Source organism: Acinonyx jubatus, chromosome C1 (assembly GCF_027475565.1).
Source record: "Acinonyx jubatus isolate Ajub_Pintada_27869175 chromosome C1, VMU_Ajub_asm_v1.0, whole genome shotgun sequence".
Taxonomy (NCBI): domain Eukaryota; kingdom Metazoa; phylum Chordata; class Mammalia; order Carnivora; family Felidae; genus Acinonyx; species Acinonyx jubatus.
The window spans coordinates 27,010,679-27,136,466 of record NC_069381.1 but is presented as its reverse complement, the minus strand read 5'-3'; the positions used below and the strand labels follow the sequence as shown (position 1 = coordinate 27,136,466).

The window sequence follows — 125,788 nt, the reverse complement described above, 5'->3', positions numbered from 1 at the left end:
GAGGGAGCCTTGCTAGTGGACACTGTCAGAAGGCAGGGCTCCAGCCCACAGCACTGCTTGTGACACTCCAACCCTTGTCTGGGCCGCTGCTCTCTTTTGATGTTTTGACTCCCTGGCCTCTCCTCACAGAACACTCCACAAGTCTGGAGCTTAGAAGTTGGGGAGGAGCTTCTTGGCAATTGATCAAGGGCTTTCATTCTTCTTTAGCTGGGGAACCCCTTATTCAAACAAAGATCTCAAGTGGGAGCTGAAGTGGAGCCACTTGGCTGAGGAGAGGAACCTGCATTGGACACTACTGAACCAGATAGCTTGCCAAGAGACACCACCTGGCATCCAAATGGAATTTCTGCCCACCTGCTCCTCCTCCATTGGCAGCCTTTTGCATTTTTTTTATTGGGATAAAATTCACATACTATACAATTTGCCATTTTAAAGTGTAAAATTCAGTGGTTTTTAGTGTATTCACAAGGTTGTGCAATCATCACCGCTATTTAATTCCAGCACATTTTCATCATCCAAAAAGAAACCCTATACCCGTTAGGAATCACTCCCCCTTCCTTCCTCTTCCCAGTCCCTGGCAACCACTAATTTACTTTCTGTCTATGGATTTTCCTGTTCTGGACATTGCATATAAATGGAATCATACAATATGTGCTCTTTTGAATCTAGTCTCTTTCACTTACCATAGTGTTTTCAAGGTTTATCCATGTATCAATACTTCATTGCTTTTAAGGCAAATCTGTATTTCAAAGAACCTTTCTCTGCAGTAGATTTTGCACAGTTACACTTGAAAATTGTTAACTTTTTTGGCAGCTCAATAGGAAAGTTCAACTTTTTTTTTTTCACGTAAACTGCTCGCTTATTAGCATTGGTACTGCAACATAACAGTTTCCAGAAGATATGCTGAGCTGCACAGAGGTGGCAGAATGAGGCAAGGCTCAGGTGCATGAATGCTGGGCTCCCATTTCTTCCACCTGTTCTTGTAGTTGTCCCACTTGGTTGAGAAGCCCTGGGTCGGGCTGACCTTCATGTCAGGCATCCGAGAACTCAACATTTTAAACATGGTTGCACTGGAAAATTTGACAAGACTTTTACTTAGCACTTAAAAATATGTATAAATGTACATAAGACAAACCTAATAAGCATGACCTGGGGAAATGGTCAGAAGTTGTGTTGTGTTTTTGGCTTTGAGAGTAACAAGTGACTAGAATCTGCCATGGCAACAGGCTTTAAAAAGACCCTTAAAAAGACACTGTCTCAACTATGGTGTTAGCACCAGCTAGCTCTCGGTATATTTGCTAGCTTGTAGTTTTCTAGGACTGAGTAAACTTCTTTAAAAAGTGGGGGTCTGGTTTGTAACTTTCCTTGTACTTAATTTGGTCATAGTCTTTTCCACAAACCACCATCTACTTTGTGAACACTCATCTTCTATTTCGTAAATTATGAACTGGTATAAATTTGTAGAGTTCATGTATATTGATTGTGGCAAAGTTGGAAATATTTCTGAATTTTGGATTGGAAATTTTTCTTCTCTTTATAATAAATTGTTTCTTATCTTGGCATTAAAAATACTTCATTGCTTTTAATGCTGAATAATATTCCATTGTATGTATGCACCATATTTTGTTGATTTATTCATCAGTTGATGGACATTTGGATTGTTTTCATTTTTTGGGTATAATAATGCTGCTATGAACACCCGTTACAAGTTTTTATATGGATACGTATAAGTTTTATGTAGATATTTAAATTTCAAGTCTTCTGGGTATGTACCTGGGAGTAGAATTGCTGGGTTATATGATAACTGTATGTTTGACTTTTTGAGGAAATGTTTTCCACAGTGGCTACACTATTTTATATTCCCATCAGAAATAAGTGAGGGCTCTAATTCTCCACATTCTTGCCAATATTTGTTATTTTCACATTTAAAAAATTATACCTATCTTTGTGGGTAGGAAGTAGTATCTCATTGTGTATTTGGTTTGTGTTTCCCTAAGGAGTAATGGCATTGAGTATCTGTTTATGTGCTTATGGGCCATTTGTATAACTTCTTTGGAGAAATGTTGATTCAAATCTTCTTTTTTTAACTGAGTTATTTATCTTTCTTCTTATTGAGTTGTAAGAGTCCTTTATACATTTTAAGTCTTAAAAAATTTTTTTTTAATGTTTATTCATCTCTGAGAGACAGAGACAGAGCGTGAGAAGGGAGGGGCAGAGAAATAGAGAGATAGAGAATCCGAAGCAGGCTTCAGGCTCTGAGCTGTCAGCACAAAGCCGGACATGGGGCTCAAACCCACAAACCGAACTGTGAGATCATGACCTGAGCCAAAGTCAGATGCTTAACCGACTGAGCCATGCAGGCACCCCTAGATCTTTTTTTAAAGTCTGTTTATTTTGAGAGAGAGAAAGGGTGCATGTGCACAAGTGCAGGGGAAGGACAAGGAGAAAGTGAGAGAGAGAATCCCAAGCAGGCTCTGTGCTGTCAGCACAGAGCTCAATGCAGGGCTCAAACTCACAAACCTTGAGATCATGACCTGAGCCAAAATTAAGAGTCAGATACTTAATTGACTGAGCCACCTAGGCACCCCTATACATTTTAGATCTAAATCCCTTATCAAATATATGATTTCCAAAACTTTTCTCCCATATTGTGGGATGTCATTGCATTCTCTTTTATGGTGCTCACAGAAGTTTTTAATTTAGACAAAGTCCAATTTTTCTTTGTGCTTTTTTGTTATCATATCTAAGAAACCTAATCTAAAGTCATGAAGATTTATTCCTGTGTTGTCTTTTAAGTGTTTTAGAGTTTTAGCTCTTACATTTAGGACTTTGATCTCTTTGGAGTTTACTTTTGTATATGGTGGGAGGTAGGGTTGAAATTCTTTCTTTTGCATATGGACACCCCGTTGGTCAAGTACTATTTGTTTAAGACTGTTCTTTCCCTCATGGTCTAGCACACTAGTCAAAATCAATCAAATGCAAATGTAGGGGTTTATTTTGGGGCTTTCAATTCTATTTTGTCAATCTTTGTGTTTTGTTATGCTAGTATCACACTGTCTTGATTACTGTAGCTTTGTAGTTTGGAAATCAGGAAGTGTCAGTCCTCCAACTTTGTTCTTTTTCAAGATTGTTTTGGCTCTTCTGGGTCTCATGCATTTCCAGATGAAATTTAGGATCAGCTTGTCCACATCTGCAAAAAAAAAAAAAAAAAAAAAGCAGTTGGAATTTTGATAGGGATTGCATTCAATATGTAGATTAATTTGGGGATTATTGCCATTTTAATAATATTAAATCATCTAATCCATTAACAAAGGATATATTTTCATTTATTTAGGTCTTCCTTAATTTCTTTCAACAATATTTTGTAGTTTTCAGAGTGAAAATTTTATACTTGTTTGGTTGATTTTACTCCTATTTTATTCTAGTGTAAGTGGAATTGTCTTCTTAATTTCATTCTTGGATTACTCATTGCTAATGTGTAGAAATACAATTGAGGGGCAGGGACCTGGCTGGCTCAGTCAGAAGAGCTTGTGACTCTTGATCGTGGGGTCATGAGTTTGAGCCCTATGTCAGGTGTAGTGACTACTTAAAATAAATAAAATTTTACAAAAGAAATACAATTTATTTTTATATTAATCTTGTGTCTACAACCTTACAGAGTTTGTTTATTGCCTCTAGCAGTTAATTTGTGTTGGGGGGGAATTTTTTAGCACCTTCTATATATAAGATCATGTTATCTGCAAATAGAGATAGTTTTACTTTCTCTTTTCCAATATGGATGCTTTTTCTTTTATCTTCTTGCTTAATTGCCCTAAACCTCTAGTACAATGTTGAATAGAAGTGGCTTTTTTTTTTTTTCAACAACCTGATGGTTACCAGAAGGGAGGTGGGTGGGGAGATGGGGGAAATAGGTGATGGGGATGAAGGAGTGCACTTGTTTTGATGAGCTTTGGGTATTGTATAGAAATGTTGAATCACTATATTGTACACCTGAAACTAACATTACACTGTATACTAACTGGAATTTGAATAAAAACTTTTTTAAAAAGTTGCCCTCTTTTCTATTTTGCAGGCAGCTTTCTACATATTCATGGTCTAGGGCCAGGAATAGAGAGACTTGGCAACTATATTTGATCTTGCCATCTCTGTCAATGAGCTGGCATAGCTACCAAGGAGAGCAGAACATGAGGCTTTGACAAACAAATCAGTTAATATGTTTGCTTTTACTTTCAGCCTTTATTTCCCCTACACTTTTGAACTGGGACATTTGACTTTGTTTCACTCTCTTCTTTAAGATGAAATAAAGGGAATGAATTAGGGAATTCAGATTTGAATTTCAGTTCTATATTGTAATTCTCAAATTTCAAGTCTATAGGCCACCTGACATTGAGTAAGTCACCTTATCTCCCTGAGCCTCAGCTTTCTCATCTGTGAAATGGAGATGACACTAACTGTTTCATAGGGTTATTTAGAGGATCAAAGAAGATAATGAATGGAAAGCACCTCACACAGTGCCTGGCACTTAGGGCTCAAAAAATGCCCAATCCTTTTGACTTTCTCCCCAGCCCTGAACAAGCCTTCTTTAACCTACAAGTTGGGAAAAATTATTAATTTATTATTTTTTAATGTTTATTTTTGAGAGAGAGAGAGAGAGAGACGGACAGAGCATGAGCAGGGGAGGGGCAGAGAGAGAGGGAGACACAGAATCTGAAGCAGGCTCCAAGCTGTCAACACAGCCGGATGTGGGGCTCGATCTCCCAAAATGGGGAACTGTGACCTGAGCTGGAGTTGGATGCTCTACCAACTGAGCCACCCAGGCACCCTAAAAATTATTAATTTAAAAAAGACTTTTCTAATGCCTAGACTTATCCAAAGGGAGGGGTTTTCAGGAAGTAGTGAGCTCCAGACTCTGAGAGTATTGAAGCAAGTTTGAAATGATGAAAAGGTAAGGTCAGATGACTTTTATGGTTCTTTAGAGTCTATTAAGTTAATATGAAAATATTCATTGACTTATATGTTACTGAGGTTTTTTTTTTTTTAAGTTTATTTATTTTGAGAGAGAGAGAGAGAAAGCACGAGTTGGGGGAGGGGCAGAGAGAGAGAGGGAGAGAGAGAATCTGAAGAAGAATCTGTCAGTGCAGAGCCCAATGTGGGGCTCAAACTTACGAACTATGAGATAATGACCTGAGCTGAAGTTGGACACTTAAGTGACTGAGCCACCCAAGTGCCCTGACTTACATGTTACTGAGTTTTTTAGCAAATATTTATTGAGTATTTGCCATATGCCAAACCCTAGGTGGGCTAGATAATGAAGACACAAGGATGAGCCAGAATAGCGGGCTTCCCTAGACTATTCATGCAGCTCATTGTCTAGAAGTGAGACTAACAATGAAAAGAAAATAAACCAAAAGAATAAGATAATTACAAATAATGACAAGAGTTGAATAAATAAAGAAAATGAGATAAAGTACCTAGGGGAGACCATTTTAGAGAAAGGAGGGATAGCCTCTCTGACACAGTGACATTTCAGCTGAGAACTTGTGGTGGTTTTAAAATATGGCCACAAATGCTTTGACCTTTCACCTATTAAGAGTTGGGGTCTGTGTCCCTTCCCTTTGAATATGAGCATGCTTGTGACCACTTTGACCAACAGAGAACTGCAGAATTTTTTAAATTTTTTTTTAACATTTATTTATTTTTGAGACAGAGAGAGACAGAGCATGAATGGGGGAGGGTCAGAGAGAGGGAGACACAGAATCTGAAACAGGCTCCAGGCTCTGAGCTGTCAGCACAGAGCCCGACGCGGGGCTCGAACTCACGGACTGCGAGATCATGACCTGAGCCGAAGTCGGCCGCTTAACCGACTGAGCCAGCCAGGCGCCCCAAGAACTGCAGAAATGATGCCATGTAGCTTCCATGGCCAGGTCATAAGCGGTCATGCAGTTTGTACCTCGCTTGTTGGAGCCCTGTCTCATAGCCCAGAGCTGCTATACAGGAAGTCTGACTACCCTGAGGCCATCACGTCGGAGAGGCCATGTGTAGGTGTTCCAGTTGACTGTCCCAGCTAACACCAGCTTTCTAGGTATTCCTGCTGAAGTGCCAGACATAAGTAAAAAACCCTTCAGATGATTCCAGCTACCTGCCATTTGAGTCACTCCTATCTATTTGAGTCTTGCTACATGAGGCTCCAGAATACAGAAAAACATTTCCACTATTATTTCTTTTTTTTTTAAGTAAATTTTATGTCCAATGTGGGGTTTGAACTCACAACCCTGAGATCAAGAGTTGCATGCTATATTGACTGAGCCAGCCAGGTGCCCTCCACTGTTATTTTTCTGAATTCTTGACCCATAGAATTCATGAGCATAATAGAATGGTTGCCTTTTTTAAAAAAATTGAGATAGAATTGGCATAGAACATTATATTAGTTTTAGGTGTACAACATGTTTTCAATATTTGTATATATTGCAAAATAATCACCACAATAAGTCTAGTTAACATCTGTGACCACACATTGTTACAATTTTTTTCTTGTGATGAGAACTTTTAAGATCTACTCCCTTAGCAACTTTCAAATATATAGTATAATGTTATTTGTTATTTATTTATTTATTTGAGAGAGAGCGTGTGCACATAAGCAGAGAGAAGGGTCAAGAAAGAGAGAGAATCTTAAGCAGATTCCACACTCCGCATGGAGCCTAATGTGGGACTCGATCCCATGATCCTGGGATCATGACCTGAGCCAAAATCAAGAGTCATACCTTCAACCAACTGAGCCACCCAGGTGCCTCTAAATATACAGTATAATATTATTAACTGTAATCACCATGCTGCACATTATATCCTCAGGACTTATTTATTTTATAAATGGGATTTGGGACCTTTTGACCCCCTTCACCCATTTCACACTCCTCCCTAACTCCTGCCTCTGGCAAGCACCAATCTATCTATTCTCTGTATCTAGAGTTTCTTGTTTTTGTTTGTCTGACTGTTTTAGATGCCACATATAAGTGAAATCATACAGTATTTGTCCTTCTGACTTATTTCACTTAGCATAATGCCCTCAAGGTCCATCCATGTTATTGCAAACAGCAAGATTTTTTATAGGCTGAATAATATTCCACTGTATATATACACAACACATTTTCTTTATTCATTCATCCATCGATGGACACTTAGATTGCTTCCATTTCTTGACGATTATAAATAATGCTGCAATGAATGTGAAGGTGTGTGTGCATATATCTTTTTGAGTTAGTGTTTTCATTTCCTTCAGATAAATACCCAAAAGTGGGTTTGCTGGATTGTATATTTCTACTTTTAATTTTTTGAGTAACCTCATTACTGGTTTCCCTAATGGCTGCACCAATTTGCATTCCCATAACAGTGCACAAAGTTTTACTTTTCTCCACATCCTCACCAACACTTGTTATGAAATGGTTGTTTCATTATGCCATTAACTTTTGGGGTGATTTGATACCCAGCCATAGATAACTATGACAGCAACAGATAAGTCTCTTTTCCTTTCCTTTCCCAACTCTAAATCTCATTCCTACAAGTAAAAATGAGTGAAGACATGACCTAAGGGTTGTAAAGAGAAGGAGGAAAAGGAAGACAGTAAAGATCAGAGGAAAATGTAAAATGTGGAGGAAGAAGTTGAGGAGGAACATGAGGAGGAAGAGGAAGAGCATGAAGAGGAAAAGAATAGGAGGAAGAAAAGCCCCTACAATATCAAAGCAATGTGTGGGGTGGGGGTGGTGGTAGAGAGAAGACAATTAGATTCTCTTCTTGAAGCTGTAGCTAGTGGGAAATATTGAAGGAAGGAACCCTGCCTCATTTATTTCTGCATCCTTAATATTTAGCACATGGCATAAGACCTTTGTACTTGTAGGCTGGGACAATTAACTGGAGCATCTACACACAGCCTCTCCAGCATGGTGGCCTCAGGATAATCAGATTTCTGACATAGCTGCTCAGAGCTCCCACACAGTGTTCCAGTGAGCAAAGTGGAAGCTGCGTGGCCTTTTATGAGTCGGCCTCAGAAGTCATATAGTTCCACCATATTCTATTGGCCAAAGTGGTCACAAGCCCACTCATATTCAAGAAGAGGGGATGTAGACCCTACCTCTCAGTGAAAACGATGTCAAAGAATTTATTGTTATACTTTAAAATCATCATAGTAGCCATGGTTAAGTAGCTTGGAGGGAGAGGAAGAAAACTGAATGCTAGGAGATTAGAGATGTTTTAGTGCCTAGCTTCTCTTCTAGTTAGCCTGTCTGGGAAAGGAAGATATTCTACTAAAATGAGAGGGGAAGGAGTACCTGGCTGGATCAGTCATAGAGCATGTGACTCTTGATCTTGGGGCTGTGAGTTCGAGTCCTATGTTGGGCTTAGAGCTTAAAAAAAAAAAAAGTCCTATTTTGGATCTGTTTAATTTGAAATTCCAATTAGCTACCTGAAAGGGGCTGTCAAAGAGGCAATAGTATATTGAAATCTGGAGTTTAGAGGCCTGGTCTGGGCTGAAGATATAAAGTTGGAAGCCAATTTAAAGAGGATTACTCACTGGACATTTGTTAAAGATGGAAGGTAGATTTTATTCAAGACTATTGCAACAAGGGAGAGAGTCTGAACTCAACTTTGAATACAGCAAAGACAGCCCGGGATTTACAGCCAATGAAAGTATGGGGGTAAATTTTACTAAGAGGAGGCATCAAGGGTAGGGGGATTCTTGATAAACTGGCTTAACAGGATTCTTGCTAAAGACAAGCCTAGGACTTAGACAAAAGTGTGATATGAGAACTTGATCAGGTATCAGGGGTAGGAGGATTCTCACTAAACTGATTTAGCAGTATTCTTGCTAAAACTAGGCAGGCTGAGAATAGGGCCCAAGGATGAGGCCTAGTCAAAAGAGGATTCAGAGGAGACTGTCTAAATCTTGATCAAGGATAGAGTCTTTGTCAGCCATCAGGTGTTGAAAACCAAACTACTTGGAGGGGCAGCTGGCTCAGTGGATGGAGCATTCGACTCTTGACTTGGGGGTTATAAGCTCAAGCCCCACGATGGGCATAGAACTTACTTAAAAAATGAAAGGAAAGGAAAGAAAATAAGAGAAAGAAGAGAAGAGAAGAGGAAAATAAAAACAAAAGAAAAGAAAAGGAAAGAAAAGAAAAGGAAAGAAAAAAGAAAAAAGAAAAGAAAAGAAAACCACTGGAACTGGATGAGATCACTAAAGGAGTGAGAAGACAAGAAGGCAGAGAATGGAGTTCTGAGTCACTCCAAGATTTAGAGGTTGGCTTAACAAGAAGCAGCAAAGGAGACTGAGAAGCATCAGCCAATGAGGTAGAAGCAAATGAGGAGAGTGGTATATTATCAAGCTAAGAAAAGGTGTTTCAAGAAGGAAGTGGTTAACCATGTTGAAAACTTCATAGAGGTCAATTAAGATGAGAACAAAAGAGAAGTGAATTTGGCAAACTAGAGGTCAATGATAGCTTTGACAAGAGCAATTTCAGCGGAGTGCAGAGGCTAAAAAGTTGGTTGGATCATTATCAAAGGTTAAGAAGCAGAGAAAGCAACTATAGACAACCTTTCCATAAGTTTTGTTATGAGTAGGAGTAAGTGGAATGTTAGCTAAAGTGAGATATGCTGTCAAGGGCGTGTTTTGCTTGTATTTATGTGTATTTTAAGATGAGAGGTCCTAAGGCATATGAATTTGGTGATGGAAATGATCCAGTAGAGAAGGAGAAATTGATGATACAGCAGAGAGAAGGAATTTGATCCTTGGGAAAGCAGAAGGATGTAGGATAAGAGTGTAGGCCCAGGTGAAAAAGCAAAGAATATGGATTGTAATACAGATCAGAACAGTTGGTAGAGGGGTGCCTGGGTGGCTCAGTTGGTTAAGCCTCCGACTCTTGATTTCGGCTCAGTTCATGATCTGGCAATTTGTGAGTTCGAGCCCTGTATTGGGCTCCACACTGAGAGTGCAAAGCCTGCTTGGGATTCTCTCTCTTCCCCTTCCCCGCTCACACACATGCACACACTCTCTCTCCAAATAAATAAATAAACTTTTTAAAAAGTTAAAAAAAAAAGAAAGAAACGTTGGTAGATTAGGTGGGAGGAGGATGAATCTCAATGAATTACAAATTAAAGTCATATGAAAGTGAAGGGGGATCAGGTATGTTGAAGGTTTGAAGGGAGAAGAAAAGGTCATATTGGACAGTGGGAAAGCAAAACTATCAGCGGAATATTGCAGAATTGCTGGACTGTACTGAGTCTCATTTAAGGTTTGTAGTCAGAAATGTCATTTGAAAAACAAACTCCAGTTTCTGCAGCCATGTCCTGCTGCTCGGGAGCAGACATGGACTACTCAGTTAGTTGGGTTTAGGAGGATTTGGAGTTCTGTCAGTGAGTGTAATGAAGAGAAAGTGACAAGAGAATTATGAGTATTTACAATATTGTGATTGCAATGATGTACCATAGAATCTAGAGTGGAAAAGAACATGAGGAGAATGGGATAATTACTGAAAAGTGATGATGTTGATGGATCAGGGGACTCCATGAGGTTCTGATTCAACACTAGGAGATGTATATTGATTTCATTCTCTACATAGTGGAATAAAGGAGAAAAGTCATACAATTATCACAAGAGATGCTGAAAAAGCATTCAGTAAAATCCCACGCTCCTGTTAACACACACACACACACACACACACATACACACACACAGGCAAGTGGGGGAGGGGCAGAGAGAGAGGGAGACACAGAATCTGAAGCAGGCTCCACTCTCTGAGCTGTCAACACAGAGCCCGATGTGGACCTCAAACCCACCAACCACAAGATCATGACCTGAGCCGAAGTCGGACAATTAACTGACTGAGCCACATAGGCGCCCCAAGAAGGAGATTTTCTAAATGAGTTAGTAAATATAACTAAATGAGTTTACATATGAAGCACTTTCAACAGTAACTATCACAAATATATGGTAACTTGTGCTATTGTTATTATCTTTCCACAATGTGATAAAAAGTACCTACCAGAAACCAAAGGCAAACATTATACTTATAGTGGAGGTTTCCCATAAGATGACCTCTATAAAGGCAATCATCCAGAGTTAAATAGGTATGTAAATATTATATACAGACGTATTCTATTAAATCAAATGCTTTATATTAAATGCAAGTGCCTCCTACTAAGTTGAACATGTTACTGTAATATGCACAAACTGTGTTAATCATTTAAGGAAGGGGTTTAAAGAGTAACTAAGAAAGTATTTGGGCAGGTCCTTAGTCTCCATGAAACTCACCTCAAGTCAACTGTTAACATCTTATTCCTCTGGTTAGGACGTTTCTATGGGACCAAGAGGGGTCAGCTGCAGAATATCTCTTCTATGATGTCTTGCTATCTGTTGAAGAAAGCAACTCTAAGTCAACAATTTGTTTAGATAATACATTCATGCTTCTGATAATTGAGTCTACCTATGAAATTACCTATCACAATAAAAATGGCAAACCCCACTAAATTAAAGAACAAGAAAAGCATGCCAATGATCATCTCTACTAGTCAATATCATATTGGAGTACTTAACTATTGCTGAGAGACAAGAAAAGATGAGGTATAAAAATTGGAAAAAAGACACAATACAAGCATTTTTTAATTAAGAAAATTTTAATATTTATTTTTGAGTGACAGAGAGAGACAGAGTACGAGAGGTGGAGGGGCAGAGAGAGAGGGAGACACAGAATCCAAAGCAGGCTCTAGGCTCCGAGCTGTCAGCACAGAGCCAGATGCAGGGCCCAAACCTATGAACCATGAGATCATGCTCTGAGCCAGTGTTGGAGGCTTAACTGACTGAGCCACCCAGGTGCCCCAATACAAGCATTATTTCAAGATGAGCAATAGTGCCTACAAAATCTAAGTGAACCACCTGAAAAATAATTAGAATTAATAAAAGAGTTAATAATATGGTTATATATAAAATTATCATATAGAAATCAGTAGCTTTTCTATAGACTAACAATAATTTATTAGAATATGTCACAGAAAAGAAGAAATTCACAATTGTTGCAAAATCTATAAAGAATCAAGAAATAAACTTAGCAAGAAATGTGAAAGTCCTATATGAATAAAATTATGAAGTTTTACTATAAGATATAAAAGAATATCCAAATAAATAAAGACATATGGAAGACCACTTATTTTAAAGATGCCATTACTGGGTGCCTGGGTGGCTCAGTCAGTTAAGTGTCTGACTTTGGCTAAGGTCATGATCTCACAGTTCTTGGGTTTGAGCCCCACATCAGGCTCTCTGCTGTTAGCACAGAACCTGCTTCGGATCCTCTGTCCCCCTCTCTTTCTGCCCCTCCCCTGCTCATGGTCTCCGTCTCTCAAAATAAATAAATAAACTTAAAAAATTAAAATGCCATTGCTACTCAAATTAATCTGTTTTTTAAAATGAAATTTGGACTCTTATGTGGATCCTGAGAAACTTAACAGAAACCCATGGGGGAGGGGAAGGAAAAAAGAAAAAAAAAAAAAAGAGGTTAGAGTGGGAGAGAGAGTCAAAGCATAAGAGACTCTTAAAAACTGAGAACAAACTGAGGGTTGATGGGGGGGTGGGAGGGAGGGTAGGGTAGGTGATGGGCATTGAAGAGGGCATCTTTTGGGATGATGCCTTTTGGGATCCACTTTAATGGATAAAGTGTCCAAGACCAGATTCTTTCCTCCATCCATCTATTTATTGGAATTTTGTAAGTTAAAAAAAATGTTTGGGGCGCCTGGGTGGCTCAGTCGGTTACGCGTCCGACTTCGGCTCAGGTCACGATCTCACGGTCCGTGAGTTCGAGCCCCGCGTCGGGCTCTGTGCTGACAGCTCGGAGCCTGGAGCCTGCTTCCGATTCTGTGTCTCCCTCTCTCTCTGCCCCTCCCCCGTTCATGCTCTGTCTCTCTGTGTCTCAAAAATAAATAAATGTTAAAAAAAATTTAAAAAAATGTTTATTGGGGCCTCTGGGTGGCTCAGTTGGTTAATTGTCCGATTTTGGCTCAGGTCATGATCTCGAAGTTCATGAGTTTGAGCCCCGCTTTGGGCTCTGTGCTGACAGCTCAGAGCCTGGACCCTGCTTTGGATTCTGTGTCTCCCCCTCTCTCTGCCCCTCCCATGCTCATGCTCTGTCTCTCTCTGTCTCTCAATAATAAATAAATGTTAAAAAATTTTTAAGTGTTTATTTATTCTGAGATACAGAGGCAGAGAGAGAGGGAGAGAGAGAATCCCAAGCAGGCTCTGCACTGTCAGCTTGGGAGCCCAACTTGGGGCTTGATCCCACGAACCCATGAGATCATGACCTGAGCCAACACCAAGAGTTGGTTGCCTAACCGACTAAGCCACTCAGGCACCCCTATCTATTGGAATTTAGCATATGAAAAAGGTGGCATTTCAAATTAGAGGGGAAAACAATGGCTGTAACAAATATTGGGACAACTGGCTATCCATTCAGGAAAAATAATATGCTCCAAGTGTTCTTCACACCACACACAAAGATAAATTCCTGTTTGATTAAAACAGATAAACCTCAAACACAAAGTAATAGTGCAAGCTATAGAGTATTTCTAAATTTGGGGGGTGGGTGGGTAGGAAAGGCATTCTTAAACATTTTGTTTACATGAAAAATGAAAACTTCTCACACAAAAAAACACCATATAATTAACTATAAAGGTCTTCTACAAATTCATAAGACTGACAATACAGTAGAAAAATTAGCAACTCACAGAAGAAATACAAATGCTAACAAATATGAAAACATGTGCAATTATTAGCAATGAGAAAAGCAAAGTACAGGGGTGCCTGGGTCACTTAGTCAGTTAAGAATCTGACTCTTGATCTCAGCTCAGGTCTTGACCTCAGGGTTGTGAATTCAAGCCCTCCTGGGTATGGAGCCTACTTAAGAGAGAGAGAGAGAGAGAAAAAAGCAAAGTACAAAAATGAGATATTTTAGACATCCCTAACTTGAAAAATATTTTAAAAATAGATTACATCTAGTTGGTAAGAGTGAGGGAAATTAATATTCTCAAACAGTGTTGGTGGGATTGTAAATTGGGACAGCTTTTTTGGGAGGTAGTTACTCAGTGTTTATCAAAACTTAATCGTGCCTTCCCTTAAATTCTTAATTCCATTCTTGTTCTCTGTTTTGAGAAACTTGAGCTTCTGTACACACATAATGTACAAAGATGTTTATTCATTATAGCATTGATTGCAAAAGGAAAAAATAGAAACAACCTTAACATTTATCAAAGGGAATTGTTAGAAAGTGGGTTACATTTATATAATAGAATAATAAGTAACAATTAAAATGTATGAGATACATCTACATGTATTGGCATTAAAGGATCTCTAAAGTTTATTCTTTTTTAAAAAAATATTTATTTAGTTAGAGAGAGAGAACCCTTGTAAGAGCGAGGGGGGGGCAGAGAGAGAGAGAGGGAGAGAGAATCCCAAGTAGGTTCCGAGCCTCCAGCGCAGAGCCAGACCCAGGGGCTCGATCCCATGAACCCAGAGATCATGACCTGAGCCAAGATCAACAGTCAGATGCTTAAAAAAAGAGAGAGAAAAAAAAAAAAAAAGAATCAGGTGCTCAACTGACTCAGCCACCCAGTCACTCTTATCTAAAATATATTATTAAGGTGAAAAAAAATCCAGTTGCAGAATTAGATGCACAATATGATCTTGTTAGTATAAAATGTAATATGTATGCACAAAAACAGACACATAGACCAATGGAATAGAATAGAAACCCCAGAACTAGACCCACAAACGTATGGCCAACTAATCTTTGACAAAGCAGGAAAGAACATCCAATGGAAAAAAGACAGTCTCTTTAACAAATGGTGCTGGGAGAACTGGACAGCAACATGCAGAAGGTTGAAACTATACCACTTTCTCACACCATTCACAAAAATAAACTCAAAATGGATAAAGGACCTGAATGTGAGACAGGAAACCATCAAAACCCTAGAGGAGAAAGCAGGAAAAGACCTCTCTGACCTCAGCCGTAGCAATCTCTTACTCGACACATCCCCAAAGGCAAGGGAATTAAAAGCAAAAATGAACTACTGGGACCTTATGAAGATAAAAAGCTTCTGCACAGCAAAGGAAACAACCAACAAAACTAAAAGGCAACCAACGGAATGGGAAAAGATATTTGCAAATGACATATCGGACAAAGGGCTAGTATCCAAAATCTATAAAGAGCTCACCAAACTCCACACCCAAAAAACAAATAACCCAGTGAAGAAATGGGTAGAAAACATGAATAGACACTTCTCTAAAGAAGACATCCAGATGGCCAACAGGCACATGAAAAGATGCTCAATGTCACTCCTTATCAGGGAAATACAAATCAAAACCACACTCAGATATCACCTCACGCCAGTCAGAGTGGCTAAAATGAACAAATCAGGAGACTATAGATGCTGGAGAGGATGTGGAGAAACGGGAACCCTCTTGCACTGTTGGTGGGAATGCAAATTGGTGCAGCCACTCTGGAAAACAGTGTGGAGGTTCCTCAGAAAATTAAAAATAGACCTACCCTATGACCCAGCAATAGCACTGCTAGGAATTTACCCAAGGGATACAGGAGTACTGATGCATAGGGGCACTTGTACCCCAATGTTTATAGCAGCACTCTCAACAATAGCCAAATTATGGAAAGAGCCTAAATGTCCATCAACTGATGAATGGATAAAGAAATTGTGGTTTATATACACAATGGAGTACTACATGGCAATGAGAAAGAACAAAATATGGCCCTTTGTAGCAACGTGGATGGAACTGGAGAGTGTTATGCTAAGTGAAATAAGCCATACAGAGAAAGACAGATACCATATGTTTTCACTCTTATGTGGATCCTGAGAAACTTAACAGAAACCCATGGAGGAGGGGAAGGAAAAAAAAAAAAAGAAGTTAGAGTGGGAGAGAGCCAAAGCATAAGAGACTCTTAAAAACTGAGAACAAACTGAGGTTGATGGGGGGTGGGAGGGAGGGGAGGGTGGGTGATGGGTATTGAGGAGGGCACCTTTTGGGATGAGCACTGGGTGTTGTATGGAAACCAATCTGACAATAAATTTCATATATTGAAAAAAAATTAAAAAAAATAAAATGTAATATGTACTTGTATTTGCACAACTATAAATGCACAGAAAAATGTCAGTGTAGTCGTGCATTGAAGAAAAAGTTTTCAGACATTAGACTGAGTGGATGTCCAGGGTTGCCTCTGCGAGAGAGCCAGCAGCAGCACCAGCCTGCATATAGCCTTTATTTCATATTTTATTATATAGAAGTATCAGAGAATATCAAAGCAAGGAAAGAGAACACAAAGGATTTTAGACATTAGCCAGACATACATCTGGTGGCTACATGAAGGCATGAAGGGAATGCGTGTGGTTTCGAGGAATGCCAGGGAGTTATAGCAGATGTTGTAGCTAAACTGTCCTTTGGGGGATCGTGGGGCTCTGTAGCTCATAATGCTATTTCATTCGACAGCCTTGAGACCAGAACATTGCTTATGTTTCAGCTATTACTGCATTTACCTTCCAGGACTTACAATACACTCTCTAGAAATAACTCTACAGGTCAGGAATTAAATGTACACATAAAGTGTTAATAGTGATTACCTCTAATGAGAGAATTAGGAGGTAGCTAAAGAGGACTATACATTTTATTCTATATATACTCCTATTTTCATAGAATGTTTAAAATAAAGGCAGTGTATTCATATAGTATTTGCATAAAACTAAAATAAAGAGTAATAAAATGAAAGATAATTATAGAAAGTTTGGAACATAAAGAGAAACATCCTTTTTTTTTAAAGTTTATTTATTTATTTTGAGAGAGAGAGAGAGCAGGGGAAGGGCAGAGAGAGAGGGAGTGAGAGAATCCGAAGCAGGCTCTGCACCAGCAGTACTGAGCCTGATGAGGAGCTCGAACTCACAAACTGTAAGATCATGACCTGAGCTGAAACCAAGAGTTACGCTTAGCTGATTGAGCCACCCAGGCACCCTGAGAAATATCCTTTATAATCTCTCATCTAAAATCAGAATGGAAATTTTATTCAAGTAGTGTATGCCTGTTGTTTAAATGTTCCATACCTCTACATCTCAAGAGTCTTGTTCCCCAAAGGCAACCATTTTCAACTCTTTTGGGTGTTTCTTTGGATATTTACTACCATATTTTGAAGTAATGTGCTTAGAATAATGTTTGATCAGTAAAGCTATCTAATGACTATTGTGGAAGATGTGAATTTAATGCTGTTATCTATATCGCCTTCCCTCCTTCTATTTTCCCAATAGTTATATTACATTTTTTGTTAAATTTTTGCCTTGTTTTTTCACTACAGAATAAAGCATCCAAGATTCCCCCCTCTCTGTCTCTCTCTCTTACCTATCTACTGAAAATTAGTTCATGAAAAAAGACGATGTTTCAAACTAGAGGGACTGGAGGTTGAGAGAAATAATGGAGAGGTTGGTAAACTTTCAGCCATAAGATGAATAAGGTCTAATAAACGTGATGATTATCATTAATAACACTGTGTTACATAATTAAAATTTGCTAGGTGTCCCTAGCAAATTTGGCTCAGTTGGCTCAGTTGGTTAAGTGTGCGACTTCAGCTCAGGTCATGATCTAGCGGTTCTTGAGTTTGAGCCCTGCGCTGCATTCTGTGCTGACAGCTCGGAGCCTGGAGCCTGCTTGGAATTCTGTGTCTCTCTTTCTCTCTGTGCCCCTCCCCCTCCAGGCTCCGAGCTGTCAGCACAGAGCCCAACGCTGGGGCTCAAACCCATGAACCGTGAGATCATGACCTGAGCTGCAGTCGGATGCTTAACCAACTGAGCTGCCCAGGTGTCCCTATTAATATTTATTAATAAATTGGCATTTATTAAGATGAGGAAGACTTTGGCAGGTGCAGATTCTTGAAGGGAACACCAGTAGTACATTTTGAACACATTAGTTTTGAGAAGCCTATTAGGTCACCAAGTGGAGAGGTTGAGTAGACATAGAGATACACAGTCTGTACTCAGGTAAGAGATTGGTCTAGAGATATACATTTGGGAATCAACAGAAAATAGACATTATTTAAAGCCATGAGGCTGGATAATATCACTAAAGGAGTGTGTGTAGATGGAGAAGAAAAGAGATTCTGAGACTGGTGGGACCCCAGCACTGTCACATTTAAAGGTCAAGGAAATGAGGAAGACTCAGCAGAGGAGATTGAGAAGAAATGGCCAACAAGGTATGAGGAAAAGAAGGGTGTGTGAAATCCAAGAAACGAAGGAAGGCAAGTATTAGTCCTTTATTTTTGTTTGTTTTAGTCTCCTTCATTTATTTTGGAGGCTTTCATCAAATGTCTGCTGATCCTTTTTGTCCATTCACATTGAAGAGTCAGGTATTAAAAGGTTGATTTGAATTCTGTATCCACGTGGGGAATTTGTCATTTGGTGGCTTTCCTGACAGAAGCTACAACTTAGGTCTCTGAGGCTGTTCAGTCTCTCTAGAGAAAATTTCCCTATTTTCAAACCTAGGGACGGATAAACCTAACCACCAAATAAGGAGACTGGGAGATGGGGAGAGAGTAGACAGAGAAGCATGTTTTCTCTTTTTCAGTATATACTACAATGAGTTTCCTTTCTTCTAGTAAGGCTCCTCTCTGGTTCAATTGCTTTGCAGACTAACCCTCTAGACTCCTGCCAGGGAGGGGCTGTCATTTCACAGGGACAAGATTGCAGATGGACCTGAAGGGCTGATGGGTCATGGAGACTTTTGTCCAGTTCTCTTGTCTTCAATCCATTCTTCTCCCTGGGTCTTCCTTCCTGGGTTTCTGGGTCCTCTAGTACTGAGCTTAGCTGGCGTTCTGTGGCAGGAAATGCCTTGCTTCTCATTAGCACCACCTCTGCAGACACTTGGTATGCAGCTTTCTCAGCCCTGCTAATTTTTCCACTTGGCTTTCCATCTTCTTATCCTCTGATGCCTCCTCTCCCACTCTCTTTATCCTTGTGGGTTTATTCTGGTCTTATTCACTTGCTGTCATTTTTGTGGGGCTCCAAGAAGGAGAAGAGATAAACATATGTGTTCAAACTACCAGTTCTCAACAACAGTATTTTGAGATCACCAAATGCATAGCAATTTTCTAAGTTCTGGGACCAGAATTTTAGGAGAGATGTGAGTTATTCCCTGGAGAAGCCACACTCTTTCGAGTTCTTGGTGCCTCTGGTCTTCCAGAGTATCTCTTGTTTTCTTTTTTTCCAGAGGCTAGAACAGGGCCAGAAGTATTTTGGCCTGGCCCATCCATCTATTTTCCAACTACCTGACTGTGGTGACATTTCCTACTTGCCAAGGGGCCAACTCAGGTCAACTCCTCCAGGTTGTCAAGCCTTCTACGTTCATAATATCCACACATGAGGAATATACATACAACTACATTAAATCCTAAAAGTGATGATGGTCATAAAAAGGATTCTCCAAGCTATATAGGGGAAATATTTGGAAACTTTGAGCAGAGAGTATGTATATGGTGTGGGTAGTGGTGATCTGGGCCACAGATTTAACTTATAGTGTTGCCCACATAATATGGTCTTAGGTTGAGACTAGTCTTTCTATATCCATTACATCATTCCATTTTATTGTTTAATGGTGGTGAAAAGAATTAGCATTTATTTAGTGCCTAATGCATGTCAGTCTGAACATATACCATTTCATTTAATCATGATTTCATTTGGGGAAAACTGAATTTGAGAAAAGGGGAGTAACTTTCCTGCAGTTACACAGCTAATAAGTGATAGAGCCAGCATTGGAACGAGGATCTCTCTGATGTCCATACCCAGGCTTGTTCCCTCTGACTCCTGCCTCACCTCGGCTATAATAATAACCCCATATTCCTGTCTCCAGTATTTCTCTTCTCAGTCCATTCTCTAGACTGTAGAAAGCTGAACTTCCTGAAACACATTTTACCTTGACTTAACATTGGTTGACTTCTCTTTGGTAATGCGGGTCCAAATTGTTTGGTATTTAATGGTGGCAAGAATCAATTTGTTATGTAATCTTGGGCAAATCATCTTCCATTCCATACTGACCCAAGCCAATTTACTCACTTATTAATTATATCATATTAATAAACTACTAATTATTGAGTGGGTTTTTTTTTCCTTTGGTTGTTATTGTTGCAAGGGTGAGGGACAGATATCAGTAGCCTTCACAGTAAGAGATGGGCCACATGTGCCTTCCTCAAATCGTACCATCAAGTGGTATGTTATAATGAAAGCAAGTCTCAGACTAAAATCTGCTACTTTCTCAAATATTTATTAACAAGCAAGCAAAACCAGTCATACAACTTGTTAGCTCGCTGAAGTCATAGCTCCTGATCTTTTTAGACACTTTGCCAAGCACTTCGCATGAAAGGTTTACTTTAAGTAAATAAGACAATATTCTAGGAGCAAAATTTATCTAAACCTGCTAGTCAGAATCAGGTAACAGAATCCCCCACTAAATGGGAAGAAAAGGATAGAATAAGTCCTAGGCCATAACATCACTCTAAAAGAACCTAGTTGTTGGGGACACTAGATTCTTACATTTTGGTTAGGCCAGGGTGGGATTGCTTGTACAATATAATGCTTCGACCCAAATCACATATCTTGATGCCACTCATTTCACTGATGAAAAACTGTATCTAACATCTAACCATATTTAACAGCTTTCTAGTGCTGATTGGAGATAAAGATAGTTGACTTCTTATAACTGCTATTGGAATGTAGACTATTGATTAGAATTTCACAGATACTAACCACTCCTAAAGTGTATTTCTTATTAGGATACTTCATTATTAATAGCTTCCAAGGTTTACCTTAAAACTATTAATATACATGCATATCAAACTTTCTAGCCTGAATTATTTTAACACCTATTAACATATCATATTTTATATTAAATACTATATTATAGTCAATTACAGACATAACACCTGCTCTAGGGTTCAGTTTATTGACATGAGGAGATAGGATGAAATGACTTCTAAAGTTTCTTCTATGATTCTATAAATAGAATTTAATGCAGTTGGAAGGATCTGGGTTAGGATCAAGAAAAGACTTATTGATAGTCGGTAGAGGGTCATCAGCATGAAACTTCTTTTCTAGAACACTGTCATGTTTTTTTCAAAGGATTTATTTTTCTAAAATTGCAACTCTTCTCCTTAGCTCTCATCCAAACCTGTCGTCTTTAACCCCCCCTCTCCGTAATAAGCTTTTTAAAATTGAGGTATAATTGGGGTGCCTGGGTGGCTCAGTCAGTTAAGCATCCAACTCTTGATTTCGGCTCAGGTCACAATCTCACGGTTCATGGGATCGAGCCCCATGTTAGCCTCTGCACTGACAGCACAAAGCCTGCTTGGGATTCTCCCTCTCCCTCTCTTTCTGCCTCTCCCCCACTCATGCTCTTTCTCTCCCTCTCAAAATAAATAAACATTAAGAAAATTGTGGTATAATTGACACATAACATATTAGTTTCAGGTATACAGTGTTATGATTCAATATTTGTATTGAATTGTTATTGTATTCAATATTTGTTGTTGACCTTTGATCAATAGGAGTTTGAACTGTGTGGGTCCACCTATATGCTCATTTTTTACAGTAGGGTATTCTAAATGTATTTTCTCTTATGATTTTCTTAATAACATTTTCTTTTCTCTAGCTTTATTGTAAGGATACTGCACATAATACATATAACATACAAAATATGTGTTGGTGGGCTGTTTATGTTATTGGTGAGGCTTCTCTGGTCAGCAGTGGGCTATTAGTAGTCAAGTTTTGGGGGAGTCAAAAGTCATATGTGGATTTTCAACTGCATGTGAGGGTAAGCACCCCTAACCCTCCACATTGTTCAGAGGGCAGCTGTATATTTTGAATTGATCACCATGGTCTGTCATCATGCATAGTTACAATTTTTTTTCTTGAGGTGAGAACTTTTAAGATCTACTCTCTTGGGCCACCTGGGTGGCTCAGTTGGTTGAGAGTCAGACTTTGGCTCAGGTCATGATCTTGTGAGTTCAAGCCCCACATTGGCTCTCTGCTGTCAGCCTGTCTGCACAGAGCCCACTTCAGATCCTCTGTCCCCCTCTCTCTGCCCCTCCTCCACCTCCCTGCTTGCAATCTCCAGCCCCCCTCCCCCCAAAAAAAGATCTACCCTCTTAGCAACTTTCGTATATGCAATACAGTATTGTCAACTATACTCACTGTGGTGCACATTACATTCCCAAGACTTATTTATTTTATAACTGGAAGTTTGTACCTTTTGATTCCCTTCACCCATTTCATACACCCTCCACTCTTCCTCCCCCATGTTGGGCAAATACCCATCTGTTCCCTCTATCTATGAGATCTATGAATTTGTTTTTTTAGATTCCACATAAAAGTGAGATCATATGTTATTTATTTTTCTCTGTCTGACTTTTTTCACTTAGCATTATGCCCTGAAGGTCCACCCATGTTGTTGCAAATGGCAACATTTTATTCTTTTTTATGGCCGAATAATATCCCATTGTGTGTGTATGTATGTATATTCCATTTTTTAAATCTATTCATTCATCAACGGAGACTTAGGTTGCTTCCTTATCTTGGCTATTCTAAATAATTCTGGGGGTGCATATATCTTTTCAAGTTAGTGTTTTCATCTTCTTCAGCTGAATACTCAGAAGTGGAGTTGCTGGATCATATGGTAGTTCTGTTTTTAATTTTTTGAGGAAGTGGCTGCACCAACAGTGCACAAAGTTTCCCTTTTTTCCCACATCTTCGCAAACACTTGTTTCTTGCTTTCGTGATAAAAGAAATCTTTTTGTGTTTTTGATAATAATCATTTTAACAGAGGTGACATGATATTTCATTGTGGTTTGATTTGCATTTCCCTGATAGTTAGTGATATTGAGTATCTTTTCATGTACCTGTTGGTCATTGTATGCCTTCTTTGGAAGAATTTCAATTCAGAGTCTCTGCTTACTTTTTTTTTTAATTCCAATTTCAATTTATTTTTAAAGTAATCTCTATACCCAAGGTGGGGCTGGAACTCACAACCTGGAGGTCAAGAGTCTCATGTTCTATCAACTGAGCCAGCCAGGCACACTTCTCTGCTCATTTTTTTAATGTCTTTTTTTTGGGGGGGGGGGGAGAGGGTGACTTTTTTTATTATTATATTATTTTTTTAACTTTACATCCCAGTTAGTTAGCATATAATGCAATAATGATTTCAGTAGTAGAATCCAGTGATTCATCCCCTACATATAACACCCAGTGCTCATCCCAACAAATGTCTTCCTTAATGCCCCTTACCCATTTAGTCCATCTCTCCACCCACAATCCCTCCAACAACGCTCTGTTTGTTCTCCATATGTTTTGTCCCCCTCCCTGGTTTTACATTATTTTTGCTTCCCTTCCCCTACGTTCATCTGTTTTGTAACTTAAATTCCACATATGAGTGAAGTAATGTAATATTTATCTTTCTCTGACTGACTTATTTCATTCAGCATAATACACTCTGGTTCCATCCATGTTGTTGCAAATGGCAAGATTTCATTCTTTTTGATTGCCCAGTAATACTCCATTGTATAAATATACCACATCTTCTTTATCCATTCATCCGTTGGTGGACATTTGGGCTCTTTCCATGCTTTGGCTATTGTTGATAGCACTGCTATAAACATTGGGGTGCATGTGTCCCTTCAAAATAGCACACCTGTATCCTTTGGATAAATACCTAGTAGTGTGATTGCTGGGTCATAGGGTAGTTCTATTTTTAATGTTTTGAGGAACCTCCAGACTGTTTTCCAGAGTGGCTGCACCAGTTTACATTTCCACCTCTCTGCTCAATTTTAAATCAGTTTATTTTGTTTTGTTTTTATATTGAATTGTATCAGTTATTTATTATATATTTTGGATATTAACCCCTTGTAGATATATGATTTGCAAATATTTTATACCATTTAGTAATTTGCCTTTTCGTTTTGTTGATGGCTTCCTTGGCTGTGCAGAAGCTTTTTAGTTTGATATCATCCCACTTCTTTGTTTTTTCTTTTGTTGCCTTTGGTTTTGGTGTCAAATCCCAAAAATCATCACCAAAAAACAATGTCAAAGAGCTTACTGACTATAATTTCTTCTAGGAGCTTTATGGTTTCTTATATTCCACTCTTTGATCCATTTTGAGTTAATTTTTGTGTGTGGTATAAGATAGTGGTTCAGTTTCATTCTTCTCATGTGGCTGTCCAGTTTTCCTAACAGTATTTATTTATTAAAAAAATGTTTTTTAATCCTAATACTATTTATTAAAGAGATTGTCCTTTCCTGTTGTTATATTCTTGGCTCCTTTCTTGTAAGTTAATTTGCCATATATTCACAGGTTTCTTTCTTTTTTCTATTTTAACGTTTTTTGTTGTTTTTTTTTTAATGTAAGCTCTATGCCCAACATGGGGGTTGAACTTACCATCCCAAGATCAAGAGTCACATGCTCTACTGACTGAGCCAGCCAGGTGCCCCATCTGTAGGTTTATTTCTGAGCTCTCTATCCTGTTACATTCATCTATGTGTCTGTTTTTATGCCAATACTATACTGTTTTGATTATGATAGCTTTATAATATAGTTTGAAGCCAGGGAGAGTGATGCTTCCAGCTTTGTTCTTTCTCAAGATTGCTTTAGCTATTCAGGGTCTACTCTCTAACCCTTTATCATCCATTATTTCTCTTCCAAAACATTTATCACTGACGTTATATACTTATTTATTTGTTTATTATCTATCTTCTACTACAAGAATATCATCCCTGTAACAGCAGAAACTTTGTTTAAAATTGTATTTTCTATGCCTGGCCCATGGAGGTCAGGAGGTAAGAGCTTGTTTCAATTATTCCAAACTCTACTAAAAGGTAGTCCCACGTTTATTTGCCCACGATTCTGTAATTTGGCGAGGCTTAGTTAATCAGTTCTTTTCTTGGTGTCATCTTTGGTTGCTCACATGGTTGCGTTCATCTAGAGGCTCAATACGGCTGGATGATCCAAGATGGTCAAGTCTAGCAGTTAACTATTGGCCAAAGTGCCTTGATTCTCCTCTCTTTGGCCCATACAACAAGATACCTTGGGTTTCTTAAATGGTAGCCACAGTATTCTAACATAATAATAGTAAAAGCTGCAAAGCTCCTTCAAGATTAGTCTCAGAAGCTATATATACAATGTTACTTTCACTATATTTTTGTTCATTACTGCAGGTAACAAGGACAGCCTTGTTACAAGGACAGATTTAAGAGACCTGAGAATTAGATGGCAGAGGATACAAAGAGCTGTGATTATTCTAGCCATCCATCACAATGCTCAATAAAGCTTTGTGGAGTAAATGAACAACTGTCTAAAGTTCCATGCTGCATATTCAAGGTCTGCTGTGATCCTGCTTCCCAGAGCACAGATTTCATATCTTTCCCATAGCACTTATCACAATCTGCTCTGTAATTTATTTGTGTGTGTGGTTTATCCTTGCGTACATATTCCGTGTATCTAGCAGGCATTCAGGCTCCAAAAAGACACTGTAGATCCTTCTCGAGTTGAATTTAATTCAGCAATCTCGACATTCTATTTCCTACCTTCCATTCCATCATTATGAAGTCACGGGTTAAACAATTCTCTGAAAATCTTACCATCATTCCTGTCTTAGTGCTGTTACCCGTTCCATCTTCCCTACCTAAAATATTCTCCTTTGGGGTACCTGGCTGGCTTAGTCGGTGGAGCATGGGACTCTTGATCTCAGGGTTATTAAGCTCCAGCCCCACGTCTGCAGAGATTATTTAAAAAAAAAAAATCATGGGGTGCCTGGGTGGCTCAGTCGGTTAAGTGTCCGACTTTGGCTCAGGTCATGATCTTGAGGTCTGTGGGTTCAAGCCCCACATTGGGCTCTGTGCTGAGAGCTCAGAGCCTGGAGCCTGCTTCAGATTCTGTGTCTCCTTCTCTCTCTGACCCTCCCACGCACATTCTCTGTCTCTGTCTCTCTCTCTCAAAAATAAATAAACATCAAAAAATTTTTTAAATAAAACCTTAAAAAACCGCAAACTCTCCATCTTCCTCTATGCTTATTTCAGTGTTTCTCACTGGCATTTAGCAATGTTGGCCCTACCCTCTAGATTCTAGTAAACGTGGGGTCACTATGACAACTGTGATAAATCCCCTGGTTGAATATCACTAATAAAACCATCCTTTGGGCTTATAGTAGGAACAATGTTATTTTGTCTCTCCAGTACCACCTCCTGTCTTAGAAAGTGTTCCTTCTCCAACTATATTGTGCTTGAAGGATTTGCTATATTCCTATAAGATTCTGCCCTTCTAGGTGCAGTCGAACCACCTGACATGTCTGAAGTGGGCATTAGCCTGCCCACAGGTAAGTACTGAAATTTAATAGAAAATAGGAGTGGAGCAGATCCCTTTTATCCTTCTGTGATGGAATCCCGTCCCTAGACATACACATAGGGGTCTAGTCTTCCTAAACTGGTTGAGGAATATGTGATTGAGGTATAATTGACCAAGTGCTGAGGATGCTGATGTCCAAATAAACACTCTTGGCATCACCGAGCCATTAAGTCTATAGGGCTTTAGGGGAGGGTTGGGTCATGAAAATACTTGGGTTTCTGCGAAAAATGAAGCCAAAGCCTGAGGAAAAAAGACTGAATAAAGCAGGGCAGAGGAATTTTTCTTACACATTTTTCCCCCCTGGGTAGGTAGCCAGAAAGGAAAAGAAAATTAAGGAAAAGATATATGAATGGAACACAAAAAGCTGCTGAGTTGAGGTTCTGGATACTGCACGGATAGCAGTTTGGAAATGGAATAGAGAGATGGGCCTGTGCCTGGGGAGCACCTCTTCAGTCACCAAGAAAGCTAAGAGAGAGAGCTCCAGTTTGGATAATGTGTTAACAGGGATCACCTAGGAAGGGGAAACCTTTTATTCTACATTTTAATCAAGCTTTTGTGCCAAGCTAAACTGAGCCTGTATTTGGAATTAATTGCCTATATTCTCAATTTTGATGAGTTGCACCATAATTGGTCCCTCACCAATCCAGAAACCTGAGAGTCATCAGAGTTCCATGACTCTACTGTCTCTCGCCCCTCAAGATAAATTATTCAACAAGCTCTCCTCTGTTTTGCCTCCTTTCTTCCCCCATCCGTCTCCTCCTCTCCATTGTTACTACCATTGACCTAGTTCAGATCCCTATAATCTTCCACCTAGACAACTGGTCTTCCTGCCTCCAGTCTAATCCCCTTCCAATCCAGCCTTCATACCCTGCCAGAATAATCTTTCTCAAACATATATCTAGCCATGTTTCTCTCCTTCTTAACACTCCCCACCCCCACCCCCACCCCCAGCCTGCCTAGTTCATATTGTCTAAAAACTAAAGTCTAAGCATAGCACTCTAGACTTTTTGTTCCCCGTTTAACTTTCAGCCTTCATTTGGGCCATTCCCCCCCTCCCCCCAACACATACCCTGAGCTCCAGTCATACTGACCTACTTTCAATTCCCCAAACACAACATGCTTTATCAAGCCCCTACACATACCTGAAATGCCTTCTCCTCTCTGTACTAGCCTAGAGAACTCCAGTCCATCTTTGAAACTCAGTTCAGGAGTCCTTTCCCCCTGGCTTACCCCAGGCAAAGTCAGTTGCCTTTCTCAGGGCCCCACAGCTACTTACACACACTTCTACTATTACACACGCGTATTTATTTGCCTCTCTCCAACCAGCAATGGGAGTTCTCTGAGAACAAGACTGAATTTTATTTATCTTTGTATTCTCCATGTTTAGAATAGGCTCAAAATAGATGCTTAAGGTCTGTTGAAAGAGTGGATGAATATTTGATAGGTACTTGAGCTTGCCAAAAGTTGCAGTAAAGGACCTTCTACATACAAAAATAGTTGATGGTGTGAATGCTGTCATGCCTTGGGAAAAGGCCCTGATATTTTTTAGGCCACAGTATTTTAATCATTCATTCAACAATTACTTAGTAAGCACCCATTATGTGTCAGGTCCTGTGTCATATTTATTTATTTATTTATTTATTTATTTATTTAACATTTATTATTATTTTTAAATGTTTATTTATTTTTGAGACAGAGAGAGACAGAGCATGAACGGGGGAGGGTCAGAGATAGAGGGACACACAGAATCTGAAGCAGGCTCCAGGCTCTGAGCTGTCAGCACAGAGCCTGACGCGGGGCTAGAACCCACAAACTGTGACATCATGACCTGAGCCAAAGTCGGACACTTAACCAACTGAGCCACCCAGGTGCCCCAACATTTATTTATTTTTGAGAGACAGAGAGATGCAGAGCATGGGCAGGGGTGGAGGAGAGAGAGAGGGAGATACAGAATCTGAAGCAGACTCAGGAGCTCTGAGCTGTTTGTTAGCACAGAGCTCAACGTGGGGCTCGAACTCACAAGCTGCGAGACCATGATCTGAGCTGAAGTCGGATGCTCAACCAACTGAGCCACCCAGGCTCCAAGTCCTGTGCCCCAAGTCCTGTGCCAGTTTTAAAGGTCAGGGGTACTTACATTAAGCCAGAAAAATAGCCCTTGGCCTTTTAGCAGGGCACCCTCCAGGGGAAGATTTAAACTGGAATTGCGGTATGAAATTATTTTTGAAAGAAGATTCTTTAAAAAGAATGATGAAATTATCTCACCACACAAGGAAAAATTTAAACAACTCTTTGAATAATTTTAAAATGAAAAAAAAATTTTTTTTTAGAATAGAGTGGCTACAGGCAATAGATAGCATGACATGACTGAGGCCTGCCACATGGTGGCAGTGTTTCTCCAGGGATAAAGATTTAGCTGCCTAGGACTTTAGAAAAAGCAAGCCATTTCTCACACTTAACTCCAGAAGAATAGTAGTACTAAAATTTAACATGGGAGGCTTTCTCAGTGTTCAGAAAGAGTGAAAGAAAACATAATTTAATCAACTGTTCCCTCTAAACTTTCATAAGCCTTTGGAAACTGCTTTCGTTTGTCTGCCAGTGAGCAATTATAAATACAACCTTCAAATAGGCTGACCACGTTAAATCCTGTGACTTATTTTTTCATGGATATGTAATGTCAGGATTCCTTTTTTATTTTTTCATTTTATTGTTTTTTTAAGTCTATCCATTTATTTTGGGAGAGAGAGAAGAGAGTGCACATGCATGAGCAGGGGAGGGGCAGAGAGAGACTCTCAAGCAGGCTTCACAGCATCAGCACAGAGCCTGATGCGGGGCTCAGTCCCATGAAGCAGGAGATAATGACCCGAGCTGAGATCAAGAGTCAGACACTCAACTGACTGAGGCACCCAGGCGCCCCAGAATTCCTTTTATTTTTATAATGTTTATTTATTTATTTTTGAGAAAGAGAGCACAAGTGGGGGAGGGGCAAAGAGGCAGAAGGAGACACAGAATCTGAAGCAGGCTCCAGGCTCTGAGTTGTCAGTGCAGAGCCCAACACTTAACCAACTGAGCCACCCAGGTGCCCCCAGAATTCCTTTTTTTATATTGATTTTATGTAACATAAGGATAGATACTAGTAGTGTCTACTTTCTATGACCAGATTAGGTGTGGTCAGTACTGCAAAGTATTTCCTGTAGAAATACTTCCTGGTGATCTGTCATTTAAATCCATTTGAAATTCAGTCTGATCTGATTGGATTGGATTCAGTGTTTTCTACTTAAATATAATGAAAGCAAGGCTCTGAGAGGCTAAATGACTTACCTAGGTTTATAAAGCCATTTATTGGACAGGTTTAGGCTAATCTCTGCAAAGTGAACACCCCAGAGCTTCCTCTTGCTGCCATCTATCAACTTCATAAACAGAGCTTGTTGGATGATTAACCCTGAGAGTCAAAGGAGAGAGAAGAGTCAAAGTGACTCCCAGGTTTCTAAATTGGTGAATGATGGATTATGGTGCCAACCACCAAAATTGAAACTGTAGATTGTTAATTCCAAATACAGACTCACTTTAGATTAGCACAGTTAATTAATAGAATAAAAGGTTTCCCTTTCCTAGCTCACTCATTCCACTCATTGTCGAAATCAGAACTCTCTTTTTATGTTTTTCTGGTGGCTGAATAGGTGTTTTTCAAAGAGAACAAAATGCTAATTAGTTCTGAAAATGCTAATATCAGGACTATTATCTCAATTACTCACTTCCAAAGAGAGTTCAAGAATAATATACTTGTTGGGGCGCCTGGGTGGCTCAGTCGATTAAGCATCTGGCTGATTTTGGCTCAGGTCATGATTTCACAGTTAGAGAGATCAAGCCCAGCATCAGGCTCTGTACTGAGTGGAGCCTGCTTGAGATTCTCTCTCTCCCTCTCACTCTGTCCCTCCCCCACTCTCTCTCTCTCTCTCAAAATAAATAAATACACATTAAAAAAGAATAATATTATAATTATCAAGTGATCAAGTTAGTTCAACAAATATTGACTGATTTCCTTACAATGAGCCAGATATGTTCTTTTTTTAAAATTTTTTTTAACATTTATTCATTTTTGAGAGACAGAGAGGCAGATCATGAGCAGGGGAGGAGAGAGAGAGAGAGAGAGAGAGAGAGAGAGAGAGAGAGAGAGATGGATGCAGAATCTGAAGGAGGCTCCAGGCTCTGAGCTGTTTGGTAGCACAGAGCCCAACATGGGGCTCGAACTCACGAACTGCGAGACCATGACCTGAGCCGAAGTCAGGCGCTCAACTGACTGAGCCACCCAGGAGCCCCAGCCAGATATGTTCTAAGCCCTTGCTTCTCAAAAAAGCATGGTCACCATACCAGCAGCACTAGCATCATCTGCGAACTTGTTGGAAATGCAAATTCTTTGGCCTCACATCAGACATAATGAATCAGTAACTCTGAGAGTAGGGTTTAACAATCTTTTTTACTAGCCCTTCAGATCATTCTGATGCATGCTCAAGTTTGAGAACGACTATTCTAGATAGTGAGGATATGGTGTTAAAGGAAACAAAGTGCTTGTCCTCTTGGAGCAACAATATACAAATAGCTAAAAATAAAATTTCAGGGATGCCTGGATGGCTCAGTGAGTTAAGCATTGGACTCTTGATTTCAGTTCAGAAAATGATCTCAAGGTTCTTGGATTCAAGCCCCGTGGTATTCTGTGCTGACAGCCCACATCCTGCTTGGGATTCTCTCTCTCTGCCCCTCCTATCCACCCCTCTCAAAATAAATAAATAAACATTTAAATAAAATAAAATTGCAGCAGAGGTGTTATTGGGGAAACCAGAACATGGGATAGAGGGAGAATGTAGAGGGGACTCAGTCAAGGTCTCTCTGAAGAGTTTGAGCTCTGGAGTCAGACTGAGCAGGATATGAATATTGGCTCCACCAGTTACTAGCCTTTTTAAAAGTTAGTTTCCTGCTAAAATGGAGATAGTAGTATTACTTACCTTATAAATTTACTCTGGGGGCGCCTGGGTGGCTCAGTTGGTTGAGCATCCGACTTCAGCTCAGGTCATGATCTCATGGTCTGTGAGTTCGAGCCCCACGTCGGGCTCTGTGCTGACAGCTCAGAGCCTGGAGCCTGCTTTGGATTCTGTGTCTCCCTCTCTCTCTGCCCCTCCCCCGTTCATGCTCTGTCTCTCTCTGTCAAAAATAAATAAACATTAAAAATTTCTTTTTAATTTACTCTGAAGATTAAATAAGATGTTTGCAAAATTCTTGCAACTGTTTTTGTCACAGGGTAAGTAAGCCCCTGATAAATATTAGCCCTCCAAATATGAAGGAGGAGTGCTATGACGGATATTTGTAAATCATCAATGTAGCAATTAATAGTAAAGTGGATGAAAACATGGCTAGACAGATGCGAGAGAAGAGGGTGGATAATGGGATCTTGTTGGTGTGGCAAAAGTGGGTTGGGAAGTGGTGAGGAGGTAAAGAAAGATGAAGAAAGAGAACTTTTATCTGAACCCAGCTAAAGCTGGAAACTTGGAAGAGGAGGCCAGTGGATAAGGTAATTATCCTGGTTTGCCTGGAACTGAGATTCTTGGGAGATGGGATTTTCAATGCCAAAACTGGGAAAGTCCTGGGAAAATCGGGATGAGTTGGTTACCCTACAAGTGGATAGGATCACGAGAATGAAGTGGGGATGGTAACTACCATGCCTTTCTTTCTTGGTGCCCTCTGATCTTCTCCCTATAGTAATCTTGTAAAATACTTTCCAGGGGCTTGATTCAACCAGGAGCCAGAGGGCAAGGGAGCTTGGGTAATGCAGTGGAGAAAAGTCATCCTTTGCTGGACAGAGCAGGATAAGGAAAGACAGAGAATGGACCTGGAGGGGCAAAAAGATAGTAACTAGCAAAATGACAAGGGATTAGAATTGTTTGGGATTAGTCTGACTCCAGACCTTTTATTCTTTTTCCTGTCTTGTCCAAAAAGTCTAGAAATGGTATGGGTGCATGTTTTCTGCATCCTCAAATTAAATTTAAGTAAAATTATAAAGGTTATCCAAGGATATTCTTTGGTATCCGAGCAGCCCACAAAACTTGTCTGTTTGTTCAGTGGCATGAATGCTATGTACAAGAAGGAGGAAGTAGGATCTAGCTGCTCCAGGGATGGAGGTCCTGGAGAAAATCCCCACAGGTGCCTTCGGTTGCCCTGGGATCTTCTCCCAGCTCACTTCCATCCAGCCCAGAAGGCTTACTCCTCACACTGCGCTGTGGCAAGGGTCAAAGCTCAAAGGCCACCACTCTCCTGGTACCGCCTTGCGAAGCCAGAGGGCCCCGACCGCCTGGCAACCAGGAGAATCTCAGGCTCACTTAGGTTCAACAGACGAGAGGAACCGAGACCCGCCAACCCTACCCAGATTACAGTCTCCGGGCTCGTCAAAGGTGCTTCGTGATTGGTAGGACGACATAGGGGCGTGGCCTCATGTAGAAACCCTCCTCCGGATTGGTGCAACTCGTTAGGGCGGGGCCTCCACTCTGGCTGGGCGCGAAACCTCGAACTGTGTTGCCGGGCTGGAGACCGCGGGAGCGGCTGCTCTCCTGCTAAGGGACCAGGAGACCTGCTCCGTCACAAGCGAAGCGCTAGGAAGCCGGAGTCATGACGGGCGAAGTACTTTCTGAGGTGGGTTCGTGCACTTGCCGCCATCCGCGGCTGCGGAGGCCTGGCTCCGAGGGGCGGGTTGGGGTAGGGGTCGAGTCGGGCGGAGCGGGTCGCGGCGGCACCGTGGCGGCGCGGCGCGCGGCCGGGCCTGGCGGGATGGCCCCTGGGGCTCGCGACTCTTGCGGTCCGGTCCCGCGGTGGGCTTCCCGCGCCTCGGTGAGCTAGGCGGCGTCGCTTCTGGTCCCTTCCGCGCGCGCAGCTGGCCGCCCAGCAGTTCCTCAGCCGGCCACGCCCGCCCACCTCCCCTTTGGCGCGTTTCCTGCCGCCGGAGTTCTTCCTTGTCCAGCCCCCCAAAAGAGGAAGGCCTGGGCAGACCCGGGCCGCTGGGATGCGGGGCGGGATTCTCCAGAAATGGACGGCGGCAGTCTTTGGGAGTTCGGAATTGGATCTACAAAGGGCCTGTGAGGTCATCCAACGCGACCCCGAAAGAAGTAGGAGTGTCGGGCCCTCTCGGCTTGTGGCTTGATTGCTGGCAGGATTGGGCATAGAAGCATCTGTTTCCAGAACCCGGTTCTTTTCTGGGGCCGGGACTAGTGTGGGACACTAGCCTTGGGAGCAAAATTTAAGAGGGCTCCCCAAACTCAGTAATTAAGATAATGTTTTAATGCAATTTTTAAAAATAAAAGTTAAAGCAAAAATTCCATTATATGGTTTGGAACAAAATATAAAACTTTTAAATAAAGACAAGATCTGACCCTGCGCTTGCACTACTCCACTTCAGGTGCCTATAATCCTGGCCCTGGTTCCAATAAAACTTTATTTACAAAAGTAGTAGGCTGACCTCATGAGCCATGATTTGCCAGTTTGATTTTTTGTTTGTTTGTTTGTTTTTAATGTTGTACTATTATCTCAATTACAGGGGTTTTTGAGACTTGACTCTGTTCTTGCCCTGTTCCTGGCCCTGACTGTGGCAGATACTGCTATAAATTGCATAGAAGAAAGTGATTAAAGCATGTACTGAGTTATGTGGTTATCTAAACTCAGTTTCCACATCCACAAAGAATCTTACTGCTTCAGGTGTTGGGAGAATCATCAGCACATATGTGATGATCCTCAGTGATTCCTTAATACCTGTTATCTTTGGTTATTATTTTAATAATTATACCAAACATTTAAAACAATTTAATAGTTGTTAGAGAAGCCATTAGGGTGAGTAATGCTCGACTACATTACAGATGTTAATATCTGCCCCCCTATTAAGTCAAGTCAGAGCCCTAAGAACACCAGGGATGTAGGAGACCTGGCCTCTAGGGTCAGCCTGGTTACTTGACTGGTCATGTCACCTAACACACCCATCCTACTTATACTTTTTACTTGTGATTTTTTTTTTTTTAAATGTTGTATTTATTTTTGAGAGCCGGGGTGGGGGGCAGGGGCAGAGAGAGACAGAGATACAGACTCCAAAGCAGGCTCCACACTATTAGCACAGAGCTCTGTGCAGGTCTGGAACCCAGGAACTGGGAAATCATGACCTGAGCCAAAGTCAGAAGCTTAACCCACTGAGCCACCTAGGCACCTCTACTTGTGACCTTTAAAATGGTTTCATTTGAGGGGCACCTGGGTGGCTTAGTTGAGCATCTGACGTAGGCTCAGGTCATGATCTCACTGTTTGTGGGTCTGAGCCCCACGTCAGGCTCTGTGCTGACAGCTCACAGCCTGGAGCCTGCTTTGGATTCTGTGTCTCCCTCTCTCTCTGCCCCTCCCCCACTAGCACTCTGCCTCTCTCTCTTAAAAATAAATAAAAACATTAGAGAAAGACAAATATATGACTTTGGTAATATGTGGAATTTAAGATACAAACCAGATGAACATAAGGGAAGGGAAGCAAAAATAATATAAAAACAGGGACGGGGACAAAACATAAGAGACAAACGTAGAGATCAAACTGAGGCTTGTTGGAGGAGTTATGGGTTGGGGGATGGACTGGGCAAGGAGCATTAAGGAAGACACTTGTTGGGATGAGCACTGGGTGTTATATGTAGGGGATGAATCACTGGATTCTACTCCTGAAATCATTACTGCACTATATGCTAACTAACTTGGATGTAAATTTTAAAAAATAAATAAATAAAATAAACATTAAAAAACATTTTAATGGTTTTATTTGGAAATTTTCAAACATACACAAATGTAGAAAGGCTGTATAATGAACCTATCACCTAACTTAAATAGTTATCAAATCATGCCAATCATGTTTCATTTATAGCTCATCCACTTTCACCCTCACTGGATTATTTGGAAGCAAATTTCAGATATCATTGCATCCAAAAATATTTCTTTATACATCTCTAAAAGATAAGGGCTTTCCGAAACAGGTAACACAAATATTACCACACCTAAAAATCTTAGAATTATTGCTTAATACTAAATAGATAGTGTTCAGATTTCATTGACTCAGATGTATACTTTCTGTTTATTTATTTTGTTTTAGAAAGAGAGAGAGAGAAAGAAGTCATGAGCTGGGGAAAGGGGCAGAGAGAAAGAGAGAAAGAGATAGAATCTCAAGTAGGCTCCACACAGCGTGGAGCCCAACACAGGGCTCAATCCCATAACCCTGGGATCACTGCCTGAGTTGAAATCAAGAATCGGATGCTTAACCAACTGAGCCACCCAGGTGCTCTGTTTATTTGAATCAAGATCCAAAGTCTGCATATTGCATGGGGTGCCTGGCTGGCTTAGTAGAGTATGGGACTCTTGATCTCTGGGTTGTGAGTTCCAGCCCCACGTTGGATGTGGAGATTACTTAAACAAAATTAAAAACAAAAACAAAATGTGCATATTGCAGTTGTTGATATGTGTGTGTATGTGTGTATATATCTTAACTCTATATAGGTCCCCCTTCCTCTCTCCTTTTTTCTTGAAATTCATTCCAAAAGTAACACACGGTTTGTCCTATAGATTTTTTTTTCACATCAGGATTGCAATTCTGTGATGTTATTTAACATGTCATTTGGATACATTGAGAAGCAGTTCAAACAGAAAATGTGTAATAAATGCTTGATTCTTTTTATGTACCATTACTCAAAATGAATCATTGCTTCTATAGTATCCTTCAAAGGTGAACAGTGAATTTTTGTGTTTTTCTTTGTCCAGTAATTCTTAATGTCATCCCTTCATTTCAGCCTGCTGATCCTATGATGATTTGTGTATCATTATGTACTTAGAGCTTTCTGTCACCACCTGGTTAATGCAAAGTGTGTTCTCATTTTCTAGGTTCATCTAGAAATCAATGATCCAAAACTTATCTCACAGGAAGAACCCGATAGTCCTTCAGACAGTGGACAAGGCAGCTGTGGAACAATTGTGCCCTTGAGTGATGGAGGTTTGTAATAGTAATTTTATTTTTAGAAATAGAATGTGGAGGCCTGGGTTATAAGTGGATTGGATTAATTTCATTATTCTCTTGATTCTTTAAATTATTAATGCCTAACCTTATTGTTTGTCTTATTTATTATAAAAGCAAAATTATAGTGCATATACTTTTTTGAAATTAACCATTTCTATTTTCTATTATTAAATGTGTAAAATGTCTAGAAGCTACCACATTGCATGGTTGAAGGCATTCATCCTTTAATAAATGATTTTTAACACCTACCAAAAGAATTAGAACAACTTTACACTTTGTAAATATATATAATTACATTTCTCAGTAAGAGACATTTCCAGGGAAAATGGTTCTTAAAACCTATTTTTAGATTTGCTTTGCTACAATCAGTTCTTAGTGGTAGTTACATAATTTCACAAGGTGACACAGCAGTTGGGTAATTGGATGTTTTTTAGGAGTAGTGGGACCAGGAGGAGGACAAAATAATAGTAGATCTCTGAAAAAAATTATGTTTTCTCCAGATTCAGATGAAGAGATATTTGTGAGTAAGAAATTGAAAAGCAGGAAGCTGCTACAAGACAGTGATTCTGAAAGAGAGGACACAAATTCTTTTCCAGAGAAAACTTACGACAGCGTTGAGGAGGAAAATAAAGAGAACTTATATGCCAGAAAAAATGGAAAAGTCAGAAGGATTTACAAAACTCTGGCAGACAGTGCTGGAAGTGACATTGAGGAGTCTTTGTATCAGGAAAATCTTGAAACCCAGGTGACGCCTTGCTTAGAGCTGAGTCTCCAATCTGAAAACTCTGTGGACTTTACAGTTGACAGAAAGATTTCCAAAAACCCCAAACATGATAAAGAAAGAATGGAAGGAAAAGCAAAAGTAAAATCAAAGAGAAGACTTGAGAAAGAGGAAAAAAAGATGGAAAAAATCAGGCGGCTAAAAAAGAAGGAAACAAAAAATGAGGTATATTTAAATGAATGAATTTGTTCTTTTTCTGTTTTTTATTTTATTTTGAGAGAGAGAGAGACAGAGTGCGAATCAGGAAGAGGCAGACAGGGAGATACAGAATCTGAAGCAGGCTCCAGGCTCTGAGCTGTCAACACAGAGCCTGACGCGTGGCTCAAACTCACAGACAATGAGATCGTGACCTGAGCCAAAGTCGGATGCTTAACTGACTGAGCCATCCAGGTGCCCCTAAATTTGTTCTTTCTAAGGCAGATTAACATCTTAGGAAAAAATGCTTTTAGTTCTTGAGGTTTCTGCACTTAGAATATAGCTTCAAGTTGATTGGTTTGTATTGCGAGTAATGAGGTATGTAATTTAAAACTTGTTGGTCTCATTCTCCGTAAATGGATTTCTGATTTTCTCTGCAAGCTTGTTATCTGATGAAAATGAACTTTCAGAGGAGTATTTTTTTAGGCATCCATAAGTCAGAAGTCTTGTTTGCTAACTAGAAAAAAACATCTTTTTATAAACTAGCTGTTTGATAAGTATTTGAGTTTTTAAAAAAAATATTTACTTTTTACTAAGTTGGTTTTGGACAGTGGCATAAAATCACAGCATGGACTTCAAAAGATGGCTGTGGGTAGGAACCAGGGAGAATGTTCTAAAATGCCAAATATTTGTCTACCGATACATTATGGGCTTTTTATGGCCTGGTCCAAATTACCTTATGATGTGAAGTATTGGAGTTTGGGTGATTGGATTTTGCTTTGTCTTTATGCATTGTCCAGGAAGATGATGTGAAACAGCCATTTAATGATAGTGGCTGTCTTCTTGTGGATAAAGACCTTTTTGAAACTGGATTGGAGGAAGAAAATAACTCTGCATTAGAAGACGAAGAGTCATTAGAATCGATAAGGGCAGCTGTGAAAAACAAAGTAAAAAAGCACAAGGCAAGTAAAAGATTGCAAAAGAGCTAACCCACTGCTCCTAACCTTTGCTTTATTTTCTTTCTTTCTTTTTTTAAATGTTTTTTAATGTTTATTTTTGAGATACAGACAGAGCACAAGTAGGGGAGGGGCAGAGAAAGAGGGAGACAGAATCTGAAGCAGACTCCAGGCTCTAGCTGTCCACACAAGGGCCTGACTCAGGGCTTGAATTCACGGACCGCGAGTTCATTGACCTGAGTTGAAGTTGGACACCCAGCTGACTGACTCACCCAGAAGCCCCTTCTTTATTTTCTGATTTACTATTGAAACCATTTTTTTTTTTAATGTTTATTTATTTTTGAGACAGAGAGAGACAGAGCATGAATGGGGAAGGGTCAGAGAGAGGGAGACACAGAATCTGAAGCAGGCTCCAGGCTCCGAGCTCTCAGCACAGAGCCCCATGCGGGGCTTGAACTCACGGACTGTGAGATCATGACCTGAGCCGAAGTCGGATGCTTACCCGACTGAGCCACCCAGGCGCCCCTGGAACCATTTTTTTTTTTTTTAAGAGAGAGCACGTGAGCAAGGGAGAGGAGAGAGGGGCAGGAGAGAGAGAGAGGGAGAGAGAATCGTAACCAGGTGCTGAGCCCAACACAAGCCTCGATCCAACAACCTTGGAATCTGTGCCGAAATCAAGAGCTAGACACTCAACCGACTGAGCCACCCAGGCACCCTTAAACTTTTTTTTTTTTTTAATGTTTATTTATTTTTGAGAGAGAGAGAGAGAGACAGAGTACAAATGGGGGAGGGGCAGAGAGAGGAGACACAGAATCTGAAGCAGGCTCCTGACTTTGTGCTGTCAGCACAGAGCCTGATGGTGGGGCTCGAACTCATGAACCATGAGATCATGCCCCGAAGTTGTGATTTTTAAGTCCAGAAAAACATGTGGCAATTGATTTCAGTTTTTTGGCTGTTAATTTTAGAATCAGGCAATGCAAGTGATAGACATGCTAACTTGTATGGAAACTAGTATTTTAATTGCCTTCCTCGGAATGTTAGGGGGAAAAAGTAAGATACTTTATATTGTGTAAGAAGCAGGTAAGTAATGGGACAGAGGTATACATTTTATAATCCTGTGGCCTCTAAGAAATGAACCTAAAGTGTTTCTGGAGGGGTATCAAAGAAAAGCAGCAGTCAAAACCTCATTGTCCTGAGTGTTTGGAAGCACAGTTGTTCTTGCTAAGATTACCTTTAGCTCCCTGGGAGTCATTGTCCCTCCTTAGGGAAAGATGAAATAAAGAAGTATGAGAAATTAGGGCCCAACCTTCACTTGAGATAGCAAATTTTTTTCTAGGCATTATAGGATGCTGTATGTTTAAAACTTTCTATTTGATAATTACTGACTTTTTATTAACATAGCATGATGTGATGTTGGGGTACAAAAGCAGTCTTTTGAGTAAGCAACGTCTCTTATTTCGGTTTAATTTTTGTCCATATTTTTCAACTTGTAATCTTCTCTTTTAGGAAAAAGAGCTGTCTTTGGAGAGTGGGGTCTATTCATTTGAAGAAGAAACTGAGTTATCGAAAGGCACCATACGGAAGGTGGGATAGAGCTCTGTATGTTGTCATGTCGGTTTCTTTCCCCAGGAGATTGTGGATTTCTGAGGGATAAATGTTTTATCAAGTCTATCATATTTTCCTGGTACCCATGGTATTGCTTTGTGTACAGTAGGGACACAGATATGGATTGTATTGAATTCAATGTGATATGCAAATAAATGGTCTCCCTGTGTTTATTTTTTAATTTACTTATTTAAATTCAAGTTAGTTAGGGGCGCCTGGGTGGCTCAGTCGGTTAAGCGTCCGACTTCAGCTCAGGTCATGATCTCACAGTCCGTGAGTTCGAGCCCCGCATCGGGCTCTGTGCTGACCGCTCAGAGCCTGGAGCCTGTTTCAGATTCTGTGTCTCCCTCTCTCTCTGCCCCTCCCCTGTTCATGCTCTGTCTCTCTCTGTCTCAAAAATAAACATTAAAAAAAAAAAAATTAAAAGAAAATAAATTCAAGTTAGTTGACATACAGTGTAGTATTGGTTTTAGGAGTAGAACCCTGTGATTCATCATTCATATTATAACACCCAGTTCTCATCCCAACAAGTACCCTCCTTAATACTCATCACCTATTTAGCCCATCCCCCACCCACCTCTTCTCTAGCAACCTTCAGTTTGTTCTCTGTATTTAAGAGTCTCTTATGGTTTGCTCCCTCTCTGTTTTTATCTTATTTTTCCTTCCCTTCCCCTATGTTCATCTGTTGTGTTTCTTAAATTCCACATATGAGTGAAATCATATATTTGTCTTTCTCTGCCTGACTTATTTTGCTTAGCATAATACAGTCTAGTTCCATCCATGTTGTTGCAAATGGCAAGATTTCATTCTTTTTGATTGCCAAGTAATATTCCATTGCGCGTGTACATTGTGTATACATGTAAATACACACACACATATATATACACACCACATCTTTATCCATTCATCAGTCAGTGGACATTTGGGCTCTTTTCATAATTTGGCTATTGTTGATAGCGCTGCTATAAACATTGGGGTATGTGTGCCCCTTTGAATCAGCATTTTTGTTATATCCTTTGGATAAATATTTAGTAGTTTATATTGTACTGAATTCATTAGTGCTTACTTTTCCCTCTCTATCCTCTTTTCTTGGAGAGGGCAAACTCTTGAAGCATGAATGTCTTTCTGGATAATAGCATTAACATAGTCTCTTTGTTTTCTTTAAGGAACGGAAGGCAGCCAAATTAAGTAAGGAAGCGTTAAAAAAACTGCACAGTGAAACTCAGCGCCTTATTCGAGGTAATATAAACCAATACAGTAACTTTGTGGCAAATCACAATATTTCTTTGTAAGCTCCACTTGGATATTGGGGAATTTTGTTTTTTTTAATATTCTTAATATAAATTATAATACCAAGTTTAAAATTGATCTTGGTGAATGGCCACTGTTCTAAAGCCTCTGGAACATAAATATAAACTGAGAAAATTTCCAGAACTGTATTAGTGCTAAGGAGGGAGTGTTTTTTTAATGTTTTTCTGTGCACCAGCTGTATCAGGATTTGGGAGCTTTTCAAATGTGTAAGGTGTTAGGTCCCACAGAAATTCTGATTCAGTAGGCTTGAAGTGGGGTCCAAGAATCTGTATTTTTTATTTATTTTTTAAATGTTTGATTATTTTTGAGAGAGAGAGAGACAGCATGATCAGGGGAGGGGCAAAGAGAGGGAGAGACAGATGATCAGAAGCGGGCTCAGCACTGATAGCAGAGAGCCTGACGGGGGCTTAAACCCACAAACCACGAGGTCATGACCTGAGTCCAAGTCGGTCACCCAACCAACAGAACTACCCAGGTGCCCCAAGGATCTGTATTTTTTAAAAACTTCCTGGATCAGTTTAATTTCACAACTAGGTTTAAAAGCCACTGGTCTCCAGGCTTTTGTAGTTAGATCCTGTCTTTATTAAAGCCAGGATTGTTTTCTATTTCTGATGATGGCTTTCACTGTGCTGTTTAGTTGACTGAACATGAAGTGACATTTCAGAATATACAGTATGTGTATTTGCTTGTTTTGTTCCATTTTGTAGAATCTGCACTTAATCTTCCATATCATATGCCAGAGAATAAAACCATTCATGATTTCTTCAAACGTAAACCTCGACCCACTTGCCAGGGAAATGCCATGGCGCTACTGAAGTAAGAATTCTCTTTCCTTGAGATTATAATTTTCGTAAATATTCAGTTTTGTAGCAAACATCTGATGTAAAAAAGTTCAGATTCCTCAGTCTCTTAAAACTGTTATAATGGATTCATTATGTGCTGAGATGAGAGTTTCACACTTAGGATAATTTTCAACTTGAGCTTATTTTCCCCTCTCTAGGTCATCTAAGTATCAGTCAAACCATCACAAAGAAACCATAGACACTGTAAATACAAGTGAGATGAATAATGGCCACCATAACAAAGATTCTGAGCAGACAGTGTGTGTGGGACATGAACTGGAAATTAACGCACTCCCTGCAGTTTCAAAGGAACCCCAGATCACTACTGGATCAGGGGAATCTTGTAGTAAGGATATAATGGGAAGTGAAGAGCTAGAAATTCAGGAGAAACAGAAGCAGGGTGATGGCAGACCTCCACCTGAGGACAGCTCAGTGGCACATCAGGAATCCAGCTTCCTCGGGAATGAGGACAATGAGGTGTGTCAGGCTGGAGGGCTTATGGCACCTGAACCTCGTGCCCTGGAGGGAGAAGAAGGCCTGAAAAGAACAGAAGAAGCAGATGAGAAGGTGGAAGAGCCCAGGCAGCAAACTAAATCAGTAGCTGTGCCACTTGAAAAAGCAAGGAGGTTCACTCTGGATAGACTTAAGCAACTGGGAGTAGATGTTTCCATTAAACCTCGGCTGGGTGCTGATGAAGACTCCTTTGTGATACTTGAAGAACCTGAAACCAACAGAGGTAATCCTTTGAGTTGTGGGGAGCCTCCAGAGTGATTTGTTCTGGCAGCTTTTTGTTATTTGCTACTATTTGGGGATACGGAACATAGGAGAAACCAATAACTGCACACATGAGCTTACTCTATAGATACCCAGATGTGGGTACAATTCTATTTAGATAAATTTGGCAGAGCATCAGGATTTCCTCAACCTTGTTTAAAATAGAAGCCTATTGGGGCACCTGGGTGGCTCAGTCGGTTAAGCGTCCGACTTCAGCTCAGGTCATGATCTCACAGTCCGTGAGTTCAAGCCCCGCGTCGGTTTCTGTGCTGACAGCTCAGAGCCTGGAGCCTGTTTCAGATTCTGTGTCTCCCTCTCTCTCTGCCCCTTCCCCACTCACACTCTGTCTCTCTCTGTCTCAGAAATAAATAAAAAAAACATTAAAAAAAAAAATAAAATAGAAGCCTATTGATAGGTTAACATACAAAAGAAGTACATTGCTGTCGCGTTATTGTATGACATTCAAAAAAGCATTGTTCATGTTTTTACTGTTAAAGGAAAACATTTTGGTTCAGTAAATTGTCTGCAAAACTGAATTTCTTTTTTCCCGAAGTCATTTAAGAAATACTAAACTATCCATGACATGCAAGGTGCTGTAGGGCATACCAAGAGAAATGTGATATTTATCGTACAGTTAAGGTACTTACACTCTTGTAGGGGAGATAATAAGTATGCAAATAACAGTAATACAAGAGAGAAAGTGGAAAGTGACTTCTATAATGAGCATGTATCACTGATAATTAGAAAAATTAAATGAAGAAAAGGGAAAAATAGTCTCTGCTGAAAGAAACATTTAGAATAAAGTGCTATGGCAGTTTAGAGGAAGGATAAGTTTCTCCCAATAGGTGGTTAAAAGAAGGCTTAAAGTGTAGGTGGATGTAATTACTTGTTCACTGCCTTTCCCTTTATACTTTGAATAGGGATCTTCTGGCTTGTTCCCTACTCTATCACTGGCGCTTCCGCAGAGGATGACACATTGTAGGCATTTATACTGGATGAGTGATGAATGAATGAATGATCCTTCAAGACAGAGCTCAAGTATTACCATATTAGGTAGACTTCCTGACTAGTAGATAGAATTGGATATTCTCTCGTCTGCATTGAGGCAGTTTGGCATGATAATTAAGAGCTTAGGCTCTGTAGCAAGAGCAAGGTTTGAATCTGGGTTGTGCTATTTACTGTTTAACTTTGAATATGCTATTTGACCTCTCTGAGCCACCTTTTTAAAAATTTTTTCTTTAAAGGATATCTGGTTCATAGGGCTATAGTGAACATTTGTTGAAATCATGCATAGAAATGGATAACATAAAGAAGCATTCAAATGCTTGCTCCTAGTTCTGTTATTAGTGAAATTATTTGTATTAAAACTATAAGAGCTTATGGTTGGTGGGTGCTCTGTTATCCACAGTATCTGTTGTGTAAAATATGCTCAGTGAGTCTTTGTTGATTGAATGGGTGGGCTTTGTGGAAGTGGAGAGAAGGACATTCTTGGAAGGGACAGAAAGAGTTCTGCATGGTATTATTGGAAGGATGTTATAAATACATTTGACCAGAATAGGAGATGGGTTGGAAGGGTTGTTAACAGAACTAGCATAGATCCATTAGCAAAGAAATAGGAGATTTTTAAGTTTATTTATTTATTTATTTTGAGAGAGAAAGAGAGAGAGAGAAAGCACACAGCGGGGGCAAAGAGAGGGGGACAGAGGATCTGAAATGGGCTGAGAGAGAGAATCCCAAGCAGGCTCCATGCTGTCAGCGCAGAGCCCAGCACAGAGCTCGATCTCATAAACCATAAAATCATGACCTGAGCTGAAATCAAGAGGCGGTCACTTAACTGACTGACCCACCCAGGTGCCCTGAGATTTTTTTTTTTTTTTAATATTTATTTTTTGGGAGACTGCAAGCAGAGGAGGAGCACAGAGAGGGGGACAGAGGATCTGAAGTGGGCTTGTGCTGACAGGCTGACAGCAGCTAGCCTGACGGCGGGGCTCAAACTCATGAACCGTAAGATCATGACCTGAGCTGAAGTCAGATGCTCAACCGACTGAACCACCCAGGTGCCCCCCAAGATTTTTTTTTGTCTGAAACTCAATGTTCTTTAAATAGTCCTGAACTGAGACAGGAAAGAGAAGAAACCTTTTTTTGAGTACCTACTGTATTAGACACTGATAGACTCTTTATTATTGTTCTTAATTCCCATGGCTGCAGGTATTACTTTGCAATGAAGAGATGGAGGCTTGGAGAGGCCGGGTAATTGTTCCAATATTACACTTGGCTTATATAGGGAACTAGCACAGTGCCTGGCACATAGTAGGCATTTGTTTTTTTTGTTTTTTTTTTTTAACATTTATTTATTTTTGAGGCAGAGAGAGACAGAGCATGAACGGGGGAGGGGCAGAGAGAGAGGGAGACACAGAATCGGAAGCAGGCTCCAGGCTCTGAGCCATCAGACCAGAGTCTGACGCAGGGCTCGAACTCACGGACTGCGAGATCGTGACCTGAGCTGAAGTTGGACATTTAACTGACTGAGCCACCCAGGCGCCCCAGTAGGCATTTGTTTTTAACTCAGAATATGTTTTCCTTCAGAAATAGTATTTGACATGAAAGTTGGGTTTCCAGACCAGTCAGTTCCATAATATGTATGAAGTTAGGATCAACTTTTATTTATTTGTGTAATAAACTTTCATTTAGCATGGTGTTAGATGCTGTGTATACAAGACATAGTCCCTGCTGTCAAGGAAATTAGAGTCTAATAGGAGTGAAAGATAGGCAAACAGGCCATTACATGACTGTGTATACCCTGAGCCTAGAGAAAGGGTACCTCACTTGGAGTACCTCGTGGGGAGTCAAGGAGGCTTCTGAAAGGACCCGATACCTGAGCTGACTCTTGAAAGCTGAATAGGAGATACCAAGGTAGAGAAATGAGAGAAGGCTTTCTTGGTGGAGACAACAGACCCACAAAAGACCCGACAGAGGCAAGAGAAAACACAAGGTATCCTGATGAGGTAGGGTGAAGATTGCAAGGACTTTGGGAATGGGTAACTAGTGAGGCCAGATCATGCAAGGCTTTTAGGCCATGCTAAGAGCTTGGACTTTTGCCTTTTGTTAGTAGAGGACCACTGAAAATTTTTAGCAAAAGAAATGACCCAATCGAATATTCATTTTTGGGACAATCTAGCGGCTAGTATGGTGGACACATTGGAAGGGGTTAAGAGTAAAAGCAGTAGAAAGACCTTAATTTCCTTAATATCACATGGAGTAAGGTTTCCATGAGAAAAATGCATATAGATCCAAACTCTGGGGTACCAGAAATATATTACTTCTGTTTCCTGCAATAGTGTAGGGAAAGTCTCTGTCCTCAATTCCTCTACTTTCTGGACAAAGAACAATGGGAATGAGAACAGTTTTAGATTCAGGCTGCTGATGGACACTGAGCTGGAGCAGAGACTTTTCACTTAGAGAGGACATGAAAGGAGCTAGGCAAAGACTGTTGGACGGAGAGGAGCCTGAACAGAGATCCTAGGGTGAGGAGGGAGATGGTTGAGCAATATAGTAAAAGGCAAGAAGTAGCAATATAGTAAAAGGCAAAAGTAGGTGCTGTGGTGCATTGGGGATGAAGAGCTTTTAGGGGCCTGGCTTTCTCCATAAGAATGAAGGCAACCCCTCTGCCTCACTATCATTTTAGGTCCCAAGTAAATCTTCTTCCACATCCATTTCTTTTATTCTTTTGGTGCCAATAATGATTTGCCTATTTCTGTTCCCTTTCCACTGCCACTACCCATTGCTTCCAGCCTTACTGAACTGCTATAAAAGAGGATACAGACCTACATCTTCTCTCCTTGCACTTTTGTTTGTGATATAAACGTACTATCCTTTGGTGTTGGATTTTTTTGCTACTAATAAAGTTAGAGAGGGGTGCCTGGGTGGCTCAGTCAGTTAAGCATCCAACTTTGGCTCAGGTCATGATCTTGTGGTTCTTGAGTTTGAGCCCCGTGTCTGGCTCTGTGCTGACAGCTCAGAGCCTGGAGCCTGCTTCAGATTCTGTGTCTCCCTCTCTCTCTGCCCCTCCCCTGCTCATGCTCTGTCTCTCTATCTCAAAAATAAAATACACATTAAAAAAAATTAAAAAAAAAAAACGTTAGGGACTCAGAATGGAAAGGCTTCCTTCCAGTCCTATCCCCTTCTAGGGCAAGAAAAACCACAACTAGTTTTGCTAACCACAAAACTACTACAATATGATTTGAGGGCATTTTTTAAGAAAAAAGAACCAAACTTGGAGTGTCCTGGACATTTTATGGAAGAGAAGGCATCCCTCAACCCCGAAGGAATCTTTTCTCTTTATTACTGTCTCTCTCTTAAAACAGAGCTCACTGTGGTGTGATGCAAACAGAGGCATTATGGTGCCCAGTAGCAGCTAGCTGAGGGAGAAAGAAGGACATTTTGAACTATATAGCATTGGAGAAGAGGGGATAGAGCCCCTGTTGCCGTTTGACCACTGAACTTACCGCTCCTGGTATATGTATATTCCCCTTTGTATGCAAGTTGGGTGTGTGGTTCAGAGGCCACCTGTAAGTGGAATTTCCTTTCTGGTTATACTAGTATAACAGTTTCACCAACATGAGTTACATCACTGACTGGATTGATTGCCATTTTTTTTCCCCTTTTTAAATTGACCTTGCTCATATTTAGTAAGATTACTATTAAATAGTGAAATGTTCAAAATAGGAAAATTTTTAAAAAGAGGCTGAAACCTATGAAAAATTAAGCCATTGAATGATTGGTAATTATGGTGTTTGTTCCACCAGCATAATACTTTTTTTTTTTTTTTTAAGAATTGCACACATTTAGAAACTTCAGTTGTAAATGTCTACCCTAAAATGATTTTTGAAGTATATTGAGGCAGAATAATTGCAACATTTCATTAGTTTGGGTTAAGCTACGTGAATTTGATATAGGTGTTAGTAGCAAAGGGGTTTTTGGTGTTTTGGGGCATTTTTCTTCCCCCTCCAACTTTGTTGAGCTTAAAAACTTAGCCTAAAAACTGATTCTTAACTGGAATCTTTTTTTTTTTTTTAATTTTAAATTTATTTATTTAAATTCAAGTTAGTTAACGTATAGTGTAGTAGTGGTTTCAGGAGTGGAACCCAGTGATTCATCACTTACATATGACACCCAGTGCTCATCCCAATAAGTGCCCTCCTTAATGCCCATCACCTATTTAGCCCATCCCCCCCCTTACCTCCTCTCTAGCAACCTTCAGTTTGTTCTCTGTATTTAAGAGTCTCTTATGGTTTGCCTCCCTGTTTTTATCTTATTTTTCCTTCCCTTCCCCTATGTTCGTCTGTTGTGTTTCTTAAATTCCACATATGAGTGAAATCATGATATTTGTCTTTTTCTGCCTGACTTGTATTGCTTAGCATAATACATTCTAGTTCCATCCATGTTGTTGCAAATGGCAAGATTTCATTCTTTTTGATTGCCAAGTAATATTCCACTCTGTGTGTATATGTATGTATACATTGTGTGTGTGCGTACATTGTGTATACATGAAAATACACCCATATACACACCATATCTTTATCCATTCATCAGTCGATGGACATTGGGGCATTTTCCATAATTTGGCTATTGTTGATAACACTGCTATGAACATTGGGGTGCGTGTGCCCCTTCGAATCAGCAGTTTTGTATCCTTTGGATAAATAACTAGTAGTGCAATTGCTGGGTCGTAGAGTAGTTCTATTCTTAACTGGAATCTTAAAGAGTTCAAGCATGGCACACTGACATACTGGTTGGTGTTTGGATCTAGAACTGGAAGCCTTGAAACAGCGTTTCTGGAAGCATGCTAATCCAGCATTGAAACCCAGGGCTGGTCAGAAGATGAATGTGAACATCATAGTGAAAGGCGTGGGCACTGATGGAAAGGAAGAGCTAAAGGCAGATGTGGTACCTGTGACTTTGGCAGCTGAGAAGCTGGATGGAGCAAGCCACACAAAACCAGGTATTTGAGTTCATGTTTTCGTTTGCGTGCTTTATGCTTTGTACACTGGCAGGTCTTTATGGCTACCGAAGACCCTATAGTGAAAAGTTCTAGAATCTTTTTCCTTGGACAATTTGAAGATTGGATAGCAGTACCTCTGGCATGATTCACATGTAGCATTGCTTAGATGTGGGAGGTGATAAGATGACTATTTCCAATAGTTTTTGTCTTACTAAAAAACAGTAAATATCTGTTGTAGAAAATATATAGAATAAAAAATGAAACTTCTATAATCCTCTATCAGAGACACCTTCTATAATTATATTGTGTATCCTTTTAATCTCTTTGCATAGGTGATATGTTTTTAAAAACAAACGGGCACCTGGGTGGCTCAGTCGGTTAAGCTTCTGACTTCGGCTCAGGTCATGATCTTGTGCTTTGTGAGTTTAAACCCCACATTGGGCTCTGTGCTAACAGCTCAGAGCCTGGAGCCCGCTTCAGATTCTGTCTCTCTCTCTCTCTCTCTCTCTCTCTCTGCCCTCCCTGACTTGTGCTCTGTCTCTCTCTCTCTCTCTCTCTCAAAAATAAACCTTAGGGGCGCCTGGGTGTCTCAGTCGGTTGGGCGGCCGACTTCGGCTCAGGTCATGATCTTGCGGTCCATGAGTTCTAGCCCCGCGTCGGGCTCTGTGCTGACAGCTCAGAGCCTGGAGCCTGCTTCATATTCTGTGTCTGCCTCTCTCTGACCCTCCCCTGTTCATGCTCTGTCTCTCCCTGTCTCAAAAATAAATAAATATTAAAAAAATTTAAAAAAAAATAAACCTTAAAAACATTTTTTTTTTAAATTTGTTTAACCTTTATTTATTTTTGAGACAGAGGGAGACAGAGCATGAACGGGGGAGGGTCAGAGAGAGGGAGACACAGAATCTGAAACAGGCTCCAGGCTCTGAGCTGTCAGCACAGAGCCCGACGCGGGGCTCGAACTCACAGACTGCGACATCACGACCTGAGCCGAAGTCGGACGCTTAACCGACTGAGCCACCCAGGCGCCCCAAAAACATTTTTTTTAAACAAACAATAATGCAATCATATTGTACATTCTGCTTTGTAATCTGCTCTTTTGTTTTAACAATGTTGTTGTTCCCAGATGTCTGTTGTACTTTGAAAGTACAAGTGACAGGGGCACCTGGGTGGCTCAGTCGGTTAAGCATCTGAATTTGACTCAGGTCATCATCTCATGGTTCTTGAGTGTGAGCCCCACATCGGGCTCTCTGCTGTCAGGGCAGAGTGCACTTCAGATCTTCTGTCTCCCTCTCTCTCTGCCCCTCTCCCCCTCATGCTGTCCCTCTCTCTCTCAAAACTAAACATTAAAAAAAAAAGTATAAATAATATATCACATAGAAAATGGAGACACTGAGGAAAAAGTATGAAATGAAAAATTAGTCTTCCTAAAGGCAACTGTTAATTTCTTGTGTGTCCTTGGAAGAAAATTCATATGCGTACACCATTATGGGTGTGGGCATGAGAGAGAGAGAGACAGACAGATAGACATTGGATACTTACTTTCTGCTAGGCATTGCTCTAGGTGCTTTACCGTGAATAACATTAGTATTCTTATTTTATATAGGAGAAAACTGATATACAAAGAATTTAGACAACTTACTCAGGTTTGCACAGCTCATAAGTAATAGAACCAGTAGCCTAATCCAGACCTCCTAACTTCAGAGTTCAGATACACATTATATTGCTTTTGAGTTTTTTAACAGCTGCATAATATTCCATTGTGTGACTGTAACATGATTCGTTTAACCATACTCCTGTTAATGGACATCTTGTTTATTCCAGTTGTTGTTATTTCATACAATGTTGCACCATAGTATCAGATATATGTTGGTTTATTTGGATGCAGAATTCCTTATAGTGGAATCATTGAGTCAAATTTTGATATATATCATCCTGTTCTTCGAAATAGTTGCACCAATTTATACTCTGAATCACAATATATGAGTTCCTGTTTCTTCCTGTTAATATGTCAAAAATGTTATCTCTTACTTTGATTTGTAGCTCTCTTTTTTTTTTTTTTTTTTGATGTGTATTTATTTTTGAGACAGAGAGAGACAGAGCATGAACAGGGGAGGGTCAGAGAGAGGGAGACACAGAATCTGAAGCAGCCTCCAGGCTCCGAGCTGTCAGTAGAGCCCGACGCGGGGCTCAAACCTACAGACCGTGAGATCATAACCTGAGCTGGAGTCGAATGCTTAACCGACTGAGCCACCCAGGCGCCCCAATTTATATCTCTTTAATTAGAAATGAGACTAGGAGCATCTGGCTGGCTCAGTCAGTGGAGCACGTGACTCTTGATCTCGAGGTTGTGAGTTTAAGCTGCACGTTGGGTGTAGAGAGTACTTAAAAATAAAACCTTTAAGAAAGGAAAAAAGAAATGAGGTTAAGTGTTACTTTTAATTTGTTCACTAACCATGTATGTTCAATTTTTCTGTGAACTACCAGGTCATATTCTTTGCCCATTTTACTCTTGAGTTGTTTCTTTTTTTCTTTAAAAAAATTTTTTAATGTTTATTTATTTTTGAGAGAGAGAGCGTGAAAGCAGGGAGGGGCAGAGAAAGAGGGAGACAGATCAGAAGCAGGCTCTGTGCTTACAGCAGACAGCCTGATGCAGGGCTTGAACTCATGAACCGTGAGATCATGACCTGAGACAAAGTCAAAGCCAGATGCTTAACCGACTGAGCCACCCAGGTGCCCCTTCTTTTTTTCTTTAATATAGGTATATTTATCAAGGCTGTCCTTCATGGCTTCTGGGCCAGAGACTTTCAGAGTCCTACTCTTGCACCCCATTTTTGTCCTCTTTAATAACTTTTATAATCTCTGTGTAGTATATTATCTCAGAGTGTAGAACATAACTATGAAAAGTTCTCTTTAGTTCATAATAATCCTTATTTGTTAAGATAACACCCTCGAGTAATAAGGCCTCGGATTTTCCTTTTGGGATGTAACTGGAACACTCCTGGGGTTGTCTGAAGTGCACACTTCCGTTACTGCAGTAGGTAGTTGGTCGTTATGTCTAAAGCATTTTCTCCTGTTTCTGTTCAGGTGAAAAGCTTCAGGTGCTGAAAGCTAAGCTGCAGGAAGCAATGAAACTCCGTAGGCTTGAGGAGCGCCGAAAGCGCCAAGCATTATTTAAGTTAGATAATGAAGATGGATTTGAAGAAGAGGAAGAGGAGGAAGAAATGACAGATGAGTCTGAGGAAGATGGAGAAGAGGAGGAAGAAGGAGATCTAGAGGAAGAAGAGGAGGAAGAAGAAGGCAATCAGGAGGTTTCTGACAATTATTTCATTTTGTTATTTGTTTAGGATGGATAAGGGAAAGAGTAAATCAGATTTGAATAAGAGTAAGGTAAAGTAAGGTAAGCACGTTCAATTGTATAAGAGATTTTAGGGGCAGAGATGGTGTAAATAGCTCACAGGTACCGAAGTCTTTGCATTCAGTTCTGTTAGCACCTCTAGATACCTGCAGTTCACAGAGGCCGAGCCTTAGCTTCTACCTGTTAGTCTACTCACTGAAATAGAAGGCTAAAATGGAAATGGCTTTGTATTAATAGATGCCTTTATCTTTGATGTTTATTTAAGTTTTCTCTATCCAGAATGAAAAGCAGTCTCAACGTTGGTCAGGTTGAGGTCTGGAATAAATTCTCAGGCAGGCTGAGATCTTCCTGAGTTAATTTCTTTCTTGGTTGAGGAGGAAATTTATAAAAGGGCCTCTTGCCGTTGTTCTATACTATTGTCTTCTGCCTAGGGTAGATGATGACGAAGTTTTTGGTAGTAGAAAAAAAGAAGACCCCCCCTTGTTTGAACTCTGCAGTCATTTGAAAGACTTGGTTCATATTTACCCCTGAGTAAAGAAAAGAGGAAAGCAATGGCTGAATCAGGTAGCATGTCATAGTCTATGTTTGGTTTAAGGCCACTAGTTGTCCTGCATTCTCAGGCTAGTTATTTAACCTCTCATTGCCTCAGTAAAATGATAATTCGGTCTTTTTTCAGTCTTGTAGCACTTTGGGGAGGGTAAAATGTAAAAAAGTACAAAAGAGCTCTAGAAGTGTCAGGGAGAGTTATGTTAATGATGATGGTCAGACCAAGTCTCCTTTGGGTTTACCTTTTCAGATTTACGATGTGACCTATAACCAAGCAGCCATGCATGATGCTAACAACATATTTGCTTTTAAATTTTTTTACTTTGGTTTTGGGTGGCATGATTGATGAAGGTTGCAGAATTCCTTCTCAGTAGTGAAGAAATAGAAACCAAAGATGAGAAAGAAATGGATAAAGAAAACAGTGATGGCAGTAGTGAAATTGGCAAGTCAGTTGGCCTTCTCTCTGTCCCCAAACCTCTGTCATCTGATTCTACCTTACTTCTATTTAAGGACAACTCTTCCAAGATGGGGTAAGTAATTCTCTTTAGGGAAAGATAAGATTCCCTTGGGTTTGCCCCTCTTGTTAGAAGCAGAAGGAGATAAACAATTTACCTTCTTATTTTGTAGTTACTTTCCTAGTGAAGAAAAATCAGAAACAGATGAAATCTCAGGCAAAAGGCCTAGCAAACTGGGTAAGTAGTGACTCTTGTGCCGAACTTGACTTTTCTTAGCTCCTCTAGCTTTGATACTTAAGGACAATTCCATAAGATTCCATTTTTTTGAGCTCTAGTGGACTTCACTCTGTCTTACTTGTGGCAATGAAAGGAACTTATGAATTAGAACATTTTTCTTGATTCTGTTTTGGAAAACTTACATTCAGTTTCTTTGTTACTGACCATGGACACATGCTAGGTCCTTAGTAGTGTGTGTTGAATAAGTGAACCATGAAACATTTCAATCATATGTAGATGAACAGAAGATGTATACGTGATTGGATAATGGAGAGAGTGATTATAGGCATTAGGCAGGGTGAGACAAAGATGGGAACTTTCAGGGGTCACTTAGCTCAGAGTGATAAATCTTGATTGTATAATGCTATCTCAGAACTATAATTTACCTTCAACTTCATGTTTTAGAACACAGAACTTGAGAGATTTGCCTATGGATATTACCTGATAGCTTTACATTCTCAATTCTTCTTCCTAAACAAATCCACCTTATTTCTGGAATCATGTACTTAAAAATGATTTCTCTTTCTTTAGATGAAGATGATTCATGCTCATTGCTAACAAAGGAGAGCAGCCACAATAGCAGCTTTGAGCTGATTGGCTCCACAATTCCGTCCTATCAGCCTTGCAACAGACAAACAGGCCGTGGGACCAGTTTTCTCCCCACAGCAGGAGGATTCAGATCTCCTTCCCCTGGGCTATTTCGAGCCAGTTTGGTCAGCTCAGCTTCTAAGGTAAGATGGTGATGGTTTTCTAATCTCCTCCCCCTTTTGCTTCCCACTCTGCTAAATAAAGTGTGTCCAAGCCAACCAACTCCCACTACATTATGTATGTTCAATTTAAAGAATCCACCCCCTTTGTGTATTAAAAACAATCCTCATCCAATGTTCTTACATTCTTGAAGGTATTTTTCTTTATGCTTCCCTTGGCTATGCATTGTCCTCCTTAACTGCAATTGCCTTAGAGTAGATGAAATACTGCAAATAGCAACTTCTGTTGTTGTCATGACAGTGAATGACAATTATAAAATGTTTTGTTTTTGTTTGGTTTTGTTTTGGTGCCAGAGTTCAGGAAAGCTGTCTGAGCCTTCACTTCCCATAGAGGATTCCCAGGATCTGTATAACGCCTCCCCAGAGCCTAAGACACTTTTCCTGGGAGCAGGAGACTTCCAGTTCTGTTTAGAAGATGACACTCAGAGCCAACTGTTGGATGCAGATGGGTAGGTAGTTTTATGTTTCTGTGGGTGGGATGGTGCTGGGTACTGCTTAATTTTGTTTAAAAATAAAGTAAGCTTCTGTCACTCCATCTGTGCTTTCTCTTCTGAGAAAGAGAAGGTGTACAGACCATTAGTATTACATTCTGCAAGTCTGAAGAAAATCTCTCCAGAAAATAAAATGTAAATAGTCCTAGCTACCATTCTGATCCTTCGATCTCTGCTTTACTTGAAATGCACAGCTCCTGTAAGGGCATCAAATCTTCCTGTATCCATTCTGCTGCGTGTAGGCTTGTGTGGAATTGAGAATGGAGACACCCATGTCATGTTACATGGACATAACACCAAGTTCTATTCTGGCACCGTCTGAAGCCAAAAATTACCCTTTACCCTTACCTTTCGAATATCATTTATTCTTTAATTAAACTCCCTCCCATTTTAGATTATCCTAAGGCTTCAGTTTGAATCCTCTGTCTTCTGGTTTGGGATTCAGCTTCTAAGTTCAGTTTTAGAAACATCAAAATTTTTCACACACTACTTTGTTTTTTCCCTAGGGAATTTCTTATATTCTTCATTGTGCTTGTAGGTTCTTAAATGTTAGAAACCACAGGAATCAGTACCAGTCTCTGAAGCCTCGATTGCCATTGGCCAGTATGGATGAGAATGCCATGGATGCTAACATGGACGAACTATTGGATCTGTGCACTGGAAAGTTCACATCTCAAGCTGAAAAAACTCTGTCCAGGAAGAGCGACAAGAAAGAGAACCTGGAGGAACTTCTGAATCTTTGTTCAGGAAAATTCACTTCTCAGGGTAAATATCCAACATAGAGTATCAGGCTCTCCCTAGCCAAATATCTTAAGTCAGTGTCCTTGAAAAGAAGCCTGTTACTCTTGGGTGAAAAGTTCACAGAAAACAGGGCTGTGATGGATTCTTATGTGCAGGTTGAATTCTTAGCTTCCTGATATTTAGAGCCCTTACTTTCTTAAGGTGGTAAAATGTCAACTTAAGACTGCTTTAGCTTTTGGTACACCTGGGTGGTTCATTTGGTTGAGTGTCCAACTCTTGATTTTGGCTCAAGTCATGATCTCACGGTTCGTGAGGTCTGGCTTTGTGCTGACAGGTTGCAGCCTGTTTGGGATTCTCTGTCTCTCCCTCTTTCTCTGCCCTTCCCCTGCTTGCATGTGTGCACTCTCTCTCTCTCTCTCTCAAAATAAATAAATAAACATTAAATAAAAAAAAGACTGCTCTAGCTTTTGCCATGTGATTTCTCATTTATGGCTAATATGTATGCAAAGCTTTGAACAGTGTTGGTGTGTAGTAAATTTCATATAAATGCTTACTTGTTTCCACCTGTATGCTCCTTTTTCCCCAATGCTAGAATGTTAGCTATGTGGGAGCTGGGAGTTTTGTTTTGTTTTTGTTCACTACTGTATCCCTGGTGCCTGGCATATAGTAAGTACTAAATAAGGATTTGTTGAATGAATGGATGGTGAGCTCTTTTTGGCAAGCTTACCTTATAACTGTATTGAGCTGGCATGTCTTTAGATGGCTGGGGAAAGAGGATAAAGCTGTTATTTCTTGGTGACAAATCTTTTTCATTGTTGTGATATAGATGCCTCTACTCTGGCTCCATCAGAGTTAAATAAGCAAGAAAAGGAGAACAGTTTGGGTGATCCCCTGGAAGAAGCCCTTGCTCTTTGCTCAGGCTCTTTCCCCACAGACAGGTGAGTCTCAGTGATTGGAGGGAACTTCAGAAGGCCCAGTCGTCTGGTAAAATCCTGGGGTCCACAGTAATGAGTCATCTTAGGAGCTTCATATCCTGTCCGAGAGTCTTGCAGTGTGTTTGAGTCTTGTTTGCAAAGTAAGGAAATTACAGTACTTTCATTTAGTTGGTGGAGAACAGGGTTAAAAAAGGCAAGCATAGAAACCTAAAGGTAAAGCTGGGAGGCAGACAGTGTAGACCACCGGGTGCTGCCTATTCTTCCAGCTCTGATCTGCTGTTGTAATGGGTCTAATCAGGCCTATGTCTGCCTTCTCCTTGAGCAGGCCAGTGATCCCATCTACACAGTCATCCTACAGCAGCTCCCCACTCCAGGTTGCCCAGTGGGAGTTCCAGACCAGTGTTGTTTCCTGGGACATTGACACAGTAGCCAAGTTTATTGGTGCTGGGGCTGCCACAGTTAGTGTGGCTGGCTCAGGGGCTGGCACCAGAACGGCATTTGGCAGTTTGATCATTGGCTGTGCCAGGAACCCGTCTCTGAAGCAGCAGCTCTTCTATGCCATTCTGGGCTTTGGTGTGTCTGAGGCCATGGGGTTCTTCTGTCTGATAGTCGCTTTCCTCATCCTCTTCACCATGTGAGGGTCCATGGGGGCCACCTACCTGTCCCTGCTGCTTTGACTTCAGGCCCTGCCTGGTGCTAAAAGTGTGCTAAGCTTTACCATTAAACAAAACATTTCTCTTTAAAAAAAAAAAAAAAAAGACAAGAATAAGCACATGAAAGTGTTCAACACTGATATTTAGGGAAATGCAAATCAAAACCACAATAAGATACTACCTCACATGCATTAGATGGCTACTGTTAAAAAAAAACACCAACCACAAAATAAGAAGTATTTGTGAGGATATGGAGATATTGGAGCCCTTACCCACTGCTGGTAGGAATATAAAATGTTGAAGCTGTTATGGAAATCAGAATGGCATTTCCTCAAAAAACTAAAAATAGAATATGGTCCAGCAATTCCAAGTATATTCACAAAAGAAGTGAAAATCGGGTCTCAAGTATTTGTACACCCATGTTCACAGTAGCATTATTCATAATAGTAAAAAAATGGAGATATCCCAAAAGGACAAACAAAATGTGGTGGACACACACAGGAATATTACTCAACCTTAAAAAGGAAGGAAATTCTGACACATGGGGCAACATGGATGAATCCTGAGGATATTATGGTAATTGAAATAAGCCAGTCCCCAAAATACAAATATTGTAGGATTCCACTTACATGAGGTACTTAGAGTTGTCAAATTCATAGAGGCAGAAAGTAGAAGGGTTGGATGCCAGTTGGTGAGGGGAGGGAAGAGTGGACAATTGTTGATTAAAGGGCATAGAGTTTCAGTTTTGAAGGATGAAAGGAGTTTTGGATGTTGGTTGGACAACAATGGGATTATGTTGTATGTTTTTTTACAATTAAATTTGGCAAAGTATCTTATTTCCTATTTCTTAAAGAGATTGTTGGTGCTAATAAAATATTTTCAGTTCCTAAGTTGGCTGACTTCTTATTGTTTGGTTCCAACATCTTATTTATTAATTTCTTGATTTGCATTTTAGGGAAGAAGAAGAAGAAGAAGGGGAAGAGGAAGAATTTGGAGACTTTCGGCTTGTCCCAAATGATAATGAGTTTGATAGCGATGAGGTGAGTTTGAAGGGTACAAAGTAATCATAACTGAACTCCATGTATTGCTGCTGTATGTTTTTTTTTCTAGTCTGAGTTCTTGAGAATTCTGTTTGTCATGTTAGCAGAAGCAGTTTCCTAGAATGAGACATTTGGGCAGAAATTTATAAATCCTGTTTTAGTTGAGGACACGTTTTATTCTGTTTAACTTTGTGTGTGATACTCTATGATTTTTCAGGATGAACGCAGTAACTCTGATAATGAACATCTGGCACTGGAAGACCATGAAGATGATGATGAAGAGCTCCTAAAACAGTCTGAGAAGTTGAAAAGGCAAATGTAGGTGTTCTGTCCATTCCTTCCATTGCTAGAGAAAGTTCTAACAGTTAAATTGTAGCTTGCCACTGTTTTACCTATGTTTGCTTGGTTGTATTGCTTTTAGGCATTAACACAGATTAAATAAAACCCATTCATGTGATATCACTTGAGTATTCAGAGATGGTTATGTACTCCTTAGTGATTTCTATACTAAATATCTCTAGTTCCTACTGCTATTTCTCACATGACATTGCTTCTAGACTCCTCATGTACTGGGTATTCTCTTTATCCTCAGGTGTGGTCTGACTACTGCTGTATGTAGTGCTACAACCACATCCCTTGTTCTGGATGCATACTGCTTGTAAAGTAACCAGGGATTGTAAGAGCTGAGTCACGGTAGATCCTGAGGATCTAGTAGACAGCTAAAATTCCTAGGTCTTTTTTTTCCTCTGAATTACTGTCATTTCAGGTTTTCCTCATTCTAGTCTTGGGTAAATGGGTTCCCTGTTTATTTTTTTTAATGTTTTGCTGTTCTGATCATGAAAGTAAACCATTTATTTTATTTAAAAGAATACAAAAAGATATAAATAAAAAGTCATCTGTGTTCACCATCCAGAATATAAATGAAAGTGTTGATGGTAGTTATTGCTTTGTAGCCATTTTTATGCATATATTTTCATATAGTTGATATCTGCAATTTTTTTATGTATAATTTTTCATCTTTTTTCCCCACTTAGGATATACATAAGCATTTTCCCATGATTTTAAAAGTTTTATAAAGACCCTTTTAATAGGTAATCAGTATTATATTGTATGTGGATGACTTTTGGAATTCACATACAGGATATCATATTGATCCCTACTAGATTTAATTATTGTTTCTAGCCCATCATTCCATTCTATTAAGGTCAGTTTGGGGTTCTAATTTCTCACCTGTCAAGTTAACTATCTCATACAGCTTTGGGTCATCTATAGATTTTTCTACAGCAGTGGTTCTTTTTTTTTTTTTTTAATGTTTATTTTTGAGAGAGAGAGAGGCAGAGTGTGAGTGGGGGAGGAGCAAAAAGAGAGGGAGACACAGAATTCGAAGCAGGCTCCAGGCTCTGAGCTGTTCACAGAGTCTGACACGGGGCTTGAACTCACGAACCACGAGATCGTGACCTGAGCCAAAGATTAGTCAGATGCTTAACTGACTGAGCCACCCAGGCACCCCTAAATTTTTTTATGTTTATTATTTTTGAGAGAGAGAGAGAGAAACAGAGTGTAAGCGGGGGAGGGGCAGAGAGAGAAGGAGACACAGAATAGGAAGCAGGCTCGAGCCCAATGTGGGGCTTGAACTCACGAACCGGAAGATCATGACCTGAGCTGAGGTTGGACACTTAACTGACTGAGCCACCCAGGTGCCCCTAAGGTGGTTGTTCTTAAACCTTATTTAACTGTAGAGTCCTTTGTTCAAATGAAATCTTAGAAAGACAGCTAAAAGTTGAACAGCTCAAAGTGGGTAGATGGGAAGATTGGGGAACTTAGTGTCTGGTAGCCCTTGAAGGAATTCCCTAGGAAGCCTAGGATTTAGAGAAATTCAGCTTAAAAAACAATAACACAAGTCTTTAATAAAAATCAGCCTTAAGGGCGCTTGGGTGGTTCAGTCAGTTAAGTGTCCAACTCTTGACTTTGGCCTGGGTCATGATCTCATAGTTCGAGAGTTTGAGCCCTGCATCAGGCTCTGTGCTGACAGCGTGGAGCCTGCTTGGGATTCTCTTTCTCTCTCTCTCTCTACCTCTCTCTCTCTCTCTCTCTCTCTCTCTGCCCCTCTCCTGCTTGCTCTCTATCGCTCTTAAAATAAATAAAAATAAACTTAAAAAAAATTAACCTTCAGAAAGCCATCAAACTTCTGACACTCATGACTGTAGATGGCAGTACTTTGAACCCAAAGTGAAAGCAGATTTGTTCTCAATGGGAACTGAAGTCACAAAAACTTACTAGTAGTGGCTTTGCTTACCAGTAACTCTGAGCCTCAGTCATGTCTCTAACTCGGGGGTCAAGATGTGGTAGCTGTAAGAGATCCCAGTCTATTACCTTTCTATTCCATACCATCTCTAGACTGTCTCCTAACACTGGTGAGCTTAAATACAGAACAGAATGATCCAAACTTTCCAGCAGTTATGTTTCAAATGTATAGAGGAGATTGGGAGTTCTGGCTTTATTTTTTTTTATTTTTTTATTTTTTAATTTTTTTTTTCAACGTTTATTTATTTATTTGGGACAGAGAGAGACAGAGCATGAACGGGGGAGGGGCAGAGAGAGAGGGAGACACAGAATCGGAAACAGGCTCCAGGCTCTGAGCCATCAGCCCAGAGCCTGACGCGGGGCTCGAACTCACGGACCGCGAGATCGTGACCTGACTGAAGTCGGACGCTTAACTGACTGCGCCACCCAGGCGCCCCGGGAGTTCTGGCTTTAAAGAACCTGATTGAATCCAGACTCTGCTGCCTCCTAGCTATGTGACTTTGGGTAATTTATTTACTCTCTGAAACTCAATTCATTCAACTGCAAATTAAAGGAAATAAAAGTGCTCCCTCCTGAGATAATGCTATGACGCTTGTAAAGCACAGTTATTGGCACACAGTATATATTAAATGATAGACTTTAAGTATTATCAAAATGTATTATTATAAATTTAAGCTTATTATTAGAAATGGCTCTGTGTTCTGCTTTTCTCATTACATCCATAATCTGTGTATGTATTCATTGTTGCATTTTCTTAAATTTTTTTTAATGTTTATTTTTTTGAGAGGGAGAGACAGAGTATGAGCAGGGGAGGGGCAGAGAGAGAGGGAAACACAGAATATGAAGCAGGTTCCAGGCTCTGAGCTGTCAGCACAGAGCCTGACGTGGGGCTCGAACTCACGAACCGTGAGATCATGACCTGAGCAGAAGTTGGACGCTAAACTGACTGAACCACCCAGGCGCCCCTCATTATTGCATTTTCTAATCTTTGAAATTATTTTCTAGGAGATTGAAGAAATACCTGGAGGACGAGGCAGAAGTGTCAGGGAGTGATGTGGGAAGTGAAGATGAGTATGATGGGGAAGATATTGATGAATATGAACAGGAAGAAATTGATGAAGTACTTCCTTCTGATGAGGAGCTGCAGAATCAAATCAAGAAAATACACATGTCAGTATCCCAACAGGTCCTTCTGAGTAATGGGATGTTTCTTAAGTCAGGCCCTACGATCAGCCAGAGTGGTCCTGGTTTTGTACACCATATTTTTCCTGCAGGAAAACGATGTTGGATGATGATAAGCGACAGCTACGTTTATACCAGGAGAGGTACCTTGCTGATGGGGATCTGCACAGTGATGGTCCTGGACGAATGAGGAAATTCCGATGGAAAAACATAGGTATCTTGGATGTTGCTGTTAGAAATAAATGCTACAATGTACATGTTTGTCCAGTTTAAGACTGTGAGTGGAAATCAAAACTGTAGCAGTCTATTGTGGAGGACCTGGCTAGAACTTACTTTCTATTAGTGAATGGGACGAGCTTGTATTGGTATATGGTAAATGATGAGTTCATTTGTGTCTGTCTGGCACCTTATCCTATGGGGATTGCAGAATGCTGATAGCCTTAACTGTTTGCTTTAGATGATGCTTCCCAGATGGACTTGTTCCACAGAGACTCTGATGATGATCAGATTGAAGAGCAGCTTGATGAGACAGAAGCCCATTGGAGGAAGGAAAGAATTGAAAGAGAGCAGTGGCTTCGAGACCAGGTAGGAAGTCTGCAGGAAAGTCGCCTATTCTGACTCTATAAGGAGGAAAAGACCCACTCACCTCGCTTGTCAGGATAGTTTTGAAATCTTGGGCAACTAACTTATTGCTGTCCCTTTTAATACTTGAATTTTCTTTTATGCTTTGAGAAGATTACCATGGGCAGTTCAATTCCTGTTTGTTTGTCCAATATCAGTTTTTTGTCTAAATCAACAAAGGTTGCAAAAAGGAAAACAAATGATATCCCAGGTCCAGGCTATGCTAAATATTTCTGGAAGTGGTAGACTTCTTTTATTGTTGTCTGATTTTTATTTTCAGGCACAGCAGGGGAAAATTGCAGCTGAAGAAGAAGAAATTGGGGAAGACAGTCAGTTTATGATGCTAGCCAAGAAAGTTACAGCCAAAGCACTACAGAAAAATGGTGAGCTCTTGGTCCTCCTCTGTGTCCAGCCCCCTGGATTGTTGGTGTTGGAGCCTTGGAAGTGACTCCAACCTTTAGGGGCTGTTGCAGCTCAGGCATGGACCTTTGTCCAATACTGTCTTAAAGAGGCACCTCATGGGGCGCCTGGGTGGCGCAGTCGGTTGAGCGTCCGACTTCAGCCAGGTCACGATCTCGCGGTCCGTGAGTTCGAGCCCCGCGTCAGGCTCTGGGCTGATGGCTCAGAGCCTGGAGCCTGTTTCCGATTCTGTGTCTCCCTCTCTCTCTGCCCCTCCCCCGTTCATGCTCTGTCTCTCTCTGTCCCAAAAATAAATAAATGTTGGAAAAAAAAAAAATTAAAAAAAAAAAAAAGAGGCACCTCAGAGATGGGAAAGACAGTGTTCTTGGATCTTAGACTATTTGACAGTGGACATTGTACTTCTGAGTATATGTAGCTGGTTTTACTTTATCTTCTAAGGCAGCTCAGAGTAGGAATTCTGGCTTTTTTTTTTTTTATTATTATTATTTTTTTTTAATGTTTATTTATTTTTGAGAGAGAGAGACAGAGTGCGAGCAAGAGGGGCAAAGAGGGAGACACAGAATCCAAAGCAGGCTCCAGGCTCTGAGCTGTCAGCACAGAGCCTGATGCAGGGCTTGAACTCCTGAATGGTGAGATCATGACCTGAACCAAAGTCAGACACTTAACTGACTGAGCCACCGAGGCGCCCTCAGAGCTGAGGCTTTTAAAGACTATTCTGTACTTTTGTCATTCTTGTTTTTTCTTATTACTGTTAATGATTTGTCGATATCCAACTTGGTTGTCTGTCTTCTTGGAGCCACTTAATATAAAGTCACCATTATAAAATAATCAGAGTTCCGAAGCTTTAGTTTAGTTACAGGTTTCTTAGCTTGTTTAATTTACCTAGCTTTGCCCAGAACAAGCCTCTCTGTCTTTTCTTTTCAGCCAATCGCACTGTGGTTATTCAAGAACCAAAGTCTTTACTCAGAAATCCTTTTGAAGCCATCAGGCCAGAAAGTGCTCACCAGGTTGGTTGGGGACTTTGTTAACCTGATGTCATAATCTGCAAGTTTATATAGGTCCCAGTCAGGCTAAGGGAATACTCTATCATCAAGGGGAGGGAGGTGGCTACAGGAAATGAAAGTAGATGTCAAAGGAGTTTGCTGTTCCTTTTCTCCTTGGTGGGGTAGGAATATGTCCCCTCAAGACCTGGGGGAGGCAGGGAAGGACTGACTTCTCATTCTTTCCTTGACACTTGGGATTTGATGCCAAACGACTCTTCTCTCTTCAGCTGAAGACAGGCTCACTGCTAAACCAGCCCAAAGCCGTGCTTCAGAAACTGGCTGCCCTCTCTGACCTCAACCCCAGTGCGCCCCGAAATTTAAGAAACTTTGTCTTCCACACACTTTCTCCTGTTAAGGCTGAGGCAGCGAAGGAATCATCTAAGCCTCAGGTAGGGAATTTGAGGACTTGTTTGGTGGCTCTCCACAGCAAGATTTATTTATTTATTTTTAAACAGAAAATATAGATATTTCTGACTTAAAGGCTTATGCTGCAGGGTTAATCTTGCACTCCCCATAAGGTACAAGAGGACTGCTACCCCCAGTAGGTAATCAGCTTTGAAACTTTCCTGGAAAGTTTATATTTCTTTCTTTTTTTCTAAACATCCATGATTTAACTATGAGTTCCTAAAGAGCTAATTGAAGGTAAGTACTTGTATGAGGGTCTTGAGCTGATCCTGATTCTTTCTCTGCTCTCTAGGTAAGGAGAAGGGGTCCATCTTTAATGACATCCCCTTCACCTAAGCGCCTCAAAACAGATGATAGTACTTCAGGATTGAAGCAAAGCATCTTCAGATACTTGGAAAGCTAACACCATCAGGGTTGGTGGCACCTATGTTGAGACTGCTTGAGAAGTTTCTGGCATTGAAGGTTGGAATCGATGTTCATGTGGATGATCCCTGCCCCCCTTCCTTCATAATCAGTGCATTAAGATTATGGACAGAGATTCCAGTTCTTTCCACTGCATGGCTCTGGACATCTTTTTCCTTTCTTAGTATTATTTCCTGGGTTAGCCACTAATCTTAATTCTGCAGTGTTTACAACAATAACTCATGGGTACTTGGGTGAAGGCTCACTTCCTCCATTATATATTTGACATTTTGTCCTAGCAGCCTCCTGGGTTGATAGGGGTGGTTAGAGGAGGTTAGGTGTGAAAGGTGTGGTTAGAGGAGGAGAAGGAGAAGAAAAAATGTGTCATTACAGAAAAAAACAGAAAACAGTGAATGTTGACACCAGAATGAATCCTTCACACACTAAGACGTGTACCACGGTGACCTGGACTCTGTGAAAGAGAGCCTTTTTAGAGGACCTGGGAACTAATAGATGGGCCTTTATATTTGTCTTGCCCCTTCTATTTTCCTGCATGCATCTTCCCTAGGCAGCCTCAACTTGCCAATTAACATTTGCTTCCCTTATAATAAGGACTCAGTTGGTCCCCAGTCAGAAAGATCTTGGCCCTAATTTTCTGGACTACAAGGATAAAGATAAAGGGTTACACCCAGTGTCTGTCCACATTACATATCTGATGGGGAGTGCAGAGAGCTCTCTCCTGGGACTAAATTCTCAACGTGCAACAATGTTGCTCAAGGACCTCCCTTCTCATCCTGACACACACAAAAATATAACTATTATTTATCACATTCAGCTGGGTTTATTACATTGCCCTGACAAGAGGACACTTTAATCTGTCATTACTTATTTAGAAAGAAGACCACTATGGAGTTTATAATCAAAATATTGTTGAACGTAATTCCCCCCACTCCCAATTTTCCCTGAAAAATCATGAGGCTCTTAGAACTTTAGGCAGATCTTTTCCCCCCTTAGAACTGAGTGTCACTGCTGCTTTGGAAAAACGTTCCATGTGAATACTGTGGTTTCAGTGACAGGAGCTGGACTTGAGAAATTGGATGAATTGTGCCAGTTTTTTATTGGCAAATGGGAAACACCAATTTAATTGCTGGAATTAGGGTATAGGTTTTCTACAATTGTTTCTAATACACAAGATGCTGACTTTGAGAGAATTTGTATATTTGTAATCTTTTAATGGGGAAAATGTATATAAAGATGTTTTAATATGTCTGTAGTGTTTCAATAAATCTCAATGCCTGAAGGCAGGGTTTGCCATCCAGATTGGGTGCTCATTCTTAGGTCAGTCCTTGTGTAATATCGAGGAGCATTGTTTTCAGGCTGCCTCCCTCCCAGGGAAGCCCTCTGGATCTAGAGAGAGAGGCTGGGCAATTGTCCCTCCCTGACCTTTCAGCTTAATTGATCATATTCACTCCCAAAGTGGTTTGAGTTCAGTACAGGTAAAGAGACTTTACATACATGGTACCTGTTGTTATAGCCCTCTGATTGGCAGCTGTGGGTCCAAAAGGAGACCAAAAGGGACCAAAGGGAGAGTTAATGAAGGGAGAGTTAATGCCCCTCCCTTTGAGCTTTTTTTTTTTTTTTTTTAAGAGAGAGCGAACACGTGAGTCGGGGAGAGGGGCGGAAGGAGGGAGAGAGAATCTCAAGGAGGCTCCATGCTCAGTGCAGAGCCTGACATAGGGCTTGATCCCACGACTCTGGGATCATGATCTGAGCCAAAATCAAGAGTTAAGATGCTCAACCACTCAACTGACTGAGCCACCCAGGCGCACCCCTTTGAGCTCTTTAAACAGTGCCCAAGACAGGTAGCCTTTGCCTTGCAAAAGAACTGGGAAGGAGGGCTAGGTATTTCTCCCCTCTTGCTTTCTCATATCCTTTTTTTTGGGGGGGGGGGGGAGATGAAGAGGGTTGGAATTGATTGACCACTGAGGATAAGAAAAGCAGTGCATAAGAAATCTAGGGAGCGTATGGTTTCTGTTCTAGGCTCTGGAAAGAAAGCACTCTTTGGAGAAAGAAAAGTTGAGTCTTAATCACTAGGTGACTTTTTCCCATGCCAGTATAGTTGTTTAAGGCAAACTAAGTCTTGACCTTGCTAACAAGATTGGAGCAGAGAGTTGCAACCTGACCCATATGTTTGTGCCCAAAACATTGAGCCATCAGCTTCAGCTATGTTCTAATGAAACCCCAGAGCCTGCTGTTATAGCTCCTGCTAGCACTCAGCTCAACTAGCTTGGAAATGGCATACCTGGAGGGGGGAGAGCCCATGCATCTGTGAGACAGATATGCTCAATGTCAGCCCTTTTGCCTCCTACTTCCACACCATGGGGTAGGGACACATGGCATTTACTTCACGTAAACAGGTCTTTGATCTCATTAATTCAGTCTACAGTTGCACAAACCATTCTAGGGCCTCTTCCATAAAGCATCAGGTTCTGTTCACCAAAGCACCATAGGGACAAGCTGCTCAGCTCCCTGTGCAATCCCCTCATCTCAACTGCTCCATAAACTGTACCCTTTGAGAATTTCTAATGGTTCAAACTGGACATTTTTGGTCTTTGTCTCCTGTACTTGTTTAATAACTCATGGGGCTTCCTGTCTTCAGACTTGTTTACCTAAGGATAGGGTAGAGTATTTCTGGGAAGAGTGTCATGCTATCTGATTATATCTTATTTGAGATGGTATTCTGTCTTCTGCCTTGCATTCTTTTTTTGTTTTTTGTTTTTTTTAGTGTAGATTTTATTTTTAATTTTTTTTTCAACGTTTTTTATTTATTTTTGGGACAGAGAGAGACAGAGCATGAACAGGGGAGGGGCAGAGAGAGAGGGAGACACAGAATCGGAAACAGGCTCCAGGCTCTGAGCCATCAGCCCAGAGCCTGACGCGGGGCTCGAACTCACGGACCGCGAGATCGTGACCTGGCTGAAGTCGGACGCTTAACCGACTGCGCCACCCAGGCGCCCCTAGATTTTATTTTTAAATAATTTTTACACCCAACGTAGAGTTCGAACTTACAACCCGGAGATCAAGAGGCACATGCTCTACCGACTGAGCCAGCCAGATGCCCCTCTACTCATTCCTTGACACATGGCCTGGAATGTAGTGTTGCCTAGTAAAGGTTGAATGAATACTAATACGACACCTTTCAGAGCCTCCATTTATACGTATAAAATGAGAATAGTAATTCATGCCTGTCTCAGAGTTGCTGTGAGGCTTAAGTTGGAAAATATGTGAACGTATTATGCCAAGTGCTACTCTGCAAGCATAAATATGAAATTCCCGTTGTCACAATCATAATGTTTGTAGACAACTCGTTAAAAGGCCCATTGTCTCATAAGCATCTCAAATGTGTGATCTTAAAAAGCATCTTAAAAATGTGATCTTCCTTGGGGTGCCTGGCTGGCTCAGTCAATGGAGTATGCAACTTTTGATCTTGGGATTGTAAGTTTGAGCTCCACGTTGGGCCCAGAGCTTACTTTAAGGGGGAAAAATGTGATCTTCCTTCCTTCTAAAAATCTGCTCTTACTCCAGAATTCCTCATTCAGTAAAAGGTACTTCATAAACCCAGTCACCCAGGCTAGAAACCTAAAAGGCATTCTTTTTTTTTTATTAAGTTATAAAAATTCTATTTCATTTTATCATTCCTTCAAATCTGAGTTGAAAAGATTTTCTTTTTAGTTGTTGTAATTGACATATAACATTATATTAGTTTTAGGTATACATTATAATGGTTTGATATTTGTATATATTGTGAAATGATCACCATAGTAAGTCTAGTTAACATCTATGACCACACATAGTTACAAATTTTTTTTCTTGTGATAAGAACTTCTATGATCTACTCTCTTGGAAACTTTGAAGTATGCAATACCATATCATTAACTATAATCACCATGCTGAATATTACATGTCCATGACTTATTTAATTTATAAGGCCGTTCTTTTTTTTTTTTTTTTTAACGTTTGTTTATTTTGAGAGAGAGGGCATGTGTGAGAGCTAGGGAGGGGCAGAGAGAGAATCTCAAGCAGGTTCCGCCCTGGGATCATGACCTGCGCCAAAATCAAAAGTTGGACACTTAACTGACTGAGCCACCCAGGTGGCCCCCCCCCCACACACACCCTTTCTTAAGATTTTATTTTTAGGGGCGCCTGGGTGGCCTATTCGGTTAAGCATCTGACTTTGGCTCAGGTCATGATCTCGCGATTCATGAATTGGAGCCCCGCGTCGGGCTCTGTGCTGACAGCTCAGAGCCTGGAGCCTGCTTCAGATTCTGTGTCTCCCTCTCTCTCTGCCCCTCCCCCTTTCACGCTCTGTCTCTGTGTCTCAAAAATAAATAAATGTAAAAAAAAATTTTTTTTAAGATTTTATTTTTAAATAATCTCTACATCCAACGTGGAATTTGAACTCATAACCCCAAGATCAGGAGTCACGTGTTCCACCAACTGAGCCAGACAGGCACCCCTATAAGGGCATTCTTGATATCTCCTTCCTTCCAAAATCAACTCCTGTTATTTCTACTTCCAAATTGCACCTTGAATCACCTCTCTTCTGGCTTTGTAGCCAATGCCCTATTCCAAGTTTCCATAATTCTTGCCAGGGTACTGTGGTAGCCTCCTGGTCTCTCTCCTAGTTTTGCTCCCCTTCCACTTAATCTATGCACAGCAGCCAGAGGGTAACCTTGGTATAAACATAAATTGGAGGATGCCATGTCCTCATTTAAAATCTTTTGGTGTCTTCCATTGCATTTGGAATGAAGTTCAAGCTTACAAGGCCCTCTGTGATATAGCTTTGTCTCTCAACCTCCTTTCCACTCTTCTTCCACATCAGGGCCTTCCAGAGTGTTCTTCCTTTTTCCTGGCATGCCCTTCTCTCCACGCTTCATCTTTGTCTGGCTAATGTATAAATCTCCAGGTGTTAGCTTAGATATAACTTCCCCTGAGAAGCCTTCCATTACCACCCCTTTTTTAATCAGTTTACCTCTGCTAGTTTTCCTTTTCTTTTGGATCTTTTATCACAGTTTGTCACCTTAATGTTTGTTTAGGTCTGCCTCCCCCATTAGACTAAATTCTGTAAAAACAGAGACCATATCTGTTTTGTCAAAAAATGGAAAGAGGTGCCTGGCTGGCTCACTCCATAAAGCATGCAACTTTTGATCTTAGCATTGTGAGTTCAAGCCCCATGTTAGGTGTAGAGATTAGTTAAAATCTTTAGGGGCACCTGGTGGCTCAGTCGGTTGAGTCTCATGGCTTGTGAGTTTAAGCCCTGCATTGGGCTTTCTGCTGTCAGCTTAGAGCCCACTTTGGATCCTCCCTTCCCCTGCTTGAGCTCTCTCTCAAAAATAAACACTTAAAAAATAATAATAAATAATAAAATCTTAAAAAAAAAAAGCATAGGTGGTGCCATACCTGGCATATAGAATTACTCAACAAATACTTACTGAGCAAGGAGTGATTTGAAGCCTGGAAGAGCTAATGGTGAAAAGCTTGGAGCTGAACTGCATACAAAGAAGCTTTTCAGTGTGGGATAGAATAGAGATGATAGCTGTGTGAAACCATAAATCCTTGTTCTGCAGCTTACAAGTGGCATGACCTTAGATAATTCATTCTCTGAACTTTTTTCCTCAACTGGAAAATGAGGCCAGAGTGAAATGGCTTGGTCTAGCTCACAGGGTTGTGGTTAGGATCAGAGGTACAAATTAATGTGAAATGGTTGAGTACATGTAAGAGGCTGCACTAATGCCCACTAGCCCACTGCTGAGGATGGGGTGAGGCTCATGCCTCATTATGATCTGCTGAGTGGGGAGAAGTCAAGCCTTGCCAGAGCCACCAGCCCATGCTGCCTGGGTTGGCTCTATGCTGGGACCGGTGGGAGTGGTTGGGATGGAAGCCAGCTGTGTACCTGGACACTCGCAGCAAGCTGGGGAAATAGGCATGGCTTTATGGACAGCTGGTGTCACCTCAGACTTTACCTTTTGAGATGTAGGTGCTGATCTCTGTCCCTAGTAGTTGTATTGTCTGTCTGTACTATCCACGTCCTTCCCGTCCCCTCTTCCTGTCCTCTCTTCTCTCACCTTAAAGGTTTTCATTTTCAGTTTATTGATCTAGTTCTTCCCTGTGGTGGGATACATAATGGGAAGAGGGGATTTGAAGTAGCTACAGCCTAAGGGTGATCAGAGGAAGCTATGGGGCTGAACACCTGGGTTCTTTCCCTTCATTTCAGAAAGAACCACAGTCTGTTGTTCTTGAAGGCTGGTGGGCTCTGGGTGGGGGTGAAGAGGCAGCTCCCAGCTGCAGGCTGGGGAATCGCTGGGCCCAGTCTAAGGGGTGGAAAGTGCTAGGGCAGGGTTGGGAGTGAGTCATGGTACATGTTTTTCAAACCCTGTCTTTCTCTCAGAGGCTGAGGAAAGGAAAAAAGCTGACTGCCCACCCCCTCTTTGTTTGTCTTGTCTAATTTAACTAATGTTATTTATCAAAAAGACAGGTTATTTGGAAAACCAGATGGACCCAGGCAAAAATCATCTGGATTTTCCAAATGTGAAAAATTAGGTTCTGGGGGCCCAGGAGGAAAGGTGTGTGTGTGTGTGTGTGTGTGTGTGTGCGCGCGCGTGGCTGGGAGGGGGTGAGGAGTATTGAGGGTACTTTGTTTCTCTGTAGTCAGACCCAGAAATTGCTCCATGATACCAAACTTCCCCCTCCCCACCTCATTTTCCTTCAAGTTCTTTATGATTGGAATCTAAATGAGAAAACTAAAATCTTTATGTTGCTGGCTGGGAGTGCTCAGAGAACTCTCAACAATGAGAACCTGTCAGGGCTGTAATAGAACAGCAGCTGACAACTTTCTCTGTCTCTCCAACCCTTACCTCCTACAAAATCGGGTTAGTGAGAGGTACAGGGTACAGAGAGGTTTTAGGAGCAGAAACCTCCAACTCTTGTGCCTTTAAGGTTATGCCCACATGATCACGCAGATCGGGAAGTTAGACATTAGGGGTAGAAGTCAGCCTTTCGTGACTTTCTAATTATCAGATGGCCTAAGAACACTGGGGATTAAGAGTGGTCTATCCTTTAAATATCCAGGGAAGGAGGTAGTTCTGTAGCTACAACCAGGAATTTTTAAAGCCCATACTTCTGTTACCTCTGGGGAGTAACGTTGTTAGAAAGGAATTCAAACAAGAGGCCATGGAAGCAGGATTCCATGTGATAGAGAAAATACTCTGGCTAAAAGCAGAGAGAGAGAGCCATTTCTCTACATATACACATGCACACACACAGAACAGAGCCAAGACCCTTTGTGGCCCGAAGAACCCTTGACAGCAGCAATAGCACTTGTCCCATTGTGTCAGTTTTTAAAGTGTTGCTGGACTGTGAAAGCCACTTAATAACTTGATCTCATCTGAATAATCTAAGTTAATACTAGCTTCACAGTTGTGAGGATTAAGAAAGAAAACCATTTGTAAAGTGTCTCCCTCCAGGCCTGGCACTGGTAAACTTCAGTGAATGTTTGTTGAATGAATGAACCCATGAATTCAAGCATTAAGGCTCCCTTGACCATTTCCAAAGATCAGTTGCTTGAATCTTGAATCAACCTGTGGGCTGTCCCTACTGAGTCTGGAACCTGAGGCATGATCTAACCGTGCCACTCACTTAACACAAGTTTAATGAGTATCTGTGGTGTGTGGGGTAGAGCATGATGGGCTGCCCTGTTCCCCTTCGAGGAAGGCCTTTTTGGCCCAGTTGCTGGGAGCATTCTCTGCAGACAACCTTCCATGGTCAGCCCCTTTGGGGATTGCCTCCGTAGCAGAGAACCCCTTGCCTGAGATCATGCCACTTTCCAGCATGGCCCTCATCCAATGACAGGAGTATAAAGGGCTGCCCATCTCAGCTCATTTGGGGATAATTCTGAAGGGCCATCCAACCTTTCAGAGTTCCCTGAGGGGTTGACTGAGGCTATCAGGGGCCTGAATGGTAGTTTAGCTTCTTTCTCCAACCTTCCACAGATACTGATCCCAAAGGCACTTAGTAATAAGTGTCCTGCATGCTAAAATGTCTCTGCATCTGCTTCTTGGGGTGTGCTAGTCCCGGTGGCCAAGGCATTAGAACAGGGAAGGACAGACTCCAGTTTCCAGCAGGTTTCCAGCATTGGAGGTGTTGATACTGTCTTTTTATGCCCACCAGAGGGCAGCAGCAGCATAGCAGCCGCCCTCCCCACTCCTGGAAGTGGGCTCCCTGACTTCCCTCTGACTTCCTACCACTACTGTTCAGTATTAGGAGGATCACCTACCTCCCTTAGTGCATCTACCCTCCTGTCTAAGGGAAGAAAACTTTCTGAAATTCTCAAGGCTTTAGATTTTGTCAGTCTCAAACCACCCCCCTCTTGCCCAGCACCAAAGGCCAATCTGTCTTCCTGTTGCACCCCTTCCCCCTCTTCAGCTTGGCAAACCCCTTGCCCAGGATCTCCCACCTCCCCACACTTCCACCTGCAATAGATTTGTTTTCTGTGTGACAGGGTAATTATGAACTTGGGGCCAGGAGGCCCAGGGGCCAGTCTGAGGATGGTCACTTCAATCTGGTGCTCCCTGTTCTGCTAACATTATTGATTTTTAGTTTTATTTGTTATGATGATTTTTTTTTTTATCTGGCCCTGGTGACACATGAGGTGTGGAGGCTAGAAGTCAAAAACAAATGTCACAATTCAGCTTCTTGAAACCACCTACCCACCTGACATTTTTTTCAATATTTTTTTTTTAATTTAAGTTCAGTCTACACCCCCCCCAACGTGGGGCTTGAACTCATGCCCCCAAGATCAAGAGTCTCATGCTCTACCCTCAGGTGCCCCCTCCCCAACATATTTTTTAATCTACTGATTTTAGCATCTCTGCTTAACTGTCTTCATTCTGTTCCCTCATCCCCAAAGTTTCTCCCAAAGATTGTAACAGGAATCAGAGCCAGGTGTGGCTGGAGGATGGGGGCTGGGGAAAGGCGTGGGGACAACATATAGGGTACCTTTTGTTAGCAGCCAATAACTCACCCAGCAAGCCTTTATGGCACCCCCTTTACTTGTCAGTTATTTCCAAGCTGAACCCCCAACTCCCTGCTTCTTTTTCAATCCTTCCCCTGGGGCAGTCCTGAGGTGGATCAAGCTATGTGCCCTTTTTTTTTTTTTTTCTTTTTCTGCATCAGTTTCTCTGGCTGTGAAATGGGTTTGAGAAAAACCTGACCAAGAAGCTTTCTGAGACAGTGAGGTTGAGATTGGGTGGAGCCAATTCACAGAGCAAGGCCGCCTGAACTTCTGGCTACCAAAGGCCTCCCATAACATCATACTGCACTCTACTTGCTGGTGGGGAAGAGGAAGGGCAGGCTTTAGGCAAGACATTACAAGGGGGAGGGGGCACTCGGAACTGCTGTGATTGCCATGGGAATCAGCTGAGGCCACAGGCGATTTGTGGGGCCACGTTCCCCAAGCCTGTTTTCTCTGTGTGTGCTGGGAGAATGAATAAATCATTGTTCAGGGGTGGGATGCAGCTGCCGGGCTCCACCCCTCGGCACATGCCCCGACTTCAGCTCCTCCATTGAAGACTGCTGGAGCAGAGAGGTTTATACACCCAGCTCCCCAAATCCTATTGAGGCCTCCCCCTCTGCACGAGCCGCCGGCTCCAAGCCCATTCAGCCTGGCCCTTTGTGTTGGGGGTTAAGTGGTTACATGTGGGGGGCACCCAGAAAGGACCTGTCAGGCCCTGAAAGACTGTACTGATACGGTGCCCTCCTACTGATGAATGGGGTGGGTGGAGGAGTGGTGGGCGGCCAGAGGGTGCAGTGGGGGAGAGGGCATGGGGATTATGGAGCCCACAGAGGCAGCTGCTAGGAAGGGGGTGGAACAGGCACTCCCTTCTCTCAGTCCTCCTGATCAACTCTAGCTCACTCCCTCTGTTGTGGGCTGTAGAGTTTCCCACAGCCTCGGGATCTAAGATTTGTCTCTCTGGTCTCCTGGTGGAAGAGGCCATTTACCACTTGGGTGCACTGAGGAGAAAGAGTCTACACCACTTTTCATTCTCCAGCAGCTCCAAAACACCCGCTTGTTCCCTTTAGGGGAGGCAGGGATGGTGAGTGGAAGGATCTGTCTTCTAGGTTTTTGTGGTGCAGGGCATTTGAAATTGTGCCTTGACCGAGCTTTAAAAGCTTCCTGTGAGCCTCTTTGGGAGCCATTTATAGTGGAGGGCTCAGGGAGGAGACAAGATCTCAAACTGGATATACTGCATAGATTTTGTTTGGGAAAAAAAAAAAAGCTTTAAAACTTCAGATTTGATATACATCCCCCTCATTTTAACAGCTGAGAAAACAGCCATATTGGGGGTGGGGAATGGACATGTCTTACCTAAAGTGATCACACAGCAATTTCTTTTTTTTAATTTTTAAGTTTATTTATTTATTTTGAGAGAGAGCACACGCACAAGCAGGGGAGGGGCAGAGAGAGGGGAAGCAAGAATACCAAGCAGGCTCTGCACTGTCAACCCGGAGCCCAACATGTGGCTTGAACTCATGAACCATGAGATCATGGCCTGAGCTGAAACCAAGAGTTGGATGCTTAACCGACTGAGCCACTCAGGTGCCCCAGCAATTTCTTGATAGAGGAGAGTGGCATTTTACCTTTAAAAGGCAGCAGGGAAATGGATGAACAAAACAAGTAGGTCACCAGCTTTGTAGGCCGTCTTTCCCAAGGTGAGCAAATTCTGGGGAATGATTTCCTTCTAATCTTCCTTAAGGATTCTCTGGTACATCAAAGGTCCTCCAGGGCTGTGCTTAGCCCTGGGAGTCCAGTGTTCACAATTACAATGTTCAAGGCATATTATCTTTATTTACTCTGGGAAGTTGAAAATGTTTCGATTTGCCTAAGTTTCCAAAGCCTTGTGGAGAAGTTGACAGATATCTGAGCTCAGGGAAGGAGAAGAAAGCAGGTGGCAATATAGCTTGTCCTCCAGGACTAGATGCCTGTGCTTTGTTCTGACATGGAAGTTTTGGGGGCTTGCTCGGTTATTTCCCTGCTGCCCACAGGGTGAAGCTCAAGCTCCTTGGAATGATGGTCAAAGCCTTTCACAACTGGGCCAACTTTATCCTCTAGCCTCATCTCTTACCTCCATTTCCCCTCAAGCTCCAGTCACCCTGGCCACACTCTGAACATACACACCACATACAGTCTCCTCTGCTTTCTCCTGCTTTCTCTGGGTGAGCTTCCATTCATCCTTTAAAGCCCCCTCTGTGAAGGCTTTCCTTACCCTCTTTTGTACTCATTGCTTTTTCCTTGTAACTCTGTTGTAGGACCTGTACATTGTATAGCCCACTCTTTTCTATTTCCCTTTCTAAACAGGGAGTTGCACAAGGTCACCACCAGCTCTGATCCTGCTCTGAATCCCCAACACAGCACCTGACCCAAAGTGAGCACTCTGTACTGAATGTGAGTGAATGGATAGGAAGGAATAATGTCTTTGAGGCTGAAACACCTTGATCCCACCCACCTCTTTCTTCCTGGAAGTACTGACACTGAGAAATTATCCACCTATAGAGGAAGCAACTCTTATGCCTGTCCTATTTCCTGGGGTAGAAATACCTCTCATCTCCCTTGTCTCCTTGTCTGACACTCTAGGCCCTTTAGCACCTAGCACTGGTTACTCATTGCTAGTCTCTCTTGGCTCTGACATCTGTCTGCCTGCCAGGATATCTACCCACTTCCCAGGGCTGGCCTATTTGGGCTGCTACTGGCCATCTAGTGATTTCTGTGTCCTTGCCAATTCAGTCTTTATAAAATAGGGGCACCTGGGTGGCTCAGTCGGTTAAGCGGCCGACTTCGGCTCAGGTCATGATCTCGCGGTCAGTGAGTTCAAGCCCCGCGTCGGGCTCTGTGCTGACAGCTCAGAGCCTGGAGCCTGTTTCAGATTCTGTGTCTCCCTCTCTCTGACCCTCCCCCATTCATGCTCTATCTCTCTGTCTGAAAAATAAATAAACGTTAAAAAAAATTTAAAAAATTGCTGCAGCCTTTGGATTAGGAGGGCAGCCTTTATTAAACAAACAAACAAACATAGCTTTCATGGGGGTGCCTGGGTGGCTCAGTCTCATCCCTACTCTTGATTTTGTCTCATGTCATGATCTCATGGTTGGTGAGAACAAGCACTGCATCGGGCTCTTCATTGACAGAGCAGAGTCTGCTTGGGATTCTCTCTCCCTGTCTCCCTCTGGCCTTCCTCCCTTGTTGTCTCTCAAAACAAATAAATTGAAAAAAAAAACATAGCTTTCATTAAGTGACCTTAATGAAACAAGCACAAAATGAATATATCATTTCAAATTGTGATAGATGCTCTGATGAAAAGGAACCAAGTGTCCTTGAGAAATATAAAAGGGGAAACTAATCTTGCCTAGGTCAGAGGAGGTTTATCTGAGAAGAGAGCTGACATATAAGTTGAGAAGGCGAAGAGAATTTTAGGTAGAGGGAACCGTGTGTGCAAAAGTCGCGTGGCAGAACGGAGTGTGAGGCCCAGTTGCAGAGATGGAGGGCAAAGGATGAAGCTGGAGAGGTAGACAGGACAAGATGGTCAGAACCCTGTGGCCGCTGCCTCAAGGATTTACCCTGCAAGAGGGAAGCCATTTGAAAGGCTTAAAAGCAGGAGGATGGTGACATGATTAGATTTTCATTTTGAAAATGTCACCGTATCTGCAGTGACGCAAAGCGATCCGAGGGACCCAATGGATGCAGTGGGAAGATAAAACCCGACCCAGCAGGCCTGGTCACGGCTGCAGGAGGCGGGGGAGTTGGTTCCGGCGCTCTGGCCGGACTAGCCTTTCGCTCGGCGGAACCCCGAACCGGCCCACGTGGGCCCGGCCGCCCCGCCCCGTCTGCCGCGCTGACGCCGCCCGACTCCGCAGTCCGGGCCTGGGGCTGGGCGCGTCGCCGGGGAGCCCCGCACCCCACGCCCGGCCCGCGTGGCCGCCCAGGCCAGTTCGAGACATCCCCCTCCCCCCCTTCCAGCCTCCAGAGACGAGTTCCCGCCGCGGGGCCCGCGGGAGCAGAGCCAGCCGCGCCGGGGCGGGCGCGTCCAGGCAGTGAGTCCGGCAGGAGGGGAGGGTTGGGGGCCCAGCCCCCGGGACGGGGGGGAGGGGGGGGCAAGCAGGGGATCGCAGCCTCCTCCGGGCTGCCCCCGGTGGGGAGCTTAGGGAAGCATGGTCTCTATCCTCTGTCTGCTGGAGGCGGAGGGGTGGGGGGGTCCTCTCCCGCAGGGCTGCGCAGGAAGGGAGGCGGCCTCCCCAACCCTTACAGAGCCATCTCCCCACCCCCGCCGCCTTACACACCCCGGGCCGACTGCGGATTAGCTTGGACGGAAGCCTGATCCTAGGGTGTCTGGGTTCCCATTTTACCATCTCTGAGAACCCTGTGAGCCTTAACACCTAAGCTGCCGCATCTCAGCTTCCCTCGCGGCCACTCCCAGTTTAAGAAAGAAAGAAAGAAAAAAACAAAACAACTTGGGCCTGGAAGGTCTCCAAGACTGCTTAGCGGGATGGGAGTATGTAGGTCACTAAAGGACCGTCGCTACACCCCGAGGACTTTTGCCCACTACCACCTATAAAGACCTCCTAATCCCTGCTATGCTTACACTATCCCTCACTCTTACTGATCCCCCATTTTTCTAATCCTTGTAATACGTAGTCAGTAGAAACCTCTTGTTAATTCAAACCCTAATTTTGGTAGAAATGGTTATTAGGGAGGAAAGAATGGTGTGATACGCCCTCCCTCTGGGGCCCCTGGATGGAGCAAGCTAGGGGAGGGGCACAAGATAGTAAACCCAGAGAGAAGAGGGCAAGGTCAGAAGAGAGGCTTGTCAATGGGGATGGGGACGGGGCGGGGCGGGGGTTGGGGTTGCTCACTAGGGCAGAGGAGGTAACTGGAGCCGTATCTTCTATCCCTGGGCCTGAGCAGTAGCCTCTCGCTACCGTTGGCTTTCTCTTTATGAGCATAGATAGCCCACTGCAGCCCCTCTCCCCCATTCACTCTCACAGCAACTATGTACTGACACCTGCTTAGTGCAGGAATATGACAGAGGATATATAGAGGAGCTCGGTATCTAGTCAGGAAGCCAAATGTATAAGCTGCTATTAGAAGATAGTCCCCAAACAAAACCAAAAACAACTAAATGCACAGTTACTGGCCATCAACTATGCACCAGGGTCAAGAAACAGATATGAACAAAACAGTGAGTACCAGTGCAGTGGGGACCTGGGGAAGGCATAGTTAACTGTGCTTATTTATGTGTTCTGGGGCTGTGGGAAGAACTTCAGGAAGGCTTCAGAGAGGTGGGGATCAGACATCTGCGTTTTGAAGGACAAAAAGGAGTTTGCTGGGTGGAGAAGGGAGGAGTTTACAGGGGAGGGGAAGGGAAGGGTATTGTGGACCAAGGGAATTGTGTGAATAATGACACATTATTGACACAGAATAATGACACATTCTGAGATCTCTGAGAAATTTGGGATTCTGAGAGGGGCAGAGTGGCAAGAGGCAAGCCTGAAATGGGGAGCAGGGGTCAGCTGAAGCACAGCCTTGTAGGCCATGTTGAGGGTTAGCAGTTTAGGGAGGGCTCTCAGAGCTGTGACCAATCAAGTTTACATTTAAAAACAAATTTTTTTTAAGGTTTATTTTTGAGAGAGAGAGAGACAGATAGACAGAACGTGAGTTGGGGAGGGGCAGAGAGAGAGGGAGACCCAGAATCCAAAGCAGGCTCCAGGCTCTGAGCTGTCAGCACAGAGCACAACGTGGGGCTTAGGCCCACAAACTGCGAGATCATGACCTGAACTGAAGTCGGATTCTCAACCGACTGAGCCACCAAGGTGCCCCTCAAGTTTACATTTTTAACTGGAGGCACAGAGGTCAGAAAAGGCTGCAGCAGTCAGTCAGTAATCCCGGTAAGAAATGGCCTGAACCAAGTACAAGTGAGGGTTGACGTATATGCATACATACACAGGTTTTTAAGAGGAAGAATTGGGGGCGCCTGGGTGACTCAGTCGGTTAAGCGTCCGACTTCGGCTCAGGTCATGATCTCACGGTTCGTGAGTTCGAGCCCCACGTCGGGCTCTGTGCTGACAGTTCAGAGCCCAGAGCCTGTTTCAGATTCTGTCTCTCCCTTCAGATTCTCCCTCTCTCTCTGACCCTCCCCCGTTCATGCTGTGTCTCTCTCTGTCTCAAAAATAAATAAACGTTAAAAATTAAAAATTAAAAAAAAAAAAAAGAGGAAGAATTGTCAGCGTTTTGTGGTCAATGAGATGGGGGAAGGAAGCAGAGTGAGGAGACCAGGATACTCTCAGGTTTCTGGCTGGAGTGACTGAATGCAGGGTGGACCATTTTTCTGAGGACACTGGAGAGGGAGAGCTGGTTGGGACATGTAGAATTTGGGGGGCCTATGGATGGTTGCAGAGTTGGATAGCAGTCGGATCTGGGCTGGAGACACATCTGAGAGTCACCAACACCTGATGGTTCTTGAAGCTATAGCAGAAGATTAGTTCATCTGGGAAGACGTGCACAGAATAAGGAGACAGCCTGCCTCAGAGGGCTGAGGGAAAACCCTATGCAGGAGACTGCGAATTAACAGAGAAGGAGTAGGAATACCACAAAGGGAGGTGTTACCAGAGGGAAAGGGACTGAGAAGGAGCATCCAGCTCCTCCACACTGCCTTGCCCCCACAGCTAGGTTGCCACGACTTCAGGCACCCCACCCTGTCCTGCTTTGACTCATTCTTCTGCTTCTCCTTTGCAGACCAGATGTTTGCCATCCAGCCAGGGGTAGCTGAGGGGGGCCAGTTCCTGGGGGGCCCACCTGGAGTATGTCAGCCTGAGCTCCAACCAGACAGCAACTCCAACTTCATGGCGAGTGCCAAAGATGCCAATGAGAATTGGCATGGGATGCCAGGCCAGGTGGAGCCCAGCCTGATGAGAGGCTCCTCTGAGTTGTCCTCTGACAACCAGGCCTTCCAGGCCCCTGGACTCCCTGATGGGGAGGTCCGCAGCCCACCAGAGGGGGCAGAAATCGCCGGAGCTGAGCTGGAGAAGATGAGCAGCGCCAGCACAGTCTGCTCCCCTCTGGAGGACAACGGCTATGCTAGCAGTTCCCTGAGCACCGACAGCCCCAGCAGCAGCCCTGAGCCTGTCTGTGGGACCCCTCGAGGCCCAGGCCCTCCAGATCCCCTTCTGCCCTCAGTGGCCCAGGCTGTGCAGCAGCTGCAGGCTCAGGAGCGCTACAAAGAGCAGGAAAAGGAGAAGCATCATGTGCACTTGGTGATGTACCGTCGCCTGGCCCTGCTGCAGTGGATCCGGGGCCTGCAGCACCAGTTGGTTGACCAGCAGACCCGTCTGCAGGAGAGCTTCGACACCATCCTAGACAACCGAAAGGAGCTTATCCGTTGTCTCCAACAGAGGGCGGTCCCATCCAGGCCCCAGGATCAGGGCTAAGGGTGTGCCTCCACAGGGGTGCAGGGGTACATGTATATATTTGTAGGCATGTGTGTGGTTGCGCACAAGTAAGTACGTGATTATTGCTGGTATGAGTGCAGATAAGCGTGAGTATGTACGTGCTATCATGTAGGCAGGTCCAGGCGTGTGCAAATCAGCACCTGTGCATCAGCTTGTGTGTGCCATGCGTACACATGAGCTAACTGATGTGCAGGTCTGTGTGTGGGTGTGTACATATGTGTGTGTGTAGCATGTATGTAAGAGGGAGTATGTTTGTATATGTATGCATGAACCAGGTGTCCAACAGTGTGTATATATGTGCACGAGTGAGGATATATATGCAAAAGGTGTGTGTGTGTGCATATGAATGAGTTTGAGTGTGCAGGCTTGTGGTGGGTGTCTGTGAGTGAGCCCTTGTGTGTGCAGGCCTTTGTGTGCAAGTGCAGGCATGGGAAGGGTGTATTATGAGCATGGATTTGCAGGCTGACTCACTAGCAGGTGTGTGCAAATACATATTCAGTTGCGTATGTCGGGCATCCACACTCTGTGTTACCCATTGTCAATCCTAGCCTTTTTTTCTCCACAGGGTCCAGTTGTTCCCTGGAGAGAGGGCTAGCGTCATTTATCTGAGGGTTGTGCTGATCCACTCTCCTGGGATTTCCCAGGCCACCTCTCCTATTCCTTCCCCATCACTCCTCTCAGACTTTGCTCTGCTGAAGCTGTTGTCCCTGATGGTGGATTTGCTGTAGGAAGTGTGGTGGCTGCTCTGGCCTGCCATGGCTTTTTGAGCAATTGGTAGAAAATTAGTATGAGGGAGGGAAGCTGGGGATGGTGATTGACACGTGGCAGGGATGGGGGATGGGATCAGAGAAGAAGATAAAGAACTGTCCCTCTTGAACTCTGCCCTGGGGCACATGGGAGATGGGGCTGGGGGAGATGATAAGGGAGATGATAAGGGCAGAACCCTGTGAAGAATAGGAGAGTGGGAATTCTAAAATATCAGTTTGAAACAAACCACCCTTCTCCACAGCAAAGGAGCTGTTGCAGACCATGTTGATTTCAGCTTCTGATGAAAGCGATTGTGTGCTTATAAGCTTGCAAGGAATCAGCATGGTATTCCAAGGCTGTTGGAAAAAAAAAAATCTGTTTCCTCTCTGTGCCTCTACTCACTGTGCCTTTCTGGCTTTAGCAACACTGGATGTCAAATTAGGTTGGTCTGTTTTTTCTGAAATCAGGCTGTCTGGGCCCAGAGGAGCCACATTAACCTTTGGCGGGGGGGGGGGACAGTGAGTGTCAGCTCAGCCCAGCCTCTGGAAGCTCTTAGCATGTTGGGTCATAACCCCTTCCATCACTGCATGGCCCTTTAAATGGGGGTTGACAGGCTAGAGCAGAGGCACTGTGAAAAGGAGAGTGGGTGAATTTTGGGGAGAACCAAGGACTAAGGTAGCCAAGCTCTCTGCTTTGCCTCTGGAGCCATGAGGATGCAAGATCCTGATGGGTGAGCAGTGGCATGACGCTTACTCTCCTTATCTGCAAAATGGGGGTGCTCTATCTGTAAAGAATTCTATCCCTGATGGGTGGGTGGGTGAAAGGTATAGGGAGTGAGGCTGAAGCAATGGTCCTGGGGGCTTTTGTGTCTAGCCCTTGCATGTTGACTATGAACCTGGCCTCTGGACCAAGCCGTGGTGAATAAACTGGGGCAGAGAAATGCATTTCTTGAGTTTGTGTTTCTATTCTACCCATTGCCTGGTGGCCTCTTTTCCATGGCGTCTGAGGTGCCCTTTTGGACTGGAAGCTGGGGGACAGATGTGGGGGAAGTCACTGGGGAGGAGGTATTCAGCCTGCTGTGGCTGATGGGGCTGGCAAGAGGTTTCTCCTCAAGGGCCTATCAGTCTGACAGGGGAGACTTGGCCTGAGAGCCCCGTATGGGATTGTTCTCATCCTGAGGCACCTTTGAGCCTGAAGATGGGGGGTGGGTAGGCATCGATTGTGAGGGATACATATGCTCCCCCCCACACACTCCTATTCAACCCTGCCCTAGAGCCACCACTTCCCTGAAGGGTGCCCTGACTGCAAAACACTGAGTTAGGCTCCTCAGCTGGTTCTGACACATATGTGGTTATAACACATGTATATGACTTCAGATATTTGCTGTGCCAATCTAGACTACACTTATTTTACATTGGTTTGTATGATGACTTATTAATTAGTTTATCAAAAATTCATTATTTGTATAAAGAAAGGTTATCTATTGCTGCATGACCAATTACCCTCAAACTTAGGAACTTAAAACAATACTCATTTGTTATCTCATGATTTCTGTAGGTCAGGAATCTCTCACAAGGCTGTAAGCAAGGTGTTAGTCCAGGGTCTGTGGTCTTATTTGTTGGGAACATTCAGTTCCTCAAGGGCCATTGGCTGGAGGTCACTTTCAGTTCCTTGCCATGTGGGTTCTCCCAACATGACAACTCACTTCATCAAAGGACAGCAGCCAAGAAAGTGATAGGATACTAGCAAGACAGAGGTCATGATTTTCTGCAACCTACTCACAGAAAGAACAACCCCTCAATGTTGCCATATTCTATTGGTTAAAAGCAAGTTACTCAAAGAGAGCATATTATACAAGGCTGTAATTACTAGGATGAAGAGGCTATCTAACACAGAAGGCATCTTTTTTTTTTAAGAGAGAGCACATGCATGCACAGTGGGAGGGGTGGTGTGAGGTGAGGAGGGGAGGGGGGAGAGAGAGAGAGAGAGATAGAGAGAGAGAGAATCTTAACCAGGTTTCCATGCCCAGAGCACAGCCTGACATGGGGCTCAATCTCATAACCCTGAGATCATGACTTGATCCAAAACCAAGAGTTGGATGCTAAATGGACTGAGCCACCCAGGTACCCCCACAGAAGGCATTTTTTGATTGATTAAATAAGGGCATATTTTATGATTTTTTAATCACAGAAGTAAAAATTATGTTCTACTTATATAAATTGGAACATTTCAGAGAAATATAATGTCTCCCTGTACTTCTCCCCAAAAAGATGTATATTTTTAAACCTCACAAAGTGTACTTTTCACTGAAACAGCGACCCAAGGTATTAATAATTCTTGTCACCTTGACATTGGACATTTAAACAGAAACAATATGGAACGAGTTTTAACAAATTCCACTTATTAAGAGATGTTCTAGCAAAGAGCTATAGCTAAATTCAAACAATTGAAAACTAGTAAAAGGAAACCTCATTTGAAATGGAGTTGGGGGGTGCTCCTGGGTGGCTCAGTCAGTTAAGCTTCAGACTTCGGCTTAGGTCATGATCTTGTCACTCATGGGTTCGAGCCCTGAGTCTGGACTCTGTGCTGACAGCCCAGAGCTGACAGCAGCCTGGAGCCTGCTTCAGATTCCGTGTCTCCTTTCTCTGATCCTCCTCCACTCATGCTCTGTGTGTCTCTCTCAAAAGTAAAAAAACATTTAAAAATTTTTCTTAAAACATAAAAAAATTTTCTTAAGGGGAGCTCTCACCCCATCACTCCTAGTCAATTGCAGAACCAACAGGAAGGCACTACCTTGCATTCCAGACAGGAAGAACCCTATACTTTACTACCCAAGCTGGAGGAAGAAAGGTTTTCTCCTTGCCTGGCAACAGCCCAGCCAATGAGAGACTGTCATTACTCAGCTAGTGATGGCCTCTACACTTCAAACTCCCAGGTTACTCCAATGAATTTTTGTTTATAATAGCTCCTCCCAATCCCCCCCTTTCTTCTATAAAAGAGCATTCTTCTCCTTTGTTCTCAGACTTGCCTATGGTTTGCTGAAGCTTGCTTATTCTGAATTGCAATTCTTTGCTATCTCCAAATAAACCCATCTCTCCTGGTAAAGTAACTGACAGTTTTATTTTTAAGGTTAACAACTTTAACCATGGAGATTTCTAACAAGGAGACAATGTCAAGCTCTCAGAGCACAAGACAGTGAATTTTTAGAAGGGGCTCTTTCCTAAGTGTGTGAAGGCTCTTCTGAGCATAGCCAGCAGTTAAGAGCACAGACTCTGAAACCAGACCCCTGGATTTGGATGTTGGCACCATTGCTTTCTGTCTCTGTGACCCTTGGGGTAAGTCAATTACATTCTCTGTGCCTCAGTTTCCTCATCTTAAAATGGAGACAATAGTAGTAACCACCTCACAGGATTGTTGCAAAGATTAAATGAATATATAATATGCAAAATACTTAGAACTCCACTTGGTATATAGTAAACTGCATTAATGACAGTTATTATAAATAGTGCTTTTGTGATACACACTTAAAATATTCATTAAAAAATCAAATTTTTCTGGGGCACCTGGGTAGCTCAGTCAGTTAAGTGTCTGACTTCGGCTCAGGTCATTATCTCACAGTTTGTGGGTTCGAGCCCTGCATCGGGCTCTGTGCTGACAACTTGGCACATGGAGCCCGTTTCTGATTCTGTGTCTCCCTCTCACTCTCTGCCCCTCCCCCACTCACACTCTGTCCATCTCTCTCTCTCTCTCAAAAATAATAAAATAAAGATATATTAAAATCAAATTTTTCCTTAAGGAAATTCAATCTAAAATTTGAAAGTCATCTTTTAAAAAAAGCTTTTAAAAATAAAGCTGCTTGGGCGCCTGGGTGGCTCAGTCAGTTACGCGTCCGACTTCAGCTCAGGTCATGATCTCACAGTTTGTGAGTTCGAGCCCCGTGTCGGGCTCTGTGCTGACAGCTCAGAGCCTGGAGCCTGCTTCGGATTCTGTGTCTCCCTCTCTCTGTCCCTCTCCCACTCGCACTCTTTCTCTCTCAAAAATAAGTAAACGTTAAAAAAGAAAGAAAGAAAGAAAAAACCTTGTTAAATAAATAAATAAATGAAACTGAGGCAGGACTCCAGTGGCTGCTGTTGCCCATCAGCTATGCTGGAGCTGCTGACACCACTGCTGTACTTCGTATGTGGAGCAGGCAGGGTCCAGAGACTCTCTAGACTACCTCCGTCTCTTCACCTGTGGCAACTGTACAGCCTGAATGAGGAAATGAACCTGAAGATGCTTCATATGCATTAAAACACACAAGGCCTGGTGGAGCCCTCCTCTGCCCTTGAGCAGGTCTTGCCTGAATAGGCAGCTGAGACTTGCATCCCAAAGGCTAATGCACAAGCCACTCTGAGCCTAGGAGAGGGGAAACCTGGCTGGCCCTCTGTGCAGCTCTCTCGACCAGAGACTTCTTTATTGGGAGGTTATTTTAAATTATTTATTTATTTGAGAGAGAGGGAGAGAGAGAATCTTAAGCAGTCTCCACACTTAGCACAGAGACTGACAGGGGTCTCCGTCTCACAATTATGAGATCATGACCTGAATAGAAATCAAGAGTGGGACACTTAACCAACTGAGCCACCCACGCACCCTGGGAGGTTGTTTTAAAATCATTGGGTGGGGATTGCTTAGTCCCTGGGACTGTGAGGGGAGTAGGGAAGGTTCATGCTCTAAGGAGGGGATTAGCCACCTTCCCCTTCCAGCCAGAATGGAAGCGGAGCAAGGAAGAATGGACTAGAAGCAAGGAAGTGTAACTAGGTTTCTGGTGCTACCTGAGGAGTCCTGCTTAGTAAGAAGAAGGAGGGTTGAGATTGAGGCTGATAACCAGAGACCCACAGGGGCAGGGCACATAGCAGAAGCCTGAGCAGGCTCCAAGGACAGGATAAGGCATGGAAGGGATTGGCGGGGAGGGAACGCACGGCTGGGTCCTCTGCGGAGAGAAAAAAGGGCTAGTTCCATGGAAAGCTTTTTCTCTCCTAGGAGAGAAATAGGTCATCTCCGGTAAGTGTGGCAGAGGGATTGGGATTAAAGTCTGGGGTACAGGGAGGCAGGGAGTGAACTTGGAACTGAGGAAGAGTGTAAAAATTGGGGGGCATAGGAGGCTTCAGAATGTGGTGGGTAGGCTCCCCAGCCTGGCTTATCAGGGCTGTGTGGTGGCTATCTCAAAGGAGATTGAATGCCCCTCGTGGCAGCCTGTGACCTGTCTGCCAGCCTCTGTTTCCTATAAGCTTCATGGGGAAACCCATGCTTTGGGGTCTCCTAATCATGGGGTGAACAGGTGACAGGAACAGGAAAGTGATGAAATCTGTGAGCACCTGATCTAAGAAGGCTCCCTGAAGGAAGAAGTTCCTAGAGGATGAGTAGAAATTGAAGCAACAGAGGATAATGATTTCTAGTGTAGACTCGACCCGGATGTACTGGATCCTCCACTTACTAGTTGTGCCTCGCTTTTCTCAACTGTCAAATGGGGATAATTAGTACTTCTCTCATAGGATTGTGTGAGCGATAAATGAATTTACACATGTAAAGGGCTTATACCTGAGCCTGGCACAAAGACGCAGTCTGTAAACGTGAGCTGTTACTAGCTGACCAGCAGAGTATGGGGAGGCATCAGAGGTAGAAGAGGCAGCTGGGCCATTGTGCTGTATATTAAAAGCGTTGCTAAAGGACCTGGAATCCCAGACCCACGAGTTTAATGGAATGTTTCTTGGTGGCGAAGCCCATGAGATGGGGACGTTCTGGGGTGTGAGCCAGACCTCAAGTCCACTCGCATATACATGCCCACACCCACCAGGCGCCCCCAGACACAAGGGCACCAGACCCACACCTATGCATGAGCGCGCGCGCGCGCGCGCGCGCGCACACACACACACACACACACACACGCAAATTCGCTCACACTCACAAATGCACACTTCCGGCCACAGACCCACATGCTCCCTCCTCCTCCCCCAACCTGTCTCAGAAATAAGACTGCACCCAGCCTGGGGAGGTGTTCATACTCCTGCAGACTCCCGAGACTCTCCCAGCCTCAGCACCAGACAGCCAGAAATGTGTCTGTTTCCCCTGTCCAGGCCTGGAGGGTTCTCTGGCCAAGCCTTATTCTTGCCCTGCTCCTTCCCCAAACCCTCAAGCTTAGAACCAGTCGATCCTCTAATCGCTTCATTCTCATTTATCACCAGTAGATTTGAGAAGAGATTCATCTGGTTATGGGACTCACAGCCGGAACGGGGGAGGTGGCGCGCGAAAAAGGCGGGGGGGGGGGGGGTGTACTCGCACTAATGTGGGGGCCGGGGGAGGGGCTAGATCCCCCCAGGTGGGTATCCGCCCACACCCGGGAGGAGAGAGTGCTCAGGCCCTGGGATGGGAACAGTCCGAGTGCCTGGGGCGGGGGGGGGGGGGGCGTGACCTTGCCACATAAGCGGGGGAGGGGGGTCAAGGTGGAGCTCCAGGGCTCCGCGCTGGGGAAGGAGAGGGCTGGAGGCCCGCGTTCAGCTGGTGTTCAGAGGCCGGGGCGGGGCTCGCCCCCCGAAAGGAGCAGACAAAGGGGCGGCCTCCCCGGAGCCCGGCGCCGCCCGGAGCCGGGGCTCCGCACAAAGCTGGGGGCGGGTGGGGCCGAGCCCGCCCCACGCGCCCGCGCGCCCCGGACTGCTGATCCGCACGACTGGGAGCGACGTTTCCTGCGCCTAATCCCAACAAGCATGAAAACGGCTCGGGCCGGCCCGCCAGCAGGCCCTTTGTCCCGGCTCCTCGCGGGACAGCTGCAGCCGGGGTCCCTCCCCCTCTTTGTGTCTCCTCCCCGCGCCCCACTCCGCCCTCCCCACCTCAGCTGCCCGGACGGCCGTGAGCCTTCCAGGGCTTTCGCCTCGGGCACTTGGGCGCACAAAGGGGGGCAGCGCCCCTAATCTGGGGGAGGGGAGGATTAACCCCGGGGTCTGCAGGGAGGGGCGGGGCCGTGGGGGGCAGAGCAAAAAGGGGCTGCGGGGCGTGCCCCCCGCTTGGAGCGCAGGGGTGTGCAAGTGGGAACACAGGTGTGGGACCGGACCTGTGGGTGCGAGGGAGCAGGCTGGCTCTGCATGCTTCTTAGACTCCCCTAGCTAGCCCCTAGCAGTCAGTATTCAGACTGCTCTCAGGGCAGGAAACTCCCTTGATGCTCCCCTGGGCTGTCCTGGGACCTCTTCTCTTCACTCTCCTCCTGGGATCTCTTCCACTCTGTGACTTCAGTCCCCCCTCTCCCCCATCCTTGGGACTCCTTCCCCAACCTCTGTCTCCAGCTGGGCCTCTGCCTCCCACCCCACCTGCATATTCAGCTACTTATGGGATAGCTCCACCCAGATGCCCCATAGCACCTTAAACTTCCTTGTGTCCAAAACTGAGCCCATCTTCTTCCTACCCATAACCTGCTCACTCCACTCAGTCATCTGGGGCCCTCCTAGTCAGTCAAGCTGACTGTCACCAAGTGCTGTGCTTGGTTTCCTAGGCACTTTTCCAGGCCACTTCTAGTCAGGCTCCCTCCCTTCCATTCACCACACAGCTCTGGAGTGGGCTTCTATAAGACTCCTCCAACTTAAGACCTTTCGGAGACTCTCCAGTGACTTGACTTACTTAGCTTGGCTTGCAAGGCCTTCTCAGGTTCCTGCATGCCTGCTGGCCTGATCTTTCCCCAGGGTCTGGTGTTCCGCAAATCTAGTCCGCAAAGACCTTCCTCAAGAGCCTTGATGGAGATTTTTCCCTCTCAAGAAAGGGAATGAAATTGCTGGCTTAGCCTTGTTGCTCACAAGAACCATCCTTCAGTGCCCCAAAGTCCAGGGCACTACAGGGCAGTGGATGAGTCAGGGAAGCCAGGCTCTTCAAAGATGATGTATGCTGCTGGCCCAGCCTTACCCACACTGTGCCTGCCACATGGAGGACAACAGAGTTCCTTCCAAGCTGATGAGGTCCTGCTCTTCCTTGGGTTCTCTCTGGCCACTGCAGCTACAGAGGCCACTTCAGATGCTTGGATCCCCAGAGATGCTGGACATCCTCATCTCTGTCCCAGATCCCTCAGGATGGATCATATCCCTGGTAGACCTAGAATGCCACAGTCTGCAAGCATATCTGTGTCACTCTGCTCCTGTCACCATTGTCACCAGACACCTCCTCCCAGGCCCAGCCACGAGCCTCCAAGGTACTCTTCATGTCCTCATCTTAGTCACAGACAGGAAATTCCTGCATTAAACATTACTGTCTACTATGTGCCAGACTCTCTGCTAGGCACCGGGAACCCGGATGAATCAGAGACAGTCCGAGCCTGCAGGGATTTCACAGTCTGTATCCAGGGAGACAGACTCAGACACGAGGAATCTAGAGTGCAGTGTGGTAAGTGCCAATAGACGTCTGTACACAGTGCTATGGAAGCACTTTCCAGAACATGGTCAATAGACAGGAAGTAAAAGATTACCATGATCGCTTCCTAGGTGGCTCAGTTGGTTAAGCATTTGACTTTGGCTCAGGTCATGATCTCAGAGCATGTGTGTTCGGGCTCTGTGCTGACAGCTCGGAGCTTGGAATCTGCTTCAGATTCTCTATCTGCTCCTCCCCCACTCACATTCTGTCTCTGTCTCTCAAAAATAAATAAACATTAAAAAAATTAAAAAAAAAAAGATTACCATGATCAAAGGGGCTTGGGAAACCCTGGGTTTAACCATGTTAACTGGACTTCTTTACTGGAAGACTCCTCTGGGTCTTTACTGTACCAGTATGTGTTGTTAGTTCCTGAGAGGAGAACACCGTATGAAAAGGGATTCTCAAACTTGTTTGAGTATGCAACCCTTTTCTCATGGATCATATTATATAGATTGAGTGTTCCAGAGATCATATTTGGGAAGCACATTGCCATGGGAACCTAGAGAATGGAGAGACATTCTGTGTCTGAGGTGGAAAGAGGAATGAGGGAGGTAAGGGGGGGGTCAAGAAAGAGTTCACAGAGGAGCTGGTGTCAATTTGGAGGATGAGTAAAAGTAGGTGAGGAAAAGAGCATCCTAGGAAAAGGGAAGGGGCCTTGCCCTGGGGAGGCAGGAGCCCAGGGCCTCTGAGGGTTCAGAAGCATGGCATTGTACGAGAGACAGAGGAGTCATTTGGAGGCAGCAACTGCAACATGGGAAGGGGCTTTATCTGTGCAACTGTTATGAATGTTCACTCTCATCAGCTTGGCCTGAGACATCATATCACTTCCTGGAATGCTAGGCAGTATAATAAGGTCAATAAAATATCCCACTTGTCTGTGGGCCAGACATACCTCTGTCTTCAGGTACACCCAGGACCTTCACAGTTTGGGTGCATATGGGGTTGTAAGGGATGCAGACTAGGAACCCCAGAAGCCAGTCCTCTTTAAAGAGGAGTTCTGTACCAGGGTCGCTGGGCTTCATCATAGGAGCCTAGCAGACTCCTTCAAAAGGCCCTCCTTTGTGTTACTTGAATTTGGTTCTGCAGGAACCCAACACAGGCTCCCTCCAGAACATGCAGGTGTCTACAGATGGATATGTGTGTGTCCAGACTCCTAGGAAGAAGCCCAGAGCTTCTTTTCTCTGGTTGTTCTGGCAGCGTTCAATGCCATGCTCTCCCCAATTTTATTCTTACTGTCCCCCTGCAGCCAGTGCCTCCTCTGACCATTAACCCCATGGTTTCCACCTCACTTCTCTACTGCAGCCCAAATCATTTCCCTAACAGCTACAAGAGAAAGAAGCAGCTGGAGGAGGAGAAGGGAGAGGAGGGGAAGGGGGAGGAGGAGAGCATGCCCCTAATGCCCTTACTTTGTGCCAGTGCAGGCACTCTTCTTGGCACTTTATATGTGTTAACTCATCTAATGCTCACAATAACCACAGGAGAAAGATAGTATTACCATCCCCATTTTGTGAATGAAGAAATTGAGGCCCAGGGGTGTTGAGCAACTTGCCTAAATTCACACAGTTGGTAGGAGGCAGAGACAGAATTCAAACCCAGACAGTGTGGCTGTAGGATCAGTGCCCTCACCCCCTCAAACTCCACACTGCCCCACCTCCATCCCCCACCTACCTCTGTGAATGTCTTCATTTCATCCCACACATATCCCCACCCTAGTCTCCACACCCAAATGCCATTATTATTCTGTCCTGAGCACATTATTCCTACCCCATTTACTCCATGCCCAGTTTCATTCCATTCATCACCAGCACCCCATCAACCTTCCCATCTCTATTCCCTTTCTCTTCCCTGTACTCCTTAGGAAACTGGCTTTACAGTCTGTTCTCAAGTTCATTAGCCCTGTGACCAAGAGATAAATTCACTTAATCTTTTGAAGACTTAGTTTCCACATCTGTTAGAAGGGGGGGAAAGAAAGCAAGTTTCATCTACTTTACAGAATTATTAAGTATTAAATAATTCTCTTGAGAGAGCTTTATAAATTGCAAAATATTTTACAGACCAATATGCTGTTTTTTTGTTAATTTGCCTTGATATTATTTTTCACCCTTTCTGGAAGCAAATGTTTTATTTCAGTAGTTGACCATTTGTTTTCTTTTTTAGTTTTACTTATTAAAAAATTTTAATGTTTATATATATATATATTTAATTTTTTTAATATTTTGTTATTTAAAAAATTTTTTTACATTTTATTTATTTTTGATAGAGAGAGACAGACCACAAGTGGGGGAGGGGCAGAGAGAGAGGGAGACACAGGATCTGAAGCAGGCTCCAGGCTCTGAGCTGTCAGCACAGAACCTGATGCGGGGCTTGAACTCACACACTGTGAGATCATGACCTGAGCCAAAGTCGGAGAGTTAACTGATTAAGCCATCTAAGACCTCCCTGCCCCGTTTTCTTTTTTTAAATGTTTATTTATTTTGAGAAAAAGAGAGAGCACAGGAGAGGCAGAGAGAGAGAGAGGGAGAGAGAGAATCCCAAGCAGGCTCCATGCTGTCAGCACAGAGTCCAAAGTGAGGCTTGATCCCACCACTGTGAGATCATGACCTGAGCTGAAATCCAGATTTGGACCCTTAACTGACTGAGCCACTCAGGCACCCCAGTTGACCATTCGTTTTCTAAACAGTGACATTTTTGTACTGTTTTGAAATTAATTTTAATGGAGGCTACTGAAATGGTAGTCTTTATTGTTTGTGATTAATATTTTTTTTAAAGAAAAGGCTGCTTTTATTCACAAGGTTGGGAATACTTTCTACGGGAGGTTCCACTTTTAGTATTCCTAAAAATAGAATGATTGTGAATGAAGGTGCTATAGAACTGGATGGAAAGGAGGTGAGATGGGAATGGGGAATGAAGACAGGGCAGTGGATGGGAATAGAGATAAAGAGCAGAGAAGGGTTATGGGTGAGAAAAGACTGGCCAACATGTTTCAGGCCATGTGCCATTTCTCTGTTATCCCATTTTGCAGGTGAATAAACAAAAGTTACTTTAGGTGGGTTCCTTTTCTGGCAGGACTGACATACCACTCCACATTCTCACATCCTCCCTCTAACCCAGACCAGGAAAAAACAAGGTTACAGACTCTTTACCTGAGAAACAGGCTCATCTGTACTCAGTAAGTGTTCTGTAAGTTAGGGAGTATCCTCACCAATCCACCTGGGGCTAAGTTCTGTGAAACTGAGCAAGAGGAAAGGGGGGGAACTGCAATTGAAACAGAAGGGGGAGGGAGACGTGAAAGCTGATGTCTCCCTCATGGTACAGCTTTACAGTTAATGCTCTAGATATTTGAAACTTTTCTTCAACTCATTTATTTTTTTTTAATAATCTCTACACCCAACATGAGGCTCAAACTAAGAGTCCATCGAAGAGATCAAGATTCAATTGCTCTTCTGACTGAGCCAGTCAGGCACCCCTAGAGTTAATGCTCTAAATGACTGTTTCCTGCTTCTTATGGGAAAATGGCGGGAAGGGAAGGTGCTACTTATTCTGTTTCCTGTGCCCAGAGTGCCTGGAAACCTCATACAGCCTCCCAGGACTCACAGACCACCTTACCCCTGAATTCCTTCCTATCCCCAAACTCACAGCTATGAACAGACTCTTTTATTATTTTCCTGTCCCCTCCCCCTCAATTTGCCTCAGGAGCAATCATCACCTTCATCTCCATAATGAACTTCTTCATTTTTTTTTTTAATGCTAATTCATTCTTGAGAGAGAAAGAGAGGGGGACACAGAATCCAAAGCAGGCTCTAGGCTCTGAGCTGTCAGGACAGAGCCCAACGCGGGGCTTGAACCCACAAACTGCGAGATCATGACATGACCCGAAGTTGGACACTTAACCAACTGAGCCACCCAGGTGATCCTCCATAATGAAACTTCTTTTATATGAGACACTCAGATACTCCCCTGATTCTTTTTAAAATTTTTAAATATTTCTTAAAATTTTATTTGAGAGGGAAAGAGAGCAAGTAGGGGAGGGGCAGAGGAAGAGAGAGAGAATCTTAAGCAGGCTTCATGCTCAACACAGGGGCCGATGCGGGGCTCGATGTGGGGCTCAGTGTAGGGCTCAATGTGGGCTCCATCCCATGACACTGGGATCATGACCTGAGCTGAAATCAAGAGTTGGACACTCAACTAACTGAGCCACGCAGGCACCCATCCCCTAATTATTAATAAGATCTAGTTTGTGTGTGTGGGCATGCATGCATGCATATGCATTTTGGGGATGGTGAATCAGTGTATGCACTCATCTAACAGATGAGAAGACTGAGGTGGGGAGAGGAGAAGGCAGATTTTCTATGGCTCATTTGGAAATGACAGATTACCTTATTGAGACTTCTAGTACCTTGCCTCTTCATGATATTTAAGATTTTTCAAACCACTTCCAGTTCTGCTATTTGGCTATAGAGCAGGTGCAGTGTACCCCAGGTGCAGTGTACCCCATTTTTCAGTGGTGGAGCTATAGCCAAGGACAAGCAGTGTTAACTGACCTTGTGACCTAATGAGTTCCTCACTGGTGAGGTGGGAATGGTTATGGTCCCTTTGGCCTTATAAACTCTTCCCAGAGAAGCATAACTACCCTCAGGAGTTCCTTACATTCTCTAAAGGGCGATCAGAATTCTGTAGTTTAGGGATGCCTGGGTGGCTCAGTTGGTTGAGCCTCCGATTTTGGCTCAGGTTGTGATCTGGTGGCTTGTGAGTTTGAACCCCAAGGCAGTCTCTCTACCGACAGCTTAGAGCCTGGAGCCTGCTTCGGATTCTGTGTCTCTCTCTTTCTCTGCCCCTCCCCCGCTCATGTTCTCTCTCTCTCTCTCTCTCTCTCTCTCGCTCTCTCTCAAAACCATTAAAAAATTTTGTAGTTTATAGAACCCTTTCCCTCTATTTTCCCATTGTTTTCCCACGACTACACAGAGAAGTAGGCATTATGCTTTTTTATAGAAGAGGAAATACTTTGAGAGGTTAAGTGATTTGCGTAAGATCGGACACCTTGCATTGAAGCAAGGACCCTGCTCATTCAACTAATTACTCAAGCGCAGGTCTTGGTTGAATCCCACACAACAGCAGGGCAGGACTTACAGGAAAGGCTTGCGCATGCGTGCAGGGAGGGTTGCCAGCTCAGTGGGAGTGCCTTTGGCATTTGGATAATTCTTTGAGTGCACTGTTCTAGGCAATGCAGTGTCACACTTTAGCATCCCTGTCCCCAGAAATGAAATATGAATACGACTGCCTATACAATGATCGAGACGACAAAGACATCTGTCTCATATTTTTAAAAGCCTCCTAAAAGTGTGGTATTCGCCTTCCACCCCACCCCATCCGACCCCCAACCCTACCCCAGCCACTTAAAACCGCTTAGACACAGGGCTAGTGTCTCAGTTTTGGACCTCTCCCGCGGGCTTCCTCAGCAAGAAAGTGTCAAGAGTTACTGAGGCTTGAGTCCCAACTAGCCTCAGAAGCCTAAGGAGGCTGTTCCTTTAAGGAGGCTGGTTCCCAGGACTAGGGTGGAGGTAGTGGAGATGGGGGGGGGGGGGGTGGGGGTGGGATGGGGTGGTAGGAGGAGGGGAGGGAAAGGACCCCACCCCCAGTCCCTGCAGGCCTTACCTAATCGCCACACTCTGCATTATTACCCGCCTAACGCAGCGTGCTTTTAAATAAAATATGCAAAGATTTCCCTCTCAAATTATCTCCCCAGGCGAGCTAGCTCAACTCCAGCTTGTTAATGGAAAAAATGCAAATAGGGCCTCCCACCTCTCTCCTCCAGCCCTTAGGCTCTGGACAGCTAATGTAATTTCCTTCTTTTTGGGAATTTCTGTTTCCATTGAAACCATTTTTTAGGGGGGCAGGAGGGTTTTTCCCAGGTGCCATCCAAAGAGAGAGTCTAGAAGGGAGAGAACAGCTCAGGTAGAAGTTTGAGGAAGTCACTCTGCTAGGGAGCCAGGCTCTTTCGAAGCCTCATTTTTTTCATCTGAGGTCTCAATTAGTCCCTCCTAAGGCTGCTCTGAGGCTGAAGGGCCGCAAAAGGCTGGGGCCTAGGGTAGGTACAACTTTCCTGTTTAAACCTGCTTTGGTTGCTGGATACAGAGATGGAGAAAATAGATAGGGCTTCTGCCCTCATGAAGCTCACAGTCTAGCAGGAAAAAGCAAAAAGCAAAAACCAAACCAAAACAACAACAAAAAACAACCAAACAACCAAAAACAAAGAAACCCAGATCATTTAAAATTTTAAAAGCAGTTATAATACACCTTAATCAAACAACCAAAATCGTATCATCATAGTGAGGCAAATGGCCTCCACCTCCTGGTACGAAGCCTGGAGGACACACTGTCATCTAGGTAGCATTCCTGCCAAAAGATGCGAACCTGAGGGATGCAGAACCAGGAGCGAAACCATCAGACAAACCCCAACTCAGGCTAGGAAACATCGACATCATGAAAGAGAATTAACTTCCGGATTAAATGCAGTGCATGATTCTGGATCAGACACTAGATAGGAAAAAAATTCTGTGAAGGACAGCATTGGGGCATTTGGCAAAATGTGAATATGGATTGTATTATACATATTTTACCCTGTGTATCTTAAATTTCTTGAATATGATCAGTGTATTATGGTTACATAGAAGAATCTCCTTGTTTGGGTGAAATAAATGTGGAAATGTATAGGAATGGAAGATCATGGTTTTCACAAATTAGTCTCAGATGTCTCAGAGAACAAATGTGGCAAAATGCTAAAACTTGGTGAATTGGGTGAGAATTTTAGTGTTGCTCATTGAATTACTCTTGCAATTTTTAGGTAGGTTTGAAATTTTTCAAAATAAAAGGTTGAAAAAAGAAAATTATAATAGGTTTAAAAAAAATATGATGATGATACCATAACTTTGATTTTTAAAATCCTTATCTTTTATTTACTTAAAAAAATTAAAAAAAATTTTAATGTTTATTTATTTTTGAGAGAGACAGAAACAGAATCCGAGTGGGTTAGGGGCAGAGACAGAGGGAAACACAATCCCAAGCAGGCTCCAGGCTCTGAGCTGTCAGCACAGAGCCCGATGTGGGGCTCGAACTCACAAGTTGTGAGATCATGACCTGATCCGAAGTCAGACGCTCAAATGACTGAGCCACCCAGACGCCCCTAAATCGTTATCTTTTAGAAGACACTTGCTAAATCAAACATTTTCAGATGAAATGAAATAATCTATATTACTTGCTTAAAAATAATTACAGGAGGAGGGAAGTAGTTGGGAGCTCAGGGGAAACCAGACGATGTGAGTTGATAACTGAAGTTGTGTGGTGAGCATATCCTCTTTTGTTTTTCTTACATTTGAAATTTCTATCATAAAAATGTATTGTTGGGGCACCTGGGTGGCTCAGTCGGTTAAGCATCTGACTTCGGCTTGGGTCATGATTTCGTGTTTCATGAGTTCAAGCCCCACATCGGGCTCTGTGCTGACAGCTCAGAGCCTGGAGCCTGCTTCGGATTCTGGGTCTCCCCTTCTCTCTGCCCCTCCCCTGCTTGTGCTCTCTCTCTGTCTCTCAAACAATGAATAAATGTTAAAACCACACTCAGATACCACCTCACGCCAGTCAGAGTGGCTAAAGTGAACAAATCAGCAGACTATAGATGCTGACGAGGATGTGGAGAAACGGGAACCCTCTTGTACTGTTGGTGGGAATGCAAACTGGTGCAGCCGCTCTGGAAAACAGTGTGGAGGTTCCTCAAAAAATTAAAAATAGATCTACCCTATAACCCAGCAATAGCACTGCTAGGAATTTACCCAAGGGATACAGGAGGCACTTGTACCCCCATGTTTATAGCAGCACTTTCAACAATAGTCAAATTATGGAAAGAGCCTAAATGTCCATCAACTGATGAATGGATAAAAAAAATTGTGGGTTATATACGCAATGGAATACTATGTGGCAATGAGAAAGAATGAAATATGGCCTTTTGTAGCAACGTGGATGGAATTGGAGAGTGTTATGCTAAGTGAAATAAGTCATACAGAGAAAGACAGATACCATATGTTTTCACTCTTATGTGGATCCTGAGAAACTTAACAGAAGACCATGGGGGAGGGGAAGGAAAAAAAAAAAAAGAAAGGTTAGAGAGGGAGGGAGCCAAAACATAAGAGACTCTTAAAACCTGAGAACAAACTGAGGGTTGATGGGGGGTGGGAGGGAGGGGAGTGTGGGGGATGGGTATTGAGGTGGGCACCTGTTGGGATGAGCACTGAGTGTTGTATGGAAACCAATTTGACAATAAATTTCATATTTTAAAAAAATGAATAAATGTTAAAAAAAAGTATTGTTGGGGTGCCTGGTGGCTCAGTCAGTTAAGTATCCAACTCTTGATTTTGGCTCAGGTCATGATCTCAAAGTTCAAGGGTTCAAGCCCCACATCAGGCTCTGCTTGGGATTCTGTCTCCCTCTCTCTCTGTCCCTCCCCTACTTGGTCTCTATTTCTCAAAATAAATAAAAATAAACATAAAAAAGTCTTAAAAATGTTTAATGTTTATTTTTGAGAGAAAGAGAGACAGAATGTGAGTAGGGGAGGGGCAGAGAGAGAGGGACACACAGAATCTGAAGCAGGCTCCAGGTTCTGAGCTGTCAGCCCAGAGCCTGAGGCAGGGCTCGAACTTGTGAACTGCAAGATCATGACCTGAGTCGAAGTTGGACGCTTAACTGACTGAGCCACCCAGGCGCTCCTGTATTGTTTTTAAGAAAAGCAATTACAAGAAATATGATGAGTGTCAGTAGAGAAGTACAGCTCTAGTAGGGGGACACAATCCAATCAATGAATTTGGAGCATGCTTTTTAGAAGGAGGAGTGGTTAAGCAGATTTTGAGGGCAGCCAACCTAAGCAGGGGCAAGGTAGGAAAGAGCTGTCCAGGGCACTGGTACAAAAGGTAGAAGAGTGAGACCCAGTGTGGTGGGGTTTGTTGGATGTGAGGATAAGGCAAAGAGGAGGAGAAGCCAGGTGGAGAGAGGAGACAGATGAAGCTAGAGAGAACCAGGCCTGCCAAGTATGGGCTTGGGTATTTATCCTGAGGCCAGTAGAGAGCTTAAAGCAGGGAAGTGACAAGATGGGATTTGCAGCCGAGAAAGACCACTCCAGTGCTTTGTGGGCTGATGAGAAAGGTGTGAGGCTGGAGACAGTTGGAAGTTGCTGTCCCGTAAGTTGGATCTGAATCACTTCCCTCCACCAAGACTTCCTGATCTTCCCAATTAAGGGATGAAGCTTGGGTGCCAGGTTTCAAACATGAAACCAACCTATCCCCGAAGCCCAGATGACTGTCTCCCATTACCAGTTCCCTTTGCCTCCACCATCACAGGGAAGCAGTATGGCTGATGGTTACGAGTTCAGACTCTGGAACCAGGCTGCCTGGATTCAAATTCCACTTCTGTCCTTTACTAGCTGATAACCTTGAGAAAATTTCTTTACCTCAACTTCCTCGTGTGTGAAGTAGGGATAATAATAATATTACTTAGTCATGGGGAAGTTGTGAGGATTAAATGCACTGATGTGTGTCAATTACTTAGAAGAGTTCCTGTCCTGCAGTGAAGACTCAGTAAGTCCTCTGTACCCAGGACTGTCCCAGGAGGATGCCAATGCATGGAAAGGGAAGAGAAAACAGGTTCTTTGTCCTCAAAGATCTCAGCTTTACTGGACAGATGGAACACAGATCGAAAAGCAGTATCAAATCACTGTACTATTGCTTCATTTACAATATTTTATACAGCTGGAAATGACCGAGGTCCATCAGTATGGGAATGGCTAAAGAAATTGTTACATCCAGTAATGGGAAAATTCCCATTTTATCACATTAGGTGAAATGCCAGAGGCAAAACTGCAAATGTCATGTGACTTTAGGCATATTTTAGAAAGAGTAGAGAGGAAAAAAAATCGAACCACACTGACATATTTACAGTGATCACCTCTAGATGGTGCTATTTGGGTGTGGTTGAATTTTTAAAAAAGACGTTTCCAAAATATCTAATAATATGCATGAATTACTTTTATAATGGGAACATTTCAACTTTATTTTGTCAAAAAATTCCTTTTGGTTACAAATGAATAATGGTGAACATCATTAGCTGTCAGGAAAATGCAAATCAAACCACAATGAGATGTCACTTCACACCCACCAAGCATGGCTATAACCAAAACAACAGATAATAGCAAGTGTTGGTGAGGAGTGGAGAAATGGGACCCTTTGTGACCTGCTGGAGGGGATGTAATATGATGCAGCTGCTTGGAAAACAATCTGGCAATTCCTCAAAAGGTTCAAATGGAGTTACTATAATTCCACAACCAACTAATTTCACTCTTAGTACATATATTCCCAAGAGAATTGAAAACATACAGTCTCTCTCTCTCTCTCTCTCTCTCTCACACACACACACACACACACACACACACACACACACAAAACATGTACAGGAATGTTCACAGCAGCATTTCTCATAATAGCCCAAAGTGGAAACAACCTTTAAAAAAAATCTGACTGAATAAATTTAAAGATCTAATTGGCTTTATTTAATGATTCATGAATTGGGCAGCATCTCATCTCAGCAGATCGAAAGGAGCTCCAAGGAGCTGTACAAAATGGAAAATTTTATAGGCAGAAGGAGGTGGGGTAAGAAGAAATTCTAGCTGAAACTGAAGTTAGGTTAGGTATTAAGTCTTGTTTGCTAATGCAGGCTTAGCACCAGTGATGCCATTTTGAGCTTACTGTTTCTTTTTTAACAAACCCAAGTACCCTTCAACAGATGAATGGATAAACAAAATGTGGTATAACTATACAATGGAATATTACCTAGCAATAAAAAGAACTAAAGCACTGATACATTTTTATTTATTATAGTTATATTACATTATATATTACATTATATCATATCATATCATATCATATCATAAAATAATGCCATCAACTACAAAGTTGTAAACTAAGGTTGTGGGATTATCGCTAGCTGGTGGTGACTCCATAATTATTGTGTAAGAGGGGTTTCAGGTAGCATTGTGGTGGAAGGCAGTGAATCTTGGAATTGCATTTCCATAGCACTTTATATACTAAGAAAATAATGTTGTCAATACCAAAGATGAGGAGGAGATTATGGTGAAAGAAGAGTAGCTAAAGATATCAGGAATGACTCTCTTTTCTCTAATACAATGACTCTTAGCATGTTGGTGTATTTCCTTTCAGATTGTTTCCCCAATCACATTTTCTACATCATCGCAACCATAATGTGTAAGTATGATAAATCCCAATTTTGTTTACTCAACTTTGCAGTAATCATTTTCCATGCTGTTACACTATTTGACCATTATTTTTTTAAATTTTTTAAAAAAATGTTTGTTTATTTTTGAGAGAGGGAGAGAGAGTGTGCATGCGGGGGAAGGGCAGAGAGAGGGAGACAGAGGATCCTGAAGCAGGCTCGATGCTGACAGTGGAGAGCCTTATGTGGGGCATGAACTCACAGAACTGTGAGATCAAGACCTGAGCTGAAGGCGGAGGCTTAACCAACTGAGCCACCCAGGTGCCCCTTGACCATTATTTTTAATAATTTTATAATGTTACATAGAACAAACCACAACATACTTAACTCATACCCTATTGTTAGATAATTAAGATGCTTCCAATTTTTTTTTACTATAATGAATAATGCTATAATTAACATCTTTGTTCATATTTTCCCTCATAATTCAAACTAACAGTTAGGATTCCTAGAACAAAGGGTCTTTATTGCTCTTGAGAAATGAAGACATCTTTGCAAATTTAATAAATTCAAAATCACTAATTATTAGATATAATTGTATATGTAACTAACAAAATATACTCTATATTGGTATATATAATGCAGTTAACAATATGTTATTAGAACTGTTATTTTAATTTTCCTCCTTTTCTCTTCCTTCCTTCCTAATTTCTGAGGAGGTTGACTATCACTCTCTCTTTTTTTTTTAACAGTATCCCAGTAAAGCTTTCATGCAGCACCTATTCTGTGGTAAGTGGCTCTTTCCCTTGAGTCTGTTGGAAGGTGATTGAAGTACAGTGCTATAACAAGGTTGTGAGGGCTTGGTGAGGGCTTGAGGCAGGTCCATGGAGGTGGGGAAGGAGGTGATGGGGATGAATTCAAGAGACTTTAGGTCAAGTCTAATATCCTTTATGAGGTATGTCAGTTGGATGTAGGGCAAAGGAGAGGGGAGATAACTGACTCAGACTTGACAAGCCTAAGAATTTGGTAATAACATGAGAAAGAACCCAGAAAAGGAGCAGGGGCAGTTCAGTCTGGGGCATATCAAGTTTGAGATACCCAAGGACGTCCAAGTGGGGGCTGGTGTAGCAGATACTGTGGTATGTCACCCAGATCCCTCTTTCAAGTCCAAAGCACTCATTCCCCCATCCTGGAAGTGTTGGTGACTGAGGGCTCTCAACTGAGTCCCAGTCTGTATTTGTACCTGTCCTCAGCTGATGAGGCCCAAGGTCACACTGCCTTCCTAGGCAATCAACATCAATGACTAACCAAAGTGGAGATATAAAGGTCAGGCCCCCTTGCTCAAAGCAGGACAAATATGAAGGCTGTCCAGATTCCCAAGCTCATTACGGGATTGGTGGTGGCTTTTGTTTTGACCATTCAGTTCCTTCATCTGCCCAATTATACTTCCTCTCCTCCCCCATTGATGCTGATACCGAGAGTACTGCCCCCAAAACTTCCTGCCTACGGATCTCCATTTTGGAGTCTGTTTTCAGGGAACCAATTCTACACAGTTGGAAATACATATCTGGTCTTGGGAGGAAAGTTTGTTTGTGTGAGAGAGATTTGGGGACCATTTGTCATAGGAAAGATGGTGGACATGGGGCTGTGGGGCGAGATAATGGAAGATGAGGGGCCCCATGAGTCTTAGGGAATGAAGGCTTACACAGAGGGGCTGGGAAAAGGAAGAATAGATAGACAAGAGAACAGAGGCACAACAATGTAAGGTGAAAACTGGTGTTTTCAGGAAGGGCAGCCAGTCAGGGCCTCTTGGAGTTTGACAGAGTCCAGGCTACTTTTATTTATTTGAGTATATAGGTGCATTAAACATGTCTAATACCAAAACAATGTGCTTTAAATGTAGTATAATTTAGATGCTTCCATTAATAAATTCATTATTTTAATTGTAGTATAAAAATATAACATCTGTGTATAATCTCATTGGAAATAAAATTTTAAATACAAAATTCAGGCTCCTCATGCATATTAAGCCTGGGCCAAAAGTCTCTTGTGGCCACTGATTGTGCCACATTCCTCTGCACTAAGCCCTGCAGTCAGCAGAGGCTGGCTTGGTCAGAAATTAGAAAACAAAAACAGAAAATAGCACATGTTTATGAGGATGTGGAGAAATTGTACTCTTTGTGCATTGCTGGTTAGAATGTAAAATGGTGAAGATGCTGTGGAAAACGGTATGACAATTCCTAAAAAATTAAACGTAAAATTACTATATGATCCAAAAATTTCATTTCTGGGTAAATGCCCAAAAGAACTGAAAGCAAGGATTCAAACATGTTCATAGCGATATTATTTTTTAAATTTCTTTTAATGTTTATTTATTTATTTTGAGGGGGTGGGGAAGGATATAGAGAGCAAGAGACAGAATTCCAGGCAGGCTCTTTGCTGTCAGTGCAGAGCCTGATGTAGGGCTCGATCTCACAGTTCGTGAGACCTGAGCTGAAATCAAGAGTCCGATGCTTAACCAACTGAGCCACCCAGGCGCCCCATAGCAACATTATTCACAGCTGCCAAAGGTGGAAGCAACTCAAGTGTCATCAATGATGAATTGATAAGCAAAATGTGATACATACATATAATGGAATATTAATCAACCTTAAAAAGGAAGGAAATCCTGACACATGCTGTAGCATGGATGAACCTTGAGGACATCATGCTAGGTGAGAAAAGCCAGTCAACAAAGAACAAAAGCTGAATGATTCCCCTTATATAAAGTACTTAGGATAATCAAATTCAGAGGCAGAAAGTAGAATGATGGTTGCCAGAGACTGGGGGAGAGAGAGAAATGGGGAGTTATTATTTAATGACTATAGGGTTTTATTTTGCAAGATGAAAAGAGAGTTCTAGAGATGGATGGTGGTGATGGTTGCACAACAGAGGGAATGTACTTAATGCCACAGAACTGTACCCTTAAAAATAGTTAAGATGGTAAATTTTTTGTTATGCATATTTTACCATACACGCAAAAGTGAACAAACAAACAAAAGTGATTGCCATGAGCTCCATTCTTGTGCATCTGTCGCTGACCACTGCCAGGGGTTCATCAGAGCCAAGTGGCCTCATGCAATCCATAATCAGCAGCATCACAAGCAAGTGGCATAAGTTACGACCATCAGAGCTTAGGAGTGAAACTAACTCTGTAGGTGATGTGCTTTACAAGTCATGATTGAAAAATGAATAACTTGTGGTTGGTGACCAATAAAATAATGATCTTATACCCACTGCAAAAAAAAATCTACAAGCAAAAATGAGGACAGCTTAAATCAGGTGTTGCAGGTGCGTGGAGAGGGGCAAAGCCCAGGGGAGAAAGCAACCCCATTCCTTCTCAGGACTCTCTTTATCCCTCTTTACAACCTGTTTCCTGGGGGTCTTTTGTGTAAATGGAGTGAGAGCCAGCACAGAGCAAGCCTCTGGCTCTTTATTAAAGGTGTGTGTGTGTGTGTGTGTGTGTGTGTGTGTGTAAGGAGAGAGTCCTGTGCTGAAAAATGAACGTGTCCTTTTTCCAATTTTCCCACAGCTCCCACCTCCCAGCCCTTCTCGTCTGTGCAGGTGGACCCCGGGGTTGTCATTAAATCTCCGTCTCTGACACCTCTGCAGCTTCCATGCCTGGGGCACCTCTGCGTCCCCTCTCCCTGCCCCTCCCCCCTCAGCTTCAGTTGCAAACCACCCCCCCACCACATCCCCAAAGCTGCCCCCTCCAGCCCCAGTGCCCCACCCTAGTGCCAGCCCTCAGAAGCAGCCCTTTACAAAGTAACTCCCCAGCTCCCTCCAACCTTGGCACTGAACCCCAAGATAACAGCAGGATGAAAGAGAGGAAGGAAAAAGAGGAGAAATACAGAGAACATAACCCAGTCTAGAAAGGTTGAATTTAGGGAGGAGAATGAACCTGTCAGTCCAGCTATTTTGTTTGTTTGTTTGTTTGTTTATTTAACATTTCTTTTTTTTATGTTTCTTTATTTTAGAGAGAGAGAAACAGAAACAGAGGGAGACACAATCCGAAGCAGGTTCCAGGCTCTGAGCTGTCAGCACAGAGCCTGATGCTGGGCTCAAACTCACGAATTGTGAGATCATGACCTGAGCCAAAGTTGGATGCTTAACCTACCAAGCCACCTGGGCACCCAGTCCAGCTATTTTATACTCATCTAGTCACCTAGCTGTCTGCCCCCTGCCTGTCTCTCTCTCCAACTTCTCTCACTTTCTGTTTTCCTTTGATCTATTAGTTGTCATTCACTCATTCATCTATGCATTCATTCATTCTTCATCTACTGATCAAGCCCCAAAGAGAATGACAAAACAATTTACATATATGAAAAATTTCCAACCTGCACTTTTGGAAATGTTTACTTTCACACAGTTCTTGCACTCTTGCTTCCACTCTCTGCCCAAGGATGGTTTACCTACCCACTTCTTTTTTTTTTTAATTTTTAAAATTTATTTATTTATTTATTTATTTATTTATTTATTTAGAGACAGAGACCATGTGAGTAGGGGAGGGATAGAGAGAGAGGGAGAGAATCCCAAGCAGACTCCATGCTGCCAGCACAGAGCCCGATGTGGGACTCAAACCCACAAAACCATGAGTCAGACTGAGCCAGCCAGGCGCCCCTGTACCTACCCACTTCTCTTTCTCTCTCTCTGAACCCTTCCTCCACCCAGCCCCACTTGTGCTGGCCCTACCTTCTCACCAGCACCCAAATTCCCTTACCCTTGGCCTTCTGCAGCATCTGACTGACTAATACCCACTGCAGGCTGGCCTGCTGAGGGTTGTGATAGGGGGATCGCAGGGCCTTTCTGCCCTTGAGGGGCATTCAGTGATGCTGCCTCTCTTATCCCCACCTCATCCCACATGCTCAGACTTGTTCAAGCCCTACCTATTCTGCTTCTGCTTCAACCAGGGCCAACCTACTGACTCCACTTAGCTGTGGATATGAACCCCCTCAACCTGCCCCTCCACCCCCAACTCAAATGATCTCTGGTCTCCCATCTTTCTCTCTCAATTCTGATTTCGCCTTCTGGGAAAGGCCAACAACTACTTTGCTTTCATTATTATTGTTATTATTATAATTGAGGTATAATTGACATATAGTATTATATTGGTTACAAGAGTACAGCATAATAACTCGGTATTTGTATATACTGCAAAATTATCACCATAATAAGACTAGTTACTAGTTTAACCAACTGAGCCACTAAGTCATCCCTGTGTTCCCCTTTATCCATTTCACCTCTACTCCATTCCTCCACTCCTCTGGCAACCACCAGTCCATTCCTGTATTTGTGAGCTTGGTTTTGTTTTTGTTTTGTTTGTGTGTGTGTGTTTTGTTTTTTAGATTCCACATATAAGTGAAGTCACATGGTATTTGTCTTTCTCCATCTGACTCATTTTACTTAGTATAATGTCCTCAAGGTCAATCCCTGCTATTGCAAGTAGTGAGGCCCATTCTTTTTTGTGGCTGAGTAGTATTTCATTGTGTGTGTGTGTGTGTGTGTGTGTGTGTGTGTGTGTGTGTGTGTATGCCACAACATCTTTATCCATTTGTCAATCAAAGGACACTTAGGTTATTTCTATGTCTTGGCTATGGTAAATGATGCTGCAATGAACATGGAGGAGTATTCATCTTTTTGAATTAGTGTTTTTGTTTTCTTTGGATAAAATACCCCAAAGTGGAATTGCTGGATCATATGGCAACTCTATTTTTAATTGTTTGAGGAAAATTCATGATGTTTTCCATAGTGACTGCACCAATTTACTTTCCTGCCAACAGTACACAAGTGTTCCCTTTTTCCCCTATCCTCACCTACACTTACTGTTTCTTGTTTTGATGATAGCCATTGTCAATAGCCATTATCACCAACAGGTGTGAAGTGACATGTCCTTGTGGATGACTGTGAGTTTGAACCCTGCCTTTTTTAGCCTTTGTGGAACATCTTTTATTTCCTATGTCTTCTTGCTCTTCTGCCTTCACTGTTTCCTTCCCTTAGCCCACAAATACCTAACTCCAACCCCTTGTCCCACTATCACCAGCCCAGTCTCCTCTCTGCAAAGTCCCACTTCAGAAGGAGAACCTCCTATCTCCTCTCTCTATCTTCCCCCTTTTACTCTTTAGTTCACTACAATTAGTCTTCTGTTTCCCACTGCCCCATGAAACACTCTCAGAGGGTAGTCAATAGCCTCCATGCTTCACATTTAATGGTATCCATTCCATTCTTATTTCACTTGTCCACATACAATATTTGGTATGATACACTTGATTCCCTTTCTTCAAACTTTTTTCTCTGTTGTCTTCTGAGACATAATTGTCTCCATGTTATTGTCAAACCTTTGTTATAATTTCTTCATAGAATTTCAGCATTTCTATTTGAGATGTCAGACTGAGCTAGAATTTTGATCCAAATACATAGAAATGAGAGATAGAAAGTTCTAGGTTTTTTCCTTCCAATTAAAAAAAAAAGTGTATCTGAGCTTGAAAGCAACGAAGGGAAAATTCCAAATGTCAAAACAACACTATGGATTTCTTTAGTGTGAGTGGGAGCTAAGGCCATGTAGCCCATGATGGGGTTGAGATCTAAACTTTGGGGCTGGGCTTTTAATACTAGATGCCAGCTGGAGTTAAGACTACAGGATAAAATTAGGCTCCTAGCATAAAGATGGAGGTAGGAAAGGGCTGTATTGTCTGTTAATTTAGATCTATGGAACTCTTTCCTGGTTCATTTCCTGGAGAATATGGGCAGAAGTGGAAATAGGCCACTTAGTCTAGACTAGAAGTGCTTATGTCAACCCTGAGAAATCTGACCCTCTGGCCTGATCAATATGTGAGTAGAAGGCTGTGATTCTGCACTACCTTTCTTTTTATGCACTACCTTTCTATTTATGATATAGAAATCTCAACCTCAAAGCAGCCCCCACCTAAGATAAAAATTGATCCTGAGCCAGCAAACTGCGTTGGCCAGAGGCAATCCACAATCTACTGCACAACCCAGGGCACTGATAGAATCCTATGAATGAAAATTTCCCAGAAGATATGTTCACAAATAAAAATTACAAAACAAATAAGGAAATCAAATAGCAGAAGAGATAACCTGCAAAGAATAGATGATAATCTAGTGGAGTATAAAATGGCCAAGGAGAGAAAGAAAATAACAAAGTACATAAGGCATAAATAAGGTACCATTAAAAATTAATAGGTGAATCTGAAATACAATTCTTTAAAAAATTTTTTAATGTTTATTTTTGAGAGAGAGAGAGAGAGAGAGCACAAGCCAAGGAGGGGCAGAGAGAGAGGGAGACACAGAATCCGAAGCAGACTCCAGGCTCTGAGCTGTCAGCACAGAGCGCGATGTGGGGCTTGAAATCCAGGACTGTGAGATCATGACCTGAGCTGAAGTCTGACACCTAACTGACTGAGCTACCCAGGCACCCCGAAATAAAATTCTAAACATAAAAATTTTAGTCTTTGAAAAAAATAATTCAGTGGAGGGGGTGCCTGGCTTGCTCAGTTGGTAGAGCATGTGACTCTTGATCTCTGGGTTGTGAGTTTGAACCCCACACTGGGCACAGAGCTTACTTAAAAAATTTAAAAATTAAAAAAATAATCCAGTGGATGAGTTAAACAGTTAACTAGACATAACTGAAGAGAAATTTGTTGAATTTTAATATATAGATCATTGGAAATAAATTGGGATCTATTACAACATAAAGATCTGGGGGGAGGGACACCTGCATAGCTCAGTTGGTTAAGCAGACAGCTGTTGATTTTGGCTCAGGTCATGATCTTATTGTTTGTGAGATCGAGCCCCATGTTGGGCTCTGTGCTGATATCGTGGAGCCTGCTTGAGATTCTCTCTCTCTCTCTCTCTCTCTCTCTCTCTCTCTCTCTCTGCCCCTCCTCTGCTCCTGCTCTCTCCCTCTCCCTCAAAATAAATAAATTAAAAAAAAAAAGATCTGGGGGGAAAAACGCAGACTCAAATAGTGGTATTGTAAGCTTCAAAATACATCTCATAGGAATTCCAGAAGGAGAGAGCTGTGAGAATGGGGGAAAGACAATATTAGGAGAGATATTGGGTAATAATTCTCTAGAACTGATGAACGATATGAATTCTCAGATTGAAAATAAACATAGTGTCCCAAGCAGCATAAATTAATATAGAGTCACAGCTTGTACATAACAGTGAAACTACAGAACATTAAGGAAAAATAGAAAATCTTAAAAACTACCTAAAAGAGAAGATATATTACATAAAAAGGAATTGCAATCAGACCAATAGTCTCTATTGAGACTTCTCAGTAGCAACAATAGATGCTAGAAGGCAATAGAATAATATCATCAAAGTATGAGAAAAAAATAACTATCTACTTAGAGTTCTCTATCTGACTGACTTATCACAGAAAGTTGATGGCAAAACAAATTGATTTCAGTCACATAAAGGCAAAAACAGTTTTTGCTAAAAGGATTATTAAAGGTTGTATATCACTAAGAAAGACATTAAATCCAGAGGAGGTGTAGGATGTAAGAGACAGTAATGTTCTAAATGTTAAAATGTTTCTAAATGTTAAAAAGATTCCATTTCCTGTACAGATTTCTCCTTCTCTATTCACCCCTTAAATATTGTTGTTACCTTGAATTCTGTCCTTTTTTTTTTACTCTACTTGGGCAATTATATCTACACAAATGCTTTCAACTATCATCTATTAACAGATGCTTCAGAAGATTCTATTTCTGTTCTTGACTTTGAGCCCATATATGCAACGGATGGGCATCTCCATTTAAATGTTCCAAAGACTCCTTCAATGCATCATGCTCAAACTAAATTCACCACCTTCTCCAAACCTGTTCCTCCTCCAGTTCCCCTCTCACAATGAATGTCACTAGTACCTACTCAGTCTCCCCAAATCCAGTCATTTACTGACTTCTAAAATGTTTCTTTAATCATGTCTTCTCCAAGTCATTGCCTTGATTCAGGCCACCATCATCCCTAGCTTTGACTGTAAAGGCAAGGAAACTTTTACTTGTAAGCCTTGACTTAAACAAGGCGAAACAACTGGCACGGTGCCTGTCAGATAGTGACAGACTTAATACGTGACAGGTTTTTTTTTTTTTAATTAGTTGATCATGAACACTTTATGATGTTGGGTCTACTCTTATCCTTATTGTAGAATTCAGACAACTGATGTTCATGGAAACTAATGTCACCCACAGTGATTGAAGACCTCAAGCTCTTAACTACTGTGTACTTACCACATGATGTTTTAATCCTGGACAGAAGTGTCTATTTTCCTCAAAATACCAGGAGCTGCCCAAGTTCAGGGGCTGGACTGGATTTGTTTCTGCACTGTTAATAGATACTTGCGGAATTGAATCTGATTGAGAGCTTTGAGGATGAAGTTGGCACTGGATGGATACACACAAGGACTAATGGCAGAGTTAGTGAAGAGATTAGCAAGGAGAGGGTGTTTGTGGGCAAAAGGTAACTTTGGAAGCAATGGAAAGAGGGGCTTGATGTGTGGGACACCTGAAGGACACTGCCTGGGAGTTTGGACCTCTGGTCCTACAGCTGTACTTCCTTGATGGTTCTTTTGGCTTTCTTTGAGGGGAGCAAGGTAGAGGTGCAGGAGCGACACTAGAATCGAAGGGGTCACATTGTGAGTATCTACACTCTCGACCTGTGGATGGATGAGAGAGAAATTTATGGCTCCTCTCTCAGGGAGAAAAAAATGCCTGCTTCAAAGCTAGGTATACAATGTAAGTTTCTTAGTTTTGACAAATAGGCCTTGGCAATATAACATGTTAGCAATGGGGAAGTTGAGTGAGGTGTGTACAGGAATTCTCTGTAGCATCTTTGTAACATGTGTGTAAATCTAAAGTCATTTAAAAATAAAAAGTTTATTTATTTATTTATTTTAATGTTTATTTTTTGAGAGAGACAGAGACAGAGCGTGAGCGGGAGAGGGTCAGAGAGAGAGGGAGACACAGAATCCAAAGCAGGCTCCAGGCTCCAAGCTGTCAGCACGGAGCCCAACACGGTGCTCAAACCCACAAGCTGTGCGATCATGACCTGAGCCAAACTCAGACACCCAACTGACTGAGCCACCCGGGGGCCCCTATAAAAAGTTTATTAAAAACTGAAAAGCATGGGGTAGTTAAACCCATGGCCAGAATGCCTTCCTGTGAACAGAGAAAGGAAAGCTTCTCTTGTCCTTGGACAAGCTACTTTGCTGCTCTGAACTTCAGTTTGTTCATTTGTACAATGGAGAAATACACTTTTGCAGTATACCTGCTGGAGATACGATGATAATGAAATGAGTGAAAGACCAGGAAGGAGGTCAGGATCCAGCAGAGCCATGAGATTGAGGACCAGGCACTAGGTCCATCAGGGAAGCAAGCTCAAGCCCTAGGCAGAGGCCATGGTGGCATCAGGTTCAGTTCATCCCAATACACCAGATACTGAGGCGGGATAATTCGAGGCCCCTGCCTTGAGAGATAAGGCAGTGGTCCACTTGATGGAACAGGGACAGGCAGACACTAACTCTTTCTTAGAGATGATGTCCCAAAGCCCTGGGCTATGGATGGCATACCTCTGATTCATCCTGTCCTCCTGGATCCCTGGGAGAGATGAACAGTTCAGAGAAGGTTGAGAGGGCCAGGACCCTGTAAGAATAGTAGCCCAGGTTCTGGCCCAGGGGACAGGTCCTCCACCGCCATCAATGGAGTAGGAGGCAGGTAGCAGCTCGTGGCCAGAGGAACAAAGTGGCAACTTTGAGCTGGGGGCAATGAGTGAAGCTGGGCTCTGTCAGGTAGAGGCTGAGCATTTCTGCACTCTTGGGCCCTCCTTTGCATTAATTACCCACTGACATGGTTTGTGCGCCGCTCTCCCTTTGTGCTATTTTAATTAACAGAGATCTCCTCCGAGCAAACCATCTGCTGTGTAAGTTGTCAAACTGTCAGCACACATAGGATGGGTGTCATGGGGGCATTAAATGTGGAAACTACCGATGGGCTCCCCATCTCCTTGGTGTATTTGAACCTCCCTTGAAACCCACTCCCTGGGCAGGAGAATGCCAAGACCGACAATTGGCTTTGGGTTCAGATAGACTTAGGAGGTCTGACTCTGACTCTGCCATGAATTTGCTGTGAGACTTTGGACAAATAACCCAACTATTCTGGATCTTACTTTCCTCATCTGCAAAATGGGAATCATAATACTTATCTTGTCACAAGGATTGTGATAGATTATCTAGTGCCTGTAGTGCCCAATAAATATGATATGTTATGAAATTGGTTTTCCTGGTCATATAGAGTTCCCTGTCTGTCCCTTTGTAAGTTCATTATGCTCAGAGAGGAAACTTTAACTGAAACATACATGGGAGAAATCTCATAGTTCTCAATATTGACTTTTATTTTTCTATGTATTGCCATTCTGTGCTCAGTGAACCCTCTTTCTCAGTAGTTTTGCCTCCCATCAAGTAGTTAGGACCCTACAGTACTCTTCCCTCATTTTCTTTTTCCTAGCAGGTCCATGGGTGGAATGGGAATTCTCCTTGAGGGTCTTAAAGTTTACATACAGGTACTCTCGCTTAATAAATGAACAGATGAATGAAAGGATGGATGGAGTCGGGAGGGTTTTAAGGTGGAGCCAATGGTGGAGTTGAGCCCTGAAGGACAAGTTATTTAGGAAAAGGGAGGGAGTGAAGGTAGGGAAGTGTTCTAGACAGAGATAATACCATGTTCAAATTCCTAAAGGCAAAAGATAGCATCCTGTATTTGAGGATCTTAAAAGGGCTTAGCCAAATAGAAAAGGCATGTAGAGGGCAAGGGGGTAGGTGTGAGAGGTGAGGCTACAGGAGAAGGTGGGAGTGGGATCTGAACATAGGCCTTGTTAAGACTTCTTTCAGTGTTTGGATTTTTATCGTATAGGCAATGAGAGGCCAATGAGGGATATTATGTAGTAGAATGATATAATCATATTTGTATTTTAAAAGGATAACTCAAATGAGGTGTACATAGTAAGTTAAGAAAGGCAAGAATGGATCCAGGGAATCTAGTTAGGAGGGTGTTGTTTGAATCAAGATTAAAGCTGAAAGCTTCACTTGGCGAAAAGAGAAGTAGACTTCTCTTCCTTTAGAGATCTTTAGGGGGTAGAAGTTACAGAATTAATATTGATTGGACATGGAAAGTTGAAGAATAAGACAGAGGAGGAAGAAGCCAATGAGAAGTGGCCAGAGAGGTGAGAGGAAGATGAAAGAGTCAAAACTTGCCAAGAGAGAAGACAACCGGGGGAGAGAGTCCCAAGGAAGGACTGGTCAATAATATCCAAGGCTGCCAAAAGCTTCCAACTATAGTGACTGGGAAGTCAGTTCAAAAGACATGGCTGGTACCCTTGGTGGGCAGCTGTGTGTGGGTGGAGTGGGGGTGGGTGGAGTATAGAAGATATTGTAGTGATTTGGGACATGCAGGGCCCTAAGAAGAGGATAGAGTGAGAGGACACAACTTTTCAAAGAAAACTGGCAATGAATTGAGGGAGACAGAATGGCAGATAGAAGGAAATGTTTTATAGAAGAATAACTTGTTTTTAAGATGGGAGGGATATGAGCATATTTAAATGCAAGGGGAAGGATCTAGTGGAGAACAAGAGACTGAAGATATAGGAGTAGGGAATAGGTGATGGAGAAAGGTTCTAGAAAAGATGGGAGGGGTGGGATGCAGAGCATCAGTGAGCAGTTAGTTGTGGACCTGTCGTAAGAATGAGAACAAATTTGAGGAGGTTTCTATTGGGGAATGTTCAGGAAGCTAAAAGTGTCTGCTTCTGATGGTCTCTAAACTATGTATGTTCTCTGTAAAGAAAGGGGCGAAATTATGTGCTGAGAGTGAAGCCAAGAGGTGGTGGAAATGTGGGTTTGACAAGAGGGATTAAAGCAGCTGTTTAAGGAAAGGCTGGGAACTGGTTGGAGGTTTGTGAAAAGGCCTATGTGCCAGGCTGAGGCCCTGATGAAGCAACATGTGCCACTTCCTGGATAGAGTTCCTCCTTTCTCTCACTCCATTTTTTCATCACCAAAGTGGAGGTCCATCTGCACACTGCTCACCTGCTGGGGATGCAGTAGTGAAACCAGGAGAGAAGAGGCTTGGGGCAACTGAGTTTGTGCAGACATCCTATGAGATGTATCTGATGACTGTGGCATTGGCATGGGGGACGGGGGCTCTCCAAGGACAGGAACTGTGGCTCTGAGGATCCCCAGCTTCTGCCCAGAAGTATGGGACCCTTGGGCATCTAAAAAGAGGCAGACAAAGAGACAAAGAGAGAGAGGGAAGAGTTCTGTTCTTCCAAACCTTCTCTCTCTCTCTCTCTCTCTCTCTCTCTCTCTCTGCTTCCCTGCCTTGGCACAAGACAGATAGGTTCATCATCTCTGATGATACAAAATGTCTTGGCACAAATCTACAGGTTGGCAAAATCACGTCCTCCCTGGCTCATCGATGTCAAGTCAACTCTCCTCAGGCTGGAAGACTTTCAGCTTAATTTTGTGCAGCCATGTGGTCCTCTGTGAGTGTGTGTGCACAAATTTACCTGCACGTATGTGAGCCTAAATGGGAGTACATGAGTGTCCTTTTCAGTGAAAGTGTGCTTATGAACTTGGACATGTGTAGATTTATATGGTAATGTGGTAGACTGTGCGTGTGTTTTAACCCATACATATTTGTGTAGGTCTACAGAGGAGTGTGTGAGTGTGTCTTAGTGGACTCGTGGGCCAGTGTGAAGAGATAGGCACCATTCAAACAATGTGAGCTTGTGTGTGAATCTGTGTGTGCAAGGTTGATGTATGAAGGTCTCTGCATTTGGGGCTTATGTGTAGGTGTATTTGTATGAACCTGTTTATCAATAATTATAGTAACAATACCTAATACAGTAAAGCCTTGGATTGTGAGTAACTTGTTCTGTGAGTGTTCTGCAAGATGAGCAAACGTTTCTAATAAACTTCAACTTGATAAACGAGCGTTGTCTTGCAATATGAGTAATATGTGACGTCGAATGTCACATGATCACAACTAAGCCAATGGTTCTTGAAATTCACTTTGATATATGAGTGCTTTGGATTACAAGCATGTTTCTGGAACAAATTATGCTCGCAAACCAAGGTTTTTCTGTATTTGTGTTATTCATATTTTACAGAGCATTTAGATATGCTTTTCATTCCATTATGCTTTTCACAACCTTGTGAAGAACATAGGATGGAATATTCTATAAAAATTGTGCTTAAATTAACAATGTGTTCTATGTGTCCAGTGTGTTGGAAAGGGTATATTGAGTCTGGGGATGAGAATGAGAGTATGTGTGGTTAATCTCAGTGTCAGCATACCCACATCTGCCCATGTGAAAGGGCAAAGGGGTCCCCTTTGTCAGCACAGGTAGAGCCTGAGTCGGTCTGGGCTCTCTGACTGCACACAGGACAGGGACAGGGGATGCTCAGAGGGAGCCTGGACATAATGAGCTCTTAGTCACCCCTTCACTCTTCTGTATCTTCAATTTGCATCTTCATTGTCTCCCAATCTACTGGCTCCTTCTTTTGCCTATAAACTTGCTTAGGTCTTCTCCCTTCCAAAATGGGCTTACCTCAAACCATCATTCAAATCTTCTTCCATTCACTTCCAAAATTCTTGGAAGAATAGTTGTGATCAGTGGATATACTTCCTTCCCTTCCATTATCTTTCAAAACACTGCAGTCTGGCTTCTGCCCTACCACTCTTGATAGAGCTACCAATAAATATGAATGCCAATCCCAGTGGCCTTTCTCACCACCCATCTAAAACATTTGACACTGTGGACCTTGCCTTTCTTCTGAGACCATCTCCTCCTCCCTTGTGTTGTGATGACACTCTATGCTTGGGGAGGCTGAGTGGCTCAGTGGGTTAAGCATCTGACTCTTGAACTCAAGGTTGTGAGTTCAGGTCCTGTGTTGGGCTCCATGTTGCATGTGAAACTATTTTTAAGGAAAAGTGAAAAACAACACTCTATGTTCATCTTCTTTCCTCCTTTGTGATACCTCATTCTTGGTCCTTTGCTTCTCTTTCTCCACTCCCCCTTTATTTATTTGACTTTATGTATGTATGTATATAGGCTCCATGCCCATCATGGGGCTTGAACCCACAACCCTGAGATCAAGAGTTGCATGTTCTACCAACTGACCCATCCAGGTGCCCCTCCACCCACCCTTTAAATGCTAGGGTGGGGAAACTTGGTGGCTCAGTCGGTTGAACTGCCAACTCTTGATTTCAGCTCAAGTTATGATCTCGAGATCATGATCTCACAGTTGTGAGATTGAGCCCCATGTCAGGCTCTGTGCTAGGCATGTGCTAGGTTATTCTCTCTCTTCCTCCCCCTGTCTCTCCCCTGCTTGTGCACATGCTCTCACTCTCTGTCTCTAAAATACAAAATTAAAATTAAAATTAAATTAAAAACAGGGGCACCTGGGTGGCTTAGTCGGTTAAGCATCCGACTTCGGCTCAGGTCATGATCTCGTGGTTCATGAGTTTGAGCCCTGTGTCGGGCTCTGTGCTGACAGCTTGCGGAGCCTGGAGCCTGCTTCGGAATCTGTGACTCCCCCTCTCTCTCTGTCCCCTCCCCAACTCATGCTCTGTGTCTGTCTCTCAAAAAATAAATAAACATTAAAAAGTTTTTAAAAATTTAAATTGAAAACAATAAATGCTGGAGTGGACTCCAATCTGCTTTTCCTATCTATAAATCTCATCTCTATCCAAGTCATGTTCTTCCAACTCCCTGGTCTCTGTCTCCCGCCTGGATATCTCTCACTTGGAATCTGGAAACATCTGTCCCGTTCCTATTCGATGTCCACCCCCAACCCTTCGACCCTTCTCACGTTCACTTTGTTGAGCACATTCATGTTAGGTACATTCACATTGTTGTGTAGCTGTTACTACCCTCCAGCTCCAGAATTCTTCACCTTGCAGACACACCTCTGTGCCCATGAAATAATAACTCCTGTTCCCCTCTCCTCACAGCCTCTGACAGCCACCATTCTACATTCTGTCTGTACGGATTTGACTACTCTAGGACCTCATATAAGTAGAATCATGCAGTATTTGTCCTTTCATGACTTGTTTATTTCACTTATCCTTATGTCTTCAAGGTTCATTTATGTTGTAACATGTGTCAAAGTTTCCTTCCTTTTTAGGGCTGTATGCTTATACCACATGCAGTTTACATCTTATATCCTTACTTAACCTGCATAATTCTGTACAGTAGAGATTACTGTCCCCATTTTTCAGATGAGGAAACAGACTTAGAAAAAGAGTGGCTTGTGGCTTGTCCTAAAGGCAGAACCAGGGCTAGAGCCCAGGTCCCATCCTGTTTCTCTCCTTGCTCCTTACTTCATTATAAGCCCCCCCAGGCACAGGTCTTATGCTCATCTGTGACTGAGATTCACCTATGATTGAGATTATCAGATAGATAATGGTGGGAGATCCACTCCATGTCCTGTCAGCACACAACTCACCATAAGCTAGTTAGTCATAGGAGATACAGACTGAGACAGGGACCCAGGCTCCACATGAGCTTCCAGGGACAGGTTAGGGAGAGCCCTTGGTTATAGGTGAGGAGGGGGCTTGTTAAGCAATCTTTGGCTCTGGGAGAGGCAGTAAGACCTGACTCTGACCTTAGGGATGGGACCTTGGATGGAGGCGGGATGAGAGGTTGGGGGGGGGTAGGTAGGTTATTCCCATGAAATAACAGGGAAAGAAGGTTTTGTAGGATTTGGGCAGAAGTTTCTCTATGCATTTGCCAGACAGACTAGCCAGATGCCCAATTGCATTACCGTGATGCAAACTGTTCCAGATGGAACATCAAGGGTGGGAGTGAGTGGGAGAAGGGAAACACAGAGAGCAGAGCGCCTTTGCTGAAGCTGGCCGTTATGTGCAGGCATGTGTGAGGGTGTGTTCAGGTATGCACTATGTGTTAGAAAGTATGATGCCACGTACAGAATCACACCCGAGTCTGGGGCGGGGTGGGGGGGTGGGGAGTCTCATGCCATCTTGGTCACTGCACAAAGACTCTCTGTGTCCACCCCCATCCCCAACCCAGGCATAAAGAGGACAGATCACATCACATCAGAGTGTGCCATGGCCAGGTTCATGGCATCCTTCAGCTTGTCTTGCCCTGGTGGAGGCCGTCACAGAAGCCCCCTGGATGTTGCCTGGTCCTCATTAATGGCATTACTGAGCTCATTAAACTGATCTTTCTCTTCTCCTTAGTCTCTTAGCTCTGAGCTGTCACCTCAGTCCTCCCAGACCAGGGCTGGGTTAACCCTTGGTGGCTCCAGCAGAGAAGATCCTGTAGAGGTTGCTCTTGGTCCCATGACACAGATTCAGAAAGACCAACCAGAGCTCTCTTTGGGGCTGGATTAGTTTGCTAGGGCTACCATAGCAAAGTACAACAAAGTGGCTTCAAGAGCAGAATTTGTTGCACAGACCTGGAGGCCAGAAGTCTGAGATCAGGATGTCTACAGGGTTGATTCCTTCTGAGGGATGTGAAGAAGAGTCTGTTCCAGGCCTTTCTCCCAACTTCTGGTGGATTGTTAGCCATCTTTGGTATTTCTTGACTTGTACAAATGTCACCCCCATCTATACCTTCATCTTCACAGGGGGATGTCGATGTGTGTGTCTGTGTTTGAATTTCCCCCTTTTATGAGGACAGTAGTCATATCAGATAGGACCCACCTTAATGACCTCATTTAAACTGGATTACTTCTGTAAAGACCTTACCTCAGATAAGGTCACATTACCAGGTACTGGTGGCTAGTATTCTAACATGTCTTTTTTGGAGAATGGAATCCAACCCATCCAACCTGTAACAGGGGACACAATCTTTTGTGCTTCACAATCCCCCTCTGACAACCATGTCTCATTGAGAAACACCTAACCTTTGCATCCAGAATGGCATAGACTGATGCTCAGAAATAACTTTCTAATAGGACATGGTGATAAATGTGTCTATGGGCAGGGGGGAGAGAAGAGAAGAGAGAGGGGCAGGAAGAGAAGACAGAAGAGGAAGTAGAGAAGAAGAGGGAATGAAGGAGAAAAATAATAACCAAACTCACTTTCGGGACAATGCTAATAAGAAATGAAGCCATGGCCAAGTCTCTCTAAAGACTTGGGTTAAATATCTCTCCTGGACCCAAACCAAAGCCTTGGGCAAGAACTATGATTTATACTAAAGAACCTTCCACACAAAATGCATAGTGAAAGAAGTCATACGTAAAAGAGGACTTACCGTATAATTTCATTTATATGACAGTGAAGACAAGACAAAATGAATCTATTGTGATAGAAGTTAGAAGTGGTTACCTTTGGGAGGTATTGATCTGGAGGGGCATAGAGGGGTTTCTGGGGTACGTGGATCTAGGTGGTGGTGTACACATATGTGACATCACAGAGCTTTATATTTTAGGTGACCTCACTTGACTGTAAGTAAATTATTCCATAGATGAATAAAATAAGCTCATTCCTTATGTTTCTCCTCACCACTGATCACCCTAGGCCACTCTGTTCAGTTCTCAGGCTGTTTCCATACTCTTTGTGTTTATGAATACTCACAAGCATGAAATAATATCGATAAATATGTAGCATGATGTCCAGCACATAATAGGTACTCACAAAATGCAAATTCATATCATGCTCCAATGCATACCATGGAGGCGGAGAAGAGGCAATGTCCAGAGCAGATCTGGGCTCTCTCTTCGTCTCCAATCCACAGAGCACGATGCTGGGCCCTGGGAGTAGAAGGGTGTTCAGGCCTTGGTGGAAGACTAGTAAAAAATAATATCCCCTATCCCCAGGAACAGAACACAGCCCAGCAGAAACCCCAAATCATAATTAAAAGATGCCCTGCAACTCTCTTGGCAGCATAAATTTTGAAGATGAAAGTAAATGATTAAAATAATTAAACACTTCAAGCTGACAAGCTGGAGCAGAATCTTGCCAGCGGACGTTTGTCAGTAATTAGCTAATTAATCCTGGCGCAGATTATAAGCCATAACAAACCAGTCAGGCTGAACAGAGCCGGCTGCTCAGAATTAGACTTTTAAAAAAGAGAAGAACTGGTGGGGGGAGGAAAGGGCGGATAAGAAGGAAGGAGGAAAAAATAAGAAAAAGACATAGTGTTTGTGGCCACTTGGCCTTCTCCTGGCAGATGGTGTGAGCCCAGCGTGTCGGGGGCTTCCTGGGTCTAGCCAGAGACCCAGCATGTGCTCAGACTTCAGGCAGAATGGACACTGGGGAGGAGGAGAGGGCATGCTCTTGCTAGAAGGAACAGTGGGGAGGAGTCCAGGCGGGAGGTGATGTCCACGTCAGGTGCATACAGCATTATTCCATTTGTTAGTCCATTCAGCAAGGGACCCCCACAGTGACAATGGTCCCATTTCTGTGGAAAGGAATTATAAGATCCAAGTAGTGGATCAGGGTCCAGCCAAGCAGTCTGGGATCAGGACAGGCAGCAGGTTAGTGCTGTCCAACATAAATATAATGCAAACTACAAATGTAATTAAATAAAGTAAAAAGAAACAGATGGAACTAATTTTAATGTATTTTGTTTAACCCAGTAGCATATTCAAAAGGCTATCTTTTCAGCATATAATTCATATAAAAACATTTTTCCCATGATAATTCATATAAAAAGATTTTTCCCATGAGATATTTTACATTCTTAATTTTTTTCTACTGTCTTTAAATTCTGATATGTGTTTTATACTTAAACAGCTCATATCGATTCAGACTAGCCACATATCAAGCTCCAGACAGAAAAGAAGTGGGGAATTGGGATCCTGAATCCTGGGACAGGAAGAACACTCTTCTACTCCCAGGGTTACAGATCTGTAGCAGGGTGGAGGCAGACCACAGTGACATGACCTCCTTATTATCTTTCTCTTCTTGGCCATTCTCCCACCTAGCTGCTCCTGCTGGCTATTTCCAGCCAAATCCATCTCTGCTTCAAGGGTCTCCAAGATGAAGGGTCTGGGTAAGACAGGGAACAATGCAGAGGGATTGGATTTCTGCCCTAGTACACACACATAGGTTAGGTAGTGCTGCTCTTACACACAGAGTTGTGCCAGGCAATCTGGGAGTGTGTGTGTGTGTGTGTGTGTGTGTGTGTGTGTGCGCACCTGTGTATTTCCAAGGCACTCCAGGACAGAAATAGTGACCCTGAGAGAGTTCCTTGCAGCTGCAGTCCTCAGGGAAAGCTCAGGTTCCTTCATAATAATCACACCAGTCAGGGAACACAAGATGGTATATTTCACTCCAATGGAATGTTCCATAAAGACTCAGACAGAATCTGTTTCTTGGAAAATAATCAGGATCTCTTCTTTTGCCATTTTTATTCTATTGTGGTAAAATACATGTAACATAAAATTTACCATTTTAACCATTTTGAGTGTACAGTTCAGTGGCATGGAGTTCATTCACATTGTTGTACAACCATTACTACCATCCATCTCCATAACTTTTTCATCTTGTAAAACTGAAACTCTGTATTCATTAAACAATAACTTCCCATTTGTCCCTCCCCCAACCTCCTGCCAACCACCATTCCACTTTTGTCTCTGAATGTGACTAATTTAGGCACTTCATATGAGTGGCATCAGACAGTATTTGTCTTTCTATGGCTGGCTTATTTCACTAAGCGTGTCTTCAAGATTCATCCAGGTTGTAGCATGTCAGAATTTCCTCTTTTAAGGCTGAATAATATTCAGGTATACAACACATTTTACTAATCACATTTTAGCTATTGTGAACAATGCTGCTGGTCAGGATATTTTTGAGGTCAAGACCAACTATTTCTGGCCAGAGACCAGTCCCTTTTCCACCACCACCCTGGCCTAAGCTCTCTGCGGATATAAACTGAAGCTCTCAGAACCCACATCAAAGCTCTGGTGAGAGGGAAGGAGTGAAAGGGCATGGCCTCTGGACCAGTGGCATACACTTGTTGGTGCAGCCACTGCCCCCTCTGCCTGGAGGAGACATCTAGAGAGAGGAGAAGAGGCAAGAGGGAGGAGGTAGACCTGGAGGACTGTGGCCACAGCTCAGATTGCAGGCAATGGAAGCTACTTTGACTCCTAACCTCAATATCAAAGAAACAAAACACTTCTCCCCTGCCCCAAACCTCATCCTTGTTTGGCCATGCTTGTGTCTCTTGCCTGGAAGGAGGAGGAAAGCTCTTTTGTTGTACACTGAAAGATCCACATTTTACTATGCATCTTGGCCACTAGCTCTGTGCGCACAGTGGAATAAAGTAGCATTGCTTAGGGGAGGTGCACAGAGAATCCTGTAGTGGCTCAGGGCCCAAGGCTCAGGGCCATCTTGTTAGTTGGGTTGGTCAGGGAAGGCCCCAAGGAGGAGATAAGCTTGAGCTGTACCTTGGAGGTGAGGAGGAATCAGAGATCAGAGAGAAGGAAGGAGGGAACTTTGGTAGGGGAATTTAACATAGACTGGCTCATTCACAGAGCTCTTTAGAGCTTACAAAGTATGTTCACATGTGTAACCTCATTTCATCCTCATTGGGCTGTAGGATCCCAGAGGTACTGTCTCATTTGAGAGGCAATATAGCATGGTAATTAAGAGTGAAGTCTTTTGGATTTCTGGTTAAGTGTGGCAGATGGAAGACATGCATTTATATCTGCTCCCTCAACAAGCCTCACTAAAATAAAAGTAAAGGAATATAAAAGAAGCAATGGTGGACCACAGATGTCAACACATTTTTGGAAGATTAGCAAGTGGATGGAAGAGCTGGCAGAGCTGGGATAGCTGCATAGCAGGTGCTACCACAAAGGATGCCAAAGAGGAGTCATCCAATTGAAGACCCAGGGCCAGGGAAAGAACAGATATCGGAGGTAGCAATTACAGCAGAAGATGGGAGTGAGGCATCATACTAGGAACATGAGAATGGGAACAAGGGAACATAAGAAACAGACCCCTTCCTCATTACATACAGATACCTGACTACACCTTCCATAACCTGGCAGGGACTGGATGCTTTTTCTGTTTAAAAAGTGAACCAGAGGGGCGCCTGGGTGGATTAGTCAGTTGAGCTTCTGACTCTTGATGTTGGCTCAGGTCATGATCCTAGGGTTGTGGGATCCAGCCCTGCATCAGGCTCCATGCTGTGAGATCATGACCTGAGCTGAAATCAAGAGTTGGATGCTTAAGTGGCTGAGTCACCCAGTGCCTTGCATGTGGAAAATAGCATTCAGAAGATTTTTTTTACATTCTGTTGAAAAGTTTAGGGAGAATTCATAAGGATGTGGAAAACTAAGAAAATGGGAGAAAGGAGATAAAACAAGGCTGTTAATACAAGGGAAGATTTAAAAAATTGTACAGGAAAAGTAATACAACTTTAGCGTCAGCAGTGAACCATGTGTGCAAAATCAATAAGGCAAACTCTGAATATTGATTTGACCAAAAATTGTGATATAATTATATTAGAAGGATGCAAGAGGGAGAGGTATAAGGTTGGAGTGCTACAGGATTGAATTATCTTTCATAATATATTACTAGATTAAAAACTAACATAAAAGCATATTATTTAGATATTCAGAGGTAGTAGTACTAGCTGACTTTTAAAAATCATGTACATGTATTGATTTGCTTTCAAAAAAGAAATGTACAGTGGTATATTATTTAGCCTTAATAAAAAAGGAAATTCTGACATATGCTACAACATGGATGAAATTTGAGGACATTATGCTAAGTGAAATAAGCCAGTTACAAAAAAGACTATGTGATTCCATTTATATGAAGTACCTAGATTAGTCAAATTCAGAGACAGAAAGTAGAATGGTGGTTGGCAGGGGCTGGGGGACAGGGAGAATAGTTAGTGGGTATGGAGTTTCAGTGTTGGAAAATGAAAAGAGTTCTACAGATGGTTATATATATATCCATCTATAATGGTTAAAATGGTAAATTTTATGTTATGTTATTTTACCACAATTACAGTTTTGTAATTAAAAATGAAAAGAATACAGCCTACAATCCAGATTTCCAGAAGATTAAATGTAGGATTAGAATGTAAGGATTAAATGTAAACTCCCAGAGGGCAGGAAGTTTGGTCTGTCTGCTTACTGCCATAGCCCTGGAGCCTAATACAGTAGTCACTCAGCCAGCAAATACAGTTGACTACTGAACAACACAGGTTTAGACTGCACAGGTTCACTTATGTGGATTTTTAAAATATAATGCAGTATTATAAATGTATTTTCTTCATGCTTTTATTCATAGTTTCTTTAAATTGCTTTTTCTGTAAGAATACAGTATATAATACACATAACATACAAAAATATGTGTTGATGGCTTGTTCATGCTGTCAGTAAGGCTTCTGGTCAACAGTAGGCTATTGGTAGTTAATTCTTTTGGGAGTCAAATTTATGTGTGGGTTTTTGATTGTGCAAGAGGTCAGCATCCTTAATACCCTGTTGTTCAAGGGTTAACTGTATAGTGAACACTCAGTAAATGCTATCTATTATTATTCTTTGTATTTGTCTTCAGGACATATCCCTTTGTGCTGAACAGCATCATGCTTTCCATGCAAGTACAATTATGTGCATACATGCACGCAGGTATGCAGGTAAACCTCAGGGCATATTCCTTCAACAAGTACTTGCTGTATGAATTAAGAATAACTCCACAAGTAAGCATTAGTATCCTATATTTCAGATGAAAAATGGGCCATATAGCCCATAATGGGATAATTCTCATTTCCAGTCTTGGTCTTCAGACTCTGAGTCTGGTGTTTGTCCCGCATCAACCGCAGTTGAGGAGTTATAGAAGCACATTGCTGAGAAATCACCTAAATTTAATGACAATGACAAATGTGAGGAGGATTCGTGCAGGGGAGGAGTGGGTGATGACTGGAAATGTGAATACTTGTCAGATGGTGGGGAGAGCCTTGGGTGTCAAGTGCAAGGGTCTGGAAATTATTCAAAAGTGATGTAGATCCAGTGAAAGTCCCAGATGAAAGAGACCTTTGAGGAAGCATCATTTGGCAGCAGTTGGCAGAGCGTACTGGAGTGGGAGGCCAGGGTATGAAGGCCTCTTAGGAGGCTGCCACAATAAAATGATAATGTTCTAAATTGGCACAGTGGAGGTTGTGGAAAGAATAATGAAAAATCAATGAAGTTTATAAATCTCTAGTC

The 125,788-nt window shown here is 42.7% G+C and overlaps 3 protein-coding genes and 1 long non-coding RNA gene across 7 annotated transcripts; all 4 read left to right on the top strand.

Annotated features, from left to right (window-relative positions):
* Positions 1–32,790: 32,790 nt before the first annotated feature.
* CLSPN (claspin) lies at positions 32,791–65,876 on the top strand. The gene is made up of 25 exons (XM_015070298.3): positions 32,791–33,136; positions 36,389–36,497; positions 37,022–37,467; positions 38,238–38,399; positions 39,900–39,977; positions 41,165–41,237; positions 42,017–42,125; positions 42,310–42,887; positions 48,735–48,926; positions 52,011–52,234; positions 53,179–53,357; positions 53,455–53,519; positions 54,090–54,289; positions 54,620–54,774; positions 55,355–55,581; positions 56,384–56,495; positions 58,101–58,185; positions 58,403–58,503; positions 61,495–61,659; positions 61,764–61,885; positions 62,129–62,256; positions 62,573–62,675; positions 63,637–63,719; positions 63,983–64,144; positions 64,453–65,876. Exons 1-25 carry the CDS (start codon positions 33,113–33,115, stop codon positions 64,561–64,563), a joined length of 3,993 nt encoding a protein of 1,330 aa, XP_014925784.2. The 5' UTR covers positions 32,791–33,112; the 3' UTR covers positions 64,564–65,876.
* On the top strand, positions 56,507–58,052 carry LOC113599428 (ATP synthase F(0) complex subunit C1, mitochondrial-like). Its single transcript, XM_053211336.1, has one exon. The coding sequence runs from the start codon at positions 56,777–56,779 to the stop codon at positions 57,128–57,130; it is 354 nt and encodes a 117-aa protein (XP_053067311.1). The 5' UTR covers positions 56,507–56,776; the 3' UTR covers positions 57,131–58,052.
* CC1H1orf216 (chromosome C1 C1orf216 homolog) lies at positions 64,515–82,369 on the top strand. Of its 4 annotated transcripts, none has more exons than XM_027059687.2 (3): positions 77,091–77,702; positions 80,401–81,094; positions 81,679–82,369. In XM_027059687.2, the coding sequence occupies exon 2, from the start codon at positions 80,406–80,408 to the stop codon at positions 81,090–81,092; it is 687 nt and encodes a 228-aa protein (XP_026915488.1). In that variant the 5' UTR covers positions 77,091–77,702; positions 80,401–80,405; the 3' UTR covers positions 81,093–81,094; positions 81,679–82,369. The 4 variants fall into 4 exon arrangements, with proteins under 4 accessions (XP_053067301.1, XP_026915488.1, XP_026915487.1 ...); XM_027059686.2 differs by having other exon boundaries at positions 80,401–81,118; XM_053211326.1 differs by lacking the exon at positions 77,091–77,702 and adding an exon at positions 64,515–64,622 and having other exon boundaries at positions 80,401–82,369.
* Positions 82,370–84,636: 2,267 nt separating this feature from the next.
* On the top strand, positions 84,637–103,356 carry LOC128313326 (uncharacterized). The gene is made up of 3 exons (XR_008293893.1): positions 84,637–85,195; positions 101,537–101,581; positions 102,302–103,356. It is a non-coding gene; the product is annotated as an uncharacterized LOC128313326 (long non-coding RNA).
* Positions 103,357–125,788: the final 22,432 nt, after the last annotated feature.

Bases quoted from the DNA above. Each gene is read 5' to 3' on its own strand.
- LOC113599428 (XM_053211336.1), top strand. From the start codon at position 56,777: ATGGGTCTAATCAGGCCTATGTCTGCCTTCTCCTTGAGCAGGCCAGTG.
- CC1H1orf216 (XM_053211326.1), top strand. From the start codon at position 80,406: ATGTTTGCCATCCAGCCAGGGGTAGCTGAGGGGGGCCAGTTCCTGGGG.
- CLSPN (XM_015070298.3), top strand. From the start codon at position 33,113: ATGACGGGCGAAGTACTTTCTGAG. The intron at 42,888-48,734 runs GTAATCCTTTGA...GTTTGGATCTAG, and splicing joins AGAACCTGAAACCAACAGAG to AACTGGAAGCCTTGAAACAG. The intron at 56,496-58,100 runs GTGAGTCTCAGT...TTTGCATTTTAG, and splicing joins GGCTCTTTCCCCACAGACAG to GGAAGAAGAAGAAGAAGAAG.